We start from the raw sequence: 143,703 nt of genomic DNA on the forward strand, positions 1-143,703 counted from the left end.
TTTGCTAATAAAATTTTAACTATTAGAGAAAAAATTACTCATAACCATCCCAAAGACATATCGTTATCTTTGGCTGCTTTCAGTAATGCTGGTATTTGGTTAGACTCTTTCTCTCTGATTGTTCTGTCTGAGTTATTTTCATTAGTTACTTCCTCCAAACCATCAACATGTCTATTAGACCCCATTCCTACCAGGCTGCTCAAGGATGCCCTACCATTAATTAATGCTTTGATCTTAAATATGATCAATCTATCTTTATTAGTTGGCTATGTACCACAGGCTTTTAAGGTGGCAGTAATTAAACCATTACTTAAAAAGGCATCACTTGACCCAGCTATCTTAGCTAATTATCTCCAACCTTCCTTTTTTCTCAAAAATTCTTGAAAGGGTAGTTGTAAAACAGCTAACTGATCATCTGCAGAGGAATGGTCTATTTGAAGAGTTTCAGTCAGGTTTTAGAATTCATCATAGTACAGAAACAGCATTAGTGAAGGTTACAAATGATCTTCTTATGGCCTCAGACAGTGGACTCATCTCTGTGCTTGTCCTGTTAGACCTCAGTGCTGCTTTTGATACTGTTGACCATAAAATTTTATTACAGAGATTAGAGCATGCTTAGAGCTGCAGTGGTTTGAATCATATTTATCTAATAGATTAGAATTTGTTCATGTAAATGGGGAGTCTTCTTCACAGACTAAGGTTAATTATGGAGTTCCACGAGGTTCTGTGCTAGGACCAATTTTATTCACTTTATACATGCTTCCCTTAGGCAGTATTATTAGAAAGCATTGCTTAAATTTTCATTGTTACGCAGATGATACCCAGCTTTATCTATCCATGAAGCCAGAGGGCACACACCAATTAGCTAAACTGCAGGATTGTCTTACAGACATAAAGACATGGATGACCTCTAATTTCCTGCTTTTAAACTCAGATAAAACTGAAGTTATTGTACTTGGCCCCACAAATCTTAGAAACATGGTGTCTAACCAGATCCTTACTCTGGATGGCATTACCCTGACCTCTAGTAATACTGTGAGAAATCTTGGAGTCATTTTTGATCAGGATATGTCCTTCAATGCGCATATTAGGACTGCTTTTTTGCATTTGCGCAATATCTCTAAAATTAGAAAGGTCTTGTCTCAGAGTGATGCTGAAAAACTAATTCATGCATTTATTTCCTCTAGGCTAGACTATTGTAATTCATTATTATCAGGTTGTCCTAAAAGTTCCCTGAAAAGCCTTCAGTTAATTCAAAATGCTGCAGCTAGAGTACTGACGGGGACTAGAAGGAGAGAGCATATTTCACCCATATTGGCCTCTCTTCATTGGCTTCCTGTTAATTCTAGAATAGAATTTAAAATTCTTCTTCTTACTTATAAGGTTTTGAATAATCAGGTCCCATCTTATCTTAGGGACCTCATAGTACCATATCACCCCAATAGAGCGCTTCGCTCTCAGACTGCAGGCTTACTTGTAGTTCCTAGGGTTTGTAAGAGTAGAATGGGAGGCAGAGCCTTCAGCTTTCAGGCTCCTCTCCTGTGGAACCAGCTCCCAGTTCGGATCAGGGAGACAGACACCCTCTCTACTTTTAAGATTAGGCTTAAAACTTTCCTTTTTGCTAACGCTTATAGATAGGGCTGGATCAGGTGACCCTGAACCATCCCTTAGTTATGCTGCTATAGACTTAGACTGCTGGGGGGGTTCCCATGATGCACTGAGTGTTTCTTTCTCTTTTTGCTCTGTATGCACCACTCTGCATTTAATCATTAGTAATTGATCTCTGCTCTCTTCCACAGCATGTCTTTTTCCTGATTCTCTCCCCTCAGCCCCAACCAGTCCTAGAAGAAGACTGCCCCTCCCTGAGCCTGGTTCTGCTGGAGGTTTCTTCTGGTTAAAAGGGAGTTTTTCCTTCCCACTGTCGCCAAGTGCTTGCTCACAGGGGCTTGTTTTGACCGTTTGGGTTTTTCTGTAATTATTGTATGGCATTTGCCTTACAATATAAAGCGCTTTGGGGCAACTGTTTGTTGTGATTTGGCACTGTATAAATAAAATTGATTTGATTTGATTTGATATATATATATATATATATATATATATATATATATATATATATATATATATATATATATATATATATATATATATATATATATATATATATATATATATATATATATATATATATTGGAAGCGTTACGGGACAAGTTTGAACATGCCCAGCTGTTAAACAGTTTCTCGGATACTCACTCGACTGAAAACCATCGAAAGCCGCCTGAATTTTACGAATGGGCGGCTGCCTGCCTGCCGATGCGCGAATCCGTTCGCACGTCTTTCATTACAAAATCTCCTTTAACAGTGGAATGTCCGGATAAACTGTTGATCCCGACCTCTTCTGAAACTTCTCTGTTCTCTCACAAAGTCCTGGGTCAACAGACGCTTAAATTTGGAAGTTTTCAGCTCGAAACAGGCTGACGACGGTGGCTCGGAGCGCGGCGCACCCTCCAGCTCCGTGGGTTGTCCTTAAAGCGACACTCCACAATCTCTCATCAGCCCTTAAAAGTTTTACCGAAAACCAGCTGAATTTCTAGAATGGTGTCCACTCGGATGTGCCTTACAGTTTCTGAAAAAATTTTGATCAAGCAAAGCGGCAGTCTCTGAGCCATTCCTAAACAATGAAAAAATAGATGGGAGGGGTGGACCACTCCTCACTCAAAGCCTGCCCACAGGCGAATGACACAACCGACAGGCGTGAAAAAACTCACGCATGCGCATGAGGGTTCAAGCTTGTCTGATGTAATCGCACGTGATTCAAATCCATATAGGTTTTGAAAAAAATAAAAAGGTCGGTTTATTTTCTAATAGGCCACGTATATATATATATATATATATATATATATATATATATATATATACATATATATATATATATATATATATATATATATATATATATATATATATATATACATATATATATATACATATATATATATATATATATATATACAGTGAGGAAAATAAGTATTTGAACACCCAGCGACTTCAAAACATTTGGGAGCAAAAAAATGATTGTGTCATGAGTGAAAGTCATGGCATTAGCCTGGATGCTGATCAGAGTAGAGTAGAGTAGAGTAAAGTAACTTTATTGATCCCCAGGGGGAAATTAATGTGCCAAGTAGCTTACACAAATACACATAATGCCCACATGGACATTTCAAGACACACATATACACAACAAGCATTAACAATTCACATATTAAATCAAATCAAATCAATTTTATTTATATAGAGCCAAATCACAACAAAACGTTGCCCCAAGGCGCCTTATATTGTAAGGCAAGGCCATACAATAATTACGGAAAAACCCCAACGGTCAAAACGACCCCCTGTGAGCAAGCACTTGGCAACAGTGGGAAGGAAAAACTCCCTTTTAACAGGAAGAAACCTCCAGCAGAACCAGGCTCAAGGAGGGGCAGTCTTCTGCTGGGACTGGTTGGGGCTGAGGGAGAGAACCAGGAAAAAGACATGCTGTGGAGGGGATCAGAGATCAATCACTAATGATTAAATGCAGAGTGGAGCATACAGAGCAAAAAGAGAAAGAAACACTCAGTGCATCATCGGAACCCCCCAGCAGTCTAAGTCTATAGCAGCATAACTAAGGGATGGTTCAGGGTCACCTGATCCAGCCCTAACTATAAGCTTTAGCAAAAAGGAAAGTTTTAAGCCTAATCTTAAAAGTAGAGAGGGTGTCTGTCTCCCTGATCTGAATTGGGAGCTGGTTCCACAGGAGAGGAGCCTGAAAGCTGAAGGCTCTGCCTCCCATTCTACTCTTACAAACCCTAGGAACTACAAGTAAGCCTGCAGTCTGAGAGCGAAGCGCTCTATTGGGGTGATATGGTACTATGAGGTCCCTAAGATAAGATGGGACCTGATTATGCGCAAATGCAAAAAAGCAGTCCTACATATTTGTTGGAGAACCTTGTGGAACTCCATAATTAACCTTAGTCTGTGAAGAAGATTCCCCATTTACATGAACAAATTGTAATCTATTAGAGAAATATGATTCAAACCACTGCAGCACAGTGCCTTTAATACCTATGGCATGCTCTAATCTCTGTAATAAAATTTTATGGTCAACAGTATCAAAAGCAGCACTGAGGTCTAACAGAACAAGCACAGAGATGAGTCCACTGTCTGAGGCCATAAGAAGATCATTTGTAACCTTCACTAATGCTGTTTCTGTACTATGATGAATTCTAAAACCTGACTGAAACTCTTCAAATAGACCATTCCTCTGCAGATGATCAGTTAGCTGTTTTACAACTACCCTTTCAAGAATTTTTGAGAGAAAAGGAAGGTTGGAGATTGGCCTATAATTAGCTAAGATAGCTGGGTCAAGTGATGGCTTTTTAAGTAATGGTTTAATTACTGCCACCTTAAAAGCCTGTGGTACATAGCCAACTAATAAAGATAGATTGATCATATTTAAGATCATAGCATTAATTAATGGTAGGGCTTCCTTGAGCAGCCTGGTCGGAATGGAGTCTAATAGACATGTTGATGGTTTGGAGGAAGTAACTAATGAAAATAACTCAGACAGAACAATCGGAGAGAAAGAGTCTAACCAAATACCGGCATCACTGAAAGCAGCCAAAGATAACGATACGTCTTTGGGATGGTTATGAGTAATTTTTTCTCTAACAGTTAAAATTTTATTAGCAAAGAAAGTCATGAAGTCATTACTAGTTAAAGTTAAAGGAATACTCGGCTCAATAGAGCTCTGACTCTTTGTCAGCCTAACTACAGTGCTGAAAAGAAACCTGGGGTTGTTCTTATTTTCTTCAATTAGTGAAAATTCACAGAGAAACTCACAGTAACGAGCAGGTGGACGATAGATAATAACAAATAAAACTGGTTTTTGGGACTTCCAATTTGGATGGACAAGACTAAGAGTCAAGCTTTCAAATGAATTAAAGCTCTGTCTGGGTTTTTGATTAATTAATAAGCTGGAATGGAAGATTGCTGCTAATCCTCCAGCTCGGCCCGTGCTACTAGCATTCTGGCAGTTAGTGTGACTCAGGGGTGTTGACTCATTTAAACTAACATATTCATCCTGCTGTAACCAGGTTTCTGTAAGGCAGAACAAATCAATATGTTGATCAATTATTATATCATTTACTAACAGGGACTTAGAAGAGAGAGACCTAATGTTTAATAGACCACATTTAACTGTTTTAGTCTGTGGTGCAGTTGAAGGTGCTATATTATTTTTTTCTTTTTGAATTTTTATGCTTAAATAGATTTTTACTGGTTATTGGTGGTCTGGGAGCAGGCACCGTCTCTACGGGGATGGGGTAATGAGGGGATGGCAGGGGGAGAGAAGCTGCAGAGAGGTGCAAAATCATATCCTGTGAGTTGAGGTAGAGGTAGTGCAACCGTCCCTGGTAGTGAAAAATAGTGGGGTAAAAAATGTTCTAGTGTCTTGTAGTGAAAACTTAGCATCCTTGAATAACTGGAGGACATGGTGTCTTAGGCAGTCCAGTCCCCAATGATGATGTCCTTCTTGGTGTCCTTCTGTGTGTTGTTAAACAGTTGAATGGCCCATGGGACAAAGGACCTTCGTAGCCTCTCTGTCCTGCAGGAGAGAGCACGGAGTCTGTGGCTAAACAGACTCAGCTGGTTAGTGAAGATAGTGTGAAGGGAGTGTTCCTGATTGTCCATTATAGAGTCCAGTCTCTTCAGGGTTCTGTTCTCAGCTGTTGAAGTGAGAGTCTCGAGCTCCATGCCCACCACCAAACCTGCCTTCCTCACCAGTCTGTCCAGATGTCCAGCGTCTCTCTTCCTAATGCTACCACCCCAGCACGCCACAGCAAAGAGCACGCTGGCCATGACAGACTGTTAGAACATCAGCAGAAGTCGGTTGCAGACATTGAAGGACCTCAGCCTTATGAGGAAATAGAGCCTGCTTTGGCCCTTCTTGTAGAGTGCATCTGAGTTTGTAGACCAGTCCAGTTTATTGTTGAGGTGCACCCCTAAGTACTTGTAGGTGCAGACTGTCTCCACATTCTGTCCCTCAATAGAGACAGGCACCGAAGGCGGGGCGGATCTCCTGAAGTCAACCACCATTTCCTTGGTTTTGGTGGTGTTCAGGTGCAGCTGATTGGTTCGGCATCATCCCACAAAGTCCTCCACCAGTCCCCTGTACTCTTCTTCGTGACCGTCCTTGATACACCCCAAAATTGCAGTGTTGTCCGAGAACTACAGTTATTAATTCAGTTCATTGTGTTTCAATGTATCTTGAAAGACCAGGCAGAAGAGGAAGAAAAAGATCAATGGGCAAGGTCAAGTCAGAGAGAGCAAGTGGATCCAGAGATGGATCAAGAGGCAGAGAAAGATCAAGATATTACAGAGAGAGGACAGCAAACAGACCAAGAGAGGGAAACTGATGAAGCAGCTGCAGCAACTCACTACACTACAGCATTTGAGTCAACCAGAATTCAGCTTTCTCCTTCCCACGTAGAGTGTTTGGCAAAAACATCAAACATGATAGCTTGGTCCATAGTGGATGCAAGAACTGGAAGAACGCTTTAGTCATCTTTGGCAAACATGAGATGGTACAAACACATAAGGACAGCATTGGAACTAGAAAACAGGAAAACGTTGCACAGATGATAGCATCTGCACAAGTGAGTGAGGTAGTTTGGGATGGGTATTGATAAGATTTTATCGATATCGATACTATTTGTTATGTGGGCCGCTGAATAGAAGGTACTGCTGGCCCACCACCACCAGAGGGCGCCCTGCTTGGAGTGCGGGCCAAGGTTGCGGCGGTGAGAGATTGGCCCCAACCAACAAGCCGCAGGAAACTGCAGCAGTTCCTCGGCTTTGCAAATTTCTACAGGAGGTTCATTAAAGGCTACAGTCAGGTAGTTAGCCCCCTGACTGCCCTGACCTCCACCAAGGTCCCCTTCACCTGGTCGGATCGGTGCGAAGCCGCGTTCAAGGAGTTGAAACGCCGGTTCTTGACTGCACCAGTTCTGGTGCAGCCTGATCCTGATCGCCAGTACATAGTGGAAGTGGACGCCTCTGACTCAGGGATAGGAGCCGTGCTGTCCCAGAGCGTGGAGGCTGATAAGGTTCTCCATCCTTGTGCCTATTTTTCCTGCAGGTTGACCCCAGCTGAATGGAACTATGACGTCGGCAATCGGGAGCTCCTCGCGGTGAAAGAGGCTCTTGAAGAGTGGAGACACCTACTGGAGGGGGCGTCGTTGCCTTTCACGGTTTTCACGGACCATCGGAACCTGGAGTACATCCGGACCGACAAGCGGCTGAACCCCAGGCAAGCCCACTGGTCTCTGTTCTTCGGGCGCTTTGACTTCCGGATCACGTACCGCCCCGGGACCAAGAACCAAAAATCGGATGCGTTGTCCCGGGTGCACGAAGAGGAAGCCAAGGCGGGGCTGTCGAACCAAGTCCACTGTCGTGGCCTCCCTTGCCTGGGACGTGGAGAAGACCGTCCGGGAGGCCCTGGCAAGGAGCCCGGACCCGGGGACCGGCCCCAAGAACAGACTGTACGTCCCACCAGAGGCCAGAGCTGCCGTATTGGACTTCTGTCACGGATCCAAGCTCTCCTGTCATCCGGGAGTGCGTAGGACCGTGGCAGTGGTCTGGCAGCGCTTCTGGTGGGTGTCCCTGGAAACCGACGTTCGGGACTATGTCCAGGCCTGTACCATCTGCGCCAGGGGCAAGGCAGACTATCGGAGGACCTCGGGACTCCTCCAACCCCTGCCGGTGCCTCACCGCCCCTGGTCTCACATCGGCCTGGACTTCATCACGGGCCTCCTGCCGTCCCAGGGCAACACCATAATTCTCACGATAGTGGACCGGTTCTCTAAGGCGGCCCACGTCGTGGCCCTCCCAAAGCTCCCGACGGCCCAGGAGACAGCAAACCTCCTGGTCCACCACGTCATGCGGCTGCATGGGATACCATCGGACATCGTATCAGATCGTGGTCCCCAGTTCTCTTCGCAAGTTTGGAGGAGCTTCTGTAAGGAGCTGGGGGCCACCGTGAGCCTCTCGTCTGCTACCGGCCTCTCCCCTTTTGAGGCATGTTTGGGGTACCAGCCCCGATTGTTCCCGCTGGTGGAGGGAGAGGTCGGTGTGCCCTCGGTCCAGGCCCACCTCAGGAGGTGCCGCCGGGTGTGGCGGACCGCCCGCTGTGCCCTGTTGAAGGCCCAGACGAGGGCCAAGACCCATGCGGACCGCTGGCGTTCCCCGGCCCCCACATACCAGCCCGGGCAGGAGGTGTGGCTTTCAACAAAGGACATCCCTCTCTGTGTGGACTCCCCTAAGTTGAAAGACAGATACATTGGACCATTTAAAATCCTCAAAATCATCAACCCGGCCGCAGTGAAGCTCCAACTCCCAGCTTCACTGCGGATCCACCCTGTATTCCATGTGTCCCGCATCAAGCGACACCACACCTCACCCCTCTGTGCACCTGGACCTACGCCGCCTCCTGCCCGGCTCATCAACGGGGAGCCTGCTTGGACAGTCCGCAGGCTCCTGGACGTCCGTCGTAAGGGCCAGGGGTTCCAATATCTGGTGGACTGGGAGGGGTATGGACCTGAAGAACGCTCCTGGGTGAAGAGGAGCTTCATCCTGGACCCGGCCCTCCTGGCCGATTTCTACAAAAGAGGAGCTTCATCCTGGACCCGGCCCTCCTGGCCGATTTCTACAAAAGACACCCGGACAAGCCAGGTCGGGCGCCAGGAGGCGCCCGTTGAGGGGGGGGTCCTCTTATGTGGGCCGCTGAAGAGGAGGTACTGCTGGGCCACCACCACCAGAGGGCGCCCTGCTTGGAGTGCGGGCTCCAAGCACGAGAGGGCGCCAGACCCAGAAGAAGTGACAGCTGTCACTCATCGCACCAGCTGTCACTCATCTACACCACTATATAAGCCGGACTGCAACTCCACCTCCCCGCCGAGAAATCGACTACCGAAGAGGTAATTTCTCTGCTGACTCATATCGTTGAGTGATAATCTGAACTTCTTTTGCAGCCGTTATCCTGTGGTGTTCGTCCTTATCTGTGGAATTGGCGTTTGGTGTGACAGCGACAGCTTCGCCTCACACCCCAAACCAGATAAGTGGTTTAAACAGGAGCTGCACGAGTGTGTGATTGGAGGTGGAGGTGCTCCCTCCTAACTGTGTGCAGACTGTGGATTACTGAGTGTGCGGACTCACACTCATTCATCTTGTCTTTGCTTTCTGCCAGCAGTACCAGGGTTGACAGCCGAAGACGGAGGCCACCTGGGGACTCGGGACTTGGCGGCTCCGGTGTTCTTCAGACCGTTGGTGGTGGAAGCCGTGTGGGATGCGGCTTCTCTCTCGTCGGGGGTCTTCTATCTTCGAGCCTGCCCACACGTCACCTAGTGTTAATTGACTTTGCAAATTTTGTGTATTTAGTTGTGTGTTGTCACAACATTATATTGTTACTTTTTGGCTTATTCACTGTCCGTTCATTTGCGCCCCCTGTTGTGGGTCCATGCTACGAAAACTTCCCAACACTATTATCGATTCCCTTATCGATACCTCTTGTGAATTTTCTGTGTACTAAAAGTAGGCTTCACAGGTTTTCTATGTCAACAACTTTTTATTGAGTGTTAAAGTAAATAAATATGAAATTGGTCACTGGATCCTTAAACTCTGGACATAATAAACTCTACATGGTGGACCCTTGATCTCTGGACATAAATATAAATAAACAAAATCTGTAGTTATTGTCAAAAGCATTTCCTTTCAGACATTATTGGCATGAATGTCTTTCCATACCTCTCAGCTGACTGTGCTGCACGTCAGGATGTAATTCATAAAGAATGCAGGACGTCTCATTTTGGGAGGAAAAAAATGTTTTACTCAATTGTACTTTAAGGTGCATTTACACATAAGCAAGACGCGTTACGAATGTCATTTTTCTGTCATTCGTGACACATTCCTGACATTCTTAATGTGACTTAACGCATCTGAATAGGTTTCTTAATAGTGCGTGTTGGTGCATGATATTCTTGATATTCGTGGAGCATGTTTTAGCCTGTCAAAAAATCTTCCACGAATGTCACACACCACCCTCATTTCGTTTCATGTCGTGGAGGTCGCAACTGAGCGTATTGATCCGTCTTGATGAGTATTGATCCTTAATACAACGTGACAACGTTCGTAGTAGTAGTTCCTGTGATGGTTCTTGGAGCCCAAACTGTCACGCGTTATTACGAAGTGACACGGAAACTGTCAAGTTTTGACATAACTTGTAACGCGGCGTCACATTTCACTGCGTGCCACGATGGATCAGTTTTCCGTCATGTGCGAACAATTAAACTTGGCTTCAAATGTCGGTCCACAGTTCCTGCTGAAGCTCCTCAGGACGCTCCTGCAGGTGTTCCACCTGCTGTAAGCGATGAGCGGGAGAACGAGTCTGAACCAGAGGAGTGAGAGGAGACTCACGTGCAGCCAGACATCTCTGCACCTCCTCCAGTTCGGCGGAGGAAGAAGCGTGCACACAATTAAACCTTGCGCTGCACAACATTGTTTGATTGCTGACACCACGTCGGCTAAAAGTCAAATTTCAGTGCTCTTCAGCGTGCTCCTGCAGGTGTTCCACCTGCTGCATGTGCCTGATGTTTGGGAAAATGCGCCAGACGAGAGCCGCATGAAGCCACACATCTGGCGCTGTCCTTTTCCTCCTCTCTGCGCCACTCCATGGCACAGAGTCCAACTACGCATGCAGTCACAAAATTCTTCTGAAAAACTGGAGCGATCTGAATTCGGTTCGATGAATATGGGTATGTGTGTGCAGACAATTCACCTCATTCACAACGTGACAGAACTTAACGATGCGCTGTTACACGCAACAACGCGGAACACTATTCTTGACCGTGTGTAATGGCTCCTGATAATTCTCCGGCAACATGTGCCATTAATCGTAACGTGTGGTAACAGGTTGCAGCAGTTCCTGAGGACACCTGATGCCTCTGCCCCGAATAATCACATTCGTGACCAGCAGCCAGGAATGTGTACTTTGTGGCATTCGTGACTTGTCGTCGTTATGTGTAAACGTAGCATTATTGTCTGTTTTACAGCATTTGGAAAGAGGTGTAATTTTATTTAAAGCGGCAATTCATTTTGAAGTTATTAATTCCAACCGGACTCTGTGTCAGCAGAGAGCCGTGCAGCATTTGGAGCTGTACCAACGGAATGGACGACGATTCTCGTTTCTTGACTGCAACAAGAAAAGAGTCCCAGTTAGTGACTTCAATCCACACAAAAGAGACTCACGATAACATATTTTAATGGCTTTGAGAGGGGTTAAGAAGCAGACTTTCAGCTTCTGAAGAGTAGAAAATCAAAGAACCAACGAGCCAGTGGATCGAAGCATTGCTTCATTGGTTCACGCTTCAAAGTGTAGTCGTGCTGCAGAAGCAGGTGATTACAGAGCCGCTGCAGGGTCTATAATCAATGTAGAGAAATGATCATTTTCCCGACAAACACCCTCAAAAACAACGGCTGCTCTGAAGGACCAATAAGGGAATCATTAAGCAAAAACACTACTGATATTGGTGGATCAAGGGGCGACAGGTCTGGACTGCAGGCAGGCCAGTCTAGTACCTACACTCTTTTACTACAAAGCCACGCTGTTGTAACACGTGCAGAATGTGGCTTGGCATTGTCTTGCTGAAATAAGCAGGGATGTCCTGTGTTGCTCCAAAATCTGGATGTATCTTTCAGCATTGATGGTGCCATCACACATGTGTAAGTTGCCCATGTCATGGGCACTAACACACCCCCATACCAGAGGTGGGACAAAGTCACTGTCATGTCTTTCTCAAGTCATGAATCAGCAAGTCCCAAGTCAAGTCTCAAGTCAGCTTTCAAAGAATTGGTGGTTATTATGACTTGAGACTTGACTTGGGACTTGCTGATTCATGACTTGAGAGTGACTTGATGGTGACTTTGTCCCACCTCTGCCCCATACCATCACAGATGCTGGCTTTTCAACTTTGCGCTGATAACAGTCTGGATGGTCTTGCATGGTAGAGTTTTAACTTGCACTTGTAGATGTAGCGACAAACTGTGTTAACTGACAATGGTTTTCTGAAGTGTTCCTGGGCTCACGTGGTAAGCTCCTTTACACAAGGATGTCGGTTTTTAATGCAGTGCCACCTGAGGGATCGAAGGTCATGGGTATTCAGTGTTGGTCTTCGGCCTTGCCACTTACGTGTAGAAAGTTCTCCAGATTCTCTGAATCTTCTGATTATATTATGGACTGTAGATGATGGAATCCCTAAATTCCTTGCAACTGAACATTGAGAAACATTGTTCTTAAACTGTTAGACTATTTTTCAGGCAGTTATTCACAAAGTGGTGATCCTCACCCCATTTTTGCTTGTGAACAGCTGAGTCTTTTAGGGATGCTCCTTTTATACCCAATCATGACACTCACCTGTTTCCAAACAGGTGTTCTTTGAGCATTCATCAACTTTCCCAGTCTTTTGTTGCCCCGTCCCAACTTTTTTGAAATGTGTTGCAGGCATCCATTTCAAAATGAGCAAATATTTGTACAAAAATAATAAAGTTTATATAGGTTGAAGGGGACTTGAATATAGGTCAAAGAGGATTTGGAAATCATTGTATTCAGTTTTTATTTACATTTTACACAACGTCCCAACTTCATTGGAATTGGGGCTGTATATTTGCAAACTGTTTTTCTTTTTTACTTTCACTTGTGATACTCTGTGTGCTTCTTACCCTGTGTGCTGCTATACGTTGCTGCTGGAAACTCAGTTTCAGTAAGGGTGTCTTCCCAAGGGATCAATAAAGTTCTATCTAATCTAATCTAGTAAAATTTATTAAATTAAAATTATGTATTAAAATTGATTAGTTTGGTTAAATTTGTGTTGGAGGTAAACTTTACACAATGTTTATTATTATATTTCTTTGAAATTTCAGTTTGGTTTGGAAGAAATGGAAGAGAATACAAGGTCTATTAGATAAGAAACCAACACTTTTATTTTTTTTTTAACTATATGGATTTGAATGACGTGCGATTACACCAATCATGCTTGAACCCTCGTGCGCATGCGTGAGTTTTTTCACGCCTGTCGGTGACGTCATTTCCCTGTGGGCAGGCCTTGAGTGAGATGTGGTGCAGGCCTCTCGGCTGAATTCCTTTGTTTCACACGCTGCTCGAGACGGCGCGCGTTGCTTTTTCAAAAATTTTTCTGGACCTGTGAGGAATATCCTAGTGGACACTATTTGAGAAATTAAGCTGGTTTTCGGTGAAAAGTTTAACGGCTGATGAGAGATTATGGGCTGTTTCTGTCACTGTAAGGACTTCCCACAGAGCGGGACGTCGCGCAGCGCTTCCAGGCGCTGTCGTCGGCCTGTTTCGACCTGAAAACATCCTAATTTAAGGCTTAATTCACCCAGGACGTTGTGAGAAAACAGAGAAGATTCAGAAGAGGCTGGCATTAGGACTTTATGCGGACATTCCACTGTTTAAGGACATTTTTTAATGAAAGACGTGCGCGCAAATTCGCTGAGTCGTCACGGAAATGACTCGGCGAATTTGCGAATCTGTGTGCGCCGCGACATGAAAAACACCTCCGTGTTGAAAACCATTTTGATGGCTTTCAACAAGTGGGTATCTGAGAAATTGTTTAACAGCTTGGGCATGTTCCAACTTGTCCGTTAAGGTTTCCAACGGAGGTGTTTTTCCTGTCACGACCCCCCGCGGTCGGGTCCGGCCCGACATGCGACTCTGCCCGTAAGTTCTTTCATTACAAAATGTCCGTTAACAATGGAATGTCTGAATAAACTCCTCATGCCGACTTCTTCTGAAAGTTCTCTGTTCTCTGACGACTGACTGGGTCAACAGAGCCTGAAATGTGGAAGTTTTCAACTTGAAACGGCGAGACGCTGCCGCCTCGAAGCGCAGATCGCCGTCAGGCACCGTGGGCCGTCCTTACAGCGACACTACTGGACCAAAATCTCTCATCAGCCGTTAAAATTTTTACCGAAAACCAGCTGAATTTATCGAATGGTGTCCACTCAGTTGTGCCTTACAGTTTTGAAAAAATTTTGATCAAACAAAGCAGCAGTCTCTGAGCCATTCCTAAACAATGAAAAAAATCGACGAGAGGGTGGGCGACTCCTCACTCAAAGACTGCCCACAGGCGAATGACGTAACCGACAGGTGTGAAAAACTCTCGCATGCCCATGAGGGTTCAAGCATGTCTGATGTAATCACACGTGATTCAAATCCATATGGTTTTTGAAAAAAATAATAAGGTCGGATACTTTTCTAATAGACCTCGTATTGAGGACTTGGTATTAACAAATCTTTAAATTTTATCTTAAGGTGATGGAGATATTTATTATAACTCAATATTAAATTTACACCGGTTGGCTTTAATAATGATCTTTTTGCATAGCCGTGGTGGTGGTTTGGACTTTTTGCTTTTAGTGTTATTTTCAGAATTTTCGGGCTTTTAATATTATTTCATGTATTTTCAGAAGGGGTGATGGCGTTTTGAGGTATATTTTGTAGCATAACGCATGAACGTTTGGTGATGGTTTTGACATTTTTGCTTTTATTCTTATTTTCAGGAGTAATGAAGAGGATTTTTCTGCTTTTAAGCTTTTTTCACGAATGGTGATGGCATTTTGTAAGAGGCTAAGTAGCATAAATTAATCAAACTGTAAAATCAGGAAGTAAAATTGTGTATATAGTTATTAGTTTTTTATTGTATTTTCTGATGTTAATATCGTAAAACTCAAACAAATTTCTATCTTCATAATCACTAAATTAGGGTGTCCAGAATGCATTAGATTGCACCGTTTGACTTCAAAATTCTAAAAATCTCAGATCACGAACGTCACATTAAAGTGTAGTTACACCACAAATTCAAATAAATACCGATGTTTATATCATCTTAAATGATTGCAGTTCAAGACGGCACAAACAGTGAGACAGAAAAGTAACCTACCTGTAGGATGTTGACAGATTGATGTGGGACACAGATCAACAAGCCATGGCAGCCATTTTTACTACCACGAGTTTCCTACAGATGGCGCAACACTCAATGTCCTTGACGCGACAGAGGGACAACTTCCAGGCAAAAAGATACCCTTTCACAGCATTCGGATGAAGTAAAACTACAACGTGACCAAATCACAGCCACAAGAGAATGTTGTGTCTGTATCATATGTGTGACCTAAAATAGCAAAAAGATCCTAAATACGTGTATTATATGAGTAATATGAGTAAATATAAACAAAATGAATTCAAGTAATGAAATCAAATTTTCATTTTCACAATCATCTGTGTGGAACACCCACAAAGAAATCAAATTTGCTATTTTGCTTAGGTAGTAGCAGTACCCAAGCCCCAGCCTCCAGCCGTCTGAAATGAAGCAGACACGGAAATATAAAATCTTACAGTTTCTTGAATGGCCACTTGAGGCGGGCTCCAAAATAATCACCTCCCATAGAGGATCATGTTAAAATGCCAAACTAGAGAAATAACATTTACAGCCTGGTACAATCAATAGTCTTGTTCTTTATAGCTCATGCCCACCTTCATGCAATGTATGGTGGTGAATTTTTATTTTTTTACAGAAATTTATGAATAATTAGGGGTGTGGTCGCTTTGAGTGACAGGTAGTGTGTGTTGGCAGAGCTGAGTGTCGAGCTGCACTAACAGAGACTGCTAGTAGTGGATGTTATAGCTGTTCTAGACCAACTGTGTCTGTCTTTTCTAAACAAATATCTGAGATAATATGGCTTGTTGTGCTGTTAATTCTACTAACAGACCATCTACAATGCTCCAATATTTCTGTCAGGTAAAATTTATTCCTTATTGAATTTGTACGTTATCACCATTAGCAGGTTATTGGCAGCTTGGTGACGTGTGTGTGTGTGTGTGTGTGTGTGTGTGTGTGTGTGTGTGTGTGTGTGTGTGTGTGTGTGTGTGTGTGTGTGTGTGTGTGTGTGTCCCTCTTCTGTCCAAGTGGCACCTCCGAATTGAGCCAAACTTGGCACATATACGAGGTCTGTCAATAAAGTATAGGTCTTTTTTATTTTGGGAAGTCCTTAAAGCGACAGTATCACCTCAAAATCTCTCATCAGCCGTTAAAATTTTCACGGAAAACCAGCTTAATTTTTCGAACCGTGTCCACTTCGATGTGTCTCACAGGTTCAGAAAAAATTTTTATTAAACAAAGCGCCAGTCTCTCAGCAACTTCTCAGACAAAGGAATTCTGACGAGAGGCTGGACGACTCCTCCCACAAAGAGTGCTCACAGGCGAATGACGTCACCGACAGGCATGGAAAAACTCAGGCATGCGCACGAGGGTTCAAGCATGTCTGATGTAAAAACATATGAATGAAATCCATATAGTTTTTGAAAAAAATAAAAAAGACCTATACTTTATTGACAGACCTCGTATACTTTGACATACAGGGAGTAACTACTGAGCACTTTAGTAGAAGTAGTAGTCGTAGTTAAGAGGAGAGACTCTTTTGTTCTGCATCATCATCAACAGCAAATATGCAAAAAGGTTGGTGTCATACTTTTCTATTCTCTTCTTTTGCCTTTGAATGTTTTACCTCCTCATTTTTGCAAGTAACGATAGCAGTAGCGTAGTGGTGGTAGTAGTAGTAGTAGTAGTAGTAGTAGTAGTAGTAGTAGTAGTAGTAGTAGTAGCAATAGCAGCTGTCTCTTCTTGAGGCAGCTTTAATTGCACCCTAACAGTTCTAGGGAATCCAGGATAGGTGGGTGGTGATAGCTTGGTTGGTGAAGATGAAATTTTAATTTCAGTCTCTGAATCAAACCCACCCTGGAGCGGGTAATTGGTGAGTATGTCAATAAAACACCTGAACCAAACTTAGCCTCTTAGCTTTAGCTTGTTCTGTAACTCTGAGATGGGGGTGGGCCCAGGCTTCATTCATCCTGGCCAGGTCACTCGTGAACTTGCCCATGCTTCACTCTTTACCCATTTATGGGTTTTCCAGGACTTAGTGCCCCTTCACATATAGCACGAATAAGTAGGAATCAGGGTGAATCATGGCGAAACAGTGTGAATCATCGAACCACAAAAGCATTGAGCCGACGTCGGGAGAGACACGTGGTTGGGCAAGCGTGAACGATCCCACTGCGATGGTTTTGTGCACATGAACACAATGCGAGCAGCTGGAGTGTGTTGAACGATATTGCTCCGCTGATGTGGAGAAAAATAAAAATAAAAACCAGCTGGAATGTGTGGAACCACATCATGCTGCTGGTGCTGTGGAGAAACAAAAAAATAAAAACTACACACCATAAAATCACTGCAATGTCCAATATTTAAACCCTCTTATTGAGCGGAAAATACAAGTATGAGATGATGATGAGATGAGGTTTATTGTCATTGTCATACACGAGTGCGACAATAATGAAACGTTTACACTCCAATTACCTCAGATAAAATACAGCAATTAATCCACAATATTACTAGTTCAAATCAAATCAAATCAATTTTATTTATATAGCACCAAATCACAACAAACAGTTCCCCCAAGGTGCTTTATATTGTAAGGCAAAGCCATACAATAATTACGGAAAAACCCCAACGGTCAAAACGGCCCCCTGTGAGCAAGCACTTGGCGACAGTGGGAAGGAAAAACTCCCTTTTAACAGGAAGAAACCTCCAGCAGAACCAGGCTCAGGCAGGGGCAGTCTTCTGCTGGGACTGGATGGGGCTGAGGGAGAGAACCAGGAAAAAGACATGCTGTGCAAGAGAGCAGAGATCAATCACCAATGATTAAATGCAGAGTGGTGCCTACAGAGCAAAAAGAGAAAGAAACACTCAGTGCATCATGGGAACCCCCCAGCAGTCTAAGTCTAAAGCAGCATAACTAAGGGATGGTTCAGGGTCACCTGATCCAGCCCTAACTACAACCCCTGGCAAAAATTATGGAATCACCGGCCTCGGAGGATGTTCATTCAGTTGTTTAATTTTGTAGAAAAAAAGCAGATCACAGACATGACACAAAACTAAAGTCATTTCAAATGGCAACTTTCTGGCTTTAAGAAACACTATAAGAAATCAAGAAAAAAAGATTGTGGCAGTCAGTAACGGTTACTTTTTTAGACCAAGCAGAGGAAAAAAAAATGGAATCACTCAATTCTGAGGAACAAATTATGGAATCACCCTGTGAATTTTCATCCCCAAAACTAACACCTGCATCATATCAGATCTGCTCGTTAGTCTGCATCTAAAAAGGAGTGAACACACCTTGGAGAGCTGTTGCACCAAGTGGACTGACATGAATCATGGCTCCAACACGAGAGATGTCAATTGAAACAAAGGAGAGGATTATCAAACTCTTAAAAGAGAGTAAATCATCATGCAATGTTGCAAAAGATGTTGGTTGTTCACAGTCAGTTGTGTCTAAACTCTGGACCAAATACAAACAACATGGGAAGGTTGTTAAAGGCAAACATACTGGTAGACCAAGGAAGACATCAAAGCGTCAAGACAGAAAACTTAAAGCAATATGTCTCAAAAATCGAAAAATGTACAACAAAACAAATGAGGAACGAATGGGAGGAAACTGGAGTCAACGTCTGTGACCGAACTGTAAGAAACCGCCTAAAGGAAATGGGATTTACATACAGAAAAGCTAAACGAAAGGCATCATTAACACCTAAACAGAAAAAAACAAGGTTACAATGGGCTAAGGAAAAGCAATTGTGGACTGTGGATGACTGGATGAAAGTCATATTCAGTGATGAATCTCGAATCTGCATTGGGCAAGGTGATGATGCTGGAACTTTTGTTTGGTGCCTTTCCAATGAGATTTATGAAGATGACTGCCTGAAGAGAACATGTAAATTTCCACAGTCATTGATGATATGGGGCTGCATGTCAGGTACAGGCACTGGGGAGATGGCTGTCATTACATCATCAATAAATGCACAAGTTTATGTTGATATTTTGGACAATTGAAAGGATGTTTGGGGATGATGAAATCATTTTTCAAGATGATGATGCATCTTGCCATAGAGCAAAAACTGCAAAAACATTCCTTGCAAAAAGACACATAGGGTCAATGTCATGGCATAGGGTCAATGTCAATGAGCAGATCTGATTTGATGCTGGTGTTAATTTGGGGGATGAAAATTTACAGGGTGATTCCATAATTTTTTCCTCAGAATTGAGTGATTCCATATTTTTTTCCTCTGCTTGGTCTAAAAAAGTAACCGTTACTGACTGCCACGATCTTTTTTTCTTAATTTCTTCTAGTGTTTCTTAAAACCAGAAAGTTGCCATTTGAAATGGCTTTAGTTTTGTGTCATGTCTGTGATCTGCTTTTTTTCTACAAAATTAAACAACTGAATGAACGTCCTCTGAGGCCGGTGATTCCATAATTTTTGCCAGGGGTTGTATAAGCTTTAGCAAAAAGGAAAGTTTTAGGCCTAATCTTAAAAGTAGAGAGGGTGTCTGTCTCCCTGATCCGAATTGGGAGCTGGTTCCACAGGAGAGGAGCCTGAAAGCTGAAGGCTCTGCCTCCCATTCTACTCTTACAAACCCTAGGAACTACAAGTAAGCCTGCAGTCTGAGAGCGAAGCGCTCTATTGGGGTGATATGGTACTATGAGGTCCCTAAGATAAGATGGGACCTGATTATTCAAAACCTTACAAGTAAGAAGAAGAATTTTAAATTCTATTCTAGAATTAACAGGAAGCCAATGAAGAGAGGCCAATATGGGTGAGATATGCTCTCTCCTTCTAGTCCCTGTCAGTACTCTAGCTGCAGCATTTTGAATTAAATGAAGGCTTTTCAGGGAACTTTTAGGACAACCTGATAATAATGAATTACAATAGTCCAGCCTAGAGGAAATAAATGCATGAATTAGTTTTTCAGCATCACTCTGAGACAAGACCTTTCTAATTTTAGAGATATTGCGCAAATGCAAAAAAGCAGTCCTACATATTTGTTTAATATGCGCATTGAATGACATATCCTGATCAAAAATGACTCCAAGATTTCTCACAGTATTACTAGAGGTCAGGGTAATGCCATCCAGAGTAAGGATCTGGTTAGACACCATGTTTCTAAGATTTGTGGGGCCAAGTACAATAACTTCAGTTTTATCTGAGTTTAAAAGCAGGAAATTAGAGGTCATCCATGTCTTTATGTCTGTAAGACAATCCTGCAGTTTAGCTAATTGGTGTGTGTCGTCTGGCTTCATGGATAGATAAAGCTGGGTATCATCTGCGTAACAATGAAAATTTAAGCAATGCTGTCTAATAATACTGCCTAAGGGAAACATGTATAAAGTGAATAAATTGGTCCTAGCACAGAACCTTGTGGAACTCCATAATTAACCTTAGTCTGTGAAGAAGATTCCCCATTTACATGAACAAATTGTAATCTATTAGATAAATATGATTCAAACCACCGCAGCACAGTGCCTTTAATACCTATGGCATGCTCTAATCTCTATACTAAAATTTTCTGGTCAACAGTATCAAAAGCAGCACTGAGGTCTAACAGAACAAGCACAGAGATAAATCCACTGTCTGAGGCCATAAGAAGATCATTTGTAACCTTCACTAATGCTGTTTCTGTACTATGATGAATTCTAAAACCTGACTGAAACTCTTCAAATAGACCATTCCTCTGCAGATGATCAGTTAGCTGTTTTACAACTACCCTTTCAAGAATTTTTGAGAGAAAATTAAGGTTGGAGATTGGCCTATAATTAGCTAAGATAGCTGGGTCAAGTGATGGCTTTTTAAGTAATGGTTTAATTACTGCCACCTTAAAAACCTGTGGTACATAGCCAACTAATAAAGATAGATTGATCATATTTAAGATCGAAGCATTAATTAATGATAGGGCTTCCTTGAGCAGCCTGGTAGGAATGGGGTCTAATAGACATGTTGATGGTTTGGATAAAGTAACTAATGAAAATAACTCAGACAGAACAATCGGAGAGAAAGAGTCTAACCAAATACCGGCATCACTGAAAGCAGCCAAAGATAACGATATGTCTTTGGGATGGTTATGAGTAATTTTTTCTCTAATAGTTAAAATTTTATTAGCAAAGAAAGTCATGAAGTCATTACTAGTTAAAGTTAAAGGAATACTCGGCTCAATAGAGCTCTGACTCTTTGTCAGCCTGGCTACAGTGCTGAAAAGAAACCTGGGGTTGTTCTTATTTTCTTCAATTAGTGATGAGTAGTAAGATGTCCTAGCTTTACGGACGGCTTTTTTATAGAGCAACAGACTCTTTTTTCCAGGCTAAGTGAAGATCTTCTAAATTAGTGAGATGCCATTTCCACTCCAACGTACGGGTTATCTGCTTTAAGCTGCGAGTTTGTGAGTTATACCACGGAGTCAGGCACTTCTGATTTAAAGCTCTCTTTTTCAGAGGAGCTACAGCATCTAAATTGTCTTCAATGAGGATGTAAAACTATTGACGAGATACTCTATCTCGCTCACAGAGTTTAGGTAGCTACTCTGCACTGTGTTGGTATATGGCATTGGAGAACATAAAGAGGGAATCATATCCTTAAACCTAGTTACAGCGCTTTCTGAAAGACTTCTACTGTAATGAAACTTATTCCCCACTGCTGGGTAGTCCATCAGAGTAAATGTAAATGTTATTAAGAAATGATCAGACAGAAGGGAGTTTTCAGGGAATACTGTTAAGTCTTCAATTTCCATACCATAAGTCAGAACAAGATCTAAGATATGATTAAAGTGGTGGGTGGACTCATTTACATTTTGAGCAAAGCCAATTGAGTCTAACAATATATTAAATGCAGTGTTGAGACTGTCATTCTCAGCATCTGTGTGGATGTTAAAATCGCCCACTATAATTATCTTATCTGAGCTAAGCACTAAGTCAGACAAAAGGTCTGAAAATTCACAGAGAAACTCACAGTAACGACCAGGTGGACGATAGATAACAACAAATAAAACTGTTTTTTGGGACTTCCAATTTGGATGGACAAGACTAAGAGTCAAGCTTTCAAATGAATTAAAGCTCTGTCTGGGTTTTTGATTAATTAATAAGCTGGAATGGAAGATTGCTGCTAATCCTCCGCCTCGGCCCATGCTACGAGCGTTCTGGCAGTTAGTGTGACTCGGGGGGTGTTGACTCATTTAAACTAACATATTCATCCTGCTGTAACCAGGTTTCTGTAATGCAGAATAAATCAATATGTTGATCAATTATTATATCATTTACTAACAGGGACTTAGAAGAGAGAGACCTAATGTTTAATAGACCACATTTAACTGTTTTAGTCTGTGGTGCAGTTGAAGGTGCTATATTATTTTTTCTTTTTGAATTTTTATGCTTAAATACATTTTTACTGGTTATTGGTGGTCTGGGAGCAGGCACCGTCTCTACGGGGATGGGGTAATGAGGGGAGAGAAGCTGCAGAGAGGTGTGTAAGATTACAACTCTGCTTCCTGGTCCCAACCCTGGATAGTCACGGTTTGGAGGGTTTAATAAAATTGGCCAGATTTCTAGAGATGAGAGCTGCTCCATCCAAAGTGGAATGGATGCCGTCTCTCCTAACAAGACCAGGTTTTCCCCAGAAGATTTGCCAATTATCTATGAAACCCACCTCATTTTTTGGACACCACTCAGACAGCCAGCAATTCAAGGAGAACATGCGGCTAAACATGTCACACCCGGTCCGATTGGGGAGGGGCCCAGAGAAAACTACAGAGTCCGGCGTTTTTGCAAAGTTACACACCGATTGAATGTTAATTTTAGTGACCTCCGATTGGCGTAACCGGATGTCATTACTGCCGACGTGAATTACAATCTTACCAAATTTACTCTTAGCCTTAGCCAGCAGTTTCAAATTTCCTTCAGTGTCCCCTGCTCTGGCCCCCGGAAGACAATTGACTATGGCTGCTGGTGTCGCTAACTTCACATTTCTCAAAACAGAGTCGCCAATAACCAGAGTTTGATCCTCGGCGTGTGTGTCGCCGAGTGGGAAAAACGGTTAGAAATGTCAACGGTTTGGCGGTGTACAGGGGGCTTACGTTAGGGCTACGCTTCCTCCTCACAGTCACCCAGTCAGCCTGCTTTCCCGGCTGCTCGGGATCTGCTGGAGGGGAACTAACGGCAGCTAAGCTACCTTGGTCCGCACCAACTACAGGGGCCTGGCTAGCTGTAGAATTTTCCACGGTGCGGAGCCAAGTCTCCAATTCGCCCAGCCTGGCCTCCAAAGCTACAAATAAGCTACACTTATTACAAGTACCATTACTGCTAAAGGAGGCCGAGGAATAACTAAACATTTCACACCCAGAGCAGAAAAGTGCGGGAGAGACAGGAGAAGCCGCCATGCTAAACCGGGAGCTAGTAGCTGTGCTAAGCTAGTGGATTCCTAAAAACACACAAAGTGAATAATGTGTAAATAATTTAGAGGTGATTCACCAGAGGGAGTGCTTTAGTTAAGGCACGTGAAGATTACACTGTGAAACAAATCGTTATCTAGTTATCTAGATCAATCTAACTGCGCAGATTAAACAGCTAACAGATACAGCAAAACACAGCTGTGCTCCGGAACAGGAAGTGATACAATACCGCAGTGAGAGCCAACCACCAGTAGAGGCCTAGTTAAACGTAATAATAGCACACATCAGAATTAAAGACAACACATATACATTTGATATTGTTTATGTGCACTAAACTTGAAGCAGTCCGTCATCCGAATTGAGGCAAAGGGGGTGAAGGCTGCAGCAGGAGGGGCCCGTGACACCCAGCTTGGGGAGTTGAAGGCTGCAGCAGTAAAAACTGCGCTGCCTTCGAGATGCCAGGGAGGAAGCCAGGGTGAGGGGAGTGGAGAGACACGGGGGGGGGGGGCTAATAGGGATGGATGGAGTGAGACATGCCTCGTGTGCAGATGAGTTAAGTTTCTGTCCATGTGTGCATAAAGTCTGACGTTGGGGGTAGATAGGTGAGAAGGGGGAGCCGGATTCCTTCACCAAGGCCATAGATCCTTCTGGGGGAAGAGCAGGGTATTTGACCTTCAGGAGCCGATAAGGCTGCCATGCTCATGTTAGGCAGAGAGATACAGAATTCCATTTACTGCACCTCTGACCATCTAGAGTCCAAATTTATGAAGAATATTCTCCAGTCCTCAGAAGCACATTCCTTTGCAATGCAGCGATATGTCCAAGATGGTCTTCATTTTGCGTTTGAGTTCAAGAGTTAATGCAGTCTGAGATTACACAGCATTGCCCAACAGTGGAATGGACAGATGAGGGGATGAGATTCTGGAAGGAGCTGTCTTGCTAATATTCCTGTGGGTCAGGGAAACACACAAACCAATCAGCACCAAACCTCCCACTATAAAAGTGAATAGAAATAAATCCTCAGTGTCTTCCACAGAGCGTGTAGCCAAGCATGCCATGCTCCATTTCTCTCAGGCATCGAGAGCATAGCCCGCTGGGTCTGTTCCATCAGGGCACGCAGGGTCCCCCAGCCCTGATTTCCTTGTCGAAAAATGTTGTCAATAGCACTGAGAGACCAGATGATCAATTCCATGGTTAATCTAAATCTTAATTTGAAGAATTCACAGTCTGGTGAAGCTGGGACTTTGAAGGTCGGAGCAGAGATAGAGAACAGAAAGGAGGACAGGAAAGGCGAGGAATGCGACCGTCCTTGCCTGAGTCCCTCTGTGCCTCTGTATCTGACCCATGGTTACAGATAGTCATGAAATGACATGAATGAAGCAGTGCACTCTCATTATGTCTTATTATGTGCAGCCAGGTATATAAATAATTACAACAATCACCGGACACTGATAGGTTAGATATTGGTCAGTGGTGGCACAGCTCAGCTAATCTGATAACAGATAACTATCGAAGCTGATGTTTTTGCTCGCAGATTAGCTTTTCAGATAAGTTTTAAAACCATCATCGGACCAATTATCTTCCGATAAATTTAATTCCGGTAACTTTCAGTCTGATAACATTCTTTTTGCTGGTCAAGTGAGCAAAATTTAATGGTCAAAAATTTTTGTAAACCCTAAAATCAAACCTTTTAGTCCATCTGTTGTGTGTTTGTGGCAGACTGGCTACCTGTCGCTTGCTGATGACGTCATCATTAAGCGCAAGACATGATTGGCCGGTTGACACAGGGAGCATTGTGGGTAGTGTAGTTCAGGTTCACTTTGTATGTTACACTGTTACCATCTGCTCGACAGACACAAAACAGACTAATTTTAACATTATTTTATTTTATTTCTTTGTGGCTGACTGGATATTTTAATCGCCAAGACTCATGGGGGACAGGAGCTCTCACGGCGCAGCTGTGTAGGGACTTTTCTTTACCGTTTAGACACTGTTTTGGACAAATCCCACTGAAACTTGTTGTGTGGGCTGCCAGAAGAGGAGGTACTGCTGGCCCACCACCAGAGGGCGCCCTGCCTGAAGTGCGGGCTTCAGGCACGAGAGGACGCTGCCGCCACGGACACAGCCGGGGGTGACAGCTGTCACTCATTATCTCTTGACAGCTGTCACCCATCTACTCTACATCATTTCACTCCATAAAAACCAGACGTCATCTCTACCTCGTTGCCGAGATATCGTACTTCTTTGGAGGTAATATCCTCAGCCGTTTGTGTGGTACAATATAATCTGTATATTGTGAGTTTTGCAGGAGTACCGGTTCCTTTTTCTGTGGAAGCTGAGTGAGTGCAGGACGGCACTCTTTTCCCCTGAGGAATCACTGCGGTACTCTACAGAATATTGAGTGAGAGGTGGAGGTGGCATTCCCACCGTTGTTGTTACAGGGTGTACACACACCCACACTTGACTGTCTTTGTTCTTCGCCAGCAGTACCAGATCCGACAGTCGGGGATGGTGATCACCTGGGAATTCGGGACTTGGCAGCTCCAGTATTCACCAGGTTCGGTGGCGGCGGAAATCGTGTGGTTCCGGCTCTTCTCAGGACAGACGTCTTCTATCCTCGAGCCTGCCCACACGTCACCTTTTTGGATTGACTGTAATCATATTTAGAGATTGTCTGTATGTTCGTTGTGCACCTTCACAACATTAAATTGTTATTTTTTGGCTCATCTATTGCGCCCCCTGTTGTGGGTCCGTGTCACTACACTTTCACAACAGGATATCTCGGCCAGCGTCATGGACTCCGAGGGGCGTCACCGGGCTGTTGATCGACCAATGGGAGAGCAGGGAGCGCAGGCGTCTGCAGGAGGCGTGATTGGTGAGCTGCAGCACATTCTCACCGCCTTTACGGCTCGGTTGGATCAAATGACCGAGCAAAACATCCTCCTGAACCGCAGGGTGGAGGCTCTCTCCGCGCAGGTGGCGGCGAGCGCTCAGGGCGCTGCTGCAGCTCCTCCTCCTGCCGACCCTGTGCAGGATATGAACATTCCAGTGGTGGTTCAACAACCCCTCCCACCATCCCCTGAAGCATACATAAGCCCTCCTGAGCCATACGGAGGTTGTGTGGAGACGTGTGCGGACTTTCTCATGCAGTGTTCGCTCGTCTTCGCACAACGTCCCGTCATGTTCGCGTCAGATGCTAGTAAAATAGCTTATGTGATTGCTCTGCTTCAGGGTAAGGCACGCGCCTGGGCTACGGCGCTCTGGGAACAGAACTCACGGTTGTTATCAGCATACACTGGGTTTGTGGGGGAGTTCAGAACAGTGTTTGATCACCCTAACAGAGGAGAGACCGCTTCAACAATGCTGCTGTCAATGCGACAGGGGCGCCGGTGCGCAGCCGAATATGCAGTCGACTTCCGCATCGCGGCTGCGAGGTCCGGCTGGAATAACGTTGCGCTCCGCGCCGCCTTCATAAACGGACTGTCATCGGTCCTGAAGGAGCATCTGGTAGCTAAGGAGGAACCGCGGGATTTAGATGGGCTTATCGATCTCGTTATACGGTTAGACAATCGGTTGGAGGAACGCCGTCGGGAGCGAGGCGAAGGACGTGACCAGATACGCTCCGTCCCTCTCCCTTCCGGGTTCGAAAAGGGGCTGCCCTCCCCACGCTCCACAGCCGCAGCGCTCCGTGGGGCAACAGCTCCGCCTGCTGACGTTGTTAGGGAAACGCACAGGGCCAAATGAGGAGGCTGATCCGCGGGGAGTGTTTTCTCTGCAGCTCAAAGGAGCACACACAAAAAAACTGCCCCAAACGGCCACAACAACAACCGCCCTCAGAGACTGGGCTAAGGGGGGGTCAAAACATTCACATGGGACACACACAGATTGCCACACGACTCCCAGTTATAATCCTGAGCGGGGATTTAACCCTTCAAGCCCCAGCACTGGTGGACACGGGGTCAGAAGGGAATTTGCTAGACAGCAGATGGGCAAGGGAGGTAGGGCTCCCTCTGGTGGCGCTTCCTTCGCCATTGCAGGTGCGGGCACTAGATGGCACCCTCCTCCCTTTAATCACATACAAGACACAACCAGTAACTCTGGTGGTGTCTGGAAACCATCGGGAGGAGATTGAGTTTTTTGTAACTCCTTCTACCTCCCACGTGATTTTGGGCTTCCCATGGATGTTGAAGCACAATCCCCGGATTGATTGGCCGTCTGGGGTGGTGGTTCAGTGGAGCGAAACCTGCCATCGGGTGTGTTGAGGATCCTCGGTTCCTCCCGGTTTACAGGCTAAGGAGGAGGTCAAAGTCCCTCCCAATCTGACGGCAGTGCCGGTTGAGTACCACGATCTTGCTGACGTCTTCAGCAAGGATCTGGCACTCACCCTTCCCCCGCACCGTCCGTACGATTGTGCCATTGATTTGGTTCCAGGCGCTTAGTTCCCGTCCAGCAGGCTGTACAACCTCTCACGACCTGAGCGCGAATCAATGGAGACCTACATCCGGGACTCATTAGCTGCCGGGCTGATCCGGAACTCCACCTCCTCGATGGGGGCATGTTTCTTTTTTGTGGGCAAGAAAGATGGCGGACTCCGTCCATGCATTGATTACAGGGGGCTGAATGAGATTACGGTTTGCAACCGATACCCGTTGCCATTGTTGGATTCCGTGTTCACCCCCCTGCATGGAGCCAAAATCTTTACTAAGCTGGATGCGTATCACCTGGTTCGGATCCGGAAGGGAGACGAATGGAAGACGGCATTTAACACCCCGTTAGGTCACTTTGAGTACCTGGTCATGCCGTTCGGCCTCACCAATGCCCCCGCGACATTCCAAGCCTTGGTTAACGACATCTTGCGGGACTTCCTGCACAGATTCGTTTTCGTATATCTGGACGATATTCTCATCTTTTCTCCGGATCCTGAGACCCATGTCCAGCATGTACGTCAGGTCCTGCAGCGGTTGTTAGAGAACCGACTGTTTGTGAAGGGCGAGAAGTGCGAGTTTCACCGCACGTCTTTGTCCTTCCTGGGGTTTATCATCTCCACTAACTCCGTCGCCCCTGATCCGGCCAAGGTTGTGGCGGTGAGAGATTGGCCCCAACCAACAAGCCGTAGGAAGCTGCAACAGTTCCTCGGCTTCGCTAATTTCTATAGGAGGTTCATTAAGGGCTACAGTCAGGTAGTTAGCCCCCTGACAGCCCTGACCTCTCCAAAAGTCCCCTTCACCTGGTCGGATTGGTGCGAAGCCGCGTTCAAGGAGTTGAAATGACGGTTCTCTACTGCGCCAGTTTTGGTGCAGCCCGACCCTAGCCGCCAGTTCGTGGTTGAAGTGGATGCCTCTGACTCAGGGATAGGAGCCGTGCTATCCCAGAGCGGAGAGACCAATAAGGTTCTTCACCCGTGTGCCTACTTTTCACGCAGGTTGACCCCGGCTGAACGGAACTATGACGTCGGCAATCGAGAACTCCTTGCGGTGAAAGAGGCTCTTGAGGAGTGGAGACACCTGTTGGAGGGAGCGTCTGTGCCGTTCACGGGTTTCACTGACCATCGGAACCTGGAGTATATCAGGACCGCCAAGCGGCTGAACCCCAGGCAAGCCCGCTGGTCACTGTTCTTCGGGAGTTTTGACTTCCAGATAACCTATCGCCCCGGGACCAAGAACCAGAGGTCGGATGCCTTGTCCCGGGTACACGAAGAGGAGGTCAAAACCGCACTGTCGGATCCACCGGATCCCATCCTGCCTGAGTCCACTATCGTGACCACCCTCACCTGGGACGTGGAGAAGATCATCCGGGAGGCCCTGGCACGGAGCCCGGACCCAGGAACAGGTCCGAAGAACCGTTTGTACGTCCCACCAGAGGCCAGAGCTGCAGTCTTGGACTTCTGTCACGGTTCCAAGCTCTCCTGTCATCCAGGGGTGTGAAGGACCGTGGCAGTTGTCCGGCAGCGCTTCTGGTGGGCGTCTTTGGAGGCCGACGTCCGGGAGTACATCCAGGCCTGCACCACCTGTGCCAGGGGCAAGGCAGACCATAAAAGGTCCCAAGGACTTCTCCAGCCGCTACCTGTGCCTCATCGCCCCTGGTCCCACATCGGCCTGGATTTTGTCACGGGCCTCCCGCCGTCCCAGGGCAACACCACCATCTTCACGATAGCGGACCGATTCTCCAAGGCGGCCCACTTCGTGGCCCTCCCGAAGCTCCCAACAGCCCAGGAGACAGCAGACCTCCTGGTCCACCACGTCGTCCGTCTGCATGGGATACCCATCGACATCATCTCTGATCGTGGTCCCCAGTTCTCCTCACACGTCTGGAGGAGCTTCTGCCGGGAACTGGGGGCTACTGTGAGCCTCTCGTCGGGTATCATCCGCAGACCAATGGACAGGCAGAACGGGCCAATCAGGAATTGGAGCAAGCTCTGCGCTGTGTGACATCCGCACACCCGACGGCCTGGAGTAACATCTGGCCTGGATCGAGTATTGCCGCATAACAGCCAGGTGTCCTCTGCCACCGGCCTCTCCCCATTTGAGGTGTGTTTGGGGTATCAGCCCCCGTTGTTTCCCGTGGTGGAGGGAGAGGTCGGTGTGCCCTCGGTCCAGGCCCACCTGCGGAAGTGCCATCGGGTGTGGCGGTCCGCCCGTTCTGCCTTGTTGAAGGCCCGGACGAGGGCGAAGACCCATGCAGACAGCCGGCGATCCCCGGCCCCTGCTTACCAGCCCGGGCAGGAGGTGTGGCTTTCCACGAAGGACATCCCCCTCCAGGTGGACTCCCTGAAACTTAAGGACAGATATATCGGACCATTCAAGATCCTCAAAGTCCTCAGTCCTGCCGCAGTGAAGCTCCAACTCCCGGCTTCACTGCGGATCCATCCGGTTTTCACGTGTCATGGATCAAACCTCACCACACCTCACCCCTCTGTGCTCCCGGACCGGCGCCGCCTCCTGCTCGGATCATTGACGGGGAGCCGGCTTGGACGGTGCGCCGGCTCCTGGACGTCCGTCGGATGGGCCGGGGGTTCCAGTACTTGGTGGACTGGGAGGGGTATGGACCCGAAGAACGCTCCTGGGTGAAGAGGAGCTTCATCCTGGATCCGGCCCTCCTGGCCGACTTCTACCACCGTCACCCGAACAAGCCTGGTCGGGCCCGTTGAGGGGGGGGGTCCTGTTGTGTGGGCCGCCAGAAGAGGAGGTACTGCTGGCCCACCACCAGAGGGCGCCCTGCCTGAAGTGCGGGCTTCAGGCACGAGAGGGCGCTGCCGCCACGGACACAGCCAGGGGTGACAGCTGTCACTCATTATCTCTTGACAGCTGTCACCCATCTACTCTACATCATTTCACTCCATAAATACCAGACGTCATCTCCACCTCGTTGCCGAGATATCATACTTCTTTGGAGGTAATATCCTCAGCCGTTTGTGTGGTACAATATAATCTGTATATTATGAGTTTTGCAGGAGTACCGGTTCCTTTTTCTGTGGAAGCTGAGTGAGTGCAGGACGGCACTCTTTTCCCCTGAGGAATCACTGCGGTACTCTACAGAATATTGAGTGAGAGGTGGAGGTGGCATTCCCACCGTTGTTGTTACAGGGTGTACACACACCCACACTTGACTGTCTTTGTTCTTCGCCAGCAGTACCAGATCCGACAGTCGGGGACGGTGATCACTTGGGAATTCGGGACTTGGCGGCTCCAGTATTCACCAGGTTCGGTGGCGGCGGAAATCGTGTGGTTCTGGCTCTTCTCAGGACAGACGTCTTCTATCCTTGAGCCTGCCCACACGTCACCTTTTTGGATTGACTGTAATCATATTCTGAGATTGTCTGTATGTTCGTTGTGCACCTTCACAACATTAAATTGTTATTTTTTTGGCTCATCTATTGACCGTTCATTTGCGCCCCCTGTTGTGGGTCCGTGTCACTACACTTTCACAACAGAAACTAACAGATAAGAATTTATATTTACTAACGTGTCTTTTACTCTGCCAATCAATGCATTAATGACCGCATTTCAGTTGTTTAAGCCACAGGGTTCAAAGCGTGTGAAAAAAGCAGCAGCATTTTAGTTCATGTATATAATAGCGAGATAAACTGTGACTTCTAATACTGTGTTTTACTGCTTTTGAAAGATGATGACAGTGTTTGGGGTTTTATTTTTTATTCATTCATTTTTTGTGTGTTCTTATGTGTTTGTGATCCTTGAATTTTCCCAGCAGCGAAAAGTGAAAGTGAAACTGGTTTATCAGAAGCCGACAGTGTAATCTGATGTGGCCGCATCCGGATTAATACTAAAAGTTATTGGTTATCTGTAATAAAGATAATTTTTTTTTAGCAGTTTATTGGTTTGGTGTCATAAAAGATAACTTTTCAGTTATCGGATTAATGGTTATCTAAGATAACTTTTTGGTTAGCTGTGCCCACCATTGATAATTAGTGAAAATCAATGGGCTGATATAAATAATAAATAAAAGGGGACCCAATACAGAACCCTGTGGTTAAATAAAAAATAAATACCACTCGCGGGATTTGAACCTGCAATTCACAAAAGCTCTGATTAACAGACGGAAGCTTTACCACTTTACTACAATCACTGTGTTATAACAGGAGCGCAAAATAGTTAAAATCAACAAAGAGATAAACTTTTTTTTAATAAAAAGAGAAAGTAGATGGTATATAAAAAAGGAAGTTTTCATTGTTTTTTATTACGGCAAAAAAGCTGACAAAATGGCATTTGTCAAGGCGTATTTTTGGTGATACATGACTGAAAGTGGCGTATTTGTCACACTCTTGGCTTGTTATAGCCGAGATGTGTGCGGCTGCTGCAGTCCGGCACAAAGGTGAAATATGTCTTATGTATTTCCACATGAGGACAGCAGGCAGAGACACACACACCTCACAGAGGACAGTTGTAAGGTCATGTCTGTCAAAACACGGTACGGGTTCCCAGAGATCTCAATAACTGCTGCTGTTTGGGGCCACGCCCCCTTGTCTGTTAAACCGTGCACTGAGGTTGTCCACTTCAGGTTTGATCAGACCTGATCGATCAGGGGGTCTGATGAGTGCACTGACATGGAGCAACTGCGCTAGGTTTGATCACACTTGAGAGAGAGGAGAGAGAGGAGAGAGAGACAAAAAATTAAACATGCTAATTTGCTTCGTCCTTTGCGTCCCTCGCGCTGTTGTGGCGTTGAGCTACATCGTCTCTGCAATGGGTTGCTTCCACGCCGCATGACGCAACTTGAATTGGGCCTGGTGTGAAAGGGGCTTTAACAACCAGATGACGGCACATTTCCTATTCACTTGGAGTGGTAGTCACTGTGTCACGGCTCTTAGCATTTGCATAAAATAGACTTGCTGTTGCTTGTAGCTAATGTGAGCGTATCGGGCGAGTCAAAGATAAGCGAGAGAATCTGCAGTTTGTCAACAAATGTGTGAGAAAATTACTTGTTTGTTACTTGTTAATTACATGTTTCAAAACAATGCTCCTCAAAGAATGACTGGAAGGGATTTGCATCTCTCTCCCTCCACAGTGCATAATATCATTAAACATTTTTACTTATATTTCATTTCAAAGAGTATGAACCTGATATTTTATGTTTTGTGTGGTCAACTTAATTTAATTTTTCGGGATGCTAAAGTGTAAAAGTTGCCGTTCCTTCTCACAGCACTTACACATTTTGGCATTGAACATACTAAGTCATGAAGCATTTCAGGCGTTATTTTCCGTATCGTCCCAACTTTTTCTGATTTGGGGTTGTATATCTTCTGCAAAGCATCACATGGTATTTGTTAAGCATGGCCTTTGCAGATGGTAACACACAATGTAACAATTTGGAAAGCAGAAAAAGCCAGACTGTCAACACAAGGCCACTTTTAACATATAAAGAAAACAAATCGTTTGTGTAATCTGGAGTTTTGGGACCACAGACATTTGGAAAAGCTTTTATTCCACTTCGATACTGAAACACCTAAATGATTCTATTTGCTGAAGAATGTTGTCTGCTTTCTTAAATGGATGATGATGATGCAACGTGAAGGGTCATCAAAAGAATGTTTTCTTCTTCACAGCTCATAAATGCATAAATGTTTCGTTCAGATTAATGACAGTTTTGAAAAGTCTGTTTTTCTCTTTCCAGCATTCCATCTGTATATATATATATATATATATATGTATAAAGAGAGGGTGGTGGGGGGAGGTCAAAAAACCTACAGTAGGTCCTCGCAGATTTTTTTTACATAGTTTTGATGATCTTACCATTATGTTTAAAGATGAAAATAATCAGTGCTAGACAACACTCTCAAAATGCAAACATCTGCCCAAACTCAAGAGTTGTCTCTTGCACCATTATTTATGCAGTTCGGTTGATCCCACAAACAAACGCACCTCCTTGGTACATCTGACAAAGAAAATATAATTTTGTTTGAACTTTGATGATGTGATGTGTTTTTGTGATTCCAGAAGAAGATGCAGACGTTGAGCTGTTTGGTTCTTGCTACAACAGCATTTGTGTTTGGCTCCGCCTACATGATCCCTGATGAGAAACTGTTCAACAATAGGGTGTCTGTGTCCAATGCTCTGCCTCAAAGCCTTGAGAAGATGTCACCGCCTGTTGTCATTGTAGGTACGTTTGTTAAGTTTAAATGTCTATAGTAACATATTTTCTGGAGTATGAGTCACTCCTTTTCAAAATGCCTCTTGAAGAGGAAACCCACATGTCAAGTCACACCTTTTTATGTATTATCAGCTCTTTAATTCAGGATTTTGTGCATTGTTGCAGTGTATTTTTTTATTATTATGACCATTTATTCTTTTTGTTTGGGTTTAGTTTGAATTTAGTGCTTTGATTCCTTGGAAAGTTCTATATAAATAGTCCATTCTAATTATTATAATGAATGTGTGATTTTTCAATTGTACTGGAATATATGTCAGGGTTTGAAATTGTCTGGTGTTCTGGTTTAGCTTTTGGTCTGCTTTGTTATTTCATTTTTCTGATTCATTGTTTTTTTTCTGTGTGTTTATTCTCTTGCTGGTTTTTTTTACTTGGGTGTGTCTATCTCTCTTGTCAGTCCCTGGGTTGTTGGTGGTGGGCGTCTCTCTCTCTCTCTCTCTCTCTCTGGCCACGCCATGGTTCTGGTGCTTTCCACGCACACCTGTTCCTGGTTGGCTGCTCATCACCTGGGTTATCTAAGGGCTCCTTCACACATAGTGTGAAATGCTGCAGCTAGAGTACTGACAGGGACTAGAAGGAGAGAGCATATTTCACCCATATTGGCTTCTCTTCATTGGCTCCCTGTTAATTCCAGAATAGAATTTAAAATTCTTCTTCTTACTTTTAAGGTTTTGAAAAATCAGGTCCCATCTTATCTTAGGGACCTCATAATACCATATCACCCCAATAGAGCGCTTCGCTGTCAGACTGCAGGCTTACTTGTAGTTCCTAGGGTTTGTAAGAGTAGAATGGGAGGCAGAGCCTTCAGCTTTCAGGCTCCTCTCCTGTGGAACCAGCTCCCAATTCGGATTAGGGAGACAGACACCCTCTCTACTTTTAAGATTAAGCTTAAAACTTTCCTTTTTGAAAAAGCTTATAGTTAGGGCTGGATCAGGTGACCCTGAACCATCCCTTAGTTATGCTGCTATAGACTTAGACTGCTGGGGGTTTCCCATGATCCACCCAGTGTTTCTTTTTATTCACCTCCTTTTGCTCTGTATGCACCACTCTGCTTTTAATCATTGGTGATTGATCTCTGCTCTCTTCCACAGCATGTCTTTTCCTGATTCTCTCCCCTCAGCCCCAACCAGTCCCAGCAGAAGACTGTCCCATCCCTGAGCTTGGTTAAGCTGGAGGTTTCTTCCCTGTTAAAAGGGAGTTTTCCTTCCCACTGTCGCCAAGTGCTTGTCATAGGGGGTCGTTTTGACTGTTGGGGTTTTCTGTAATTATTTTATGGCTTTTGCCTTACATATAAAGCGCCATATAACTAAAATTGATTTGATTTGATTTGACATAGTGCAACATTAGTCAATTTGTGCATAAAGGGCCTCATGTATCACGTTGCGCACTTGTGGCGTAAATTTAAGGTGTAAATTGAAGTACACCAAAGTTGCCGTGACATGTATAAGCAGTGCGCACCTGCCCATTCCGGCGTACGCCTGACGGACCTTGGTAAATGCCGGCGGTGTGAAAACAATCGTAATTATAACAAACACGTCCATAAATTCAGACTCCGCTTCAGACACACCCTCACTTTTAGTGACATGAAGCCAGGAAGATGGCAAAGAAAACAACTCCACCAATCACGACACGTGCCAATAGAGCGTCAAAAGTGGCCGTCGTATTAATTGTTTTGTACTATAATCAAAAAAGTGTTACAGTGGTCCCTCGTTTATCGAGGGAGTTACGTTCTAAAAATAGCCCGCAATAAGCAAAGTCCACGAAGTAGTCAGCGTTATTTTTTACAATTATTATAGACGTTTTAAAGCTGTAAAATCCCTGTAAAACCACTTTATACACTTTTCTCAATCAGGCATGAACATTTTCTCACTTTTCTCTCATGTGTAAACACAATAGGACCAACCTGTTTTCAGGCCCAAACATTTGTTTGAGAAATAAAAATAGAACATTTTCCTATAAATAATTATGATGGCTTTTAGAACTAACAAATTTAATTTTAACGATCAACCTATGAGGTTGGACACATAAGAAATTATTAATAGTGACTGACCAGTATTTCACAGTTCCTCTGATCACGCCTCTTCGTCCTGACGCCGCGCCTTTTTCCACTGAGTCAAACCTCGCTGCAGGTGTCTTTTTCCGAGTGAAGAACACAGTTATGGGTAGTTGTTGGCGCTCTTTTTTCTTCTGGGCGAGAAGATTCTTATAAACAGACATGCAGACCACAATGCACTGTAAAAAAAGCATGCAAAATTGGACTAAAAAAATCTGCGAAACTGCGAGGCCGCGAAAGGTGAACCGCGTTATAGTGAGGGACCACTGTATTCTCTTTTCACATGTCAATAATTCTTGACATGGATATTTGCTAGCTCAATTAATAAGACACGCCTAATTTTTCAGATTTCTTTATTTTTAAAATGTATTTCTTTATTTATTTTATTGTAACAAATGAATGGAGAAGACAAAACCTGATTGCAGCACGGGAGAAGGGAATGACAACACTACAGTTGTAATTATCAATTTCATTGTCTAAAACGATCACACCACATAAAGTTAAGCTCAGCGCTGCTCTGGCTCCAGGCTCGAAGTCTGGAGAAAAAGGCGAGCAGCGCTTTCTTTGCAGTCAGCGCTGTGGCCACGGATCGTGCTCGAGACCAACAATCCCGCAAAAGTGGGATTTGTATTAATTATTATGTAGTATAATCAAGAAAGTGTTATTTATTTAACATATGCATTGATTTGTATGATGGCACTGTTTATCATGTTGATCATTTTCATCCTTATGTGGATTCCAGTGCTGGTTCATTTTGGTGTATAATTTACACCACCTCTCAACCTGGTGTATATTTTCAGCACACCGTACACCAACGACCACATTGATACATGCCAAGTAGCACAGCCATTTTGGCGTACACCCCATATACGCTCAAATATCGCCGTACGCAACGTTGATACATGAGGCCCAAAGTGTGCATGAAGTGTAAAAACGTGTAAAATCGTAGCTGCCTCATACACCCATTGATACATCTATTGGTGCACACCAGCAGCTGAAAGACAGCGTGTGCGCTGTGGGAGCCCATTGATCCCTCTCGCGGCAGATGTCAGCCAAATTCCAGGTGACACACATGAACATCTAACACCGCTTGCATGGCACTTAGAAAATGTGTGGTCATTCACACTATTAACACGACCACAGTCAGCAGAAAATCACTGTCATGCTGGCAGTAAAAGTGCCCCATGAGCGTGGCTTTGGTGTGTGCGCCAAACTGACAGGAGGTGTGGCCGCCGACAGAAGCAGCTGTGGAGATCTGTCGATCTGGACATCCCAGCTGGACAATACGTACTGTTTGGACCGACATGGACAAACAACTGCCCACTGTAACATGTGTGTGTCTGCTTGCTATCATCACGTGGATGTAAATAAAGACATATATTGCTTGGCGATGCGCTGCAGTGAGCGAGCGTGCACACGGTGCAGCCCATTGACAAGCTGCCCCCAGGTTGAAATGGACCATCAGATCAGAACACACAGTGGGCGATCTGACTATCACGTCACACATGTGAGCTCTGTTCCACATGACACGATGTAAGTCCTGCGGCGCACCGGCAGGATGTGCACGTGGGCTGGCTGGACACTCGCCAGCAGATGTGGACATGATCAGAGCACCTTGCTTCTCATTCATGTCATTTCATGACTGTAGGTCAGTGACCATGGATCATCTACAGAGGAACAGACAGATCATATTTGTTTTGCCCGCTTGATAAATGCAGTGTTTTTATATGGTTTGTGGATTTATTATTTTTTTTAAATATGCCCAGGTCCTTTCTGATATCAGGCAGTTTCCTGCATCTTTCACAGGACAGCAATGGTAGCTCAGTGGTAAAGTTTCTGACTGAAAGTCAGAGCTTTTGGAAGGCGCAGGTTCGATTCCTCTGAGTGGCATGTAATTTAATTTTTTTATTTTCAACCACATCACGCAGCTGCTGTGAAAAGCTCACTGATAGGGGTAGTTGTAAAGCAGCTAACTGATCATCTGCAGAGGAATGGTCTATTTGAAGAGTTTCAGTCAGGTTTTAGAATTCATCATAGTACAGAAACAGCATTAGTGAAGGTTACAAATGATCTTCTTATGGCCTCAGACAGTGGACTCATCTCTGTGCTTGTTCTGTTAGACCTCAGTGCTGCTTTTGATACTGTTGACCATAAAATTTTATTATAGAGATTAGAGCATGCCATAGGTATTAAAGGCACTGCGCTGCGGTGGTTTGAATCATATTTATCTAATAGATTACAATTTGTTCATGTGAACAAAACAGCACCTCTCCCTGGAAGAATAACCCCGTTTTCTGGTGTTTCACAGTTTATATATGTGTTTGGCTCTTGTTGTCTTCAGATGATCTTGGTTACCATGGGGACGCTGTTGACTCAAAACCTCCTCCCTTCTCCTTCTGCTTACTGGAAATCTCTGCAGCTCTTGCCAGTAACTTATTTCTCAAGTTCCTCTTTTCTGTTAACACTTCAGCTTTTCTGAGAATTCATTCTTTTAAATCATTTCTTTAGAATCACATTAATCATATTCAATCATTTCATTACAACTCTCTTTCACATAAAAACAATTCATATGATCATATACAAACATTCTCATTCCTTATTATTCATTTAATTTTTTACCAACATCTTAATCATTTGATCAGTTGTTTAACATCAGCCTTTCTTGCCCTGCTTGCGACATCTTCTTTACTTCCTCTTTTTCTCTGACTCTGCACTCTTTATGAAAAACAACTCATATAATCATTCATTTCACTTATTTATAACATACTTTTTCTATTCAACTCTTAATTTTAATACATTAATACTTCATTTGATCATACTTGTCATGTTAGAATCATTCTTAGACATATTCCATCGTCTTCACCACTGAGTTCATTCCGTGGGCCTCCCCATTTGCAATGGAAAAGTCCGGTATGACCTCACTTACTCCTGTAAAGTACCAAACACTGTGCAGTTTAATCCAACAGCATGTATATTAATTCCATGGCACGTATTATATTCCAAGATGAAAACAAGCTGAAAGCAAGCTTAAAGTCATCTTTCCTGACACCCCCTCCACGACTTCAAGCTCCGCCGATCTCTCTATACCTCCATGAAAACATCCTCGCCGTCGTCGACAGGATGAAGGGTGAGCACTTCTTTTTCATCCACCATCGGAGACAGAACAGGAGGAGCTGGAGTTGAACGACACTCATCCAGCACCACGTACTCCTCTCCGCCCACCTGTAGATTGCCGTCGCCGTCAGAAGGCTGCTCGTCCAGTAGTGGTGATTGTGATGGTAATCCCAGTGGAGACAAAGTTGCCTCATATTCCTGATATGATAATCCATCAGGGAACGATGGTGCGCATGGTGAAGTGGGGGTGACGGGTGTATAACACAATGTAACTGGTGTAGATGGCCGCGGTGATGTATCCTTCGTTTGAGGTGAAGCTTCAGCGAGAATATCCTCAGGCTCGGGCTGTTGAATGTGTTCATCCAGGAACACCTGCGTGAGGGCCTCCAAACACCAGTTCATGTCCTCGGTTTGCACCCCAACCTCCGCAGTGTGCTGTGGAGATGAACGTGGAGCTGGTGGTAATGAAGGACCAATAGCCACGATCCAGCCATTGGCAAGATGAGCCGTGGAGAATCTTATTCCCGTAGGATACATCCACATTTTGGTAAACACGGGGCAATACATATATCCCTCTGGAGACACTATAGTGTCAGCTCGTATTTGATCAACCAAAAGTGAATGCCAAATCACGTCTGCCTCGACCTCAATTTTTAGGTATGCTTCTGTTGGTACCTGGGGCAGAAAAGAAGTATCTTTCCGTCCCACTATTCCCCGTGCCACTTGAACAGGGAAGTTGTTGCCATAACACGTCGGGCACCACAGAGTCGGTGTTATCTCCCAGAAGTAGAGCGCTTGTTCCAGGGTGGCTTGACAATGAATACATCTTATATCCCCCTATAGTGCAAGAGGAAACATTAGTCTTTTAACTATTATATTGCAAGCAAGCAAAAGTCTTCCTCGGGATTATTCAGATGTACGCCAGAGACGCCTCATGATCACCGTAGGAGAGTGGGACTGTGGTGACGTTGATATTCCCGCTGTAGCTGAAGGAGCCGTACGCGGGAAGCAAGCATCATAGGTCGTAAACCATAACAGCAGGAGTAGTTGACTAACCATGGACAGCCAGTATAAAGCTGATAACATTCCCCATCCTAAGGCCCAAATTATGATAAGTCCAAGTTTGTAGAGCCAAGGTTTCTTACGTTGTACGGCTCCAGTTAATGTAGCTATGTACGCCAACAGGGTCAAGGCCATCACAGCTTCGCACACAATGTCAGCTATCACTGCCGGGGCGTAAAAGATTGCTGTCATATCTATCACCATCCAAATTGTAATTGATGTGTACTGCCATATTCCCCAACAGTCAAACTGGAGAGTAAAGCGACCGAGGACGTGAGTGATGAATAAAGACAACCCTAGGTCACTCTGACTGTAGTGCAGATTGATGATCACCAATCTGACACATCCATGTAGTAGCGTTACTATTCGCAGTGGTTGTCGTAAGTCCCAACGGCCGACACAGCAGTATAGCAGCCATACTAACAGTAGTGCAATAAACTCCACTCTACTCACTTTAAAGATGGTGTCATTTATGCCGCCAGTATTGTTGGACATTGTGCTCTCTTATTCTTTTTACTTATCTCCTTAAGTTGGTACGCTGTTATGTGGATGCTTCTTCTTCCTTCACTCCCCAAGCCAGAATGAACAGGGCGTGTCTCGGCGTCTGGCTTTGTAGGCTTCATCGCTCCTCCCCTAACGGAGGAGGGGCTCCATATCACTGCGTTGTGTGCTCCTCCCACACAAGCACAGGGCGGCTGCGAAACTTCCTTTTAACAAAACATATCCAGTCACTGCAGCAATAATAAGTCCTATTATGATTAACAGATAGTGCCAAAGATATCCAAACAAATGTCCAATCCAACCAGTCACCACTTCGAGACCTTCTTTAATGACTTCTCCGGTCTCTGCAGCGAAAGCGGTGATGATTCCTCCAGCTATTATTTGCGTTCTTTCCCACCAAGAACATTCATGCCGACCTCTTCCTTTTCCACAGCTCAACCAATGTTCTGCAGGCGATTCACATGTACCATTATTGTAAATCCGATTGGGTCCCAACCATTCATAACCGACAATTTCTTGTCCTTCACATAGACTTTTCTTGAAGGCGTATCCTTCCTCAAGCATTATCAAAGCATCACCAACAAATGGCACTATGTGGCCTAGGACCTGCTTCCTTTTCGACATTCCATGTCCCAGGACAGCCTTGGCACATCCAACGTTGGGTGGAAAAGCTCTTATCCATACGCCAGCACTGTTTTTCTTCCAAACTGTTTGATGGCCGTAAGTGTCATACTCGCCGTCATAGTAAGCGTCACAACATTCTTCCCAGCCAGGAACATTTCTACAATTTTGGCGGGCAAGGCTTATCGTGCATGTGGTATTACGTCTATTACAAATCATTTTCCAGGGCCGTGGCGTAACATAAGGGTTTGGTCTCCAGAGTACACTGGACCAAGTAGCTCTGTCTTTGGAGTAGACCGTGGCGATGTATTGATATTTAACCCAATAATTATTACTTTGATCCAATCAGGGGAATACCCAATCTTCAACTTCATATTTCTCCATTCCCCACCAGGTGACGTCCTTACTACATCTAACTCCTTCCTGCCATGCTTGAAGGGTCCCCTTAATGGTTGGAATCTGTAACAACTGTGTACAGTTATATACCCATCTTAGCCAATTCCCTGTATTAATTTGGTCTATGAGCCATCGGGGGGATTTACCAGAACCTTCAGCCAAATTATTATGATATTCTGTCTCATGTAAGCTTCCATAGATTCTATTCGCCACGCATTGATCAATTTTGCTAAAATCTTCCTGAGGTACTGACCTTAGCTCATCAGGCTTTGGTAGTTTTTGCACATAGAATTTTGCTTTATGTGGACCCCGCAAACTATGCCCAGTGCACATGTATCCCTTTGGAAAATTCCCCTCAAAATGTATCAGTGGAATGCTCCAGACCCACGGAAAAGTGTCGTTAAGCCATTCATCATGTTTTGCCTCTTGTTTCTGTTTCCAAGTAATCCTATTTATCAAATCGATGACTGGTGCAAGCACCATGTAATTTTGAGATTTACATCCAATAGGTCGATTCCATTAACATCTATCTAATTTTGCTACTTTTTCTTTTACACAATAATCATGAATCTTCTTCCATCTATGTTTAGCCGCGTTATCAATACTTTTAACTTTTGGTTCTAATACTTGCTGGGTATCTTGTGTTGGCGATGTAGGGAGTGGTTTGGTTTTTCCCTGTGTTGGTGATATCTTTGTGGATCCCACCAATGCTGCTGGTGAGATGGCGGTTGGTTTGGAATATGGTATCCCTGCTCCCATGCTGGTAGCGTTGTTCAACGGAGGAACTATTGTAGATGTAGTATCCACTTTCGGCACTGGAAAAACTGCTTCTTTCTCCCAATATCCTGCTCGATAGCCCAGCAGTACTCTGCATCCCCATGAGCAATACCAGGCTGGCTCGCCAGGTTCAGGTCTTATCCAAGTACAGCCTACTTCTCTTTGCTCCCTTTGTTTTAACCGTAAGATGGTTGCCACGATAATCTCTTGCTCCCTCACTTGTAGGTTTTGAAGGATGTCTGCTCCGGTGGTCAGGTTGTGATTGGTAGTGACGGTTGGAAATTCTCCACTGTCGTTCAAGTATTGCAGCCACTTAGTCTTTAGCATCTGCTGGGTTAGGTTCTTCATCTTTGCCCATTTCTCTGTAGAATTCTGGTCCCATATCATGTAGATGTTTCTTGATTCAACTCTCCAACATGTCTGTTGGAAAGTTTTAGTTGTTGCGTACTGGACCCTGATATGGGTTAAGGTCCAGGGCGTACTACCATAGTGGTACAGGATAGCTAGAAGTACAGCAATGCCGACTAAAAATGCTGTAAGTCTGGCCATCCAACTCCAACTCCAAATCACACAGTGATTCTCAACTTTTTTCCATTGTAATAACTCCTTTTCATGAGATAAAAATCCTTTCTTTGCATGATATAGTATCCTCAGGGCTCTGCCTGCCAAGAGGTCATTTCTTGTTCTTCTTAAGGTAACCACCCCATTGACAGTGGCCATTCTGACGAAGGGTGGAAGATCTTGGCTGTTTTTGGCCATGTTTAGCTCCTGGTTTCATTTAGTTAGGAGTTGGCTTCAGCTGCTCCACTCCTTGGATTCCCTTCTTCTTCAACTCTACTGTGTTACTGTCCAGTATCTTCACTACTGTATCTGTGGTCTCATACTTAGGTTTAACAGCAGTGTTGGTTAGGTGATCTCGAGCTCTCACCCACACCTTCTGCCCAACCTTAAATGGGATCTTTGGTTCTGGTTCTCTGTCCCTTTTAGTCTGACTCCGCCCCACTTCCGGTGTCAAAAATGGGCGTTGGTTCAGTTCTTGCGAAGGGGTGGGCCTGCCGGCACGATGGCGGTCATTCAGGGCCTGTCCAATTTCCAGGGCCTTAGTACTCCATTCCTTCGTGTTAGCATTTTTCCCAATCCAGTTTTTCACCAGTCCAATAGCCCTTTCCACAACTCCATTTGCTTGAGGAGTGTATGGGGGCGAGTAAATTCTCATTACTCCATTTTTCTGGCACCACTGGTCGACCTGAGCATTACGGAAATGTGTCCCATTGTCCGTTCTCAGCTCCCTAGGTATCCCCAGATTTGAACACACTTGATCCAACATGCTGACCACACTATTGCCGTTGGCTTTTCTCACAGGCTTAACAGTCACATAGCCCGACATAGAGTCCACAAGCACTAACAGATACTTTTCTCCTTTTTTACCGGTCACCCCCATGGGCCCGGCAACATCCATGCATACTGATCCCCATGGAACAGTATTCTTTATGGTGAAACCATCCACCCTTTGTCCTCGTCGTCCTGCATTGTATCGACCACATACTTCACAGTCTTTGAGGACACGGCAGACTTTGTTTCTCGGAATCCAAAGTTGCAACTTCTCCAGCTCCTTCAGTGTGGGAATGGTGCCTGCATGGCTAAGCGCTTCATGTATGGCCAGCACCACCTCTTTCACGGACTCTTTTGGAACTACCCTTCCCTTGGGTGTCTGTTCCCACTTCTCGATCCCGACAACGACGAATTTTCTCAGCTGCACATAGCGGTCCACTTCTTCGTTCCCGCTCCAATGTGCTTCTTCTTTTACATGGGCCTTCTGATGTACCACATCTAAGTCCATTGTTAGCCTCAACTCGGCTTTTTTCCTCCACAAATCCATATGAGCTACAGGCTTCCCCTTAGCTCCCTCGAATCCATTTTCTTCCCAAAATGGATTCAGGGCTTGTGCGCAGTAATGACTGTCTGTAATCACTTTAGCCCTTTTTACTCTCCTCTTGTTTAACTCCAAGAGTCCTTCCAGTATTGCTGTAACTTCTCCGGCTTGGGCACTCCCTGGCGTTTGACCTTTTTGACGATATTTCTCCTTATCTTGATACTTCAGAATATAGCCCCAATAAGCTATATTGTCTGTACCCTTCTTCGACCCATCGGTGTACATAGTCCAGTCGTATGGCTCCATAGGGAGTTGCCTCTCCTTTGGCAACTTTTTTGTCGCCGACTGTTTTGGCCCAATTTCCAGCTCAGGGTCTAGCAGGATGTCCTCCCACCTTCCCCATCTGGCATTTGTGGCTTTAGTACTGTCAATAGTTCCTTTCCTTAGGAACCGGTGGACTTGGCTTTGAGTGATAACTTTTATTCCCTGACCTTATGCAAGTTCTTTTAATGCACTCCAATATCTAGCCAGGACTGCCAGTTCTTTTTCTTCCGGTGGATATTTTCTCTCAATCGAAGACAGAGTATAGCTCCACAAAGTTACCATACCCCCTCCTTCGTTGCTCACTTTTACCACCGAATCCTCTTCTTCACAGCTTATTTCGGCTAATAGACGAGTAGTCAGACTACACGGCTCCAGCCTAACTGCGTCTTGAATGGCTTTCTTTAGCTTTTCCAAGCAATCCTGATCTGTAGCTGTCCAAATCCATTGCTTTTGCTCTTGTCCATTAGGTTTCTTCTTGAGACGAGCATAGAGGGGCTTTGCGTATCTCTGATAGTGTGGAACGTGATCTCTCACATATTTACACAATCCCAATATTTTCTGTAGGTCATTCTCAGATTGCGGTGGTTTAATCTGACTCAATTTTTCTCGGTATACTTCTGAGAGTCCCAGGTCTGATGATACCTGGAATCCCAAATAGTTAACCTTGAATTGTCCAAACTGACATTTCTTCAGGTTGAGTTTTAATCCAGCTTCTGTGAGCTTCTGTATCACCTTTTGCAGCCGCATTAGGTGTTCATTTTCATCATCATCTGCGATAAACACATCATCGATGTAGACAGTTACTCCCAGATCTTTTAATATTTCCATTACTCCTGCTTGGAACACATTTGGTGAATTTCTGTATCCCTGCGGGAGTCGTTGCCACACATAACTTTTCCCTTTATGTGTGAACCGGGAGTGACATGTTTAGCCGCATGTTCTCCTTGAATTGCTGGCTGTCTGAGTGGTGTCCAAAAAATGATGTGGGCTTCATAGATAACTGGCAAAGCTTCTGGGGAAAACCTGGTCTTGTTAGGAGAGACGGCATCCATCCCACTTTGGATGGAGCAGCTCTCATTTCTAGAAATCTTTTGAAAAGCTTGACTCTTAGTCTTGTCCATCCAAATTGGAAGTCCCAAAAACCAGTTTTATTTGTTGTTATCTATCGTCCTCCTGGTCGTTACTGTGAGTTTCTCTGTGAATTTTCAGACCTGTTGTCTGACTTAGTGCTTAGCTCAGATAAGATAATTATAGTGGGCGATTTTAACATCCACACAGATGCTGAGAATGACAGTCTCAACACTGCATTTAATCTATTATTAGACTCAATTGGCTTTGCTCAAAATGTAAATGAGTCCACCCACCACTGTAATCATATCTTAGATCTTGTTCTGACTTATGGTATGGAAATTGAAGACTTAATAGTATTCCCTGAAAACTCCCTTCTGTCTGATCATTTCTTAATAACATTTACATTTACTCTGATGGACTAAGCAGTGGGGAATAGGTTTCATTACACTAGAAGTCTTTCAGAAAGCGCTGTAACTAGGTTTAAGGATATGATTCCTTCTTTATGTTCTCTAATGCCATATACCAACACAGTGCAGAGTAGCTACCTAAACTCTGTAAGTGAGATAGAGTATCTCGTCAGTAGTTTTACATCCTCATTGAAGACAACTTTGGATGCTGTAGCTCCTCTGAAAAAGAGAGCTTTAAATCAGAAGTGCCTGACTCTGTGGTATAACTCACAAAATCGCAGCTTAAAGCAGATAACCCGTAAGTTGGAGAGGAAATGGCATCTCACTAATTTAGAAGATCTTCACTTAGCCTGGAAAAAGAGTCTGTTGCTCTATAAAAAAGCCCTCCGTAAAGCTAGGACATCTTACTACTCATCACTAATTGAAGAAAATAAGAACAACCCCAGGTTTCTTTTCAGCACTGTAGCCAGGCTGACAAAGAGTCAGAGCTCTATTGAGCCGAGTATTCCTTTAAGTTTAACTAGTAATGACTTCATGACTTTCTTTGCTAATAAAATTTTAACTATTAGAGAAAAAATTACTCATAACCATCCCAAAGATGTATCGTTATCTTTGGCTGCTTTCAGTGATGCCGGTATTTGGTTAGACTCTTTCTCTCAGATTGTTCTGTCTGAGTTATTTTCATTAGTTACTTCATCCAAACCATCAACATGTCTATTAGACCCCATTCCTACCAGGCTGCTCAAGGAAGCCCTACCATTATTTAATGCTTCAATCTTAAATATGATCAATCTATCTTTATTAGTTGGCTATGTACCACAGGCCTTTAAGATGGCAGTAATTAAACCATTACCTAAAAAGCCATCACTTGACCCAGCTATCTTAGCTAATTATAGGCCAATCTCCAACCTTCCTTTTCTCTCAAAAATTCTTGAAAGGGTAGTTGTAAAACAGCTAACTGATCATCTGCAGAGGAATGGTCTATTTGAAGAGTTTCAGTCAGATTTTAGCATTCATCATAGTACAGAAACAGCATTAGTGAAGGTTACAAATGATCTTCTTTTGGCCTCAGACAGTGGACTCATCTCTGTGCTTGTTCTGTTGGACCTCAATGCTGCTTTTGATACTGTTGACCATAAAATTTTATTACAGAGATTAGAGCATGCCATAGATATTAAAGGCACTGCGCTGCGATGATTTGAATCATATTTATCTAATAGATTACAATTTGTTCATGTAAATGGGGAATCTTCTTCACAGACTAAGGTTAATTATGGAGTTCCACAAGGTTCTGTGCTAGGACCAATTTTATTCACTTTATACATGCTTCCCTTAGGCAGTATTATTAGACGGCATTGCTTAAATTTTCATTGTTACGCAGATGTGTCAGGATGTGTCATTCAATGCGCATATTAAACAATATGTAGGACTGCTTTTTTGCATTTGCGCAATATCTCTAAAATTAGGAAGGTCTTGTCTCAGAGTGATGCTGAAAAACTAATTCATGCATTTATTTCCTCTAGGCTGGACTATTGTAATTCATTATTATCAGGTTGTCCTAAAAGTTCCCTGAAAAGCCTTCAGTTAATTCAAAATGCTGCAGCTAGAGTGCTAACAGGGACTAGAAGGAGAGAGCATATCTCACCCATATTGGCCTCTCTTCATTGGCTTCCTGTTAATTCTAGAATAGAATTTAAAATTCTTCTTCTTACTTATAAGGTTTTGAAAAATCAGGTCCCATCTTATCTTAGGGACCTCATAGTACCATATCACCCCAATAGAGCGCTTCGCTCTCAGACTGCAGGCTTACTTGTAGTTCCTAGGGTTTGTAAGAGTAGAATGGGAGGCAGACCCTTCAGCTTTCAGGCTCCTCTCCTGTGGAACCAGCTCCCAATTCAGATCAGGGAGACAGACACCCTCTCTACTTTTAAGATTAGGCTTAAAACGTTCTTTTTTGCTAAAGCTTATAGTTAGGGCTGGATCAGGTGACCCTGAACCATCCCTTAGTTATGCTGCTATAGACTTAGACTGCTGGGGGGTTCCCATGATGCACTGAGTGTTTCTTTCTCTTTTTGCTCTGTATGCACCACTCTGCATTTAATCATTAGTGATTGATCTCTGCTCCCCTCCACAGCATGTCTTTTTCCTGGTTCTCTCCCTCAGCCCCAACCAGTCCCAGCAGAAGACTGCCCCTCCCTGAGCCTGGTTCTGCTGGAGGTTTCTTCCTGTTAAAAGGGAGTTTTTCCTTCCCACTGTTGCCAAGTGCCCGCTCACAGGGGGTCGTTTTGACCGTTGGGGTTTTTCCGTAATTATTGTATGGCCTTGCCTTACAATATAAGGCACCTTGGGGCAACTGTTTGTTGTGATTTGGCGCTATATAAATAAAATTGATTGATTGATTGATTGATTGATTGATTGATAAAAGTATAACCCTGCTTAAACTAAAAAAAAATTGATGTCCAGATATCACATCTAATATATTTGACTTCACAAAATCTAAATTATTTCATTTCACAGAATCTAAATTATTTAACTTCCTATGACCTGATTATTTTATGTTGATGTAAACAATATCACAGTATCTAAATTATTTAACTTCCTATGACCTGATTATTTTATGTTGATGTAAACAATAATATTTCAATTGACTCAATCTAAATTCTTTGCTTGATCCAAATTAGTAACGTTTTTGATATTGAATCAAATTATAAATTAAAACTGACCTAATCTGATAACTTAAATATGGCTATTATTTTGCAATTCTGACAATACAAAACACTCAAACTTTAATTATCAGCAACAGCTTTGCTACTTACGTTGGACGAAATCCACCCAGTGCATCCACATCTGGCCGGCTCCCTGAAGGCGAATGAGATCAGTGCAATGCGCATGCGCAATTCACATTTGAGTCAAATATTAATTGCAGGTCATAAAGAAGAAAACAGTTGAGCGAACTAAAAAATTTTTGTTTTGAGTCCATTAGATATATATTTAGTTCAGTTCAAATCAAAATTGATGTTGCTAAAGGTAAAGAAAATGAGTTTCACAATCAAATCAATATTTTTATCTTGTTTTAAGTGACAGTTTTTAGTTCAAATGAATAACTGCATATTACACATTTTACAGTGCTGCTGTGTTCCCGCGTGCACGGAACCATCACAGCATGGATTTTTTTTAGTTATTTTTTCTTCACAGCTGCTGGCATTGTGTTCCCGCATGCACGAACCATTGCACCGACATCGTGCACGCCTGCCCACCGGTGCAATGTTTCATGGTGCGCTCATACGAGCTCTACCACCGTGAGTCACCCTGGAGTTGTATGTATTCGCACTATGTGTGAAGGGGCCCTAAGGTTCATTGGGTGCGGTTAGGTCCTCGCCAGAATGATGCGCCTTGCAAAATAAATAAATACAGTTGTGCTCAAATGTTTACATACCCTGGCAGAATTTTTGCTTTTGACCATTTTTAAGAGAATATGAATGACAACACAAAAACTTTTTTTTCCACTCATGGTTAGTGGTTGGGTGAACCCATTTATTGTCAAACAACTGTGTTTCCTCTTTTTAAATCAAAATGACAAGAGAACTACCCAAATGACCCTGATCCAAAGTTTACATACTCCTGTTCTTAATACTGTGTATTTCCCCTTTAACATCAATGACAGCTTGGAGTCTTTTGTGGTAGTTGTGGACGAGGCTCTCTGATGGTAAGCTGCCACTGAACATGTCTTGGACTTTATTTACATTAATTACAAAGAAATACAAGCAGTATGGCACTTTATGGTAAATCTGCATGGAGTAGACATTTCTCAAAAACTGAGTGACTGTGCAAGAAGGAGAAGAGTGACACCCAGACAACCCAGGAGAAGTTATGGGCTATGTGGCTGTGATTGGAGAAATTGTGCACACACTGTAAAGAATTGTCCTGTAAATAAACAGTAAGTTACTGGCAGCAGAGTTGCCAGTAACTTACTGTTTATTTTACAGATTCCTACAGTTATCTATTTTACAGTATGTTACTGTAATCATAACATCCATTGAATTACAGTATATTGCTGTATTTTCTTGAATTCACAATAAAATACTGGCAGCAGAGTTGCCAGAAAATTACTGTTTTTCCAGTTTGGTTACCGTTAAGTAGTTTACAGTTTCTTACTGTTAGAATACTAAGTCTTAAAACATGAAATAGTGCTGTGTTTTATTTAATTTACAATATGCTAGTGGCAGGATAGAAACAATATTGTTTTCCCCCCATTATAACAATAATCTGAAATACAGTAACATGCTGTATTTCCTTTGTGAATAAAGATTACTGTCAGTATTCATGACAGCTAATTAAGCACCGTCCTTACTATAACCTCGATTAGCAATTTTAATGTGTATTCTTTATTCTATGCAACATATAGCCTATTGAAATGATGTAGTTAACTAAAATGCAGCAATACAAATTCTATTTTTTTTTACATATGTTTATTAATTTTCTTTTTACACAAACACAAAACAAAAACAGAACCAAATATATAACAACAACACCCCAGCTCAAAATAAAAAAAAACCAAACTCATAATAAAAAAAAAAGAAAAAAAAGATACAGTTTAAAAAAAGAATCATGGGCATTCCACTATTGGTAAAATAACCTCTGTACATCACAGAAAGCCCCGCGAAAAAATAGCTGCCAGATCAAGACCAACATACCGCAAATAAGGGTCCCATATTTTATAGAACGCATCTTCCCTATTATGTAGCTTACTCGTTAGGAAGTCCAATGAAATGTATTCAAGAACAGTCCGCTGCCACTGTGTTCTTGATGGGGCTTTGTCTATAATCCAGTTCGAGAGGACACATTTCCTAGCACAAAAAGTAAGCATCATGTAAAGTTGTCTTTCACATTTCTTCTTAATGTTGTTATTTGTCATTCCCAGCAACATATACAATGGTGTTATGTGTCGACGCGGGTTGAGGAGCGGACCTGCGTCTGACGGAACCCAGCGCTAAAATAACCAGAAAGCGGTTCCAATAACAAAAACAATTTATTGAGTCACCCTCTGGTGCTAAACAAAGTGTAGAAACTAAAACAGCGTCATTCTGGTGGAGTGAAGGCTGGAACGCTCTCCAGCGCCCAAAAGGATCGAAGCCCGGCACTTCTGGACTCACTGTTACCGCCAAACATCCCCCAGGTGGACACGACAAACTGACTCTCTGTGAAGGATAGAAGAGGTGAGGCAAGTCAGCAGTTACAACCAATATCCTTCAAAAGACACACCATCAGCAACACATTCAGGTCTGTATTTTAAGCTTTATGCAAATGAGCAGCCTCTCACAACAGGTGGAGGATCACTTGTCCGCACGCCACAGCAGTGAGAAGCGAGCTGCACAATTCTCATCACAATTCAAATCTACTGCGTAACAAAATACCAAGTTACTATCAACAAATAGTCAAACAATTAATCATCTCTGATGTGTGCTGACAGCATGTGTCCCTCACCCTTCCTGCTTCACAGGCACGATGTGTCAAACCTAGGCGCGGTCCTCAGCGTCTCACAAACGAACATCACAAGGTTGAGTTCCCGGCAATTCTGCTTGAATCACACATGGCTTAAATGCAGAACGCCATCTAATTATCTGCTTCAGCTGAAAGTCTTTAAGGTTGCATGTAAGCACCATCCACAGGTGCTGCACATGATGTTGATGAGGGTGAAGGACTCTTCAGCCAGCACCTTCTCCACAGACAAATCAGTTCTCATACCACCTGGAGAGCAAAGAAAAGAAAAGAACACCAAAATGTCCAGCCACACACCCCCAACACACAACACAATGGGTTACATTCAGTAATAATAGAAAGGATCTTGTCCAATTCACCTTTTATACTAAACCAAAATTGTTGTATTTTCCTACAGGACCAAAGACAGTGAGTGAGGTTACCCACCTCTGTTTTACACTTAGGGCAGAGCGGAGAAAGGTCTGAATTAAATCTGTGATGCTGAGAAGGAGATATATGAACACGATGAATACAACTTCTATTGAAAAGAACAGACTTACATGATTAATTATAACAACATTTATTAAAGTAAGGCATTACTTTAATCAATCAGCAATTCCATCAATACATAAACTGAAGTTTCACACATTAAAAGTCAAAACTCAAACAAATTTAAAAGTGAAAACTAAAAGTGAAGGTTCACACCTTAAAAACACCTTAAAAGTCAAAATCCAAACACAAATGTTAAAGTGCAAACTCACACCATAAAAGCAAAACTCAAACATAAATTTAAAAGTGAAAACTCAAAGTGAAGGTTCACACCTTAAAAGTCAAACTCAAACATAAATTTAAAGGTGAAAACTCAAAGTGAAGGTTCACACCTTAAAAGCAAAACTCAAACATACATTTAAAAGTGAAAACTCAAAGTGAAGGTTCACACCTTAAAAGTCAAACTCAAACATAAATTTAAAGGTGAAAACTCAAAGTGAAGGTTCACACCTTAAAAGTCAAACTCAAACATACATTTAAAGGTGAAAACTCAAAGTGAAGGTTCAGACCTTAAAAGCCAAACGCAAACATAAATTTAAAAATGAAAACTCAAATATAAAGTGAAAGTTCACACCTTAAAAGTCAAAATTCAACCATTAATTTAAAAATGAAAACTCATATATAAAGTAAAAGATCACATCTTAAAAGTTAAAAATTCAGACATGAATTTAAAACTGAAACTCAAACATGGAGTGAAGGTTTACACCTTAAAAGTTCAAAATTCAAACACGGCTGACAAAAAGAGCTGGGGTAGAGTGCTCTTACTCACCAATATGAACTGCCACTCAAGATCCATTAGGTTCTTGAGCAAAGTGGCTACCTGGGGATTCACTGTGGCCAACTTTTTTTTTTTGAACAACTCTACCTGTCCTTTTGGAAGTGGTCGTGCCACAGCAGGCCTTTGTCACCCTTTCAGGATTCATCCCAACGTATCACCTGAAAAACAGTAGTCTGAGATCAGAGGTTAGCTTGCGTTAGTTCTTTCAGACCCCTGTCATCATTTTTTCATTTCATTTTTTTACACTCCTGTTAATTAACTGTTTAGTGTATTTTATAGCTGCTGCTTTTTTTACCTGTTTAATACTTGTTAGTTTTTCAGTGTAACTGCTGTAAATTTTAATAAATTGATTTGCGTCTGTGTGAGCCTTAGGAGTGGTTAGCTTATCCATTATTGTTTAGCTTGTGTTTGCTTGGCTACATTCTTGAATTTCTTAGTGCACAAAGTACACTACTAATTCTACTTTACACCCTTCGTAAATCCTGCGTGATGCTGGAAGATAGGGTGGCTCTCTTAGAGAGCCGTGTCCATAAGTTAGAGCAGCTTCTTAGCTCAGTGGAGTTAGATGTTACGGGCACTCCAGATGAGGTTAATGTTGGGCCGGCTTGCGAGCCCATTAGCATCAGCTTAGAAACGCCGGCTGTGGAGGATGGCTTTTGGACTGTGGCTAGGCAGAGAAAGCCCCATAGGGCTTGGTGCCAGTTGTGGCACCCCGATCACACTCGCCAGTGCGAACTGTGAATCGGTTCTCCCCCTTGGATTTGCCAGATGTGAATTCTCTGAGCCCACAAGTGACTTCCACTCCTGTCTCCAGGCCGAAACACCAGACTTTAGTGATAGGGGATTCTATCACCCGCAAAGTCAGGTTACAGACGCCGGCTGATGTTAAATGTATTCCTGGGGCCAGAGCTCCTGACATTGCATCTCATCTTAGGGTGCTGATGCTGCAGAAGGGAAGACAGATGAAGGAACATGACATGAGATATAGTCACATAGTTATTCACGTTGGCACCAATGATATCAGGATGAAGCACTCAGAGGTCACAAAAATGGACATAGAGAGGACTTGTGACCTTGCCAGAAAGATGTGTCGGCATCGATTCATAGTTTCTGGTCCCCTCCCCTCCCGGGGTACTGATGAGGCGTTTAGCAGGCTGACATCGTTAAATAGGTGGCTGGCGCAGTTTTATAGACAGCAAGGCTTTAGCTTTATTGATAACTGGCCTTCATTCTGGGGCCGCCATGGCTTTCTGATGACGGACGGCCTCCACCCTTCTGGGGAAGGTGCCGCCATCTTGTCTGCGAACATAGATAGAGCTCTACAGGGAGGGTAACATTAGGAATCTACAGCAGGCCACGGAGCAGGTGATTAGAGACCCTGCAAGGATTATGACAAATGTGGGTGTGCAATCCATTAGCTTAGCGTGGAATTTAGTACAGAAAATCCACTATAGTGATAGTGCAGTTTAATTGCCAGGGAGGGAATTTCAGCAAGTTGAGACTGTTGCCTGCTTCTGTAGTCGTGTCCATAAAAGGGATATGCTTTCCAAACTTAATACCCATTACTATATTGGATGATGTTGAAATTGAGGATGGCCCAGTGGTTGTTCCAGCAATAGCAAAGATTTCGTGTCTGCTACCTACAACGCGCGTGGAATGTCTTAAACCTAAACCTACTTCTAGGCATCTTATGTATGCTACTCTGGAACCACCCCTAAACCCAAACAGTTTAACTGTCAACCCCACTGAGGTCCTTAGACTGGGTCTCATTAACATAAGATCACTGTCCTCAAAATCATTGTTGATCAGTGATCTAATTATTGATCATCACTTAGATATGATTGGGCTATGTGAAACCTGGCTTAAACCTACAGCTGTCCTCCCCTTAAATGAGGCCTTCCCACCAGCTTATACATTTAGTAACGTCCCTCGTGATGCGAAGCAAGGCGGGGGTGTTCCTCTTATTTATAAATCTAGGTTTAGCTTATTAGCTGTTGGGGGTTACAAATATCACTCGTTTGAGCATCTGATTCTCCGCTCTGCTCAGGATATTACACATTGCCAAGGTCAGAAGAATAAAAATCAGTCGTATTACGTTTTCACTGTATATAGGCCTCCTGGCCCATATTCTGAATTTTTAGATGAATTTGGTGCGTTCATCTCTAACTTAACTAGTGTAGATAACATTCTGATCATTGGTGACTTTAACATTCATATAAATAAGCCTTCTGATCCCCTCTGCAAATCATTTATGGAAATTGTGGATGCATTAGGATTTTGGCAATGCATTCGGGATTCGACGCACATTAGTGGAAATACCCTGGATCTGGTTCTCGCACATGGTATTGCTGTCACGAATATTGACATCATGCCTCTTATATCAGTGGTGTCTGATCACTCACTTATTAAGTTTACAGTTTCGCTGCCGTGTTTAGTGGAACAACAACCTTATATATCATTACGGCGATGCATCAACTCCTCAACTAAGACTGAACTCGAAGCTAGACTGCCTGATGTCTTAGCTTCACATTTGACAAATACCCAGTCAGTAGACAGACTTGTGGAGAGTTTAAACTCAGTGTTCAAAACTACACTCGACATGATTGCACCACCTGTGTTAAAACCGCGCTCCCCCAAATCACAGTCACCTTGGTTCAATGATCATCTGCGTGACCTCAAGCATAAATAAAACAAGAGGTCTAGAACGTAAATGGCGTTGTTCAAAATTAGAAGTATTTCACCTTGCGTGGCGTGATGCTATCTTAGACTATAAACATGCATTACTGGCTACAAAGCGGACTTACTACTCTGATTTGATCAACAAAAACAAGCATAACTCTTGTTCGACACGGTGGCAACACTTATGATGGACAATCACCTGTAGTTCGCTCTCCTTTTACAGCACAAGTTTTCCTGGATTACTTTGGGAAGAAAATACAAGACATCAGGTTAAACATATCCCGGCATGCCTTAACCCAGCCACTACACTCTGCGCCACTACTGAGGTATTACCTAGATTTACAGAATTTGATAGTATCTCACTAGGCATGCTGACAAAACTCGTAATGTCAACAAAAAGCACAACCTGTTTATTTGATCCTATACCAACAAAACTGTTTAAGGACCTGTGGCCCACTCTTGGACCAACTGTGCTGGAAATTATTAATCTTTCTTTAACTTCTGGATCTGTTCCTAAATGTTTCAAATCTGCAGTGATTAAACCATTACTTAAGAAACCTAATCTTGACCCTAGGTATTGACAAACTATCGGCCAAATCTATAATTTTTCTCTAAAATTCTGGAAAAAGTGGTGTCACGGCAGCTCGTAGACTATCTTACTGAGAATAATCACTTTGAGCCACTGCAGTCTGCTTTTAGAAAATATCATTCCACAGAGACAGCTCTCACTAAAGTGGTGAATGATCTTCTGCTTACAATGGATTTGGATACCACTATGGTTCTGTTGCTGTTAGATCTCAGATCATCATATTCTACTTGATAGGCTGGAAAATCATTTTGGGATTACTGGGAGTGCCCTTGCATGGCTGACGTCATGCTTGACCAGTCGTTCTCACTGTGTTTTGTACAGTAACACTACCTCTAACCTTAGTAACATGAAATTTGGGGTTCCACAGGGGTCTGTCTTAGGCCCCCTGCTTTTCTCCCTTTATATAGCACCCCTTGGGCACATATTGCGATGTTTTGGGATTACCTTTCACTGCTATGCAGATGATACTCAGTTATACATGCCGATAACTGCTGGTAATCTTGTTCACATAAAATCCTTAGAAGATTGCTTTGCAGCAGTGAGAAGTTGGATGTCTAGAAACTTCCTACTTTTAAACTCTGATAAGACTGGTGGTCTTGGTCCAATGAGACATCGGCATCAATTTGACCAGTTAACACTCAGCCTCGGCTCGTGTGTCATACATCACACTGACAAAGTGAGGAACCTTGGGGTAATTTTTGATCCTTCATTGTCCTTTGGCCTCCACATTAGAAACATTACTAGGACTTCTTTCTTCCACCTGCGAAATATAGCGAAGATTCGTCCCATCCTGTCTATAGCTGATGCTGAGACCCTGATCCATGCATTTATCTCTTCTAGATTGGACTACTGCAATGTTCTATTTTCTGGTTTACTGCAGTCTAGCATTAGGGGTCTCCAACTGGTTCAAAATGCTGCAGCCAGACTTTTGACACAAAGCAGAAAGTACAACCACATTACACCCATTTTGGCATCCCTTCACTGGCTTCCTGTCCCAGTGAGATCAGATTTTAAGGTTCTGCTACTAACCTATAAAATTATTCATGGACTGGCACCTCCCTACCTAGCTGACCTAATTAAACCTTACGTACCGGCCCGGGCTTTACGTTCTCAGGGTGCAGGACTACTTTGTGTCCCTAAGGTGAATAAGAAGTCTGTGGGTCACAGAGCTTTCTCTTATCGTGCTCCTGTTCTGTGGAATGATCTCCCTGCATCAATAAAACAGTCAGATTCTGTGGAGATTTTCAAGTCCAGACTTAAGATGCACTTATTTTCCCTTTCATATGGCTAGCATACTGGTACAGTTTTGTTTTGCGCTTTTACTCTTTTAATTCATTTATTTGTAATTGAAGCGGGCTGCGGCCTCAACTTTACCTAAATTCTGGGTCTTTTAGTGAAGTTTAGGGCTAGTGGCCGGCGATCACCTTAGTATTTCTCTGTTTTTCTTGTTGTTTAATGCTGGCAAATTATACAGTATTTTTTGTCTTTCTGATGCCTGATTCTGTTTTTTCTCTGTTTAAGGTGCAGCTCCATCCAGAGATGGGAGTTGTGTTCGTGTTGGCGATCCTCCTGTCCTGTGCGCCAATAGCATTTCTTGTATATTTGTCCGTGAATTGTTCTGTAATTTATGTTTATAGCATGGCCCAAGCAGAGGGTCACCCCTTTGAGTCTGGTCTGCTTGAGGTTTCTTCCTTAGAGGGAGTTTTTCCTTACCACTGTTGCTCTGGGGGTTGGTAAGGTTAGACTTTACCTGTGTGAAGCGCTTTGAGGCAACTCTGTTGTGATTTGGTGCTATATAAATGAAAATAAATTGAAAAATCACAAAAAAAAAAAACATTTTAGCTCAGTGTTTCATATAACTCAGTTCAACACTGAAAAAAATGGTTTGGCAGAAAAGTTCAACAGATAGGCCTTGTGGGAGCCAAGAATTAGTCTGAGTGTTTAACATTAGAAATACGTTCATTAGGTATGTGTTTGTTATTTTATTTGACTTAAATAAATAAGCAATAAATAGGTCATTTTATGTTATAAGTAAAGTTAAAAAAAACTATTTGATTTGTGTATATATGTTTATTTTAAATACGTTATTTAGTTAAATAGGTCTTATATTTGGTTGTTATGCTAGAGCAGTAACTAGGTTACTGTCTCTTTAAGAGAGGAGCAGTGCACATGTAAGAAGAGTGGCTTTGATGTGGGTCGCGGGGGTAGCAGAGGCTGGAAAGGTATGGAGCCATACGGTTTTCTCACCGTAGCATTGTTTTATTTTTTGAGAACAGTTTAGTTAAAATTACTCCTGCAAATTCACAAGCTGTGGAAATAAATTTTTGTTGTTGTTTTGCATCGGAGTGTAGTGGAAGTTCTTCAATATAACACATGCACGAGTGAAACCCAAGGCCCGAAGCCTCTACAATTACAATAGTGAGAAAACCGTGCTCTTTGTGGATAAATGGACATTTGTGGATGGATTTCAAGCACAAAGAAAGGAGCACTGTGAGTAAATGTGGAAATTTCTGCCCTTCAAAAACGCTGAGTCATTGCTGTTTGGTGCTGTCTAGCTAAGCTACTTGCTAAACTGGATGCTAATTAGCAGGCCTTGAAAGACTTGCCAGTTTGCTGGAAAATCCCCCTAAAATTAATGGTGGATAAAGAGGAAGAAACAGCTACTGTTGTGGAAGCTAGGGCAGTAAAGGTCACACCTAAAGCTATGGATGAAAAGATTCAACGTGCTATTAGCCTACGGAAGGCCAAGCTAGCTAAGGTAACAGGCAAAGTGAATCAAATATGTCAGCTAATGGACAATGAACATGATGGTGGCCTAACAGTCATAGAGAGTGGACTGGTGGACTTTAATAAGCTGTTTGGAGAGTTATGTGAGCTAAATACCAACGTTAAAGGTCTACGGCAACAAATTTCGGATGAAGAAATGAACAGAGACCAAGTAAACTGGTTTGAACCTAAGGCTAATTCATTCAAAGATTTTGCTAAGGCCACTGAAGATTGGATGGAGCAGGCTAATGTACGCTTAGTAGAAGCTGCACGATGTAATGATGAGGTGCAACCATCAGACAGTGTATCCAATGCATCAGTCTCAACCTCAAAGCGTGGTTCCAAGGCATCTTCCTCACATGCATCGTCTAAAGCTTCGTCTACTCGTCTGAAAGCAGAGTTGGAGCGAGCTACACTGTTAGCTAAGGCAGCTACTTTGAAACGGAAACAACTGCTTGAAGAAAAGGAAGCTAAACTCAAAATAGAGAAGGAGGAACTTGAAATACAAACAGCTTTAGCAGCAACTGATGCCAAGATCAAGATCTTAAACAAGTTTGAAGGGATTTCATCTAAAGCATCCAGTCGTGATGGTATGAACTCTTATTTGGCCTCACACAAAGCTAAAGATTCATCAGCGTCTATACGACCAAAACCTCCCTCACCTGTATGGGGCAAACAACAAACACAGAGCAATGTCCCAAATGTATCCCAAAGTGTCCATACACCACATGCTGTTACTGCTCAGCAGCCAGAGGCCCTGGAGTCACCAGTTCTACAAGGTGTTGTTCAAATGCTAACTAAACAGCAAAGATTGGCTACCTTGCCTCCTCAGAACATTCCCATCTTTACAGGGGACCCATTAGAATATCGACTGTTCATCAGAGCATTTGAGCATGTTGTAGAAGACAAAACAGAGAGTGACAAGGACAGATTGTACTATATGGAGCAGTACACAAGTGGACAGCCGAGGGAGCTGGTAAGGAGTTGTCTTCATATGGAACCTAAACACGGATACAATGAGGCAAAAAGACTTTTAAGAAAGCATTTTGGAAATGCATACAAGATATCAGTGGCATATATCAACAAAGTGCTAAATTGGCCAACTATCAAGTCTGACGATGGAGAAGCGCTCCACTCTTTTGGCCTCTGTCTCACAGGATGTCGTAATGCTATGACAGATGTGGAGTACATGGAAGAGCTAGACAATACAGCCAACATGCGTGCTATTATTGCCAAGCTTCCGTACAAACTGAGGGAAAGATGGCGGACACTAGCTTGTGGAATTTATGAGAAAGAAAATCGGAGAGTCAAGTTTCAAGACTTAGTGGACTTTGTCAGTAAGCAAGCCAAAGAAGCTCTGCACCCACTGTTTGGGGATATAAAGGACTCGGTGTCTAAGGGCCAAGCTAAAGGGCAAGCGGATGAGAGGTTGCACAAGAAAAGTGGTACCAGGAGAGGCTTCACCACAGCCGCAACTATCAGCAGTAACCAAGATGCTACCCCAAAGTCAAAGAATAAAGTCAGTGGCAACCAAGTCTGTGCATTTTCCAAACCCTGTCTGTTTTGTCATGGTAGTGAGCACACTATGGAACAGTGCAAAAAGATGAAGTCTCTTCATAAAGAGAAAATAGACTTTCTGCGAACAAAAGGTCTGTGTTTCATCTGCTTAAACCAGGGACACATGAGTAATGCCTGTAAGGAGAGATTAAGTTGCCAAGTCTGCTCATAGCCACACCCCACAGTATTGCACATTAAAGTGAGACCCAGTGTTGCAAGCAAAGAGTCAGAGCCTGAAGTGGAGTCACATGAAAATGTGGAAAGACCCTCAGAGTCGGTTGTGAATGGATTTGTGGGAATGGATGGTGTTGAGAGTACAGAGCACATCTTAGCAATAGTTCCAGTTCAAGTCAAACCCAAATTGAGTCAGCGGGTGACCCAGACATATGCCTTTCTCGAACCGGGCTCAACCGCCTGCTTCTGTACTGAAGAATTAATGGAAGAACTGAGTCTCGCAGGCAGAAAAACACGCATTTTGCTGAAAACTATGGGAGAGCAAAGGGTTGTCAACAGTCACATTGTTTCTGGCTTGGAAGTAACCAGTGTGGACAGCAATGACTTTCTAGAACTCCCAGACATGTTCAGTCAGACTGCCATTCCTGCATCTGTAGATAACATTCCTACACAGGAGTATGTGAACAAGTGGAGCATCTTCAGCAGGTGTCTATCCCAAAGATTGATGCAAATATTGGACTACTTATTGGGACTAATGCGCCCAAAGTTATTGAACCGTGGCAGATCATCACAAGTGCAAACGACGGTCCCTATGCTGTAAAGACGAGGCTTGGCTGGACTGTCAGTAAACCCAGCCAAGAACATGCTTCTCATAATACAAGTGGGCTGATACAAGTTTCAGCAAATCGCATATCAGTCAGCAGACTAGAGGAACTCTGGACTTAGCAGTTTAAAAGTGACTTTCCTGAGTGTGATAAGGATGAGAAGTTGGAAATGTCAAGGGAAGATCTGCAGTTTCTTGACATGGCAACACAGTCAGCTACTCTAGTGAATGGACACTACAGTATTGCCCTGTCACTGAGAAACAAGCATGTTAAGATGCCCAACAATCGTGAAGTTGCTGTGCAACGCGCTTTAAATCTAAAGCGGAAGTTTATCAAGAATCCTACATTCCATGCAGAGTATTCAGCCTTCATGAGAGACATTATTGACAAGGGCTATGCTGTGAGAGTACACAACAAAGACCTCAGCAGAGACGATGGTAAAGTCTGGTACTTGCCGCACCATGGGGTCTATCACCCCAAGAAGCACAAACTCAGAGTAGTCTTCGACTGTGGAGCATTGTACCAGGGTACCACGCTGAATAGCGAACTGCTACAAGGACCAAACCTTACCAGTACCCTTTTTGGTGTCATCACAAGATTCAGGCAGGAAGAAGTGGCAGTCATGGCAGATGTGGAGGCGATGTTCCACCAAGTAAAAGTGCCTGATGAAGACTCTGACCTTCTGCGCTTTCTATGGTGGACATCGGGCGACATCACCCAGGAGATGGTCGAGTACAAGATGGTAGTACACCTGTTCGGTGCAACTTCATCTCCGAGCTGTGCCAGCTTTGCCTCTACGCAAATCGCAGAAGACAACAGAGATCAGTCAAATGGCCATGCAGTCGATACAGTGCTACACAGTTTCTACGTGGATGACTTCCTAAAGTCAGTTCGCTCAGAAGAGGAAGCCATGGAGCTATACCACACACTCAGAGCTGTGTGTAAAAGGGGTGGATTCAAACTCACAAAATGGATTAGCAATAACAGAGCAGTGCTGTCAGCTATCCCAGAAGAGGAGAGGGCACAGAAGTTAAAGATCTTGACCTGGAGCAGGATGTACTTCCCATGGAAAGAGCTCTGGGAGTTCACTGGTGTATCGAATCTGACAGTTTCAAGTACAAGATTATAATGTCAGACAAAGCTCCCACTAGGAGGAACATCTTATCCCTTGTAAGCTCTGTTTATGACCCATTGGGTATCCTAGCACCAGTTATCCTGCTCGCAAAGAAAATCCTGCAAGAGCTGTGCAAAAGGAAAATAGGCTGGTACGTTGTCATACCAGATGACCTTGCACGTGAGTGGCACAAGTGGAAAATTCAGCTTCTCCAGCTTGAAAGCGTCAGCCTCCCAAGATGTTTTAAGCCAGCTGGTTTTGGTGAAGCAGTATTCAATCAACTGCATCACTTTGCTGACGCCAGTGAAGAGGCATATGGGACAGTTAGCTACTTGTTACAAAGGAACAGCAGCAACAAAGTCCACTGTGCATTTGTGTTAGGGAAGGCAAGAGTGGCCCCACTCAAAACCATGACAGTCCCGTGAATGGAGCTAACAGCAGCCACTATGGCAGCTAACATGGACAAGCTACTCAATTCAGAGCTGCAGCTACAACTCCAGGCATCAGTGTTTTGGTCAGACAGTACCACGGTGCTGAACTACATCTGCAACAAGACAAGTAGATTCCGTACTTTTGTCGCTAACCGTGTGGACACTATTCTAAAGAGCTCTGAGCCCAAGCAGTGGAGGTATGTCAATACTTTAAAAAACCCTGCCGACTTCGCATCTAGGGGACTCACAGCAGACAACTATATCCAGAACCACACTTGGTTACAGGGGCCGGACTTTCTGACCAAGCCCACAGACGACTGGCCTGAGATTCATAATCCTGGGAATCCAACCACAGAAGACCCAGAGGTAAAGAATGTTGTGGTCTGTGCTAATGCAGTTGAAGATCAAACAGATGTGATATAGGAGTTTCTGCATTACTTTTCCTCATGGTTTCAGCTAAAGAAAGCAGTCACCTGGATACTTAAAGTCAAAACCACTTTGCTGATGTTGTGTTGCAAGAGAAAGGAGTTGAATGCTACTAAAACTCCAGCTGAAGTTGACAAGGACATTGAGCTTCAAAGCAGACTTGTTGAGAGCCGATTCTAATAGACTCACGGTGGAAGACCTAACTGCAGCTGAGCAAGCTATTATTCGCTATTGCCAAGAGAGGACATTTGCCAAAGAGATCACAGCACTTCAGCGGTGTGAAGGCGTGAAGAGGAACAGTAGTCTTTTCAAGCTCAACCAGTTCTTGAGCATGGCATTCTCGAGTCGGAGGTAGAGTAAGTAGAGCTGCAATGCCCGAAGAGTCAAAGCGACCAGCCATTCTGGACAAAGATCTTCATGTGACAACATTGATCCTCAGACAAGTACATGAGAATTTGGGTCATAGCGGTCGCAATCATGTGCTAGCAAAGTTGAGAACCAAGTATTGGATTCCTGGAGCTAACACTGCTATAAGGAGAATCCTGTCCAAGTGCATTATCTGTCGTCGCACAAGTGGAGTTGCAAGACAGCAACAAATGGCCGACCTACCACGAGACAGAGTCCTGCCAGATGACCCTCCGTTTACCAACACTGGAGTGGATTACTTTGGGCCGTTCGAAGTAAAACGAGGTCGAAGCACAGTGAAAAGATCTGACATTATCTTTACATGCCTCACAATCCGTGCAGTACGCTTAGAGGTAGCAGCATCATTGGATACAGATTCCTTTATACATGCTCTTCGTCGCTTCATAGCTAGAAGAGGCCAGGTAAGGATCCTCCGCTCAGATAATGGAACCAATTTTGTTGGAGCCGAGCGTGAGCTCAAGAGAGCCATTGAGGAATGGAATGTCTCCAAGACTGAAAGTGCGCTACAACAGAGTGGCATTCAGTGGATGTTCAATCCTCCACTGATTCCCACCACGGAGGGTGTCTGGGAACGAATGATTCAGTCAGTAAGGAAGATCCTGAGCACTACCCTGAAAACAACAGGACACTGGACGAAGAAGAGCCTACACACACTTTTGTGCGAAGCAGAGTCCATTATTAACAATAGGCCAATAACAAAAGCGTCAGATGATCCGAACGACCTAGAAACTCTTACGCCCAATCACCTCTTGCTTCTCAAGACCAAGCCTTCTCTGCCCCGGGTCTTTTTGACAGACAGGATCTCTACGCCAGGAGGAGGGTGGAAACAGGTCCAGTATTATCGGACATCTTCTGGAAGAGGGTGGAGTAGCAGCAGGTATTCCTCTGTCCAAGAGCGTCAAAAGTGGTCCCCATCCATCTCGCAACTTCGCCACTGGAGACATTGTGCTCATCATCGACGAATCAGCTCCACGCAACTCCTGGTTGCGTGGTAAGGTAATCCAGACAACCTCAGACAAGTTCCGACTTGTTACGTCAGGTAAGGATCAAGACTAAACTAGTACATTGGACAGGCCCATTACGAAGATTTGTCTCCTGCAAGAAGCTGATTGAGACAGTGGCCTGCAAGAACTGAAGGACTGTTTACACAGAAGGACAATAAGACTTTGGCTCCACATGTTTATTATTTAGTAATTGTGGTTTAATTTTGGGCACAATTAAGAGCCGGTCTGTGGGAGCCTAGAATTAGTCTGAGTGTTTAACATTAGAAATACGTTCATTAGGTATGTGTTTGTGTTATTTTATTTGACTTAAATAAACAATAAATAGGTCATTTTATGTTATAAGTTAAGTTAAAAAAAATATTTGATTTGTGTATATATGTTTATTTTAAATACATTATTTAGTTAAATAGGTCTTATATTTGGTTGTTATGCTAGAGCAGTAACTAGGTTACTGTCTCTTTAAGAGAGGAGCAGCGCACATGTAAGAAGAGTGGCTTTGATGTGGGTCGCGGCGGAACAGAGGCTGGAAAGGTACAGAGCCATACGGTTTTCTCACCGTAGCATTGTTTTATTTTTTGAGAACAATTTAGTTAAGATTACTCCTGCAAATTCACAAGCTGTGGAAATAAATTTTTGTTGTTTTGCATCGGAGTGTAGTGGAAGTTCTTCAATATAACACATGCACGAGTGAAAACCAAGGCCCGAAGCCTCTACAATTACAGGCCTGCTGTATTGTAAGCATGAGCTAGCTAGCATTTTCTCACAGCAGTTCTCGCACCCAGATGGTAACATCAGACAATAAATGATTGTGCTGCACACATTTAACTTTAACATTAACATATAAACCCAAATGTCTGATCCGTACCATCGTACATTAACAGTTGCAGTGCTCACACACTTTATCATGGTGTTTGATTGACCTTGACACAGATATGCACAATGAACATGAAATAAAAAAGCCAAGTTGTAGAGTTACATTAAGCTACACTATGCTTCACCATTCATGGAGTTTCATCAAGCGCACTTACCAGAGAAATGACTGGTACAATCATAAGCAAACAACACCAGACAGACGTATGAAGGTATTTAAATTACTGTGTCCAAAATGTAGGATTGAGATGGATCCAAAACAAGTTGAATAAAGTCCTGATGGCCTCTGCACTCTTCCATGTGTCCTGCATGCAATTATATGTTTACTGCTCTGCCGTTTATTCAAAGATCACTCCCAGAATTCAACACTATTCACAGTATATTGCAGTATTTTCTTGGAAATGGCAAGCTGCCCATAAATATTGCCCAGGATGCATTGCTTCCTACAGTAACATACTGTTTTAATAGAAAACAGTATGTTAGTTAGAATTGGCTGTTAATTTACAGCATTTGTTACAGTGCAGTGCAAGCTTTGCATTTTGCATCACTACTCTTAGCTTCATTGCGGAGTAGAGCAGAGAAGGATTTTCTTTCACCAAAACAGAGCAAATCCAGGCTTGCATCTCAGATGTACCTTCTGGCAATTTGTAGCTAAACTTTTAGGTCGTCTTTTTAAGAAAATCCTCCTCTATACCACTTCATGAAGATGGATAACTGGTGATACAAAATGCAAAGCTTGCACTGTGCATAATTTCTCCAATCACAGCCACGTAAGCCTATAACGTCTGGGTTGTCTGGGTGTCTTGGTGGCTTTCCTCACTCTTCTCCTTCTTGCACACTCAGTTTTTGAGAACTGTCTACTCCATGCAGATTTACCATGGAGTGCCATATTGTTTGTATTTCTTTGTAATTGATGTAAATAAAGTCCGAAACACATTCAGTGGCAGCTTTACCATCAGAGAGCCTCGTCCACAACTACCACAAAAGACTCCAAGCTGTCGATGTTAAAGGGGGCAATACACAGTATTAAGAACGGGTATGTAAACTTTTGATCAGGTTCATTTGGGTAGTTCTCTTGTCATTTTGATTTAAAATGAGGAAACACAATTGTTTGACAATAAATGGCTTCACCCAACCACTAACCATGAGTGAAAAAAAGGTTTTTGTGTTGTCATTCATATTCTCTTAAAAATAGCCAAAAAAAAGCAAAAATTCTGCCAGGGTATGTAAACTTTTGAGCACAACTGTAAATAAATAAATAAATAAATAAAGGACGATGAGATTCAAATGGACTGTGTATTACTCCAGTATTATTTGTACTCATGTATGCTGATGATGTTGTTTACGTTACAGATGTAGCTGAATTTTTTTTGTCTTCCAGAGTTGCCCAGAGCAGTGAAGAAAAAAAGACAAAGAAACAAAAGGTGAGCCCAAAATGAACTGCAAATAGTTCTTTAAAAAATAATTAATACAACTCAGTGCTTAAAATTAGTAAATCAATTAAAACTATAATGATTAAAGTGAAGGCATGTAAAAAATTAAAATAAATGAAGCAAGCAAAATGAACTAAAAAAAGAGATTAAACAGGGATGCTCATAAAACTGATTAGAAAAATAAATCAAGCTTTGGAATAAAGTTATTTAAACATAAATTAAAGCAAATAAAAGTCTAAAGCAAAGTGTAACATGTTTTAAGTCATTTTACATGTGAGGTGTGGGGTTTTTTTTTTTTTTTTTGGGAAGTTGTTCCACAGTTTAGGATCTCCAGCTTTCTTCTGACTGAGCATCATGGGAAAGTCCGAGCGACCATGAAGTCACAGAAAGTAAGAGTTAGCGCACAGTCCGAGACCATTTAGGGCTTTCTTTTAAAATAACACCACTTTGGAGTGCTTTCTGGTCCTCCCTGGTTGCTGATGAAGGTCAATGAGCATGGAGTTGGGAGATCTGGATTTTTAGCTTTTTGTTAGTCTGGCAGCAGAGCTCTGAAGAAGTATCTGAGAACAAGAATAAGAAGAAGTCAGTCATAAACAGCAGTCAAACCTGCTTGATGCGTCCTCCAAAGGACAAAAATGTCCCATTTGTCATATATCTTGTTAGACTTTCTGTCAAATGTTATAGAACTTCAGCCTTTCTCCTTCAGGGTGGACTGGGTGTTCAGTTTATTTTGTAATTAAAAAAAACATCCTGTGTTCTCATCTGAAACAAATGTTTTCCTCCCATTTAAGCAGGGAGACGTGCTTCTGCATTGATATTAAAGATAAGATTTTTTTTAAATTAAAAAAACCCTTTATTTTTCCTTTTTTGTTTTTTGGAGGTTGCTGTTATAAGACGTGAGAATCGCGTATACTCTGCAGTGGCATGCAGGTATTACAGACGCTGTATATTCATGTGATCAAGTGTGATTTTATGAAGCTGCTGTTTGAAAGATTTAGAAATGCTGCTTTGAAACCAGTGCCAGTTCCAGAGTTATTTTGGCTTCCACGGCACGGCCGTATTGTTGAATATAATAATCCACTTTGAACTCCACAATGCATTCAGCAACACATTCATCTAGTTAGTGCTCCACAATACATTATATTTGTGGCCTCCAATCTTTACCTTGATATTCTCCATCTACTCGAACAGTTGGGTGCATAAATAATGCATGCACACAAAATCACGCACGCTCACACAGAACATGTGGCAAGAACATGCAGCCCAGAGTCCACAGGTAGAAAGACAGTTTTAGTCCATTTTGAGGCAGAAATGGAAAAGTGGAAATGCAACAGACCGAGTTTAACATTAAACTTTTAGCAAATTTGATTTTAAGACTTTACGATTGTGAGACAAAAAACTTAAAGTCCATGGCCTCATTCCACCCCCACTGTAGAAACGGCTACTGGCCTTGGCTGTGGATGTAAGTGTGACGCATTGGCCTAATGCGCTTTCAGCATCTGCTGGATGGAAAAGCAACATAGAAAACCAGTCCTTCTTCAAGGATCTGGGTTTATGTACCAAAAACAGACAAATGTTTAAAACAAACTTATCTGAGGGCTGAGTTACAGTGGGGTAAAAAGTATTTAGTCAGCCCCTGATTATGCAAGTTCTGCTACTAATTGTCAACAAAGGTACACTTCAACTATGAGAGACAAAATGAGAAAAATATCCAGAAAGTCACCATTGTAGGATTTTTAGAGAATTTATTTGTAAATTATGGTGGAAAATAAGTATTTGGTCAGCCACAAACACCCTGTTACCTGTATTAGCCGCATGTTCTCCTTGAATTGCTGGCTGTCTGAGTGGTGTCCAAAAAATGAGGTGGGCTTCATAGATAATTGGCAAAGCTTCTGGGGAAAACCTGGTCTTGTTAGGAGAGACGGCATCCATCCCACTTTGGATGGAGCAGCTCTCATTTCTAGAAATCTGGCCAATTTTCTTAAATCCTCCAAACCGTGACTATCCAGGGTTGGGACCAGGAAGCAGAGTTGTAGTCTTACACACCTCTCTGCAGCTTCTCTCCCCCTGCCATCCCCTCATTACCCCATCCCCGTAGAGACGGTGCCTGCTCCCAGACCACCAATAACCAGCAAAAATCTATTTAAGCATAAAAATTCAAAAAGAAAAAATAATATAGCACCTTCAGAAACCTGGTTACAGCAGGATGAATATGTTAGTTTAAATGAGTCAACACCCCCGAGTCACACTAACTGCTCGTAGCACGGGCCGAGGCGGAGGATTATCAGCAATCTTCCATTCCAGCTTATTAATTAATCAAAAACCCAGACAGAGCTTTAATTCATTTGAAAGCTTGACTCTTAGTCTTGTCCATCCAAATTGGAAGTCCCAAAAACCAGTTTTATTTGTTATTATCTATCGTCCTCCTGGTCGTTACTGTGAGTTTCTCTGTGAATTTTCAGACCTTTTTTCTGAGTTACTGCTTAGCTCAGATAAGATAATTATAGTGGGCGATTTTAACATCCACACAGATGCTGAGAATGACAGCCTCAACACTGCATTTAATCTATTATTAGACTCAATTGGCTTTGCTCAAAATGTAAATGAGTCCACCCACCACTTTAATCATATCTTAGATCTTGTTCTGACTTATGGTATGGAAATTGAAGACTTAACAGTATTCCCTGAAAACTCCCTTCTGTCTGATCATTTCTTAATAACATTTACATTTACTCTGATGGACTACCCAGCAGTGGGGAATAAGTTTCATTACACTAGAAGTCTTTCAGAAAGCGCTGTAACTAGGTTTAAGGATATGATTCCTTCTTTATGTTCTCTAATGCCATATACCAACACAGTGCAGAGTAGCTACCTAAACTCTGTAAGTGAGATAGAGTATCTCGTCAATAGTTTTACATCCTCATTGAAGACAACTTTGGATGCTGTAGCTCCTCTGAAAAAGAGAGCTTTAAATCAGAAGTGCCTGACTCCGTGGTATAACTCACAAACTCGCAGCTTAAAGCAGATAACCCGTAAGTTGGAGAGGAAATGGCGTCTCACTAATTTAGAAGATCTTCACTTAGCCTGGAAAAAGAGTCTGTTGCTCTATAAAAAAAGCCCTCTGTAAAGCTAGGACATCTTACTACTCATCACTAATTGAAGAAAATAAGAACAACCCCAGGTTTCTTTTCAGCACTGTAGCCAGGCTGACAGAGTCAGAGCTCTATTGAGCCGAGTTTTCCTTTAACTTTAACTAGTAATGACTTCATGACTTTCTTTGCTAATAAAATTTTAACTATTAGAGAAAAAATTACTCATAACCATCCCAAAGACGTATCGTTATCTTTGGCTGCTTTCAGTGATGCCGGTATTTGGTTAGACTCTTTCTCTCAGATTGTTCTGTCTGAGCTATTTTCATTAGTTACTTCATCCAAACCATCAACATGTCTATTAGACCCCATTCCTACCAGGCTGCTCAAGGAAGCCCTACCATTATTTAATGCTTCGATCTTAAATATGATCAATCTATCTTTATTAGTTGGCTATGTACCACAGGCTTTTAAGGTGGCAGTAATTAAACCATTACTTAAAAAGCCATCACTTGACCCAGCTATCTTAGCTAATTATAGGCCAATCTCCAACCTTCCTTTTCTCTCAAAAATTCTTGAAAGGGTAGTTGTAAAACAGCTAACTGATCATCTGCAGAGGAATGGCTATTTGAAGAGTTTCAGTCAGGTTTTAGAATTCATCATAGTACAGAAACAGCATTAGTGAAGGTTACAAATGATCTTCTTATGGCCTCAGACAGTGGACTCATCTCTGTGCTTGTTCTGTTAGACCTCAGTGCTGCTTTTGATACTGTTGACCATAAAATTTTTATACAGAGATTAGAGCATGCCATAGGTATTAAAGGCACTGCGCTGCGGTGGTTTGAATCATATTTATCTAATAGATTACAATTTGTTCATGTAAATGGGGAATCTTCTTCACAGACTAAGGTTAATTATGGAGTTCCACAAGGTTCTGTGCTAGGACCAATTTTATTCACTTTATACATGCTTCCCTTAGGCAGTATTATTAGACAGCATTGCTTAAATTTTCATTGTTACGCAGATGATACCCAGCTTTATCTATCCATGAAGCCAGAGGACACACACCAATTAGCTAAACTGCAGGATTGTCTTACAGACATAAAGACATGGATGACCTCTAATTTCCTGCTTTTAAACTCAGATAAAACTGAAGTTATTGTACTTGGCCCCACAAATCTTAGAAACATGGTGTCTAACCAGATCCCAGACTATTGTAATTCATTATTATCAGGTTGTCCTAAAAGTTCCCTGAAAAGCCTTCAGTTAATTCAAAATGCTGCAGCTAGAGTACTAACGGGGACTAGAAGGAGAGAGCATATCTCACCCGTATTGGCCTCTCTTCATTGGCTTCCTGTTAATTCTAGAATAGAATTTAAAATTCTTCTTCTTACTTATAAGGTTTTGAATAATCAGGTCCCATCTTATCTTAGGGACCTCATAGTACCATATCACCCCAATAGAGCGCTTCGCTCTTTGACTGCAGGCTTACTTGTAGTTCCTAGGGTTTGTAAGAGTAGAATGGGAGGCAGAGCCTTTAGCTTTCAGGCTCCTCTCCTGTGGAACCAGCTCCCAATTCGGATCAGGGAGACAGACACCCTCTCTACTTTTAAGATTAGGCTTAAAACTTTCCTTTTTGCTAAAGCTTATAGTTAGGGCTGGATCAGGTGACCCTGAACCATGCCTTAGTTATGCTGCTATAGACTTAGACTGCTGGGGGGTTCCCATGATGCACTGAGTGTTTCTTTCTCTTTTTGCTCTGTATGCACCACTCTGCATTTAATCATTAGTGATTGGTCTCTGCTCCCCTCCACAGCATGTCTTTTTCTTGGTTCTCTCCCTCAGCCCCAACCAGTCCCAGCAGAAGACTGCCCCTCCCTGAGCCTGGTTCTGCTGGAGGTTTCTTCCTGTTAAAAGGGAGTTTTTCCTTCCCACTGTCGCCAAGTGCTTGCTCACAGGGGGTTGTTTTGACCGTTGGGGTTTTTACGTAATTATTGTATGGCCTTGCCTTACAATATAAAGCGCCTTGGGGCAACTGTTTGTTGTGATTTGGCGCTATATAAATAAAATTGATGATTGATGATATTAATGGCATCTGTTGGAATTCGTTATCTGTATAAAAGACCCCTGTCCACGGCCTCAAACAGTCTGACTCCAAACTCAACCATGGCCAAGACCAAAGAGCTGTTCAAGGACACCAGGAAGAAAACTGTAGAGTGAATCTACAATAGTCAAGCAGGTTGGTGTGAATAAATCAACTGTGGGACTAATTGTAAGAAAATGGAAGCCATACAAGACCATTGATAATCTCCCTCGATCTGGGGCTCCACGCAAGATGTCACCCGCGGGGTCAAAATGATGAACGGTGAGCAAAACTCCCAGAACTACACGGAGGGACCTGATGAATGACCTGCAGAAAGCTGGGACCAAAATAACAAAGGCTACACACTACGCAGAGAAGGACTCAAATCCTGCAGTACCAGGCGTGTCTCCCTACTTAAGCCAGTACATGTCCAGGCCTGTCTGAAGTTTGCCAGAGAGCATATGGATGATCCAGAAGAGGACTGGAGAATATCGTGGTCAGATGAAACCAAAATAGAACTTTTTGGTAAAAACTCAACTCATTGTGTTTAGAGGAAGAAGAATGCTGAGTTGCATCCAAGAACACCATATGTACTGTGAAGCATGGGGGTGTAAACATCATGCTTTGGGGCTGTTTTTCTGCAAAGGTGACAGGGCGACTGATCTGTTTCAAGGGAAGAATGACGTGGCCATGTATCATGAGATTTTAATCCAAAACCTCCTTCCATCAATGAGAGCATTGAAGATGCAACGTGGCTGGGTCTTCCAGCATGACAGTGATCCCAAACACACCGCTCGAGCAATGGAGTGGCTCCGTAAAAAGCATTTCAAGGTCCTGGAGTGGCCAAGCCAGTCTCCAGACCTCAACCCCATAGAAAATTTGTTGAGGGAGTTGAAAGTCCGTGTTGCTCAGCGACAGCCCCAAAACATCACTGCTCTTGAGGAGATCTGCATGGAGGAATAGGCCAATATACCAGCTACAGTGTGTGCAAACCTGGTGAAGACTTACAGGAAACGTTTGACCTCTGTCATTGCCAACAAAGGATATGTCATAAAGTATTGAGCTGAACTTTTGTCATTGACCAAATACTTATTTTCCACCATAATTTACAAATTAATTCTTTAAAAATCCTACAGTGTGATTTCCTGGATATTTTTTCTCATTTTGTCTCTTAGTTGAAGTGTACCTATGATGAAAATTACAGACCTCTCTCATCTTTGTAAGTAGGAGAAATTGCACATACTTACTTACTTTTTTACCCCACTGTAATAGCCCTCACTAACATCCCTATTCCACATGGCGGCATTCTGCTACTATTGCCTGTGATCCAGAAAAAGTGCAAAAAACAGGATGAAACAGCTTAATCCGGTTTGCCTCCTGACAAGACTGGCTAATAAAGTGCAGACCTGGCAACCTTTTGGCTTATAAACTGCAGACCTGGCAACCCACCAAAAACCGAAAGTAAGGAACCACACCCTCGGCCGGAACCACAACAAACTCTGCTTCTGCTTCAAATTGTTACCCTGACAGAGCACAATCAAACAAGTTTCAAGCCGTAGTACTCGCTAGGAATACCCAATTCAAACAAGTTCAAACATGATTGAAGCTGTTAAGACTATGAACATGCAGAAGTTACCACGCACTGGTGATGATTTTGCAAATTGGGATTAAATTTTTGAACAGTTCGAAAATTTTATCAATAATTTCAAATCTGGTGCCGATTATGGTCGTACGTATACCAAGTTTGTTTAAGACTGACAAAGTTGGATCAAGAAGTTACTATGATGCTTCAGAAGGTGCCCTGATTTGTTATTCGGGATAAAACAGGAAGGAACGGCACTCTGTGGGATAACCCCATAACAACATGTGATACTACACCCACTTTTAAATGAGACAGCAAATAGAACCCCTTCATGTCCTGTGCCTTACTTTGCACTCACATTATGTGCTATGACAGCTTTTGGCAAAATTGTATTGGACCTGCATGAATGGTAAATGTCCACCAGGGGGAGATATTGCTCCATTTCAAGAACCGCCCCGGGTCCTGGATCCCAACCACCACAGAGACAATTGGTCCATCTCTTGTTGGTTAAAAGTGACATTTTATTTAAGATGTCAGTTATATGAGTGACAACATGTATTAAAAATTAAACAAGAAATTTTGTTGCTTTGGAGTAAATTTGGCGATGTGTCCGATCTGAATGGCCGAGAGCCTTCATTGACACCAATCAGTATCGCCACCTGATTCAAGCTCCACAGCACCGAGCAGACATTTTCAAATGCACATAACTCTTAAAGTTGATAGTTGTCGCGATAACTATTAAGTGTTGGTTTGGGGATCATGCACGTGCATGTGTGCACAGTCTCACGTATGATCTCCTTAAAGTTGGATGATACACATAAATCTGATGGAAAGGAAAAAAACAAAAAACATCCTGCATCATTTTGTTTTTTATGTGAATGCCGACTTTTGGTATTGAATGTTTTATCTCTCTCTCTCTCTCTCTCTCTCTCACAGAAGGCACTGAAGAAACGACCCCCCTCCTCCTGCGAATTGTATTCCCTTATGGGGAAGTTGTAAATCTCCAAACAATGTGTGCTGTGATTTTTGTGCCTTTTGCCAGTGTCGGCTCTTCAGAACTGTGTGTTTCTGCAGAATGGGAAATCCTCACTGCTGAACTCCGTCGTGCAGCGACCAGCTCCACAACAATTTCATGTTAAAGCCTGCCAGCACAACTGGACACTGCATGAAGTTAATCACTTCCAGTATACTTTGAATAGTTTAAGCACTTTACTTCCAAGGAGGGCACCACAGTGAACCTCATGCTTATGTTACATCATTTTACCCATTTTTATTAAGCATGAGCACAACATAAAGCATGTGGCGTTATAAAAATAACTTGACAGAAGTACATAAATGTACAGCATTATTCAAAATAAATGCTTAACTATAAATCATCTACATTTTGTGGTTGAGAATTTCTTATTCATTCAGATTGTGCAATTGAGCAGAAATTAAATGTCTTAATGTCTCTTCAACAAGTTTAAATTCATACGGTGATTACTGCCACCGCAGAGGAAATGCTTTCACCAGCGTTTATCTGGATTTCAGTGAAATTTGTTGAGCACAGGGTTTGATTAAGGGTTTGGAAATGTGGAGTTCCTGTGGCTCCACGGAGAAAAAAATAAGTCCCCTTGTTGTGTGATGGCGTCCCCATTCAATCAATCAATTTTGAGGTTCAGATATGATGTACACTTTACCTTTCCTGCATGGTGTGCACAGGACATTACTAATTTTCTTTTAATTTTTATTGTAAGCTGCTGTCTAGGTATGTTATGATGTATTTTTGGCAGCTTTTCTAAAAAGTTGCAATTCAAGTTGTGATAGTTTTAGGTGGGTTTTTTCTGCAATGAAATTGCAAGAACAAGTGATGATTGCTTAATAGTTCCAATCATTGTTATTATAATGCATTAAAAATTAAAAAGGAAAGTTGATGCAGTAAGGCATTTAATTACATGTTTTTAAGTATTATTTCTATCAGTATCCTAATTTTTTTTAAAACTACTCACACACATACAAAGTGCTGTCCTGCAAGATGCTCAACTGCACACCACGCAATCAGTATCACCCTCAAAAAAATCCGTATCGGTCAGGCTCTAGCACTCAGTGCACACACTCAACTGGCACAGCCAGCTACTGTATCCATGTTTATTTGATTTGCAGCTTAACTGCTGTGAAACAATCACAAAATGTTTGTCTGATTCATAGTTTTGTTGAAGTGAAGACCGCCATACAGTACTCTCTGACCACTCCACTCTTTGGCTCCTCACTTTTTCACTTGCTCTGACTGAAACATTTTTCCTACAGCCAGGGAAATTAAAAAATAAATAAGCAGCCAAGTTCCCATGCTGAAGCTAAGCTCTGCACAGTGCTCTGGTACTGTCAAATTAAACATAGCCTATTTCAGCTGATGTTTTGCCATTCATTCCATGTCCCCAGGGTGCCGTGTGTATGAAAAATCTGCATAATTTTTATGTGTTGAGACACACACACACACAAACCCTTTGAGTACATTGATAATGCACCGAGAAATTATGCAATTTGGGAGGTGAACTGGAAAATATTCAGGAACTCAGACCCAAAAGACTGTTTGGCAACAATTTAACTCAAAAAGTTGTGAGAGGATGTTAATGAAATTTGGTGAGCAGGTGAATATTGTCCTAGAAAATATGGGATTTTATTTTGAATTTGATCCGGAACATATTATGGACCCAAAATCCAGAAACGTTTTAAGCAATATACAGTCCATCTGGAAAGTATTCATAATAGTAAATTCATTTTCCCCTACAAAATTCTTCTCACAACACCCCATAATGAGAAGTCTTTATTTTTCACTAGCTTTTACATAATATATGAGAAAGATGTTAGATTTACACAGAACCACAGCGCTTTTGGAGCGGATTCCGCCATGTTAGCTTAGCAGCCAGAGAGAGACCAGCCAGTGACATCACTGTGCCTCTGTATACTTATTGGCTGTCACTGTGTTCTTTCCAGAATCCGGACCTGCCCCCCCCCCCCCCCCCCCCCCCCCCCCCCCCCGAAAAAAGCAGATCTGCATAATTCATGCTGTTGGCCGTATGAGGATAAAAATAGGAAACAGAATGTGACCTTTTGACCTCTTAAAATAGGTCAAGGTTAGCAGCCATCTTTGAACTTGTCCAAGGTCCCAAGAATTCTCCCAGTGAATTTGAAGACCGTGGTAGTACCAGGACTGGACTTGTGCTGAGCACAGATGGACAGACAGACGGCCTTCGCCTAGCCTAAAAACTAAAATCACTTGTAAATAAGTATTCACAGCCTTTGCTCAACACTTTGTTGATGCACCTTTGGCAGCAATTCCAGCCTCTGGTCTTCTTAAATATGTCACAAGCTTGGTGCACTTTTCTTTGGGCAGTTTTGTCCAGTCCTCTTTGCAGCACCTCTCAAGCTCCATGAGGTTGGATGTGCAGTGTCGGTGCACAGCCATTTTCAGATCTCTCCAGAGATGTTCAATCAGATTCAGGTCTGGGCTCTGATTGGGCCACTCAAGGAAATTCACAGAGTTGTCCTGAAGTCACTTCTTTGATATCTTGGCTGTGTGCTTACGGTCATTGTGCTGCTGAAAGATGAACTGTTACCCCAGTCTGAGGACAAATCAAATCAATTTTATTTATATAGCACCAAATCACAACAAACAGTTGCCCCAAGGCGCTTTATATTGTCAAGAGCGCTCTGGAGCAGGTTTTCTCTGTACATTGCTGCATTCATCTTTCCCTCCATCCTGACTAGTCTCCCAGTTCCTGCTGCTGAAAAACATCCCCACAGCATGATGCTGCCACCACCATGCTTCACTTCAGAGATGGTGCCTGGTTCCCTCTAAACATGACTCCTGGCATTCACACCAAAGAGTTCAATCTTTCTGCTCCTTCACACATAGTACGAATTTGGTTGAATTACGCATGAAGCAGGAATCGTATGCAAAACGTGTAAAATTGTAGCTGCCTCCAAAACCTCGTACACCTGTTGCTACAACTATTTGTGCCCAACAGCGGCTGAAAGACAGTGTGCGCTGGGAGAGCCCATCAAATCCTCTTGTGGCAGGTGTTGGCAGAATTCCAGCTGACACACACGAAAATCTAACACTGCTCGCATGACACTTAGAAAATGTGTGGCCATTCATGCTATTAGCACAAAAACAGCAGACAATCATTTTTGAGCTGGATGTAAAATTTGTCTAAGTGCCCCATGAGTGTGGCTTTGCAAACAGACACAGGGGGTGTGTTCACCGACAGGAGCAGCTGTGGAGATCTGTGGTTCTGGATGTCCCAGCTGGACAACATGACAGACATGAACTAACAATTGTCCACTGTGACACGCATGTGTCTGCTTGCTGTCCTCATGGACATACATAAAAACATATATCACTGTTGCAAAGGGCTGCAGCGAGTGCGCACATGGCGCGCACATTGACAGGCTACCCCAGGTGAAACAGATCGTCAGATCATAACACACAGCGGGCGATCTGAATGTCACGTCACCAACGTGAGCTCTGTTCCACATGATGTGGTGCCTGCCCTGCAGTGCACCATCCACAAGACATGCGTGTCGGACCGGACACACGCACAGGGTCGGCTGAACATGCCACCAGCAGATGTGGCCATGATAAGAGCGCACTGCTTCTCATTCATGTCATTTCATGACTGTATGTCTGTGACCATGGATCACCTACAGAGGAACAGACGGATCATACTTGTATGTTAAGAGGGATTCAATAAAATGTGGTGTTTTTATATGGTGTGTGTGTTGTGAAAGTGTCGTGACACGGACCCACAACAGGGGGCGTTAATGAACGGACAATGGATAAGCCAAAAAGTAGCAATTTAATGTTGTGAATCGCACAACAACGTACAGACAATAACAATATGGTGGACTGTCAATCATACACCAGGTGACGTGTGGGCAGGCTTGACGATAGAAGACGCCTGGAGAGAGAAGAGCTGGATCCCCACACAGCTTCCACCACCAACGGAGCTGAAGAACACCGGAGCCGCCAAGCCCTGCGCCCCAGGTGGCCGCTGTCTTCAGCAGTCAGACTGGTGGCAGAGAACAGAGACAGTCCAGATGAGTGTGAGTTCGCACACTCAGTAATCCCACAGTCTGTATTAAGTAAAGGAGGGAAAACCTCCACCTCCAATCACACACACTCGTGCAGCTCCTGGTCAACCACTTATCTGGGTTGGGCTGTGAGGCGAAGCCGTCGCTGTCACACCAAACGCCAATCCTCTAGATAAGGCAACACTCCAGGAAAACGGCTGCAATAGAAGTTCAGGTTATTACACACACAGTGTTAGTCAGCAGAGAAATTACCTGAATGGTAGTTGATTTCTCGGCGAGGAGGTGGAGTTGCAGTCCGGTCTTTGTAGTGGTGGTGACGGGTGACAGCTTGTGTTGATTGATGACAGCTGTCACCTCCAGCAAAGCCGACGCCCTCTCGTGCTTGAAGCCCGCACTTCAAGCAGGGCGCCATCTTGTGGTGGTGGGCCAGCAGTACCTCCTCTTCAGCGGCTCACACAACAGTGTGGTGGTATTTCTTTTTAAGTATGTCCATGTCCTTCTTGATGTCAGGCATTTTCCCGCACCCTTTACAGGACAGTGATGGAAGCTCAGTGGTAAAGTTTCTGGCTGGCAATCAGAGCTTTTGGAAATTGCAGTTTCAAATCCTGTGGGTGGCATGTATTTTTTTATTATTATTATTATTATTATTTTCACAGCAGCTGTGTGATATGGTTACACATGCTGCAGCTGCTCACACTGTGTTCCCACGTGCACGAAACCATTGAAGCAGTATCGTTCACGTCTGCCCGTCGGCTCAGTGTTTTCGTGGTTCGTTCAAACAAGCTGTTCTGCAGTGATTTGCTCTGAGTTGTACTTATTCGTACTATGTGTGAAGGGGCCCTTAGTCTCATCAGACCAGAGAATTTTGTTTCTCATGGTCTGAGAGTCCTTCAGGTGCCTTTTGTCAAACTCCAGGTGGGCTGCCATGTATCTTTTACTAAGGAGTGGCTTCTGTCTGACCACTCTACCATACAAACCTGATTGGTGGATTGCTGCAGAGATGGTTGTGTCCTTCTAGAAGGTTTTCTTCTCTCCACCAGGTTCTTGGTTAAAAAAAAAAAAACTTTTTTCACATTATCATTATGGGATGTGGTGTGTATAATTTGGAGGGGAAAATTTTATTTAATCCATTTTGGAATAAGGCTGTGACATGAAATGTGGAAAAAGTGAAGCACCTTCTGGATGCAGTGTGTGCATGGCCTTGGTGAAGGTATGCGCTCTCTAAAGCGCCTTCTCTTTTTGTACTTTATCACCACAACACAGCACAAAGCAAGAAAGCTTATAAAAGTAAATTTAAAATCTGTCAAATGTACTCTGGTGACCAAAACTGCAGTATTCATCCACAAGAGGATTCAAGACATCTGGTTTTGACATGAATGCAGAAGAATAATAATTCTGGCAGCAGGACGACAGCCCAGCGTGAACAGATGAGACGCATCAGCTCTACAGCGGGCCAATAACGACCAGGTCAGATGACTTTCCTTTGACGCCGATGAAAGAAACGTGTCTGATTGACTTCATGCAGGAGAACGTTGGTCTGTTTGGTGGCTTTGGACCCTCGCTGGCTCACGGGACTGCAGAGTCTGAATACTGTACTTCCATCATTTTCAGATCTTTAACACATTTGCAGCGTTTCCCAACGCTAAGAAAAAGCTGAGGCATGACTGCTGTTAGTATACACATTCGATTTTCCATCCTCCTGCACTCAAGAATTTGCACCCACCTTTTGAAGACTGGACAGGGGCCAATAAATCTGAAAACCTCTTGACCTCCTGGGCCACTGGAGAGTGTTTACCCCCGCAGTTAAAACTATATGAGGAACATGGAGACATGAGTGCAACGGTGGGGAGAAGCAAACTGCAGGTGGACAATCAGGGCCACTAAAACCTAACCAACCAAATCCTAGTTTCCTCAAACACGTTCAACATCACGTGTTTGAGTCAAGACCTGTGGAGCAAATCCGATCTGGCACCTGAAAACTTCAGATCTCTGCTGCAGAACAAATCTAATCAAAGTCCCTTTGTGTGTGTGTGTGTGTGTGTGTGTGTGTGTGTGTGTGTGTGTGTGTGTGTGTGTGTGTGTGTGTGTGTGTGTGTGTGTGTGTGTGTATGTGTGAGAGAGAGAGAAAGAGAGAGGGAAACAGAAAGTAGGATTGTACTTTGACAGTCGGGCACAGGAAAATAAATCAGGCGTAAGTTAACACAAAAGAAAATAAAACCAGAATATCTGTGACTGAAGTTGAAATAAGGACGGGGCCGGAATCTAATAAAAAAAAGCTGAATATTTTATTTTGGGAACAATAAGACATGAATCTCAACATGCTGCTATATTTTAAACATCTACAGTATTTTTCGGAGCACAAGTTGTGTTTTTGTGAGTTTGGGAGGTCCTGTGACTTATATACTTATATAATGAAAAAATAAGAATCACACATTTGTTAGAAATTAATATAAATATAATTAACAAAAATAATTATAATGACTGACTATATCGGACTTTCCCAGGAATCAAAACACTAAACAAAATAAACTCAAGAATAAATGCTTAAATTAAAAGTACACTACAACATTGCGCCAAAATACCAAACTAAAGAAGTCGATAATATGGTTTGCCCAAGGTTAATCTATCTAATCTAATCTAATCTAACCTAATCTAATCTAATATAGAAAATTGGCGCAACAGATACTCCAGAAAATATGGTATACGAGGTCTGTTAGAAAAGTATCCGGCCTGTTTATTTATTTCAAAAACTATATGGATTTGAATCGTGCGCTTGCATCAGACAAGCTTGAACCTTTGTGCGCATGCGTGAGTTTTTTCACGCCTGTCGGTTGCGTCATTCGCCTGTGGGCAAGCTTTGCGTGAGCACTGGTCCACCCCCCTCGTCGGATTTTTATTGTTTAGGAATGGTGGAGCGACTGCCGCTTTGTTCCATGAAAAGTTTTTCAGAAACTCTGCCAGACAGCCAGATGGAAACCATTTGGAAGATTCAGATGGCTTTCGGTGAAGATTCTATCGGTATCACACGGATTAAGGACCATTAAACTTGGATTAAAAACTGCCCACAGCGGAGGAGGGCGCACCGCGCCCCGAGCGGCCATCGACAGGCTGGAACGAGCAGATCACTTCCAAATTTAAGGCTCTGTTGATGCAGGACGTCGTGTGACTAACAGAGAAGTTTCATAAGAGGTCAGGATCAGCACTTTATCGGCACATTCCACTGTTGAAGGAGTTTTTGTAATTAAAGAAGTGCGGACGGATTTGCGCGTCGGGACGCAGCCGCTCATGGCGCGGGACAAACAACACCTCCGTGTTGGAAGTGTCACAGGACAAGTTGGAACATGCCCAGCTGTTAAACAATTTCTCGGATACTCACTCGACTGAAAAGCCACTGAAAGCTGTCTGAATCTTCTGAATGGTTTCCAACACGGAGGTGTTGTTTGTCCCGCGCCATGAGTGGCTGCATCCCAACGCGCAAATCCGTCCGCATGTCTTTCATTACAAAATCTCCTTTAACAGTGGAATGTGCCGATAAAGTGCTGATCCCGACCTCTTCTGAAACTTCTCTGCTAGTCACACGATGTCCTGCATCAACAGAGCCTTAAATTTGGAAGTGATCTGCTCGTTCCAGCCTGTCGATGGCCGCTCAGGGCGCGGTGCGCCCTCCGCTGCCGTGGGCCGTTTTTAATCCAGTTTTAATGGTCCTTAATCCGTGTGATACCGACAGAATCTTCACCGAAAGCCATCTGAATCTTCCAAATGGTTTCCATCTGGCTGTCTGGCAGAGTTTCTGAAAAAATTTTCATGGAACAAAGCGGCAGTCGCTCCACCATTCCTAAACAATAAAAATCCGACGAGGGGGGTGGACCAGTGCTCACTCAAAGCCTGCCCACAGGCAAATGACGCAACCGACAGGGGTGAAAAAACTCACGCATGCGCACAAAGGTTCAAGCTTGTCTGATGCAAGTGCACATGATTCAAATCCATATAGTTTTTGAAAAAAATAAAAAGGTCAGATAGTTTTCTCACAGACCTCGTATTTATATTTTTCATGGCTCTTGACATTTAAAAATATATTATTAGATGAAAACGTGAAACATTTTAGAGAAGGCCATGTAAGATTACCTGGGTAAAGTTGATCGTGAGACTGATTGAGGCAATAATCTGATGTTTTACGAGCGCTGAAAGTAGGATGAAAAGTGACCATGTGTGCAGACATGGTTTGTTTTTTTAAACCACTTTTTTATGTCTCAAAAGCATGAAGCTTTTCTGTTTTTAATCGGCACATTTTTTTACATTTCATTTTAGTTTCTTTCACATGTCATCAAACAGCTGTGTCAACGCATCATCCACTCTTTTTTTTTTTACTGAAGTTACTGCTGTGATCACATTCAATTTATATTTTTGGTCCGATTAAACATCAGCGTCTCATTAAAACGGTTGACAGATTTGAACTGTTTTGGAGTCGCTGCGTTGCCGATCTGGAAGCAATCTTGTATGCGGAATAAATATGATTCAGACACACATCAAAGCTGCAATTACCAGAATACCAAAAAGCTTCCTCCTCTGAAGGCCACGCCCACACAGACGCAGCTCTGCCCATTGGTTGGCGTGAAAATACCAAACAGATGCCCTTCTGGTGGCACAAATGTCAAGTTGTGGCAGCGACCGACGTTCTGCTTTTCCTATCAAACGGATCAAGATGACAGCTGTAATTAACGGAATGACATAATGAACGCAAACGTTTTCTCTTTAGCTGCTGAAACCCGGTTGCAGTCTACATGTTAGTTTGTTTGTGTTGGCCTGTTGGCAGGAACAGGCACCAAAACTGAAAGGTTTCAAGAAAGGATGAGAATCATTTTACCTTCCAACGCCGTGACTCCTTCAGGTTCAGCTGGGAAAATCATGTGTCAATACATCAATTTGTATAAAATAACTTTTAAAATGTGTGAAGGATTTTTTTTTAATCACTTTTATGTGTAAGTCTTTTTTTTTTTTGTTATTCACTCGGGGTCACCACAGCAGATCCAAGGTGGGTCTGCATGTGTGAACCATTAAAATTAATAAACATTTTTAACCCGATTCATTTTTAAAGTGTCAGTTTTAAAGCAGCAGAATTTGGATGATAAGGAAGACGCTGATGATGATGTTGTCTATTAAGGATTCAGGGACAAGACAATTACCATATTTTCCAGAGTATAAGTTGCACTTTTTTAAAACTACAGTGGGAAGACCTACAATTTCTCCGGTGAAATTTATGTACTGAAAAATCACATATACATTATTAATAACAATAATTGTAATGGCTTTTTATGTTGATCTTTTTCAGGAATCAAAGCATGAAACTAAATAAACCCTTAATAAAAGAATGGCAAGAAATAAAATTTACAAAATACAACAATCCAGAAAATCTCAAATGAAACAGCTGATAATATAGAACAATTGATGCAACAAAATCTACAGTTATAGCCTCTAATTAAAATTAATCTTGCTCATATTGAATAACTATTTTTAGCAATGTTCCCCAACCTCTTTAGCAGTAAACCATACTCCCGGTATTATCACTCTGTTAAAGCTATCACCTTAATGTTCAACATAATTGAAAAAATATATACTTTTAAATGTTTAATACATAACCAGAAATAGTTAGCATAAGCGGTCACTCATTCAAAAATTCTGAATTTATATGTAAAAATCTATTTTATTGTAAACAATAAATAAATAAAAATCATATTGATTCCAATCTTTCATAGAGACCTATGAGGACAGTGCACAAAAAAACTACAAACAATTCAATTGTAAGCCAAAATAATATTAAAAATTACACACACACACACACACACACACACACACGTGTGTGTGTGCGCATATATATATATATATATATATATATATATATATATATATATATATATATATATATATATATATATATATATATATATACTATGCACCCAGGGCCCAGAGCATGGGGGAGGGGCACAAAAAACTGTAGTTTCCAAAGATAACAGTGCTGTGAACCAACACAGCATCATTAGATGGTGCTCAGAGGAGGGGCAGGTTTTCAGGGGGTTCCTCAATTGTCTGGAACAATAACGCAGAGAAGATGTGTTGGTTCGAGGAGTGAGAACAGCTGCCATAGAACTTTATTTTACAGGATATTTATAGCTCTGCTTTTGTCTTCTCCGGCCAGTCACATGTGGTTGTGCAAAACAATCTGAGTCCTTTAGATTTTTATCAAACCCGAAATGGTTTTTACTGCACAGTCAGTTTGCTGTGGTTAATTTCCACATGCAATCCGTAAGATTAAACAGAAAGGATTTTTCATCAAACAGGACTCCAGGCACGGCCGCACGCTCACAAATTTAAATACGAGTTCAGGTTTACGGCTGTTAGGACATTTTTCACAGATGTCGTTGTTTTGTGCCAGCACACAGCCCGACGTGCTGATTTGATCATCCAACATTTGTTAATGCTGCTTACTTCAAACAATGCTAAAAGGGCCTTGGTGGATTGAACGCAGCCCCGTGGTTCCACTGCGTGTGTGAGAGAGCGGTGGGGGGAATCTTTTATGCTGTTATAGTCTAAACATAATTTCTCCATTGTGAGAACAATAAAGTATATCTCATCTATGCAAAATACGGCACACTGCAACAGCAATGAAAGTTTTGTTCAGCTCATGAACATGATTGAAATAACATCAAAGGTTGAGTTGAATCTATGTCTAAAATAGTCCCCACAGCACTGAAAATGTACAGGAAAGACTATTTTGGGTGATGCAGTTATTTCTGTTTGTTGTTACTGCCCATAAAATGGAAGAGAATTGAATAAACAGAATATAATTTGTTGAAAAAGGACTGAAATGTCACCATTTAATATTTTAAAATGAGTGTTTAAAATATTTAAAACCAGAAATGAGTGTGTGTATTTGTCAGGCTTGGACTTGGTCCTGTTTTATGTCCCTGCTCAAGTATTTTCTTGTGTTTTGGATTGTCTTTCCATTTGTTTATGCTCTTGTTGGGATTTTGCCTGTTTGGGTCTTTTCTGTCTCTATTTCTCTTGTCTGTCTCCTTTGGCTCTTGGTTGTGGGCGTCTCTCTCTCCCTGGCCACGCCCCCTTCTGGTGCTTTCCACACGCACCTGTTCTCAAGTTGCAGCTCATCACTTGTAGGGCTGCCAAGACTAGTCACGACTACATCAACTGTTGAAACCGTCAACAACTAATTTATTAGTCGAGGAGTCGTTTATTTTATTTAAGTCTTTGTTTTTCTCTCATTTCATAGTTTTAGACAGCGAGCCGTCCTGCCATCATTTGGACGTTCAAATTTTGCAAAAGAAGGGCGATTAAAACAGTGGTCGTCTTGTTCAAAGCCATCTTAAATGCACAATTTACCTAAGGAGCTGTGTGTGTGTGTGTGTGTGTGTGTGTGTGTGTGTGTGTGTGTGTGTGTGTGTGTGTGTGTGTGTGTGTGTGTGTGTGTGTGTGTGTGTGTGTGTGTGGAGTCAACTGGCTGCAGACTGCGAGGAAGGGAGCGGGGGAGGGAGATTCTGGAGGCATGAGATGTTACATTCTGCTGAGAACCATCAGTGCACATGACACAGCGAGCGCGGAGCAGAGAGAGAGGATTTTAACCTGAGTGAACTTGATAAAACAAAACTGTGGAGCTGCCTTTACTTCTCTCTGCACTTTCTCTACCCGTGCGGGTCCAACGGCACCGTCCTGTTCACACCATGTGTGCGTTAGTTTACTGAATTTATGAGCTCATGAGATGAAATAAATGGTCCAATATCCTTTAAAAAATCCTTTAAAAATGAGAATATATAAATGAACTGAGCAAAACTTACGCATACACTGGTTAAAAATAAAAAACCCTGCTGTGGAGAAGCTGTGCAGTGATGTAAAGAGGCACAAATCACAAAAACAGGTGAGAACTCTGAACTTTAACAGCTGTTATTTTCCAATTTGTTCAATCTTGATCTTAATGTAGTGTTCAAGCACAAAAAGTCACTGATGAGGAGAGGAAAAAAGGATGACTTCATCACAGTAAAATGAATCGGAGTCAGAATAAAAATACAAGCTGCTGATTTTTGTTATTTTTCAAAATTATTATAAGCTGCAGCTAGATGTTGTATTAATTTCAAAGCGAGTCACCTCTTATTTTATTCAGATTGATTTATGCAAAAAATATGGGGAGTCAAATCAGCCTGCATTGTTCTTTTCAGTGTATATCAAAGTTTTCCTGCACATGCACATAACAGTTTGGTGCTTGTATTTGCTCCACAAAGTTTTAAAACACAATAAAATGTTCACACTTTTCTTTATAGCAGTTCTGTAATTTCAGAAATGCAACAGAAACAAACACAAATTAGAAAAAGTTGGGACTATATGTAAAATGAAGATAAAAATAAAAATGTTGCACTATTCCCAGTTTCTCCACTCACAGAAGTCAAAAGGTCTTCCAGAGTTGTGTCTTGGTGGCTTCCCTCACTTGTCTCCTTCCAGCATGGACATTTAGTTTTTGAGAACTGCCTACCTGACACAGATTTACTATAAAGAACCACACTGTATTTCTCAATGATTGATATAAATGAAGTCTAAGTCTAAAGTCACTGATTTGGAAATGTTCATGTTTTCATCCCCTGACGTTTCTCGGAAAATGGTGCAGGCCTTAATTTAGGAAATTACGTGTGATCTGATGAGTTGACTACGAGCCAGCGCTTCAGTCTTTGTGCGCCCTGCCCACTGCTGTAAGGAAGCATCATTTCCATCCACAGGATACAGCGGTTTAACCATGAGGCCAAAGTCCACAAAAGGAAAGCTTGATTGTGCATGTTCTCCTACTTAGAAAGATGAGAGGGGTCTGTAATTTTCAACATAGGTACACTTTCTATGAGAGACAAAATGAGAAAAAAAAAAAAAAACAGGAAATCACATTGTAGGATTTTTAAAGAATTTATTTGTAAATTATGGTGGAAAATAAGTATTTGGTCAATAACAAAACTTCAGCTCAATACTTTGTAAAATAACTATTGTTGGCAATGACAGAGGTCAAACGTTTCCTGTAAGTCTTCACCAGGTTTGCACACACTGTAGCTGGTATTTTGTCCCATTCCTCCATGCAGATCTCCTCAAGAGCAGTGATGTTTTGAGGCTGTCGCTGGGCAACATGGACTTTCAACTCCTTCAAAAAATTTTCTATGGGGTTGAGGTCTGGAGAATGGTTTGGCCACTCCAGGACCTTGAAATGCTTTTTATAGAGCCACCCCTTCGTTTTCCGAGCGGTGTGTTTGGGATCATTGTCATGCTGGAAGACCCAGCTACGTTGCATCTTCAATGATCTCACTGATGGAAGGAGGTTTTGGCTTAAAATCTCATGATACATGGCCACATCATTCTTCACATAACACAGATCAGTCGTCCTGTCCCCTTTGCAGAAAAACAGCCCCGAAAGCATGATGTTTCCACCCCCATGCTTCACAGTAGGTATGGTGTTCTTGGGATGCAACTCAGTATTTTTCTTCCTCCAAACACGATGAGTTGAGTTTTTACCAAAATGTTCTATTTTGGTTTCATCTGACCACATGATATTCTCCCAGTCCTCTTCTGGATCATCAATATGCTCTCTGGCAAACTTCAGACGGCCTGGACACGTACTGGCTTAACCAGGGGGACACGCCTGGCACTGCAGGATTTGAGTCCCTCTGTGCATAGTGTGTAGCCTTTGTTACTTTGGTCCCAGCTCTCTGCAGGTCATTCATCAGGTCCCTCCGTGTAGTTCTGAGATTTTTGCTCACCATTCTCATGATCATTTTGACCCCACGGGATGACATCTTGCGTGGAGCCCCAGATCGAGGGAGATTATCAATGGTCTTGTATGTCTTCCATTTTCTTACAATTGCAATTTAATTTGAAATCATTAACAAAGGCCCAGTCACATGGCACTTAGTGAAGGGCAACAAAGCCCAAATGAAACAAGAAATCTGGACTTTCATTGACTTTCGTTGGCATCGTTTAACCTTCGCTCTGTCAGGCAAGGGTGAGGCGGGGCAAAAACAGGCTTGGACATAAATACAAGACTCATACTGCAGGCTTAGGAGTAAAATCGGAGAAAACAAGCAAAGGTTTGGTACACTGGTGGTCAAACAGCCAAGCAAACAAAAGTGGAAGGAGTAGGCAGGGTCGTCATCCCAAAACAAGCAGGTTTCTCTAACACGGGAAGGCAGGATACAGAGGGTGAGATTAGTGCGAGGTCAAAAACAAGGCAAGGTCGATACACTGGTAGACAAAAGAACAAGACTCGTGGAAGGCTGATAAGTGAATGTGGAAATTCAACAAACTGGCAGTGAGGTAGCAAACACAAAGGACTTAAATAGAACCAGTGGTAATTAGGGAACAAGACACAGGTGCTGGAGAACAACCTGGAAGGGGTGGGGGTGGCAAACAGAAGGAACAGGACACATCCACACCAAACCCTGAACACCAGATAAGCGAGTGCAGTAAGACAAAAGCAAATTAGGCCCAACTCAAAGGTGAATCTAAAACCACCGTGATCTAAACAAAATGTCAAAACTACTAATGAACAAAACCCAAGTACAAATAAAATAAAGACCTAACATGACAACCAAAGAATTGACCAGAGAACAAATGTAAGTGCTGAAAAGAAATCAACAACAGAAGCTCAGATAAACTAGACTGGAACTAACACATGGCCTATGTAAAATAAACAGATAATTCAACATATGATAAAATCAAAACAGGTGATACAACTAATGATTACACAAAGGGAAAAAGCAAAGGCTGGACACAAACTAGAATGGAACTTGACTCATGACTAAAGCACGATGAACAGAAAATACATGATAACTCGAAAACAAAACCAGTGGCCTCAGTATATCAGACAGAAAATTAAAGACAGAGGATCAAAGACCAATACACACGAGTCCAGATCATAAACTGAACCATCACACACGCAGCTTCGTTTCTGCAGTTGGTGCTTCATCAAGCTTTTTAAACTGTCGAAAAAGTTGAACGAATGCCACCGAAAACCTCAATTCGTCCATATTTCGTTTTGCTGTAGTTCTTGACAGTTTCTTATCATTTTCTTAATTTTTGTAACATTAGCATTTAGTTTGACTTCGTTCAACCAGCTGAATGTTTTCATATAGTGCAGAAGCTGGTTTGTGAGCGCTACTACTGCTGCTGCATTCATGTACCGTCAGAAATTACAGGGCAAACTCAGCCTGTTTGCTTGGATTTTTTTTATTTGGTTGGGGGGTCAGCTTCACTGAGCTCAGGCACTTTATATAGGCCAGAATTAATCTTTTGTGTAAATACAATGAGTTATTTTACCAAAAATAAAATGAAAACCATGCTCCTGCCGCAAGCAACTGCTGAGTATTTGAAACAACAAAAAAGTTGTGTAATTTCCAACGATACTTGAACGCAGCGATCGCCTCCTGCATGCCCTTATTATTTTTTATTAAATATAACAATATGAGTGTAGGAATGACAATCCAGCTCTTCTGTACATGTGGTAACAGGTAGATGATTCAGATGATTATGTAAGAGCTGCTCTGGAAGGCAGAATTCACATTGTGGATCAGCTGCAGCTGGTTGAAATAACCGCACATGGAGAGTCAATGTGCAGCGTTCACACGTACTGAACAATTTACTGCTCTGATGTATTCAATCATCTATACACTTATACGAGGGCTGTCAATAAAGTTACGGTCCTTTTTATTTTTTTCAAAAACTATATGGATTTCATTCATATGTTTTTACGTCAGACATGCTTGAACCCTCGTGCGCATGCGTGAGTTTTTCCACGCCTGTCGGTGACGTCATTCGCCTGTGAGCACTCCTTGTGGGAGGAGTCGTCCAGCCCCTCGTCGGAATTCCTTTGTCTGAGAAGTTGCTGAGAGACTGGCGCTTTGTTTGATCAAAATTTTTTCTAAACCTGTGAGACACATCGAAGTGGACACGGTTCGAAAAATTAAGCTGGTTTTCAGTGAAAATTTTAACGGCTGATGAGAGATTTTGAGGTGATTCTGTCGCTTTAAGGACTTTTCACCGTGCGAGACGTCGCTCAGCGCTCTCAGGCAGCGTCATCAGCCTGTTTCAAGCTGAAAACCTCCACATTTCAGGCTCTATTGATCCAGGACGTCGTGAGAGAACAGAGAAGTTTCAGAAGAAGTCGGTTTCAGCATTTTATCCGGATATTCCACTGTTAAAGGAGATTTTTTTAATGAAAGACGTGCGGACGGGTCCGCGCGTCGGGACGCAGCCGCCGCGACGCTCCGCCACAGGAAAAACACCTCTGTTGAAAGCCTTAAGGACAAGTTGGAACATGTCCTGCCTGTTAAACAATTTCTCATATACTCACTCCACTGAAAGCCATCAAAAGCCGCCTGGATTTTACAAATGGTTATCAACACGGAGGTGTTTTTCCTGTGCCGCCGCACCGCGTCGGCTGCGTCCCGACGCGCGGATCCGTCCGCACGTCTTTCATTAAAAAAATCTCCTTTAACAGTGGAATATCCGGATAAAATGCTGAAACCGACTTCTTCTGAAACTTCTCTGTTCTCTCACGACGTCCTGGATCAATAGAGCCTGAAATGTGGAGGTTTTCAGCTTGAACAGGCTGATGACGCTGCCTGAGAGCGCAGCGCGACGTCTCGCACCGTGAAAAGTCCTTAAAGCGACAGAATCACCTCAAAATCTCTCATCAGCTGTTAAAATTTTCACTGAAAACCAGCTTAATTTTTCGAACCGTGTCCACTTCGATGTGTCTCACAGGTTTAGAAAAAATTTTGATCAAACAACGCGCCAGTCTCTCAGCAACTTCTCAGACAAAGGAATTCCGACGAGGGGCTGGACGACTCCTCCCACAAGGAGTGCTCACAGGCGAATGACGTCACCGACAGGCGTGGAAAAACTCACGCATGCGCACGAGGGTTCAAGCATGTCTGACGTAAAAACATATGAATGAAATCCATATAGTTTTTGAAAAAAATAAAAAGGACCGTTACTTTATTGACAGCCCTCGTATTTATTCCCTGTTTTGACAGTTTTCTGTTATAAATCGATAGATATGGCTTAGTAACGTAATACAGTGATACAACAGCCACCACGGCACACCAGTGTTTTTCTTTTCTTTTTTTTAACTAGAGCAAGACAGAGCACGCAGCGTGTCATCAGTCTGAACCAGACAGTGAGGATGTCAGTGAGGCAGGGGGCAGGACCTCCCTTGAATGCTCACGGGGACCAATAAGGGAAGAATTTTGCGAAATAAGGTGTGCTTTTGTCACGCCCATGTTGTGCTTCATAAAAACTGTTTAGTCCATTGTTTATGTTTCTGAATGGATGGATCTCCTGTGAGAAAAAAATTCTTCAGAATCTAGGCCTGTTTTCCACTGTGACTTTGAATAAATTCAAATGTGCGAAATAGTTTGACTTTGTAGTTTTTGAGGCACAGCATTACAGTAAGAACTGGTAGAATTAACAACCCTAACCTTCAGAAATAAAGTCGTCACTCTGCGTTTGCTCTACATGAGAGGTGCAAAACTGGAGCGACATTCTCTACGAGATTTGGAAATAATCATTTAAGTAAAATATTTACTTAATACCAAAACAAACAGCAAAGAAAACAAAATAATAGATAAACACACTAATATACAGTGAGGCAAATAAGTATTTGATCCACTGTCGATTTTGCAAGTTTTCCCACATACAAAGAATGGAGAGGTCTGTAATTTTTATCGTAGGTACACTTCAACTGTCACGGACAGAATCTAAAAAAAATCTGATAAATTACATTATTTGAGTTTTAAATAATTAATTTGCATTTTATTGCAACAAATAAGTATTTGATTGCCTACCAACCAGCAAGAATTCTGTCTCTCACAGACCTGTTAGATTTCTTTAAGAAGCCCTCTAGAAAGTGGAAGAAACACAAGATGACTGTCAATCTCCCTCTGTCTGGGATTCCATGCAAGATCTCACTTCGTGAGGTAAGGATGATTCTGAGAAAGCCCAGAACTACACAGTTGGACCTGGTCAATGACCTGAAGAGAGCTGGGCCCACAGTCACAAAGATTACATTAGTAACACATGAAGCTGTCATGGTTTAAAATCCTGCAGGGCAGCAAGGTCCCCCTGCTCAAGCCAGCACATGTCCAGACTGTTTGAAGTTCACCAGTGACCATCTGGATGATCCAGAGTAGGCATGGGAGAAGGTCATATGGTCAGATGAGACCAAAATAGAGCTTTTTGGCATCAACTCCACTCACCGTATTTGGAGGATGAGAACAACCCCAAGAACACCGTCGCAACTGTGAAGGGTGGAAACATCATACTCTGGGGGTGCTTTTCTGCAAAGGGGACAGGACGACTGCACCGTATTGAAGGGAGGATGGATGGGGTCATGTATAATGAGATTTTAGCAAACAACCTCCTTCCCTCAGTAAGGGCATTGAAGATGGCTCATGGCTGAGTCTTCCAGCATGACAATGACCCCAAACACAGCCAGGGTAACTAAGGAGGGGATCTGTAAGAAGCATTTCAAGGTCCTGGAGTGGCCGAGCCAGTCTCCAGACCTGAACTCAATAGAAAATCTTTGGAGGGAGCTGAAACTCCAAACCTGAAAGATCTGGAGAAGATCTGTATGGAGGAGTGGACCAAAATCCCTGCTGCAGGGTTTTTGTTTTTTTTTAGATTCTGTCTCTCACAGTTGAAGTATACCTATGATAAAAATTACAGACCTCTCCATTCTTTGTATGAGGGAAAACTTGCAAAATTGACAGTGGATCAAATACTTATTTGCCTCACTGTAGCTAACAATGACGAAATTAATTGACATCTTAGACCATTTTTAAATAAAAGGGGGGGGCGGGGGGGTACTTTGGGGAAGACCCAGGTGGAGAGATTATATCTCCACACTGGCCTGGGAATGCCTCGGGATCCCCCAGAAAAGGGAACTTTGGGGTCCCCTGCTGGAGCTGTTGCCCCTGAACTGGTACCGAATAAGCAGTTGAAGATGAGAGAGTGAATAAATCTTTGCAATTCTCAAACACAGCAGATTAAAATAAATCAGGACACTGTATGCAAAAAGACAAATAAATAAAAGCCAGAAAATGATATTCAAAACAAAAATAAAAAGGTTTAATTCTTGCTTTTCCTTTCACATTGTCATTTGGTGGGCTCGCTTATGGGACAATGGAATCCTAGTTGTCCAGGAACTGAACTGGGCTTTGACGTGGCCATACACTCCTCCATCTAATACCGAGGATGGGTCATAAGCATTTGCATCCCCCCTCATCTGAAAATTAGTAAATGAATTATATTTATATTGTGCTTTAATTGCTTAAAATTCTTTTCTCTCACCATGTTCAGCAATGAATGTTTGAAATCGATTCCTGGACAAGTTGCAAGTCAGTGTCAGCAGGTCGTACAGGCTGAAGGAGAACATTCCAGGCCAGAGATAAAGCCGTGCAAAGCATCTGCTGTCTCTGCTGACTTGAGGGTCAATGTCACCAACTCCGGTTCAGAAGTGTGGACAGCAGTTGGTGTTTCCCCTGGTAAAATACGTTTTATCACCTTAGTAAGTGAATTACACTGATGCCAAATCTAACCTAGAATCCTCTTTGGAAAAACAGCCTGATCATTTCCCATATGAAGAACTCTCCTGAAACAGACGTTCCAGCAAATCGAATCTGTCAAGCCCAATTACTTGTTCTCCAGTGAGTGGCTGCTGTATGGCTTCCTCTAAAGAGGTTAGGGGCATTTCCTGTACAGGACCTTCACTTATCTCCTTTGCCAAATCTTGCCCGTTGTGCATTTCTTTAGGTCATGCTGTATTTTTTCTATTTCCTCTGTGGAACGTGCCTTTCTCCAGCCCCCAGTGCCCTCAATGACGCATGGACTGCATTTATGTAGCACTTTTACTTGTGTATCAAAAGCTCAAAGCACTTTACAACAATGCCTCACATTCACCCATTCACACACAGACACACACACACACACCATTAGATGTCGCTGTGCTGCTATGGAAGTCCTTCAGCTGTCCTCAGGTTGGGGATTAAGGACCATGCCCAAGGACCTGTAGTGATTTTTCCCTCTGACTAGGGTTTGAACCTCTGGCCTCAAACCCACCACAAGACTGTCACCTTCCAAAATGTGTACCCAGATGTTACACCTGTGAGCAGGTTGGACATAGTAATTTGGACCAATTTCAAGTGGAATTGTTATATTCCTCTATGGATACCTCCGATTCTACTGCAACAAAAAACACAACCAAACAAAAACAACAAAATGTCTTCCTCTGCATGTAGAGCGGGTAGCTGAGTGGATAAGGAGCTAGCTTGCTAATATGTAGACCTGGAGTCTAATCCTACTCATGCTACCTGTCTGTGTCCTTGGACAAGGCACTTAATCTACACTGTCTACATTAAATGGGTACTGGCCTTGGCAAGGGACGTAAATTGCACAAAGCTCTCAAACCAGTTCCAGAAATGGCCGAGAGTGTGAAGGTTTTCTGTGCAACCACCCACTCCAGCAGGTGATTTCACTGATTAACTGATTCCACCTGCTCAAACTGATGTTAATCAGTGAAATCACCCATTTTGGCATCCCTTCACTGGCTTCCTGTCCCAGTGAGATCAGATTTTAAGGTTCTGCTACTAACCTATAAAATTATTCACCGACTGGCACCTCCCTACCTAGCTGACCTAATTAAACCTTACGTACCGGCCCGGGCTTTACGTTCTCAGGGTGCAGGACTACTTTGTGTCCCTAAGGTGAATAAGAAGTCTGCGGATCACAGAGCTTTCTCTTATCGTGCCCCTGTTCTGTTGAATGATCTCCCTGCGTCAATAAAACAGTCAGATTCTGTGGAGATTTTCAAGTCCAGACTTAAGATGCACTTATTTTCCCTTTCATATGGCTAGCATACTGGTACAGTTTTGTTTTACGCTTTTTACTCTTTTAATTCATTTATTAGTAATTGGAGCGGGCTGCGGCCTCAACTTTACCTAAATTCTGGGTCTTTTAGTGGCCGGCGATCACCTTAGTATTTCTCTGTTTTTCTTGTTTAATGCTGGAAAATTAGACAGTATTTTTTTTTGTCTTTTTTTTGGTATTATTATTATTATTTGTATTATTATTTTGTATTTTTTTGTCCTGATTCTGCTTTTTCTCTCTGTTTAAGGTGCAGCTCCTTCCAGAGATGGGAGCTGTATTCGTGTTGGCGATCCTCCTGTCCTGTGCACCAATAGCATTTCTTGTATATTCGTCCGTGAATTGTTCTGTGAATTGCTCTGTAATTTATGTTTGTAGCATGGCCCAAGCAGAGGGTCTCCCCTTTGAGTCTGGTCTGCTTGAGGTTTCTTCCTCAGAGGGAGTTTTTCCTTACCACTGTTGCTCTGGGGGTTAGTAACGTTAGACCTTACCTGTGTGAAGCGCTTTGAGGCAACTCTGCTGTGATTTAGCGCTATATAAATGAAAAAAAAATTAAAAAAAAATTGAAAAATCCCCTGCTGGAGTGGTTGGTTGCACAGAAAACCTGCACGCTCTCGGCCCTTTCTGGAACCGGTTTGAGAGCTCTGAGTGTCCCATTCAGGAGGAATCGTAAATTCATCGGCTTGATGCTATAGAATCTGGAGATAAGCACTAGCACCAACGGGCCTCAGGGCCTACACAGAATTTACTTCATCTGCAGCTGTTCCTTGGATTGTGTTGCTGTTTCCTTACAGAAACACGTCTGTACAACTCAGACATGCATTCAATTTACTTTAATTGTATAGTGCTAAATCACAACAAAGCTTCCTCATGGAGATTCACATGAGTAAAGCCTAACCTAACCTTACTGAGCAAGCACAAAGGTGACAGTGGTAAGGAAAAACTCTTTCTGATGATATTGAGGAAGAAACCTCAGGCAGACCAGACTCAGAGGGGTGACCCACTACACGGGCCATTCTAACATTTACAAGGTTTTAACAGATTGTACAAGAATTTTTTTTAACAAACAGAACAAATGGCAGCAAAAACAGAGTCCTTGATTGGAAATAAAATAGAGTCCATCTTGGGTCTCTAATCCAGAACCGTAGGCTCCAGAGGTATGATCTCCATTCATTGGTGCAACAGGCAGGGTATTCCGAGGGCATCAGTTCGGGCCCTGGGGTGCAGGGCCAGCATCCATCATGGGTATCGTCAGTGCCTTGGACAGAGAGAAAAACAGCAGAATCAGTGGGCCAGAAATAACTGGACCTAAGGCATTAATTCACCAGCAGTAGATCACGAGGGAAGTAGAGGTTACTAAGATGGCCACCAGCAGATAGCCCTGTAATTTACTAACAGAGAATTTAGATCTAATGTAGCTGAGACCTGTTCTGTTGCTAATAATGTGAATTAAAAGGAGACGAAGCCAGTGACGTGACTCACCTGGCATCATGGAAAGAAAAAAATGTCAAATGAAAAAATTAATTAAATGGTTATATTTATCCACCGATTTGTACTATAAGGTTATTTTCCTTTTAACTTCACCAGTTTTAGATTATTTTTTATTCAAAATCACTGAATTTTCACATTTGCCGTTCAACTACTGAGCAGAGACGTGCGGTGAGGCAGCAGCCACCTTGGATTGTGCAGTCACTGGGCTAACTGCTGGCATGCTGTGCAGTCAGACTGTCTCACTGTCTCTCTGTATGTTGCTGTTAAAATGGTCAAACACTTTGGTTATGTGAACTTAAATTCCATAGTTTAGCTGATGTACATAATGTACAGTGTTTTTTGTCAACAGCTGTATGTGTGTGTAACATGTTTTGTGTGCTGAACGATCATAAAATGGCTGCAAAAAGGCACCAGGTGAGGCACGCAGTTCTCCTGCCTCATGTTAGGGGGCACTAGTGATCCCAGGGATTCTTCTTGCAGCAACTCCTCAGCTGCCCAATAAGTGACAGAAAGCTAGGAGAGCAGCCGTTCATTTATTTTTTTATTCTCGCCTGGACTTTCAGAATGGAGGATTACACTTCCAAACTGAAACAATTTTCTAAACTGAACTTTTAATCGAAGCAGGAGGTAATAAGGCAGATTTTACTGTCATTGTAATTCTACTGGCATAGAATTGTCCTGTTGCATTAAAAATTCTTTAATTGTTGCATTTACAATCACTCGGTCACTCAGGAGGAGCTCGGAGTCGAGCCGCTGCTCCTCCACGTCGAAAGGAGTCAGTTGAGATGGCTTGGGCATCTTTTCCGGATGCCCCTGGATGCCTCGCTGGAGAGGTGTTCCGGGCACGTCCCATTGAGAGGAGGCCCCGGGGAAGACCCAGGACACGCTGGAGGGACTACATCTCTCGGCTGGCTTGGGAACGCCTTGGGGTTCCCCCGGAGGAGCTGGGGGAGGTGTGTGTGGATCGGGAGGTCTGGGCGGCTTTGCTTGAGCTGCTGCCCCCGCGACCCGACTCCGGATAAAGCGAAAGAAAATGGATGGATGGATAATTGTTGCATTTTAAACTTTATTACATGATCATAAATGTGTTGAATGAGCTTTTGGAATGGTGACAGTAGCTAACTCACATTATGGCTATATGTTGTTTGTTTTTTTTTTGTCGCGTGCACACGTTGTACGTGTGCGTATGTCGTACCTTATCTAAACACAGTCTTTGACCAGGTTTATCTGATCTAATCCTGTGTTTGAGTTTCATCAGATTTGTAATCCAAGAAAATTTTTTTACAAACTATTGTATTGTCTGATGAGCAGAAAAGCAAAACATTTAAGATCCAGAGTTTAAAGCTCAAATGCAGTTTTCCAAAGCAGCCAGGGGTAACGCTAAAACTCAGAAAAGCCAACTTAAACCTGCTAAACTCTGGAGGTTTAATAAGCCTGTCAAATGAAATCCACATGGTCATCTGATTTGAAAGATAACTTGCAGAAGAAAGATAGAAAAAAGAAAACAAAACAGGAAAAACTCTTCTCCGAGAATGCTTCATACGTTCAGTGGATCAGTGGTGTAAGTGTGTACAGGTGTTGAGGTTATAGGTTCAAGTTCTGCTACCAATTTGAAATCCAGTTTTAAAGAAACCGCGATGGTGGTGAGAATAAAGCTCTCGTGCTGAGACGCATTCTCAGCGGGTTCGCTGTGTGAATATGTTCTGATCACACAGTGTTAAACTGTAATTTCAAGGACATTTTGAACACCAGAGAGAAGAAAAGCTGCTGAACATTTCAGAGCAGAAACAAAGAACATGAAGTGTTCGCAGCTGTGAAGGGTTTAACATGAATTTACAAGTCAGCATGATGAATGAAGACGTGAACGGAGGCAGCTATGAAGATCCTCAGACATTTACCCTCAAATTTGATGGAGACGTTTTCAGTGTCAGGATTTGGACTTTTTGGGGTGTGTGTTCTGTTTTATTCTTATTTTGTTTGTATTTGTTATCTGTCTGTTATTTTGTTTGTTATCTGTCTGCTCTTGTCCCTCGCCAGATGGATGTGCTTGTGCCTTCCTTCCAGCTCAGTTCCTTGTATTTTTTTGCCTTGCTCTCATTGCCTCATCATGTTTTTGACTACCTGCCTACCTGTGTACCTCGACCACACCAAAGCCTGATGTTTTTGTTACCGTTGCTCTTCTTGGACTGCCTTTCTGTGTACCGACTCCTGCAAACAAGCCCAGTAAACGTTTTAACTCTGCTGAGCTGTGAACCTGCGTCCTGCATTTGTGTCCAGGCTGCTCTGCCAGTCAACCTTGATATTATTGAGCTGAAGATGTTTGCTACAATTTGCCTGATCAGGTTTGATGACTGGGGCAGCACAGTGGCTTAGTGGTTAGCACTGTTGCCTCTGAGCAAGAAGGTCATGGGATCAATTCCCACCTGTGGCCTTTCTGTGTGGAGTTTGCATGTTCTTCTCGTGTCCGGCTTCTCACATCCAAAGACATGCAGGTTGGGTAGACTGGAAACTTTAAATTGTCTGTAGGTGTGAATGTCGTTGTTTCTATGTGGCCCTGTGACAGACTGGCGTCCTGTCCAGAGTGAACCCCACCTCACACCTTATGACTGCTGGGACAGGCTCCAGCCCCCCATGACCATTAACTGGAGTAGGCGGTTGAAGATGAGTGAGTGAGTGAATGAGGTTTGACAAGTGAAACGATCAGATCTAAATTTGTTACAGGCTGGACCCGGTGGTGCTGACAGCTTGGAGACAAACTCAGCATCCACTAGGCATTAGATGAGACTCAACACAATCAGGTCAGGAAGACCACCTCCCAAATGTAGCCATCTATCTCTAGCACATCCTGGTGATACATGCCCTTGAAACCCTCCTGCTGCTGGGTCGTCAGCACGAATGTTCCACAGTGGGTACTCCCACACAAGTGTCAGTAATGTGGATCATCTCAGTGGACCTCAGGGCAGACACAGGACAGGTCTGGAGAAGTTTTAAAGATAAGGATCAAAGTCAAAAACATCCAAAATCAAAGATTAGTGATCAGAATCAAAGGATAAAATCTCAAAGCTCAGTCTTTGTCAAAATGAAGATCACGCACCAGGATCATGCTCGTATAAATGCAGGACAAACAATCAACATCATAGTCCAGCGATCTCAATTAACCCTCTGGAGTCTTGGCTTTTTGGGGGCATTAACTTAAAAAACTGTTTACCTGGCCTTGTTTGGTGTCATTTTTCTTCAGCACAACCTCACCCGTGTGACTTTACAGTTTTTCTTTCATTCTGACATACTGCATTAAAACAGTGACCCAATTTTCACCCAAAAACATAAAATTCGAATCAGAAAAAAGTCACTTTTTTTTACTGTGAAAATGAGACATATTTTAACGAACTGTGCCACACAAATTATATTTGTGCCACTCAGAAAAACAATTCCTGTTCAATGCACATCAGAAGCTCCAAGAATTTGTACAGATATTCCACCATGTGTATTTTTCCATAATTCTGTTTTTGTAGCATTTTTTTATTGGTACTGGTACAGACTGTCCTGACTGTGTTTGTGGCCAAAAAAAAAAAAAAGATGTTTTGGATTTTGGGGGGATGTCTCTACCTGAACTCTTGTGTTCTCTGCCCCTGGAGCCTGCTGACTGCTGGGGCAGTGTGTGTCTCCACCCTGCTCTGCTCCAGGACTAGGCGCTGGAACAGAAGCACGAGTCCTGGAGAAGATGGAACGAGAAGCGCACGGTCCGATTCACTGTGAAAATCTGTGCGTACAGATCAGTGAATCCACCAACTCGTGTTCACCCAGACCAGAACAATAAAGTCCAGTTCATCATCAGACTGATCACGCTCTGGTTCAGACTCTGATGATGCGCTCTGCATTTCGATCGTCTTCATGCAGTTCAAAAAATGAGAGACTTGACATGCTGTTCCAGATGCTTTATTATTTTGACGCACTAAATAAATAAAAAAAACTACACCACACACTAATTACACACGCAAAAACACTCCACCACACTCCACATTCCACTAAAACGCACTCCAAGCACAGCAAATAACACACAACTTTCATAACCGCTAAACTGATCACTTTCTCCTTTTCGCTCCGCATGAAGTTGCAATTTCCCTTCGCTCATGTTAATAAATTACTTAGAAATGCCTATGTCATATAATATTATTGATTTCAGACTCTCTAAAACTCATGTTAATACATTGTTGCATTTCTGCTGGCGTTATGTGAGGTTAAGAGTGATGACTGTCAGCAAATTTGCACTGGATCAATATGTTCTTGATATTTCCACGGTAAGTTTCTATACTTTTGTCTGCACAAAAAGTATATCTTGTAAAAACCAAGCTCCTTTCATTATCTTGTTATCATGTGAAAAGACGTAAATAGTAAATCTCTCTTATTTTCTTCGTTCATCAGCTCCTCAAAATAGTGCTTCCACCTTCTCAACACACTCTCCTTGCTTGTCAGCACATCACCATGTGCATCTTTTACCACCCTAACTACTGCACATCCTTTCCAGCCAGTTGGTACAAGTCCTTTTCTCCTCCTTACTATTCAACTTCTTGTATAGCTCACTAAATGCCTTTTCCTTAGCTTTTGCCACTTCTCTTTTCCCCTTACGCTGCATCTCTTGTACTCCTGTCTACTTTCTTCATCTCTCTGACTATCCCAATTCTTTTTTATTAACCTCTTTCTCCTTACATTTTCCTGGACATCTTCGTTCCATCACCAAGTCTCCTTGTCTTCCTTCCACTGTCCAGATGTCACACCCAGTACCTTCCTAGCTGTCTCCTTCACCACAACTGCAGTACTTTTCCAGTTGTCCAAAGCTGCTTCCTCTCCATCCAGTGCTTCTCTCACCTGCTCACTGAATTTCACAAAACAGTCTTCCTCCTTCAGCTTCCACCATCTGATAAATGGTACATGGACTGCATTTATATCGCATTTATATCTTCTCTTATATGTCACTCTGTGCTCCTCACTTTTATTAAAGTTGATGTTCACCACAGCCATTTTCATCCATTTTGCAAAATCACCTACCATCTTTCCTTCCACATTCCTGTCCTTGATACCATATCTACACATTACTTCCTCATCTCTCTGTTCCCTTCGCCAACATGCCCATTGAAGTCCGCTCCTATCACCACTCTTTCATGCTTGGGCACACTCTCCACCACCTCATCTATCTCACTCCAGAAATCTTCTTTCTCCTTCATCTTGCAACCAACCTGTGAGGCATATGCACATGATATTCATCATCACACTTTCAATTTCCAACTTCACACTCATCACCCTGTCAGACACTCACTTAACCTCCAGCACACTCTTAACATATTCCTTTAAAATGACCTCAACACCATTTCTCTTCCTATCCACACCGTGATGCAACTACTTGAACCCACCGCCAATGCTCCTGCTCTTACTTCCTTTCCACTTGGTCTCCTGCACACACAATATGTCTACTTTTCTTCTCTCCATCATATCAGCCAGCTCTCTCCCTTTACCAGTCATCCTGCCAACATTCAAAGTCCCGACTTTCACTTCCACCCTTCTACAACCCCAATTCCAGTGAAGTTGGAACATTGTGTAAAATGTAAATAAAAACAGAATACAATGATTTGCAAATCCTCTTCAACCTATATTCAATTGAATACACCACAAAGACAAGATGTTTAATGTTCAAACTGATAAACTTTATTGTTTTGTGGAAATATTTGCTCATTTTGAAATGGATGCCTGCAACACATTTCAAAAAAGTTGGGACAGTGGTATGTTTACCACTGTGTTACATCACCTTTCCTTCTAACAACACTCAATAAGTGTTTGGGAACTGAGGACACTAATTATTGAAGCTTTGTAGGTGGAATTCTTTCCCATTCATGCTTGATGTATGACTTCAGTTGTACAACAGTCCGGGGTCTCCGTTGTCGTATTTTGCGCTTCATAATGTGCCACACATTTTCAGTGGGTGACAGGTCTGGACTGCAGGCAGGCCAGTCTAGTACCCGGACTCTTTTACCACAAAGCCACACTGTTGTAACACGTGCAGAATGTGGCTAGGTATTGTCTTGCTGAAATAAGCAGGACATCCCTGAAAAAGATGTTACGTGGATGGCAGCATGTGTTGCTCCAAAACCTGAATGTACCTTTCAGCATTGATGGTGCCATCACAGATGTGTAAGTTGCCCATGCCATGGGCACTAACACACCCCCATACCATCACAGATGCTGGCTTTTGAACTCTGCACTCGTAACAATCTGGATGGTCTTTTTCCTCTTTTGTCCGGGGGACACGACGTCCATGATTTCCAAAAACAATTTGAAATGTGGACTCATCAGACCACAGCACACTTTTCTGCTTATTTCAAATGAGCTCAGGCCCAGAGAAGGCAGTGGCATTTCTGGATGTTGTTGATGTATGGCTTTCGCTTTACATGGTAGAGTTTTAACTTGCTCTTGTAGATGTAGCGACAAACTGTGTTAACTGAAAATGGTTTTCTGAATTGTTCCTGAGCCCATGTGGTAAGATCCTTTACACAATGATGTTGGTTTTTAAGGCCTAACCCTAACCCTAACCATAATCCTAACCCTAACCCTGAGGGATCGAAGGTCACAGGCATTTAATCTTGGTTTTCGGCCTTGCCGTGTACGTGTAGAAAGTTCTCCAGACTGTAGGTGATGGAATCCCTCTATTCCTTGCAATTGAACATTGAGAAACACTGTTCTTAAACTGTTGGACTAGTTTTTCATGCAGTTGTTCACAAAGTGGTGATCCTCGCCCCATCTTTGCTTGTGAACGGCTGAGACGTTTGGGGATGCTCCTTTTATACCCAATTATGACACTCACCTGTTTCCAATTTGGTGTTCTTTGAGCATACATCAACTTTCCCAGTCTTTTGTTGCCCCGTCCCAGCTTTTTTGAAATGTGTTGCAGGTATCCATTTCAAAATGAGCAAATATTTGCACAAAAACAAACAAAAAAAATCTATCAATTTGAACATTAAATATCTTGTCTTTGTGGTGTATTCTGTTGAATATAGGTTGAAGAGGATTTGCAAATCATTGTATTCTGTTTTTATTTACATTTTACACAATGTCCCAATTTCATTGGAATTGGCGTTGTAGTTTTCTCTTCTTCAGCTGTCTGTGGACATGTTCTCCTCCTCTTCTTTTTCTTTGCCCAGCAGTAGCCTAATTTCCACCGGCACCCTGTTTGGAATGGCACCAGTGGCGACCGATCCGATATGGAAATTCAATTTGTACTCTGCATCTTTAATTTTTGGCTCCGTTTACACCGGATGCCCTTCCTGACACAACCCTCCTCATTTATACGGAATTGGGAATGGCACTTAGAATGCACTGGCTGCACACCCCATGTGGCTGAGTTATTTTGGAAGGCTGTAACATAACAAAATTTGGAAAAAGTGAAGTGCTGTCAATACTTTCTGAATACACTGTAGTTTTCTTAAAAATGTGCTGATTCTGGAATTTGAGAAGACCAGCTGTTTCTGTGATCTCTGCTTAATGGGGTTGTTTTGGTTTGATGGTTGGCACTGACAGGTCTTTGGACAGGACACATTGGCACAGATTCCAAAGATATAGACTCTGGATCTTTAATGTGGCAAGTTCATGAAATCCCAGAGGCTACACAAACACACAAACACACACACTGCAGCTGTAGGAGGCCTCGACAGCACTCACAATTCAAACATTTTGTTTGGATGACGTGGTTAACTCTGGGGTCCGAGGGCATTTTTTGGACAGTTCACTCGCCTGGCATAAATGTTTTATTATTGCTGTTAACAGCTCTCCCTACACCCCACAAACGAGTTTTATGTCTCTTTTTTCAGGACAACCTGTGCTTTCAGAATATATATGTTTTTGTTGTGTTTTATAAGAGTAATAAAGGTTTACAATCAAAAATAGGCAAGGAACAAATAAAGAGAAAAATAATTTTCCACACATATTTATTCAAAACACACAGCAAACTATAATGAACAACTGTTTTGACACTTTATAAAGGTAATTTGAGGTCTTGTGTGGAAGACTGTACAACAAAAAGGTTCAAACAATAAACACAAATGCACATTTTGAACAATATATACAAAATGGTCTATGCCTTTGTTGTCCATTGATATGGTAAACAGTGCTTTATGCAGAGAAAGCAACAGAGTTATCCAGTAACATTCACATGCAAACTAGTGGAGCAATCCTGATAGTTACACACTGTTTGAGCACGTGAGATTGTCATCAGAGGCTCTCCGTCTGCTTCACTGATCGCTGTGCGTAATGGCGCAGGGCGCACTGAGTATGTACTAATAGTATGTACTCATTGGAGCACCCAGGGGGCTATTCAAATGGGCCAACTAGTAACATATCACTCCTGAAAACGATCTTTGGCTTTTCACGTGAGGTAAATCTGCCTTATGATTGGATTTTGGAAAACCATGTGACGGTGAACCAATTCCGATTGGACACTCACATTGCGCACATCATCACACAGCTTCTATGAGGAGTACAAAGATGGCAGATGGCTGGCTCGAAAGTCCACGGAGTTAACGTTTCAGCAAAAAAAGAGTATGTTTCTGTCTCATATCATTGGAATGTTATTTATAATTTAGTAAAGCTTGGTCTTAGCTGTCGTATACAACATCAAAGTCATCATACACAAAAACACCGGTTTAACAGCATCTAGAAACAGTAACATGAGGAAATGCACTGGAAAGCGAGAAGAGGAAGCGGGCAGAGAAGTAAAACGTAAAACTTAAATTGTGGAGAGGATTCATCCAAGAACAGAAAACATAAGTGAAAAAGGTCAGATTGTTCTCTGAGCTCGACCAGTTCTGACTGATGTTTACAGTGATGAGGTGCTGACGTGTTCACCAGCTGTTAACATCTCTCAAAAGCTCTGAAATCAGTAGTGTTAAACCCTTTAACCCTATAACGCCAAGTGTATCATATTTGATACAGGATTTTCTGAGATGTCTGCTTCATCAATGTGATATTTTCTCCCCAAAAAACCCATCGTATACAATGAGATACTTGTAGTGCACAGACAAACCACCAGATGTCAGTATCTTATGCATCAGAGGGTCTTCAGATGAGACATTCATAATGGCTGCCTGAAACAAGTGATCCACAGTAATTTCCCTAAGAAAATGCAGCATTTTATAGGTTTGAAATGTTATGTTTGCTCTGGATTTAAAATGGATGTTTTTATGCTAGAACGCCCAATGTAGCAAATATGATACAAATAAAAACTCATATATGCAAAAAGGTTTTTTTTTTTGTTTTGTTTTGTTTTGGTGGGTTTGTTAAAAGGTCCAATAAAGACTCTTGTTTCAAAAATTTAGAATTTTCTGACAATTATTTCACATTGTGGGCTTTATATTGTTAAAGAAGCATACGCCCCGGTCTTACACAGTCAGATTTCTCACTCCTGCGTTGGACCAAAACTAGCTGAACTAAAAACCAGATCACTTATGTAAATAATCCTGGGTGGCTGGATGTGTTGACTAATGAAAGGTCTGTGGATGCTCAGAAATTAAGACGTGTCTTCTGTTTCACAGTCAAGCCTTTTCTCTTCCACTCCGTCTTTACTTTCAACTGCAGCCAGGTGCATAAATATTTGAATTGTGATGTAATGTTTGGTCATTTTGTCTCTGTATACGAGGGCTATCAATAAAGTTACGGTCCTTTTTATTTTTTTCAAAAACTATATGGATTTCATTCATATGTTTTTACGTCAGACATGCTTGAACCCTCGTGCGCATGCGTGAGTTTTTCCCCGCCTGTCGGTGACGTCATTCGCCTGTGAGCACTCCTTGTGGGAGGAGTCACCGTGAAAAGTCCTTAAAGCGACAGAATCACCTCAAAATCTCTAATCAGCTGTTAAAATTTTCACTGAAAACCAGCTTAATTTTTCGAACCGTGTCCACTTCGATGTGTCTCACAGGTTTAGAAAAAATTTTGATCAAACAACGCGCCAGTCTCTCAGCAACTTCTCAGACAAAGGAATTCCGACGAGGGGCTGGACGACTCCTCCCACAAGGAGTGCTCACAGGCGAATGACGTCACCGACAGGCGTGGAAAAACTCACGCATGCTCACGAGGGTTCAAGCATGTCTGACGTAAAAATATATGAATGAAATCCATATAGTTTTTGAAAAAAATAAAAATGACCGTTACTTTATTGACAGCCCTCGTACCACTACAACGGAGCTGAGATGAAACAGTAAAGATATGATTGAACTGCAGATTTTCAACTTTATTTAAAAGGTTAAATAAAATGACAATATTCAAAAATTGCAGCCACTTTTAAACATGCCCTTCTGTTTCTGAAGTCTGTCCTATAACCAATCATGACACAAGACGGTGGGTTTATCTCTGCTTTCTGTAGCGTGCAATGGTTAAGAGTCCATGACTTCCCCGGTCAGTACACCAGTCCAATGCAGGTTAGTTCCGCAGCTGAGGCTGGTACCCATTTACAGCTGGGTGGACTGAGGCCATGTAAATTAAGTACGTTATCCAAGGACACAGACAGACAACATGAGTGGGATTTGAACTCAGGTCTACATATTGGCAGGCCATCTCCTTATCCACTCAGCTACGTGCTCTACAGTTTCATAGGTCAAAGGTAATTGAACAACCCTAACAATCAGGATAATAAGGATTATTGTCAATACTTGGAAGAAAATCCTATGCAGTCAATGACTGTCTTGAGTCTGGAACTCCTGGGCATCACCAGATGCAGAATCTCCTCCCTTGAAATGCTTTGCTAGGTCTTTCCTGCAGCCATCTTCAGTTGCTACGTTTGTAGGTCTTTCTGCTCTCAGTTCTTGGCCATTGTGGAATGTTTTCCTTGAGTTCTTAGTTTGTGTTGGCAAGAGGTTTTGGGTCATTATCTATCTGCACTGTGAAGTTCTGGCCTGTTAGTTTGGCAGGATTTGGTTAAATCTGTCTAGATAGTATAGACCTATACACTTCAGCAGCCACATCAATAAATATCGGTGATCCAGTTCCACTGGCAGTGTACACACCTCCACCACGTTTGACAGATGATGTGATGGACTTCGGATTACGACCTATTTCGATCCTTCTCATTTTTTTTCATCCCATCATTCTGGTTCAAGTTATTTAGGGAATAACCCTGTTGTGTCCGATGATTTATGGATGTTCATGCTGGTTATACAGTCGCTGGTTATACGGTCACTGGTTATATGGTAAAATGGATATTTGTGACTGTATAACAGCATGAACGTCCACAAATCATCAGACACAAGGGGGTTATTCCCATTCTAATCCAATTCCATCATTTGCATGGTTTATTTTTCTGTAGGCAATTTGGTCAGCGAGACTTACCCTGAGGCAGTGTAACTCCAACAGCGGTCAGGGCGCGGAGTAATCCATCAACTGTGAAAATCCATCAAATGTGAAACGGTAATTCTGTATCAGAATCCACATTGATACTTTTGTATGGTAGCTTAAATTCACTCATTTCGGCGTCGGCGGGGTCGGTACACAACTTTCTCTCGCTCTCAGCTAACAGCTAGCTGGTGTTCTCTTGAATTATTTGTCTCATCACATTAATCGACAGTTCTACGTTCCGACAATACGGCGCACGTGTGTGCATGCGCAGTTGCGCGGAGGACAGGAATGATATTCGACAGGAACTACATCTCGTCAGAACACTGGTCAGGGTGCGGAGTAATACATCCAAATGTGAAACAGTCCATTTCATTTATTTTGCCACCGTTACCCTGATATTGTACGGTCTGAAATCTCACACGATTAACCAATCAGATTTGCATAAACAATAGATGTCAGGGCGGGAGGGAGCCCGTCACCAGGAGCGGCTGGACCCGCAATGCAAACCCCCAGACAAGGCTTTGGTGTGGGAGAAATCATGGTCTTTATTCCAGGCTTGGTTTCGGTACACATGTAATCAGTCAGAGTGGCAGAGGTACAAGCAGGATCAGGCTGAGACGCAGTCACAAACGAGCAGGGTTCAGAGGCACGAGCAAACTCAGACATCCGGGATGAAGCAAAAGGCATGGTCGAGGTACAGAGCAAAGTTCAGAACACGGCAAGACAAAAACAGGACTGTGATGGGCGCTGGAAAGAGTACAAAGACTACAATCTGGCGAAGAAGTGAAGGACTGTGGAGTTTAAATACATGTGGACTAATTAGGGAGAAGTGAGGGACAGGTGGTGTAAACAAGGTGCACGTGAGGAACAATCTAGAAGGGGTGTGGCTAAAGAGTAAGACAGGGCAAAAGTCTGAGGAAGGGAGTGAGCAAAGTGGCGTGATGTAATAGACAAAGACACGGGAGCAGGTGCAAGAGTGTGAGTGAACAGAAACAAAACAGAAAGAGTCATAGTCACAGACGAGGACACAAGAGCTGGTGTAGGGGCAAACAAAGAAGATGAGGCAAAAACAGAAACCATGGATAGATTAAATACAACCATAACCAGGACAGAGCATGAACATGAGAACTGAAAACAAAACTGGACATAACTGAAATCACAAAAGAGAAGAGCCAAAATAAACTACTGATAAACAGAGAATAAACAAACCCGATGACTACAGAATAATGCAATTAATGAAACAAGATAACTGATAAACAGAAATTGCAATACATAACAAATGGAACATAATCAGATAAAAAATACTGACGATAAATAATAACAAAACCCTGTGACTAAAGCATAATATAATAAATGTGATAAACAATGAAACTAAGACTAAAGTAACTAAGGGACCAAGAGTGAAAGCAAATAATAAACAATAAAGCAAAACAAAATATGTGGCAAAGAAAAGATACACAGAGAATAAATGAAACAAAAGCAAACATAACATGAACATGACAATGATAATAAGACATGGCATAGAGGCTCAGAACATGGAAAAAAGGTCCAAAATCATAACAGCTGGCCCCAAGAGGGCCAGACCATGACAATAGAACTGGATTAGAAAGCTGGTTTCATCTGTTCAAACAATTCTATTCCACAACAGGGAGGCTTTTTTAGAGGGTTTGTCAAGTTTTTATCTGCATTAGCTGTGAAACAAACACTGATGCCTGTAGCACCTGCCTCTGTTTTATGTCTCTCGCTACAGATATATTTTTCTTCATTAACCTTCTTTAGGGCCTTGTCACACCTTGATGATTTAGCCAATTCATGCTGACAGACCCGTTTCCACCAAGCAGTTTGGGTCAGTACTGCACAGTATGGTATGAGTTGGAACGGTTAAATCTGGCTTGGTTTGTGTTTCCATTGCCAGCAGAACCCTTTTGTTTGGCAGGCGGAACATGTAGATATTGACAAGCACATCATCGAGCACACGTACACTGTTGCGCGGCCTCACTTCTCCACGCAGAGGCCAAACACAGTAATTTGGCACATTAATGCATCAACTTGTTCAACCTTCATTCCTGAGTTTTCCTACTTTTGGCAGGAGCTTTGGCGCTATTGATGATCTCTGTTTTCAAATTCTTGGCCACCTTAAAATCCTTATAAATGTGTTTTTACTTCAAGATTAATTTCTTATTACTGTACATTTTTAAGTTAAAAACTTTTCTTACATTAGAAAACTTGTAATTAAAAGGTTCAACAATAATAATAAAGATTCTTTAGAAATCTTTGATGTTTATCTGTAAATTAGAGCCAACTGATTATAAGGAATAAAAAACATGTAAAGTTATGTATACATTAAACAAAATGAAATATGAAACAGCGCTGTGCTATTTTCTTTGATTACTTGATAGTTAAAAAAATTAAAGTAAAAAAATCGAAATTATTAATTATTAAGTTATGTTGTGGTCATGGCAGTAACAATTAAAAAACTGTGTTGCTTTATTTGGTAAAAATAAAAATGATACAAATGATACAACCCCAATTGTGTAAGATATAAATAAAAACAGAATACAATGATTTACAAATCCTCTTCAACCTATATTCAATTGAATACACCACAGAGACAAGATATTTAATGTTCAAACTGATGAACTTTATTGTTTTTGTGCAAATATTTGCTCATTTTGAAATGGATGCCTACAACACATTTCAAAAAAGCTGACAGTGATATGTTTACCACTGCGTTACATCACCTTTCCTTCTAACAACACTCAATAAGCATTTGGGAACTGAGGACACTAATCGTTGATGCTTTGTAGGTGGAATTCTTTCCCATTCTCGCTTGATGTACTACTTCAGTTGTTCAACAGTCCGGGGTCTCTGTTGTCGTATTTTGAGCTTCAGAATGCGCCACACATTTTCACTGGGCGACAGTTCTGGGCTGCAGGCGGGCCAGTCTAGTACCTGTTAAGCACAAGATATTTCTCAATGCTGAAGAGAGCACAATTTTTGACTGCCTACGAGTCAGATCAGCTCCTGAATTCAGCACCACTAGCGACTTGTCATTTGCAGCCAGCATCGCTGAGAAGATACGCTTACAACCACTTCACCATCATCGTCTGCTGCAGGTAAGAAATGCTAAAGCGTAGTGTTTAGATGACGTTACCGTGTGTGGAGTGGGCTCGGCACTTTTCCTGAAAAAGTTGATGTGCTTGTGTTCTTGAAAAAGAAAAAAAACTACACAAGGAATGACGAAACACTACAGTAAATGTAGTTCATGGTAGTTGCTTCACTTTTATTTTTAGTTTGTTGCACTTTAATTTATAAAAACATACACTTTTATTTTTTTAGTCTAGCCCCTTTTGGTTTTAATTTGTGCATTTTGAAGAAAAACACTGCTTAAGCCTGGTTCACACGACAGGATTCTAAAATTATCTGTAGGTTTCCAAAAGCTGAGAGACCACACATGTGGAGATAAAAAATCATAGATCTAACAGTTTTGATCGTACAGTGTGTGGTGTCAGCCACACGGTAAGGACAACAACACCACACACAAACAGATTTCACACACGAACATTTCCAGGTCAGACAGGAAATCTCGCAAAATCTCCCGAGATTAAATGTGACTTCAGAGTAAACAAACGGAGATAGTTTGTGAACTATTTAAAACAGAGGGAAAAACAATACAAAAAGAAAAAGAAAAGGCGTTCTTTAAAGGAGACAGCGCAACCACCGGACTTTCTGCTAAGTCAGAACAGCTGTTTTGATTTTATTTTCCGCTCCGTACGTCCGTCACATCACTTTGTGATTGGCTGCATGCCACATTCAGTAGCATCCGTGCTTGTTTGTGGTCGGAGGACACCACACACACTGTGATATCGGGCCAAGTCAATCCAACATGTTGAATATCCCTGATTTGCGATCGGAACGCCCCTGACGTCCTTCCGAGCAGATCAGAGCGCTCTTAACACGCCACACACGGCAGGAATATCTGATAAGATTATCTTTAGTGCCATCACGATTGTCAGGGTTTCCTTAAGATTGTCGGAAGGGCAAGATCGGGTCAGATATCAGCCTAATTATCCTGCCGTGTGAACCAGGCTTTAGCTGTAGTTTCTATGTTCAAGAAATGTATGAAACAATTGCCTTGTTATAAGACAAACAATTTCATGTTGTTTTGACATATTTGTTAAAGTTTATACTTTCAGAAATAAATCTGTTAAACTGTCATTTTTTTGAGATTTTACTTCAAACACAACGCATAAATGTACCAAAAATTGGTACTGTTGCATATTGGTATCAATTCCCAGGTACCGGGTATCAGTACCATACTGGCTCAAATGTGAAAGTTACCCATCCCTAGATAGGTGTGACTTCTCTGAGAACAGCTTTCACAGCAAAGTGTCAAAGCTCAGCCTCACAAGTGCTGCTGTGTCTTGTGAAGAGTACAGTGATGCAGTCCAGGCCTGCAAACTGAACCATGTTGATATGGATGGACTCTGTGAGGACTACGGCATGGTGGAAGCTATTCTCAGCTCTTCAAAAATGGAAGGTTGCCACAGTGAAGAGCACTATCTGAAGCTGTTTTCCAAAGCAGATGTCCCACTTGTTAACCTGAGGAAGTTCAGAACCTACATCTTCTCCATTCCGTGCAGCAACACACGTACAGAGCGTGTCTTCTCAATGATGACTTACATAAAATGCTTATATATTTATGTACAGATTGGATCACGAGCGAGGTCTGATCGCACACAGCACGGGAAGGGGCCTGTCAGCCGATCACAGCACACTGACAGCTGGATGACGGCTCAGTGCACACATTACAAACACAGAAACCACTAACAGGACAGTTATATAAATAATTATGACAATACCTACATGTGCAATTACATAACAAATAACAAAAATGAATGACCACAGAACATGTACCGCGTTTTGAAGGACACGAACTTACAACATTCCTCCGTGAGGCACGTGTCTCTGCCTGCTGTCTCCATGTGGAAATACATAAAATAGCATATTGCACAAACACAAGGCCGAGTTGCAGCGGCCACACACAGTGCATCTCATCCATGTGTTGTTGATTTCAGGCATTTTTCCGCACCATTTACAGCGATGGTATCGCAGTGGTAAAGTTTCTGGCTGGCAATCAGAGCTTTTGTAAATTGCAGTTTGAATCCTGTGGGTGGCATGTATTTTTTTCACAGCAGCTGCACAATGTGGTTACACTTGCTCCAGCTGCTCATGCTGTGTTCCCGCTCCGAAGGTTTCGTGCACGCTCGTGCATGACACCGTCATGTGCATGAAACTGTTGCAGTGGGATTGTTCACGTCTGCCCGTCGGCTCAATGTTTTCGTGGTTCGCTCATACAAGCTGTTCCGCCGTGATTCGCCCTGATTTGTACTTATTCCTATTATGTGTGAAGGGGCCCTAATGTCTGTCTTTCCACTGAGCTAAACCTGTCTTTCCACTTTTTGGCAGAATAGACATTCTTCATGCCGCCCTCAATAGCCCACTCCAGCTGTTCCTCTTACAGGGTTGAAATAGATCTCACAGATATACAGAAATATATCTAATTTCTCCAGCATGTTTGAGGTCCAAACTCTCCTCCCAGGTGTACACTCACGGAAAACCTCCGAAGGGATCCATCCGTCCTTGTAAGATGACGTAAACAACTCAACTCACTCCTCCTAATTTGTAGGATGCCGAGTGAACCCATTTGTCAGAGGGCCTCATGCTGTCTACGGGTTGCCCTCTGAGGGGAAACTCATTTCAGCTGCTTGTATCACCGATCTCTGTTTTGCTCATTACAGACAAGTCACGGGTCCATCAGTTCAGCACCAAAATCTGATCATTTGAGAGCATCACGTTCCGGTTCACTTTCCTCTCCACCACAAAAGTGCAAACCAACACCCACAACTCCTGCCACTGTCCCAGTCAATGTATCCGTCTTAGCTCTGTTTTACCTTCACTTATGAAGAAAACTTCAAGATGTCAAAAACCCTTCATTAAGGTACCATCACACTCCAAAGGCGGAAGACTTTCACCCCTCTAAAGTAGTCCACGAACTGCCACCTTGCCATAAGGGATCAAATAGGGGATTGCCTATAGTGGTGAAATACAGTGAGGCCCTTGTGCGCCACATGGCTGCTATGGTTACCATGAAGGCCAATCAGAATCCCTGAACGTGATGGCTAATGGGGCTCGGGTGAAACAAGAATTCCTCAATGGCGGATCAGGCAGAGGAGGGGATGGCTTGTAACCCAACGTGTATGAAAGCGAATGAAGGTTGCAACAGGTCCTCAGACCCCGACTGTCTGGGATATCCCAGCCTTTGGATCAGGCTAAGCATCTGTCAAGGACTGTGTGTTTGTCAGCATGTGACGACATTCCCACATTTAACAAACCCATGCACAGACGTCTTTAGATCGACCCTAGATGAAGCATCAAGACTGGGCCTGTTCACTCATCTCGTCATCGACCATCCTGTTTGGGAATCAATCAAGAGACAGTCTTTCTTACCACAAAGTGACTGCCACAAGGACAGGCTGTTGGGTATCAGCCCCTGGCAGGGTCTCAGGTGAAGGTCCACACACAAACCCATTAACAGGCAACAACTGCTTCTCATTTGATAGATGATGTAAAACCATGGTTGAAAAAATCACTTCAGGCACTGGCTGGAGGTCTTAAAATGTTTTAGTGATGTTGGCCATCACATTCCTGCTGCGCAGACGGTCAACACGGACTTTAATGGATCCGGCCTCTGGAGTTTTATGATGTCCTGGAAAGCGTGTTTCTGACACCGTGTCGAGTCTGCCGTATGTTTTCAGCCGTGTGTGCAAGTAACTCATCAGTTTATTGGCTTTTTAGTGATGCCCCACTGTTTTTAGGGTCTGAGGCAGCTTTGACAAAGTATCAACTGTCTCCCTGCTCGTATGTTTTTACGACTGTGTCGGACTTCCTGCTGTTTGATGGCATTCCTGTGCCGTTATCCAAAACGTTTCAACCATGCCTCTCTGTCGCATCCTTCACACTTCACATGACCTGAAACACAAAAGCCAGAAACATGTGGAAAGCCATTAATAACAATAAAACACAAGTGCAACTCTGGACAAGGTGCTTGACCATTTGTGAGCCAGTTTGGCTGAAGAGCTGGGTTTCATTTGCTTTCTGCCCACACTGTGTATAAATCATTATCACCTTCATATAAAATTTGACACTGTTCATTTTTCATGGACTTGTAGCATCAATTCTACACACAATAAAAATGTTTTGACTACATAAAATACAACATTAATATGAATACAGTATATGCTCCATGTTAGCACTGTGTGACCCGTTTGATTAATCTTATGTCCTCTTTCGATCAGACGTTGACTCTGTGACACAACATGTTTGATTCATTGGCCTGTGATCCAGTAGTCAGTTTTGACCTAATCGGTACCACTTAAGGGGACCAAATAATATCATCCAGGGATGACTATCATACATTTTTGTGTAGGTCATGGTAACTGTTGTTTCATACCCTGCTTTGCCCATGGACCATTTGGGCAGTTGTGAATATGTATTTGAACTCTGGTGCAGACTGCGGTCTACTCCACTTACAAGAGAACTATGGAGCCGCTCCCTCATGGTGAGAATGTGAGCCAAATCAACAGATAAACTGCTAACAGAGAGGTTCACCTGTGTGTAGTACTGATACAACAAAAACAAACAAATCCTCTCAGGGTTAAACCAGTAGAGGTTATCAATAGCTGTGAAGTTGACGCCTCAGATTAACAGGATCTTTATGCTACCACTACGGCGTAAATCCAAAACTTAAACACATCACGTCTGACCAATGACAGGCCAGCCTGCTCCCATGTGAGTCATTTTCAAGGCTTGGCCTCTTTAAAAAAATCCACAAAACATAATAAAATAATGACCCTCAGCATGGGGCAGTACTAATGACTGTGATCAAGACCATGAAGTTGACGTGCTATTTTTGGAAGAATGACAGAATAAGACTGTGGGCAGCACAGACGGTATGTATCTGTTTTGCTTGAATTTCCAGTATGTTTCCACTCAGCGTGCTCTTGAAGATCAGATTTACAGGTTCACACAGATAACGTCCTGATTCATAAATAAACACAAGGTTTCATTTCATGGATGTCTGGACAAAAGCTAAACCAGATGAGCTGGATTTCAGAGGTTTCCCTCATAAATAGTTTCAACATTTACACCTTGCCAACAGTCTTCTTCTACTCCTTTCAGCCTGTCCCGATAGGGGGCGCTACAGTAGACCATCCATCTCCATCTCACCATGTCCACCAACGGGAGGCATGGTGGCTTAATGGTTAGCATTGGTGCCTCACGCAAGAAGGTCGTGGGATCGCTTCCCGGCCTTTCTGTGTGGAGTTTGCATGTTCTCCCCGTGTCTGTGTGGGTTTCCTCCGGGTTCCTCCAACAGTCAAAATGTGTTTATTTAGGGTCTACACCTTTCTCTGCCCCTGACCAAGGCAGCATCTCTACATCTGGAGTTGGTCCCCGGGCGCTGGACTGTGGCTGCCCACTACCCCTAGTGGTTCGATTGTGTCTAACTGTAATTAGGATGGTTAAAGTGGATATGACACTTAAAAACAACATAGTCTTATTACATCTAACAAAGGTTATATAATTCGGTCAACCTAAGCGTTTTGGGAAAATGGACACGGTTCTCCCATTGTATACAACATTTGAATGTCCCGCCACTGAAAAATCTGCACACCCTGTGACCAGCTTCCTGCTAAACACCAAACCTGAAATACGCCACTGCCTGTAGACCATATCGGCTTGCGCGCTTGGTGGCCGTTGTTTACAGTTTTTTTAGCGGCAGAAACTTTGATTAAACACAGCTCTCAGGGACTTGTTTGTTGATATGCCTGACCAGTGTGTCGCAGCATATTGCACAAACACAAGGGCGAAAGGCCTTTTCAAGTTTCCACAGGACGAAAATCTCAGTGAAAAGTGGGTTCAGCAAGTTTGTCGTACAAGATCAGGTCTGATGAAGGGGAGGCTATGGAGGCCGACCGCGTATTCTTTGTTGTGCTGTGCACATTTTGAAGATGGGTGTTTCGATGGCGTCCCAGCTTTGAAGGAGCAGCTTGGGATAAATGTACGTCACAAGAAGGTTTTGTTGCCAGGGGCTGTTCCAAGCATTTTCCCCGCGGCACATCGAAGTCCATGGCAAAGCCTATGAAGCATAGAAAATCTGCTACATTAGAGAAACGGCGGAGATTGGAGGTGGATTTCTGGAATTTTGTATGCTTTCGGCGATCTTTTTAGAAACTTTCACTGTTTATTTCCTATTCTTTCCTAAAAATAACGTCACTAAACATGGATGAATGCAATGCCTGGCACTCGAAAATGGCAAAAACCCGAAGGTAATGATGGTGGTTCACAAGTAGTAGCTACACTATCGCGGGTCCAGAAAAATAACAAAGGCGTTAACAGACACTAGAATCGAAAATGCTATAATTATAGTTATAAACAGCAGCAACAAAAATCAAAGCCTCCCTTACTATTCTGTATTCTGCAGCCTTTCAAAATCCATCGGAATTGGCACGTCTCTTGCCTCTGCTTCGGCTCTGCCATAAGCACCATCGGCATTATTTTCGCTGCCAGAATGCTCCTGGTTTGAATGTTCGTCCGAAAGATACGGCTTGAAGCTGTAGGGTCTAATCACTGCTGCGACATCCTCAGGATCCGAGTCAGTCTCGATTTCCTCACAGAAACAATCCACACTTGAAGAGGAGTCAAAAAAGTTCTCGATCTCGTCACTGTCCATCTGTTCCTGTTGTCAATCGAACAGACAAAGATGGAACTCTACAGGCTGTGACATCACGGCATCACATGACCACTGATGGAACGCTGCCAGCATGCTTTCCAAGAAACACACTTTTGAGAAGCTGTACAAACTTTATTTCTCAGTGATAATGATTAAAACCACTTGAAACTTACTGTACTGTATGTATATCTTTGATATTTATATCAGTTTTACCTAATTTTTTAGGTGTCATATCCACTTTAAATGCAGAGGACAAGTTTCACTGTATGTATGTGTATATGTACAATGACAATAAAGGCTGTTCATCTTCTTCAACCACCTGCATGTCCTCCCTCAGCACATTCATAAACCTCCTCTTTGTCCTCCTTCTTCTCCTCCTGCCTGGTGGCTCCATCCTCAGCATTCTTCTCCTTATATACCCTGGTCCTGCCTCTGTACATGTTCAAATCATCTGAATCTCTCCTCTCTGACTTTGTCTCCAAATTGTCTGACCTGAGCTGTCCCTCTGATGTTTTTCAATTTCAATTTTTTTCAATTTATATTGTGCTAAATCACAACAAAGTTGCCTCAAGACGCTTCACACAGGTAAGATCTAACCATACCAACCTCTAGAGCAAGCACACAGGCAACAGTGGTAAGGAAAAACTCCCTCTGATGATACTGAGGAAAAAACCCTCAAGCAGACCAGGGGCCTCATGTACAAAGACTTGAGGAGGTGTGACTTCAAGTAAGGCCAATTTAATCAATCAATCAATCAATCAATCAATTTTTTTTTATATAGCGCCAAATCACAACAAACAGTTGCATCTGTGTGGATGTTAAAATCGCCCACTATAATTATCTTATCTGGTTTGTAAGAGTAGAATGGGAGGCAGAGCCTTCAGCTTTCAGGCTCCTCTCCTGTGGAACCAGCTCCCAATTCAGATCAGGGAGACAGACACCCTCTCTACTTTTAAGATTAGGCTTAAAACGTTCATTTTTGCTAAAGCTTATAGTTAGGGCTGGATCAGGTGACCCTGAACCATCCCTTAGTTATGCTGCTATAGACTTAGACTGCTGGGGGGTTCCCATGATGCACTGTTTCTTTCTCTTTTTGCTCTGTATGCACCACTCTGCATTTAATCATTAGTGATCGATCTCTGCTCCCCTCCACAGCATGTCTTTTTCCTGGTTCTCTCCCTCAGCCCCAACCAATCCCAGCAGAGGACTGCCCCTCCCTGAGCCTGGTTCTGCTGGATGTTTCTTCCTGTTAAAAGGGAGTTTTTCCTTCCCACTGTAGCCAAGTGCTTGCTCACAGGGGGTCGTTTTGACCGTTGGGGTTTTACATAATTATTGTATGGCCTTGCCTTACAATATAAAGCGCCTTGGGGCAACTGTTTGTTGTGATTTGGCGCTATATAAAAAAATTGATTGATTGATTGATTGATTATCTGAGCTAAGCACTAAGTCAGACAAAAGGTCTGAAAATTCACAGAGAAACTCACAGTAACGACCAGGTGGATGATAGATAATAACAAATAAAACTGGTTTTTGGGACTTCCAATTTGGATGGACAAGACTAAGAGTCAAGCTTTCAAATGAATTAAAGCTCTGTCTGGGTTTTTGATTAATTAATAAGCTGGAATGGAAGATTGCTGCTAATCCTCCCCCTCGGCCCGTGCTACGAGCATTCTGACAGTTAGTGTGACTCGGGGATGTTGACTCATTTAAACTAACATATTCATCCTGCTGTAACCAGGTTTCTGTAAGGCAGAATAAATCAATATGTTGATCAATTATTATATCATTTACCAACAGGGACTTAGAAGAGAGAGACCTAATGTTTAATAGACCACATTTAACTGTTTTAGTCTGTAGTGCAGTTGAAGGTGCTATATTATGTTTTCTTTTTGAATTTGTATGCTTAAATAGATTTTTACTGGTTATTGGTGGTCTGGGAGCAGGCACCGTCTCTACGGGGATGGGGTAATGAGGGGATGGCAGGGGGAGAGAAGCTGCAGAGAGGTGTGTAAGACTACAACTCTGCTTCCTGCTCCCAACCCTGGATAGTCACGGTTTGGAGGATTTAAGAAAATTGGCCAGATTTCTAGAAATGAGAGCTGCTCCATCCAAAGTGGGATGGATGCCGTCTCTCCTAACAAGACCAGGTTTTCCCCAGAAGCTTTGCCAATTATCTATGAAGCCCACCTCATTTTTTGGACACCACTCAGACAGCCAGCAATTCAAGGAGAACATGCGGCTAAACATGTCACTCCCGGTCCGATTGGGGAGGGGCCCAGAGAAAACTACAGAGTCCGACATTGTTTTTGCAAAGTTACACACGATTCAATGTTAATTTTAGTGACCTCCGATTGGCGTAACCGGGTGTCATTACTGCCGACGTGAATTACAATCTTACCAAATTTACACTTAGCCTTAGCCAGCAGTTTCAAATTTCCTTCAATGTCGCCTGCTCTGGCCCCCGGAAGACAATTGACTATGGTTGCTGGTGTCGCTAACTTCACATTTCTCAAAACAGAGTCGCCAATAACCAGAGTTTGTTCCTCGGCGGGTGTGTCGCCGAGTGGGGAAAAACGGTTAGAAATGTGAACGGGTTGGCGGTGTACACGGGGCTTCTGTTTAGGACTACGCTTCCTCCTCACAGTCACCCAAAGAAAAATTTTAAAACTCCTACAGTTCTCACCTTCCATGACGAATCTGCAAGAGGTCTGCGAGATTTATTACTCTAATTTAAGGGGTGTTGCATACATAGAGGGTTTGTTTTCTCCTTTCTGCTAGTAAGTGACATGCAGTATCTGCATGTCAAGGTAACCATAAATTGTCACCGACTTCATTGCTGGTCTTTAAACCGTCAAGAAGAAGGTTCTTGGAAATGTGTCCGTATCTGTCTACACAAAAATTACCTCCAGGATTTGATATTTTTATCTATTTTACTGTGTTGTCTCTCAAATATACAACCTCCTGCTGTTCATGAATTATATTTCAGACTTTTATGGGGAAATGTCAGAATGGAAGAACCATATGTTTTGTGTTGTGGCTATGAAAGGAGTTCTGTTCTGAGTGTCAGATGTTCACTTTGCTTAATTCCAACTTTGGGGAAAGAAATGTGCAAAACAGAAGGAAAAACACACCCATGGCTCCAAAACAAAATCAGTGCCAGTTGTGTAGCTTTAGTTCAGGTAGAGAAAGGATGGTGGTGACCAAAAACAAGTAATGTGTTCACAGATCTGTGTAGTGTTTCAACTTTTTTTCTGTTTTTATTTTCTGTGCAATTGCATTCTCCCACAAAATAATCCTAATCATTGTAGAATAAGTCATTCTCTCCAAAAACATCTATTAAAGTTGCATACAGAGCCCCGGAAGTGTCATCGCAAAATGTTTTGCATGTGGAGAGAATGTGCGCACATTTTATTATATTGTGCGCACGTTTTATTATATTGTGCACACGTTTTATTATATTGTGCACACATTTTATTAGAAATGGATGTGGTCAGGGTACATCATCATGTTTGGGTGCACAAGGACATATACAGAACTCTGGCTACCCAGCATGACATCATCTGGAGTTTAAGCACATTAAAAAGGATGCTGAGGGCGAAGCGTCTCCCCATTGCGATGATGACAATTTAGGTCATATCATTTTGAACGAAAGGAAAACACGCGCACATTTTATTACAATTCAAGGGCTCAATTAAAGGAAAACGTGCGCACATTTTATTAATTTGAAGGCTCAATTAAAGGAAAACGTGTGCACAAATTATCATGGCCTGAAAAAAAAAAATCACTTTAAGTGACCTCTCCCGGGTTCTGTAGTTACATGTGTGAAAACTCCTTTATTTTTTCACATCACAATATAGACTGCAGGGGGGAATAAAGTACTGCAGTCATTTTTTCCCCAATATTGTGCAACCCTAAAACCTTCACCTCTCCAGTTCTGCAAACATCATAGTCCATGGAGACTCACAGGTGTCAACCTGACTCCACAAAGGACAGAGAGGGTGCAGGTTTGTAACCACCAACTCCACCAGGTAATTTCATTGATGAACTCATCCCATCTGATGTTAATCAGTGAAATCACCTGGTGGAGTTGGAGGTTACAAAGAAACCTGCACCCTCTTTGTCCTTTCTGGAGTCAGGTTGCCACCTATGGAGACTCCTGTCTGATTTCGTCCATCAACCTGTCCATCACGATTGCAAATGTGAAAGGACTCAGAGCTGATCCTTGGTGTAATCCCACCTTCACCTTGAATGAGTCTGTCATTCATACTCGTGCATCTCACCGCTGTCACACTTTCCTTGTACATGTCCTGCACTACCGTCACATACTTCTCTGCCACTCCAGACTTCCTCATACAGTACCACAGCTCTTCTCTTGGCACCCTGTCAGAAGGTTTCTCTAAATCTACAAACACAGTGTAACTCCTTCTGGCATTCTCTATACTTCTTCTTCAGTATTGCCACAGCAAACATTGCATCTGTAGTGCTCTTTCTCAGCATCCTTTCTAAGCTTGGCTTCTACTACTCTTTCCCATAACTTCATGCTGTGGCTGATCAGCTTTATGCCTCTGTAGTTACTGCAGCTTTGCACATCATCCTTGTTCCTAAAAATCTGAACCTCTACACTTTCCCCCTCCTCAGGCATCCTCTTTTTCTATGATCATGCTAAACAATCTGTTTAAAAACTCCACCACATCGCCTTAACATTTCCATACCTCCGGTGACTTTCCACTCGTCATGCTCTTCACAGCTGTCCTCACTTGATCCTTAGTAATCCATTGCACTTCCTAATTCACTCTCTTCATATATCCAACGTCTCCTCTTTTTCTTCATTCTTCAGCTCCTCAAAGAACACCATTGATCTCCTCAACACAATCCCCTCACTTGTCAGCACATTTACATCTGCAACTTTTTGTATCATCTAAAACTTTTGCACATATACTTTCCAACACAGTCCCTGTTTTGGGCCAATCAGCACAAGTCCTTTAGTTCTTCCTCAGGAAGTGGTCTACAATCCTATACTACAGAGTGTCCCCCAAAAAAGTGCCACAAAAATAAAGCTATAAATAATCTATACACTTTTGGATACTGATATCTGTCATGTCATCTTGAAGCATATCTCAGGGAATTTTATCTCTGGTGTTCATTTCTAATTTCACCTCAGTTTGTAAGAGTTTTGGCATTTACAAGATGTGCTCAGTATGTGCAGTGCTCCTCTGGTTCGGTCAGATCTCCCTTTCTTAACATTGTGAACAGTTCTATCAGTTTGTAATGTCTTTACAAGCCTCCATATTGTCTTTCTGTCTATAGCTTTTCAAAGTGACTTTGATATGGTCGTTAGGTTTTGCACAATCAATCTGGTCTCAAAGTAAAATTCCACCAGTTTCCCTTTTTGCTCGATTGTAAGCAGCATCCTCATTGGCTCAGTCTCAAACTACATCAGAAGAAATTCCTCACATATATCTTGATGTGTGGGGAAAAACAAAACAAAAAAGACAACAGAATTCAGATGAGCCATCGCAGAATTAGAGTCAAATGATTTTGTGGCCCTTTATTGGGACACCCTGTACTTTTCTATCTGTTGCAGAAGTACAAAGAGCTTCTGCAGTGACGCCTCATGTTAGTGGTGGTGCCAAGCAAGGTCCTCAAATGCACATTGTCAGAAACTCAGGGGTGAATAATACAGCATAGAATTAAAAACTCAGGGGTGAATAATACGGCATAGAATTAACATTCGTTGCTTCATATTTATATGACAACTTTAGTGTTATTGGTTTTATGTATCAAGTCTGTGAAACTCAAAGGTGAAGTCTAAGAGAAACTCACCTCTGTATTGACTGACCAAACTACTTCTTTAGCTTTCGTGATCAACAACTCAACTGGACAATTACACTGGTCAACACGATTTTCTTGCATGGAGTTTTTCAATGGATTTTGGGTAATTTGAGGGTGCTGAATCCAAATCTGGTATTAGTTTTTGCAAATCACATCACATTTTGAAAACATATTTCTCGTATCAAGCATTGAAGTAAAAGATGTCGTCTCGCACACCTCTTTGGTGCAATAAACAATATTACGGCTCTTGTTCACGTTTTATGAACCTGGTTTAAAAGCTATGGTTTTGAAGCTGCTTTTGTGCGAATAGTAGCACCAAACTCGGGAGTGAATGAGCAACCTTTGCATAATCCATCAATATGGAACATGCATATTGCAAAAAATGTGATGTGACAGAGGAAATCTGACCTCAGATTCAGATTCACCACCCCAGGATTACCCTAAATCAGTTCTCAAAGTCCATGCATGGAAAAAAAAATTTTTTAGGATTAGCATCTGTCAAGATTAGCATCTTGACAGGATTAGGATTAGCATCTTTAGGATTATGTACTGTACCATCCAGGCTTGTTTTAGGATCAACTACAAGCTCCAGTGATCTGTTTGTATGAACACTTTATACGGGGAGCTAACGTGATAGTTAGTCCCACTTTGGACACCATTGGTCTCAGTTGCCTCTAATGTCACCGTTAGCAGGGCAGCTTGAGGTTTGACATCAATGAAAATTCTGTCTAAAGTCACCAATATTCATCTGAAGAAAGAAAACAAAAGCAAAAGTCATCCCCAGAAATCAGTAATACAAAGTGTCGGGGGATCATGTAAGTACAACCTTATTCGAAATATGACTGAAATTGGTTAACTAGCTCTTCAGATATTGCGTTAACATGCTGATTGCTATATAAAAAACTATTTACAAAGTGTGTTTAAAGAAGCATGTGGTCTCTTTAGGTGAAATCTAAACTACATGTGCTTTAGCGGGTAAGACAGCCCGAGATGCCTCGGGAGTTAGACCAAAAAGGGCACATATTGGATCAGGATCTAACTGTGTTCCAAACATCTCACTAAAGGCTTTAAAAAAGCTTGACCAAAAGTTGGAGAGTTTCAGGCACAGCCACAACATGTACATTAGGTCTGCTGGTTCAGCTCTACACCGAGGGCATAATGGGTTAGCATTCGGATAGAGCTTCGCCAGCCTGGCCTTGGTAAAGTGAGCTCTATGCACCACCTTCAGTTGAATTAAACTGTACTTAGCAGACATAGATGATGTGTGTATTATTATTTATTAAGATGGAGTCCCATTGATCGGTTCTGAAAACTATCCCAAGATCAGAATCCCAAGCCTTCCTTAAATTTTCAGTGGAGTGTGGTTTAATGTTCTGGATGAGATCATAGATAAGGGTTACAAGCCCTCTCCGGTCTGATTTCAGTTCCAGAATGTATTCGATGTGTGATTTTTTGGGGTTTATGTGGAAATGAATTAAATGTCTTTTGTACGAAGCTCCTTACCTGTAAGTAACGGAAAAAATGGCTCTTAGGTAAATCGTAGGTTTGGGATAGTTGAGAGAAAGACATATAGTCCATGGGCTAGGGTGGGTTACCGTACCCCCCCCCCCCCCCCCCCAAGGACTCATCGCCATTGGTGTTTTTTGATGCTCTAGGGTATATAAAAGAAGACTAAAGACGTTAACAGTGAATATTTTGGGATGCAGTCACCCTTCTGATAGAAATTCTAGAGTAACCCTCAATTACCAAAAAATACAAAAATGTGTGTTTTTTAAACCTAACACTGTAGCTTCCTCATACCTTTATTGTTAACAGCAGGAAAAAATGTTGATTTGCCTCTATGTGGACACCTTTTGGATGTACAAAACAACAAACTAAATTTAATATCAAATCAAATTAAATATGGCTGCCATGTAAATACAGATTATTTATTATATTGACAATAGCGTTTAATAGACAGAGGTTCTGTGTAAGTAATATCAGATGTTTTACATCCTGACAATAGAGCATTGTGTTTGCATCTCTTACTCTAAACACTATGCTGCCCACAGTTAAAGTGAATACAGCCTTAGAGTTTAGGGGGGGAGTTCACTCTTGCAAATTCAGCTTATATCCGGAGATCTTTCCAAACTGTTTCAAAATATCTAAAATGAAAGAGATAGATGGAATTGGGTCGGAAACGTGTAGGAGCAGATCATCTGCATAAAGAGAAGTTTTAAACTCTAAGCTCTCCCACTGTATACCTTTAAAGTCCTTACAATGTCGCAGCGCAATCGCCAAGGATTCAATGGTCAACGCAAAAAGGAGAGGGGACAGAGGACATCCCTGTCTTGTCCCCCATCTGAGAGGGAAGTAAGCAGATTGAGTGTTATTAGAGATCACTGACGCCAGCGGGGAAGAGTAAAGTAACCTGATCCAGGCTATGAACTCCTCTTTAAAGCCAAACCTTTGAAGAGTAAAAAATAAATGTTCTCATTCGACCCGGTCAAAGGCCTTTTCAGCATTGAGCGAAATTACTACCTCGGGGCATGTTGACTGGGTTGAGTATACGATATTGAATAACTCTCAAATTGGAGTAAGAGTGTCGGCCTCGTATGAATCCTGTCTGATCAGGTGAAATAATATCAGGGATCACACTGTCTAGGTGCTTGGCCAACACTTTGGATAATATTTTAAAATCAACAATTAACAAAGAAATTGGATGATACAATGTACAGAGTGGATCTTTATCCTTCTTTGCCAATAGAGAAATTGAGGCTTGTGTCAGTGTCACAGGAAGGGTACCTAGAGAGAGTTCTTCACTTAACATAGATTGGAGAATTGGTGCTGGTAGGTGGGCAAACTTTTTGTAGAATTCACACGTATACCCGTCAGGGCCGGCTGACTTGTTATTTTGAATGGAATTAATCCTTTTCAGCCCAGGCAAAATTATAATCTTTTTTACACATTTTACAAACTTCATGTCTTGACAGTAGCAAGGCTCCTATTTTGACTTAAATGGGAATTGGTTGGTAATTCATGCAGGTACAGTTTTGTCCACAGTAGGTTCAGTGATGAATGATATGTGCACAACTTAATCATCAGTCTTATCAGATAGTTTCACCATGCAGCAAAGTACAGAAGAGTTGGGAGGAATAGTTAATAGCTGCAACAATTTCAGAAGCTGAAATGTCTGCACTCAGTTTTGTATTTTGGACCTCTGACACGCAAGGGATTGTCAGGTTTTTGAAGAAGCTGTGAGCAAGGACAAAGTCACCACTGCATTCTGATGTATGAAGCAGTTAAAGCAGTGGTATAGGCACATATTTTTTTCTAGGTATAGGGAGGAGGAAGGGTGTTCAGGGTTAGGGTGTTTTTGTTGATCATTGTTTAGTTGTGTGCACTTTGTTTTTTCTATCTTGTAAATATGTAGTATAAAATCACACGCATTGCGTATGTATGTATGTATACAAGGTCTGTTAGAAAAGTATCCGACCTTATTATTTTTTTCAAAAACCATATGGATTTGAATCACGTGTGATTGCATCAGACAAGCTTGAACCCTCGTGCGCATGCGTGAGTTTTTTCATGCCTGTAGGTTGCACCATTCACCTGTGAGCAGGCTTTGAGTGAGGTGTGGTCCACCCCTCTCGTCTATTTTTTATTGCGAATAAATGTCTGAACGATTTGGAGCTTTGCTGCATCAATTTTTTTCCAGAAACTCTGAGAGACCTCCAGGTGGACACTGTTCGAAAAATTAATATGGCTTTCAGGGACGATTTTATGGGGATTAAACAGATTACGGGGTGTTACTGCCCCTTTAAGGATGGCCCACAACTGCTGAGAGCGCACTCCCAGCCCCCATCAACAGGCTGACACCCCGCTGGAACAACCAGATCATTTCCAATGTGAAAGCTTTGTTGATCCGGGACCTCGTCTGTCTTTCACAAAAAGACAGAAGATGTGGACATCAGCACTTTATCGGCACATTCCACCGTTACAGGAGTTTTTTTCATGGAAAAAGAAGCGGAGGGACGCGCCACCGTGCCGCTCATGGCGCGGCACAAAACCACCTCGGTGTTGGTCTCACAGGACGGCTTAAAGGTGGATTTCAGACGGCTGTTGGTTGCTTTTCAGTCGTATGATTATCCGATTGTGATTGTGCATGAGCTGGACCTGCCCCAACATGTCCTGGAAGGCTTCATCATGGCGTTGCTTTGCGCCGAGCGGCTGAACCGCGACGTGCGGTGGAGCAGCTTCTCTTTCCATGACAAAAACTCCTGTAACAGTGAAATGTGCAGTTCATTTTTAAACTGGACGCTGTCTTGATCCGGTCTGTCATCTGACTAACACAGGAATTGTGAAAGGACGTGGACATCAGCACTTTTCTGGCACATTAAGACAGACGTGCAGAGGAGTTCCGCGCGTTGCGGTGCAGCCGCTCGGCGCAAAGCAACGCCGTGATGAAGCCTCACGGGACATGTTCTGGCATGTCCAGCTCATGCACAATCACAATCGGATATTCACACGACTGGAAAGCAACCGGAATCCGTCTGAAATCCACCCGACAGCTGTCCTGAGAGACCAACACCGAGGTGGTTTTGTCCTGCGTAATGAACCGCTCCGTGGCGCGTCCCTCCGCTTTTCTTTCCATGAAAAAACTCCTGTAACGGTGGAATGTGCCAGAAAAGTGCTGATGTCCATGTCTTTTCACAATTCCTGTGCTAGTCAGACAACATACCGGATCAAGACAGCGTCCAGTTTAAAAATGAACGGCACATTTCACTGTTACAGGAGTTTTTGTCATGGAAAGAGAAGCTGCTCCACCGTGCATCGCGGTGCAGCCGCTCGGCGCAAAGCAACACTGTGATGAAGCCTTCCAGGACATGTTGGGGCAGGTCCAGCTCATGCACAATCACAATCGGATAATCACACGACTGAAAAGCAACCAACATCCATCTGAAAGCCACCTTTAAGCCGTCCTGTGAGACCAACACCAAGGTGGTTTTGTGCCGCGCCATGAGCGGCACGGTGGCGCGTCCCTCCGCTTCTTTTTCCATGAAAAAAACTCCTGTAACGGTGGAATGTGCCGATAAAGTGCTGATGTCCACATCTTCTGCCTTCTTGTGAAAGTCAGACGAGGTCCCGGATCAACAAAGCTTTCACGTTGGAAATGATCTGGTTGTTCCAGCGGGGTGTCAGCCTGTCGATGGGGGCTGGGAGCGCGCCGCGCTCTCAGCAGTTGTGGGCCGTCCTTAAAGGGGCAGTAACACCCCGTAATCTGTTTAATCCCCATAAAATCATCCCTGAAAGCCATATTAATTTTTCGAACGGTGTCCACCTGGAGGTCTCTCACAGTTTCTGGAAAAAAATTGATGCAGCTAAGCTCCAAATCGTTCAGACATTTATTCGCAATTAAAAATAGACGAGAGGGGTGGACCACACCTCACTCCAAGCCTGCTCACAGGCGAATGACGCAACCGACAGGCATGAAAAAACTCACGCATGCTCATGAGGGTTCAAGCTTGTCTGATGCAATCACACGTGATTCAAATCCATATGGTTTTTTAAAAAAATAATAAGGTTAGATACTTTTCTAACAGACCTTGTATATGTATGTGTAGGTATGTATATATACACAGTGAGGAAAATAAGTATTTGAACACCCTGCGGTTTTGCAAGTTCTCCCACTTAGAAATCATGGAGGGGTCTGAAATTTTCATCTTAGTGCATGTCTACTGTGAGAGACATAATCTAAAAAAAAAAATCTGGAAATCACAATGTATGATTTTTTAAATAATTTATTTGAATGTTACTGTTGCAAATAAGTACTTAATCCCCTACCAACCAGCAAGAATTCTGGCTCACACAGACCTGTTCATTTTTCCTTAAGAAGCCCTCTTATTCTGCACTCTTTACATGTATTAATTGCACCTGTTTGAACGTGTTACCTGTATAAAAGACACCTGTCCACCATAGCCAAGACCAAAGAGCTGTCTAAGGACACCAGGGACAAAACTGTAGACTTGCACAAAGCTGGGATGGACTACAGGACAACAGGCAAGCAGCTTGGTAGAAGACAACAACTGTTATGATTATTTATTAGAAAGTGGAAGAAACACAAGATGACTGTCAATCTCCCTCTGTCTGGGATTCCATGCAAGATCTTACTTTGTGGGGTAAGGATGATTCTGAGAAAGCTCAGAACTACACAGGAGGACCTGGTCAATGACCTGAAGAGAGCTGGGACCACATTCACAAAGATTACATTAGTAACACATGAAGCTGTCATGGTTTAAAATCCTGCAGGGCAGCAAGGTCCCCTTGCTCAAGCCAGCACATGTCAAGACCCGTTTGAAGTTCACCAGTGACCATCTAGATGATCCAGAGGAGGCATGGGAGAAGGTCATGTGGTCAGATGAGACCAGAATAGAACTTTTTGGAATCAACTCTACTTACCATGTTTAGAGGATGAGAACAACCCCAAGAAAACCATACCAACCGTGAAGCATGGGGGTGGAAACATCATACTCTGGGGGTGCTCTTCTGCAAAGGGGACAGGACGACTGCACCTTATTGAAGGGAGGATGGATGGGGTCATGTATTGCGAGATTTTGGCAAACAACCTCCTTCCCTCAGTAAGAGCATTGAAGATGGGTCATGGCTGGGTCTTCCAGCATGACAATGACCCCAAACACACAGCCAGGGCAACTAAGGAGGGGCTCCGTAAGAAGTATTTCAAGGTCCTGGAGTGGCCTGGCCAGTCTCCAGACCTGAACTCAATAGAAAATCTTTGGAGGGAGCTGAAACTCCAAACCTGAAAGATTTGGAGAAGATCGGTATGCTGGAGTGGACCAAAATCCCTGCTGCAGTGTGTGAAAACCTGGTGAAAAACTACAGGAAATGTTTGACCTCTGTAATTGCAAACAAAGGCTACTGTACCAAATATTAACATTGATTTTCACAGGTGTTCAAATACTTATTTGCAGCAGTAACATACAAATAAATTACAAAAAAAAAAAAAAAAAATCATACATTGTGATTTCCAGATTTTTTTTTTTTTTAGATTATGTCTCTCACAGTGGACATGCACCTAAGATGAAAATTTCAGACGCCTCCGTGATTTCTAAGTGGGAGAACTTGCAAAATCGCAGGGTGTTCAAATACTTATTTTCCTCACTGTATTTGTCTCTAGGAAAAATATAATTCGGGATAAGATGAACTCTATGAATTTCTCGATATAATAAGAGGATTAAATCTCCAAATTCTGTTAGGGGTGGGGCATTTTGGAAGATCCATGAACAAGTTTTGACCTTAGATAAAAGCCTATTATCCAGTAAAAATAACCTATGCTGGTGTAGGTGTGATGTACATTTGAGAAAAAAGAATAAGTTCTAGTGTTAGGAAAGTGAAATCTCCAAACATCTGAAAGGCCACAATGACACATGAAATCATTCACAACTCCTGCAGACCTCAAAAGAATCTGAGGTTTAGTTGATGACCTATCCAAGGTGACATCCAGTACAAGATTGAAATCCCCTCCTGTTATAAGATATCCATTATCAATCTTGGGTATCATCAAAAATAGCTTTTCAAAAAAATTACTGTCATCACAATTTCGTGCATATAAATTCACTAAGATTACAGGATTGGCAAAGAGTTGTCCAGCAACAATGACATATCGGCCATTAGGATCGTGAATAACTTCATGAGAGTGAAAGGGAACATTTTTATTTATTAATATAGCTGTCCCTCTTGCTTTTAAATTAAATTCTGAATGGTATACTTGACCGATCCAGCTTTGTTTGAGACTGGCAACATTTGGGTTTCTTCAAGGATTCAAGGATTCAAAAGAATTTTATTGTCATATGCACATAGGAACATGTTCCCTGCACAATGAATTGTGTCTACTGCATTTAACCCATCCTAATTGCCAGTTAGGAGCAGAGGTCGCCTTTAGGCACCCGGGGACCAGCTCCAGATGTACATCCCTGCCTAGGTCAACAGCAGGGCTGAGCAAACCATGACAACAGACGACACACACATAACACACAACGCAAAACTAGGGAGAGAAAAACCTTCATAGCTGCTGCGTTAAACCACACAGCAGCAATGAAGGAAAAAAAAACCCATCAGCACAAAAAAAACAATGACCACACACACAGACGAGAGACGAGAGACGACGACTGAGATTTGAAAAGTCCAGTTATCAGACAGAACACTCCGGAGGCAGCCTTTAGGCGCCGTCAATGGCCTTGTTTGTCCATCCTGGAGGGAAAAGGGGCCCAGCCCTGAACAGTCCACTGTCCACAGTCAACATCAGAGCTGGAGAAGGTAAGGGCGGGGGGAGACCAGGGAGTGAGGCTTAAGTGTTGTTCTTCTTCAGGAGGTTTTTATCACAGTGGCCTTGAAGTGCAGCTGAGTTTTGGGAAGCCGAATGAATATCCAGATTAGCAGACGCCTGAAAGATTCCACAGTCTGAAACAGAGTGGCTTTCAATACATCTGAATATAGGAGAGGAGATATGGTCATTACTGACGATCAAAGCAGTTTTCCAGTGCAGCCATCCTCCCAGAGATGGTTTCCAACATGCGGTTAACACCCACCGACTGAGCTGACACTGCCCTTCCAATCGAATCAATCATGTGGGGCAGCCTGGACGGGCCAATTATTGCCGCTTCCACCTTCTTAATTTTCCGGTAAACCAGCGCTATGCCCGCTCCACACAGCAGAAAGCCAAATATATACACATCTTCGACGTCCTCCACAGACAGCATGTAAAGGCACATGACCTGCCATTTCCTCCAACTGTCCATCACGTAGCCCATCACATGCGTCCCGGCAAGACAGGTTGGGTCCTCCGCCCTCGAGTGAGTTTCTTGTAGAAAAAATAGTGTCAATTGCGTTCAGAGACCACTTTAACAGATCCATTTTTGCCATTTTCCAGAAGAGCAAAGGTGGCAGCCTCACAGACAACACGCCACAGAAGCAGGAAAGATAGGGAGGGAGGGAGAGAGGAAGAATACATCTGTCTCGGCCGAGAGCAAGGAGGCAAAAAAAAAAAAAAAGACCGATCCAGCTTCGTTTGAGACTGGCAACGTTTGCATTACATACTGTAGGTGGGTTTCTTGTTAAAATGCTACATCTACATTCAGCTGCTGCAAATAAGACATAACTTTTTGTATTTTAACTAAGTTATTGACCCCTTTAACATTCCAGGAGATGAACTTGGTGGGATTATCAGTTACCTTTTTATGATGACTACTCATACCAGTTTAAGAGAGCAGATCCATGGTAAAGCAGGATAGTTTGACGGCAAAAATGACAAAATGACAAAAAGTAACGTTCCAGCGGCTTGCACATAAGCCTATGAAACCTCTCTTGGCATGTGCCTCTACCCACTTTGTGCTTAACTTTCTGCCACTTTAAACTCTGTCATTTTGTAAATCTTTCTCTTGAAATACTGAAAAAAAGGAGTTGGAGTGTGATGAACCATTACTATGCAAGTATCCAACCTATAGTATCACAATATTAACATGGTCGACAGGACGAAAACAGCAATTAACCAGCAGTAACAAAAGTGGGAGTGTATTATCAGAAGTCATTAAGACATAAGAGCATAACCATAACAAGTCTTTGAATATGAATGTTTTTTAACCTTTTAAGTTGTTTTTAGAACTTCAAACAGTAGAAAAAGCAATGCACTTCTACACAAGTGTCTGAAAATAGGTAAACAGAAAAGCCACAGAGTGTCGGCGATAACCTATAGCCGAAATAAACCTCTGGCTATATCCAGCACGAAAAACAAAAACAAAAACAGCGGATTAAGTGTATTCAACCACCACATGTATCTGTCGTAGGTTATATAAGATGTGTCTTTACCCTACTGAGCTGACCTAATTAAACCTTATGTACCGGCCTGGGCTTTGCATTCTCAGGGTGCAGGACTATTTTGTGCCCCTAGGGTGAATAAGAAGTCTGCAGGTCATAGAGCTTTCTCTTATCGTGCCCCTGTTCTGTGGAATGATCTCCCTGCGTCAATAAAACAGTCAGATTCTGTAGAGACTTTCAAGTCCAGACTTAAGACACACTTATTTTCCCTTTCGTATGGCTAGCATACTGCCACAGTATAGTTGTACGCTTTTCACTCTTTTAATTCATCTTATTAGTAAAAAGGAACAAAATCTGCACACTTCAGGTCTGTGCAAAATAGCTTTACTGAAGCTGCAAGCTTTCGGTCTGTGAGACCTTCATCAGACAGAGTGCATGTTACAAACAGTGCTTGGAGTTAATACACTTAATTAGTGGCACCTGTAATCAGTGGTGAAGCGCTCTGAGTCAGTAGAGCATCATGGGAAATGTAGTGAAAGACATGAAACATACAAACAGAAAAAAAAGGAAAAAAAACAAGTCCATGCTGTGTACACATCAGGCATCGGCCATCATAAAACAAAGCACAAACAGTTCAAAATTAAATCAATACTTCAGAATTATATAAACACACTCATGTCAAAATCCTCTTTAGACCTGATGGTTGTAGTGCATCTAATGTATATATCCAAAAGAGTTCTCATTGGCATAATTTCCTGTCAACGTCACCCCCTCTATGTAGGGTTACTTGTTCTATACCCCAGAATCTAAGGGAAGAAAGAGGGTGTGACAGATCACTAAAATGACAGGCAACAGGATATTTTTCATCTTTTCTCCTAATGGAGCTCTTATGTTCACTTATTTTGTTTTAGAGGGTGGGTGGTTTTACCAATGTAAATTTTGCCACATGGGCATGTTAACATATAGATAACATTTTTCGTATTGCATGTGATTATTCCCCTGATTACAAAATTTTATCGGTTCTAGGGTGCTTAAAGGTATTTGTTTTCACTGAATTATGACAATGAGCACAATTTCCACAGGGATAATTCCCTTCTTTGATAGGAGTTAACAGTGTTTGTTTTGGAGGGGGTAACATGTTAGCTCTAATCAATTTATTACGGAGGTTTGGTCCTCTTTTGTGAACAAAGAGAGGAGGGTCCTGAAAAAGTTCAGACAGGGCTGGAAACGATGAGCGGTGACCCTTCACTACTTTACTAATTCATCTCATTAGGAAATGGAGCGTGCCACGGCCTCAACTTTACCTAAACTCTGTGTCTTTTATTGAAGCTTAGGGCTAGTGGCCGGCGATCACCTTAGTATTTCCTGTTTTTCTTGTTGTTTAATGCTGACAAATTATACTGTATTTCTTGTCTTTCTGATGCTTGATTCTGTTTTTTCTCTCTGTTTAAGGTGCAGCTCCATCCAGAGATGGGTGTGGTAATTGTGCTGGAGACTCCTGTCCTGTGCACCAACAGCTTTTCCTGTTTTTTCATTTTATGAATTGTTCTGTAATTTATGTTTTGTAGCATGGCCCAAGCAGAGGGTCACCTCTTTGAGTCTGGTCTGCTTGAGGTTTCTTCCTCAGAGGGAGTTTTTCCTTACCACTGTTGCCCTTGAGGCTACTCTGTTGTGATTTGGCGATATATAAGTGAAAATAAATTGAAATTGAAAATCCGTTGACGCGGTACACAAAAATAAATGCCGCCGAATGTTCTCTTATTGTCAAAGCTTATTAGGATATGATAATCAGTCCTCCGTTGTTTGAATTGGTACTTTTGTTCACTCACTGGTAAATCCTTCAAAGCTGAGCTAGAAAAGTGCAGTGACTCCAGTGTTTTTGGAGGGCCGCCTGTCCTCCAAGAATGCAGCAAGTTCACCCAGAGTGCTGAACTCGTACCTGGATCCATCGGTGATCACCAAAGCTTGGCAGGGAAGCGTAGGCTAAACTGATATCCCACTGACCTCAGCTGGGCCTTGACAGGAGTAAAGGCAGCCCTTTTCCTAGCTATTTCGGTGCTGTAGTCAGTGTAAATATGAATCTCTGAGCCTCTGTAGGATAGCGGGCCTTTTTCTCCTGCATCTGCATGATACATTGCTATGTCTGGAAGCAGTGGATGCAGGCTATGAAGGGCTGGGGTGCGCCATCTTGTCTTCTCTGGAAGGCCAGCCAATGCACTCTGTCCACAGTCACAGGATGGGGGAAGGCATCAGGACCAAAGATCTCACCCAGGCATGATTCCATAAAACAGGTCAGTTGGTTGGCTTCAGCTCCTTCAGGTATGCCTGTTATACGGATGCTACACCTCCTGGATCTGTTCTCGAGGTCCTCCACTTTAAATTGCAGCTGCTCATTCATTCATTCATTCATCTTCTACCGCTTAGTCCAATTAAGGGTCACAGGATGCTGGAGCCTATCCCAGCAGTCATAGAGCGCAAGGCAGGGTACACCCAGGACAGGACGCCAGTCTGTCGCAGGGCCACAAACAGACAAAAAACACAGACACACCCACACACACACACCTACGGACAATTTAAAGATTCCAATCCACCTAACCCGCATGTCTTTGGTTGTGGGAGGAAACCGGAGCACCAGGGGGAAACCCACACACACACGGGGAGAACATGCAAATTCCACACAGAAAGGCCACGGGAATTGAATCCATGATCCTCTTGCTGTGAGGCACCAGTGCTAACCACTAAGCCACCGTGCTGCCGCAGCTGCTCATTTTCTTTCTTAAATTTTCCGACTGCGGTTTCCAGTGAAGTGAGCCTGCCGTGGAGATCATTCATTGAGGTTTCAATGGCCTTGTCTGGTTGTGGTTTGCTGAAATTTGTGCAGTCAGGCTTGTAATAATACACTCCTCCATGTCAGCGTGTAGTTTCTGGATGTCAGCCAAAGAAGAATTGCCGACATTTTGCGGTTAATTAGAACCGCCGATCTGTGATATTCCACCAATTTCTGCCAGATGGCGTTTTCGCCTAGCGAGTATGAATCTGTCCAGCTTCCATGGATGACATTCAATGCATTGTCACCGAGCACTGCTTTTTTCATCCATATTTCATCAAGGTGGGTCATTGAAAATTATCTGAAGAGGTTTTCTAGGGCAAAATCATTCACAGATTCCAAATCTACCATCACATTTGCACCAGCTATTATGGTTCAGGTGCTACCACCACCATTTTGAAGCCGAAAATACGGCTCAGGCAAGCCCCCGCCCCCCCAAAAAAAGAATGCATAAAAACAGAATAGTTTGGTGAAAGCATTGCTGAATTCCACAGCTGGTTCCACAGGAGAGGAGCCTGAAAGCTGAAGGCTCTGCCTCCCATTCTACTCTTACAAACCCTAGGAACTACAAGTAAGCCAGGTGTAACACAGGTGTTGCTCAGGTTTGTTGTGTCATGAAAATGGAGTGAAGTTGGAAAGAAAAGGTCTCGAAGCACCAGCTGGTTCTGGTTCAACACTCCAAAGACGTCATCAGTCTTCACAGTAGGATGGAGGATTCTGGCGCCGCGGGTCTGACTGATCCACCACGTGGACGTGTCGGAGCCCACTGGCAGCTTCTTACACAGACCTGCAAAAGATCACTGCACAGTCACCGCCCCCCCCAACCTCCCCACCGCAGAAAAAAATGACCTTGAAATTAAGCAAAAAAAAATCTTAAAACAGTCATTAACAAACACTCATCATCACACTCTGCTCACACAGTTCTATTGATTTATAGTTTTACTGATTTACAGTGAGGAAAATAAGTCTGATCCACTGTCAATTTAGCAAGTTTATCCACCTACAACGAATGAAGAGGTCTGTAAGTTTTATCATAGGTTCACTTCAACTGTGAGAGACAATCTAAAACAAAAAAAAAAAAATCACATTGTATGATTTAAATAATTAATTTGGTGAATTACTGCAAACAAATGTCAGCATGTTTTTATTAAGCTTTCTTTCCAGTTTTACCTTGAATTTCGTGCATTCTCAAAATTTCTTATAATCTGTCATTCCCATCATACTTCAGTATACACTAGGTGGTGCTGTTACTGATGCAAATATCTTACTGCCACCTGGTGTGATCAATTTTATTGACAACTTCATAACATAATCAGAAAAAAATTGGAAGTTAAATCCATTTTCATTATACTACAGAGTAAGTCATTTCATAATTATTAGGACTTAAAAAAAAAGACGAAGTTTAACCTTCTTAAATAAGGGCTCATTGTGTCTGTTATAGCTGCTACTTCAAAATGCTTGAGTACACTCTTTCTTCACTGTCTGAAGGACGGGTACTTTGGTAGTAATACATATAAAACAACATGTGATGAACAAATGAGGCAAAGCTACTAATCAATCTTTATTTTATTTATTTATATTTATATAGCGCCAAATCACAACAAACAGTTGCCCCAAGGCGCTTTATATTGTAAGGCAAGGCCATACAATAATTACGTAAAAACCCCAACGGTCAAAACGACCCCCTGTGAGCAAGCACTTGGCGACAGTGGGAAGCAAAAACTCCCTTTTAACAGGCAGAAACCTCCAACAGAACCAGGCTCAGGGAGGGGCAGTCTTCTGCTGGGACTGGTTGGGGCTGAGGGAGAGAACCAAGAAAAAGACATGCTGTGGAGGGGAGCAGAGATCAATCACTAATGATTAAATGCAGAGTGGTGCATACAGAGCAAAAAGAGAAAGAAACACTAAGGGATGGTTCAGGATCACCTGATCCAGCCCTAACTATAAGCTTTAGCAAAAAGGAAAGTTTTAAGCCTAATCTTAAAAGTAGAGAGGGTGTCTGTCTCCCTGATCTGAATTGGGAGCTGGTTCCACAGGAGAGGAGCCTGAAAGCTGAAGGCTCTGCCTCCCATTCTACTCTTACAAACCCTAGGAACTACAAGTAAGCCTGCAGTCTGAGAGCGAAGCGCTCTATTGGGGTGATATGGTACTATGAGGTCCCTAAGATAAGATGGGACCTGATTATTCAAAACCTTATAAGTAAGAAGAAGAGTTTTAAATTCTATTCTAGAATTAACAGGAAGCCAATGAAGAGAGGCCAATATGGGTGAGATATGCTCTCTCCTTCTAGTCCCCGTTAGTACTCTAGCTGCAGCATTTTGAATTAACTGAAGGCTTTTCAGGGAACTTTTAGGACAACCTGATAATAATGAATTACAATAGTCCAGCCTAGAGGAAATAAATGCATGAATTAGTTTTTCAGCATCACTCTGAGACAAGACCTTTCCAATTTTAGAGATATTGCGTAAATGCAAAAAAGCAGTCCTACATATTTGTTTAATATGCACTTTGAATGACATATCCTGATCAAAAATGACTCCAAGATTTCTCACAGTATTACTAGAGGTCAGGGTAATGCCATCCAGAGTAAGGATCTGGTTAGACACCATGTTTCTAAGATTTGTGGGGCCAAGTACAATAACTTCAGTTTTATCTGAGTTTAAAAGCAAGAAATTAGAGGTCATCCATGTCTTTATGTCTGTAAGACAATCCTGCAGTTTAGCTAATTGGTGTGTGTCCTCTGGCTTCATGGATAGATAAAGCTGGGTATCATCTGCGTAACAATGAAAATTTAAGCAATGCCGTCTAATAATACTGCCTAAGGGAAGCATGTATAAAGTGAATAAAATTGGTCCTAGCACAGAACCTTGTGGAACTCCATAATTAACCTTAGTCTGTGAAGAAGATTCCCCATTTACATGAACAAATTGTAATCTATTAGATAAATATGATTCAAACCACCGCAGCGCAGTGCCTTTAATACCTATGGCATGCTCTAATCTCTGTTTAGCTGTTTAACAACTACACTGAAGTGAATCTCTGACTTTTCTTCCTGTAAATATTTCCAGAGTCAAGAAACATCACTGCACATACAGCATCAGTGCAGGGTTCCCCAAAATACTTCAAACACACAAACAAAAAAACACTGAATTAATGTCATTTAAAAATAGAAGTTGGAGCACAAAGTATTTGGGTGAAAGGTCAGTACTCCAAGATAATATGCATTATGGTAAATAAAACTAATCAGCACCAACTTTCTGACCCGACAGATATCAGAAAGGATGGACAGCGTTTTCACTGTGGCCTCCGGTCTCCGTCAGTGCTTTCTACAGGTGATGCAGTTCTGATGGCGTCTTCAGAAAGTGACCGCCTGATGAGTTAGCAGCCACGTCTGAGGCTGAGGACCGGATGGGTTTCTGCCCCGAGTCGAGTGTAGGGGCTTGAGTGTCATATGTTGGGTCTCGTGCACAAGTGAGACAGTGACATCTGGATTGGGGCAGCATCCGCAGTAACACAGGTGTTGCTCAGGTTTGTTGTGTCATGAAAATGGAGTGAAGTTGGAAAGAAAAGGTCTCGAAGCACCAGCTGGTTCTGGTTCAACACTCCAAAGACGTCATCAGTCTTCACAGTAGGATGGAGGATTCTGGCGCCGCGGGTCTGACTGATCCACCACGTGGACGTGTCGGAGCCCAGTGGCAGCTTCTTACACAGACCTGCAAAAGATCACTGCACAGTCACCGCCCCCCCCAACCTCCCCACTGCAGAAAAAAATGACCTTGAAATTAAGCAAAAAAAATCTTAAAACAGTCATTAACAAACGCTCATCATCACACTCTGCTCACACGGTTCTATTGATTTATAGTTTTATTGATTTACAGTGAGGAAAATAAGTCTGATCCACTGTCAATTTAGCAAGTTTATCCACCTACAACGAATGAAGAGGTCTGTAAGTTTTATCATAGGTTCACTTCAACTGTGAGAGACAATCTTAAAAAAAAAAAAAAAAAATCACATTGTATGATTTAAATAATTAATTTGCATTTTATTGCATGAAATATGTATTTGATACAATAGAAAAACAGACCTTAATATTTGGTACAGAAACATTTGTTTGCAGTTACAGTTACAGAGGTCAGACGTTTCATGTAGTTCTTGACAAAGTCTGCACACTACAGCAGGGATTTTGGTCCACTCCTCCATACAGATCTTCTCCAGATCTTTCAGGTTTGGAGTTTCAGCTCCCTCCAAAGATTTTCCATTGAGTTCAGGTCTGGAGACTGGCTCAGGCACTCCAGGACCTTCAAATGCTTCTTATGGAGCCACTCCTTAGTTGCCCTGGCTGTGTGTTTGTAAGAGTTTTAGCGTTCGCAAGATGTGCTCAGTATGTGCACCGCTCCTCTGGTTCAGTCAGATCTCCCTTTCTTAACATTGTTTACAGTTCTCTCACTTTGAAACGTCTTTACAATCCTCCATATTGTCTTTCTGTCTGAAGCTTTTCAAAGTGACTTTGATATTGTAGTTGGGTTTTGCACCATCTACTTTGTCTCAAAGTAAAATTCCACCAGTTTCCCTTTTTGCTCGACTGTAAGCAACATCCTCATTGGATAAGTCTCAAACTACATCAGAAGAAATTCCTCACATATATCTTGATGTGTGGAAAAACAACAACAAAACCCAGAATTCAGATTAGCCGTCGCAGAATTACAGTCAAATGATTTTGTGGCCTTTTTTTGGGACACCCTGTACTTTTCTATCTGATGCCGAAGTACAAAGAGCTTCTGCAGTGACACCTCATGTTAGTGGTGGCGCCAAGCAAGGTCCTCAAATGCACATTGTCAGAAACTCAGGAGTGCATAAAACAGCATAGAATTAACATTAGTAGCTTCATAATTATGACAACTTGAGTGATATTGGTTTAAAGTATGAAGGTTGTGAAACTCAAAGGTGAAGTCTAAGAGAAGCTCACCTCTCATGGTTGAATGGAGTCCATCTGTGAAGAAAGCAGAGTATGACCCTGAACACAAAAAGAGCACATGGTCACAACGTGCACAGAAACAGTGTAAGACGAGAACAAAATATCCACTTTATTTACCCTCAGATGAGAATTATGTAAAACTCTGGTCACATAAGACCCCATGAAAAGGTTGGGATTTAACAAATTAAGTTTGTATGTTTATCGACTGACCAAACTACTTCTTTAGCTTTCGTGATCAACAACTCAAATGGACAATTACACTGCTCAACATGATTTTTCTTCCATGGAATTTTTTCAATGGATTTTGGGTAATTTGAGGGCGCTGAATCCAAATCTGGTGTTAGTTTTTGCCAATCACATCGCGTTTTTTGAGATATGAAAACATATTTCTCGTATCAAGCACTGAAGTAAAAGCTGTCGTCTCGCACACCTCTTTGGTGCCATAAACGATATTACGGGTCTTGTTCACATTTCATGAACCTGGTTTAAAAGCTATGGTTTTGAAACTGCTTTTGTGCGAACAGCAGCATCAAGCACGAGTGAATGAGCAACCTTTGCGTATTCCATCAATACGGAACATGCAAATTGCAAAAAAACGTGATGTGATAGAGGAAATCTGACCTCAGATTCAGATTCAGCACCCCAGGATTACCCTAAATCAGTTCTCAAAGTCCATGCAAGGGAAAAAAAAAAAATTGTTGACCAGTGACAAGTACCGGCATCTTTAGGATTATGCACTGTACCATCCAGCCTTGTTTTAGGATCAACTACAAGCTCCAATGACCTTTGTCTGAACACTTCATACGGCGAGCTAACATGATAGCTAGCCCACTTTGGACACCATTGGCCTCAGTTGCCTGTAATGTCACTGTTAGCAGGGCAGCTTGAGGTTTCACATCAACAAAAATTCTGTCTAAATTCACCAACATTCTTCTGAAGAAAGAAAAAAATAAAAGTCATCCCTAGAAATCAGTAATACAAAGTGTCGGGGATGACGGAAGTACAACCTTATTCTAAATATGACTGAAATTGGTTAACTGACTCTTGACAGACAGACACAGTTGGACATGCTGATTGCTATATAAAAAAAAACTATGTACAAAGCGCATTCAAAGAAGCATGTGGTCTCTTTAGGTGAAATATGGGTAAATTCAAGGATTGCAGTCACTTACGAATTTGCTCTGAAATTTAGTGGCCAAAATTCAAGTGTGACTGCAACATGTGCATATAATACATATAATACAACATGTGTCATGAACAAATGGGGCAAAGCTACTAATCAATCTCTGACTTTTCTTCCTGCAAATATTTCCAGAGTCAAGAAACATCACTGCACATACAGCATCGGTGCAGGGTTCCTCAAAATACTTCAAACACACAAACAAATAATACTGCATTAATGTCATTTAAAAATATAAGTTGGACCACAAAGTATTTGGATGAAAGGTCAGTACTCCAAATAATATGCATTATGATAAATAAATAAAATTAATCAGCAGCAACTTTCCGATCCGACATATCAGAAAACCCGCCAGCTCTCAGAGTGCGCACATCTACCAAGATGCAACCCTCCCACCACATGTGGGTTATGAAAAACATGTTTCACTAAGAACCATTTTAAGGCAGGAGCTTCTTCTTCTCATCTCCGTATGTTCT

The 143,703-nt window shown here is 42.6% G+C and overlaps 1 protein-coding gene across 1 annotated transcript; it reads left to right on the forward strand.

Annotated features, from left to right (window-relative positions):
- The first annotated feature begins 6,375 nt into the window (after positions 1-6,375).
- On the forward strand, positions 6,376-75,360 carry asip1 (agouti signaling protein 1). The gene is made up of 6 exons (XM_034167546.1): positions 6,376-6,519; positions 33,878-34,040; positions 46,531-46,544; positions 67,125-67,157; positions 67,343-67,368; positions 74,869-75,360. The coding sequence occupies exons 1-6, from the start codon at positions 6,376-6,378 to the stop codon at positions 75,014-75,016; spliced, it is 528 nt and encodes a 175-aa protein (XP_034023437.1). The 3' UTR covers positions 75,017-75,360.
- The last annotated feature ends 68,343 nt before the right edge of the window (positions 75,361-143,703 follow it).

Source organism: Thalassophryne amazonica, chromosome 3, assembly GCF_902500255.1.
Source record: "Thalassophryne amazonica chromosome 3, fThaAma1.1, whole genome shotgun sequence".
Taxonomy (NCBI): Eukaryota; Metazoa; Chordata; class Actinopteri; order Batrachoidiformes; family Batrachoididae; genus Thalassophryne; species Thalassophryne amazonica.

Bases quoted from the DNA above. Each gene is read 5' to 3' on its own strand.
- asip1 (XM_034167546.1), top strand. From the start codon at position 6,376: ATGGATCAAGAGGCAGAGAAAGATCAAGATATTACAGAGAGAGGACAG. The intron at 6,520-33,877 runs GTAGAGTGTTTG...TTGTGATTCCAG, and splicing joins TTCAGCTTTCTCCTTCCCAC to AAGAAGATGCAGACGTTGAG. The intron at 67,158-67,342 runs GTGAGCCCAAAA...AAAACTGATTAG, and splicing joins AAAAGACAAAGAAACAAAAG to AAAAATAAATCAAGCTTTGG.